At 43.1% G+C, this 144,179-nt stretch overlaps 1 long non-coding RNA gene across 2 annotated transcripts; it reads right to left on the bottom strand.

The window, feature by feature from the left end:
* Nucleotides 1-17,716: 17,716 nt before the first annotated feature.
* LOC130360610 (uncharacterized) lies at nucleotides 17,717-99,652 on the bottom strand. 2 transcript variants are annotated; one of them, XR_008890730.1, is made up of 5 exons: nucleotides 99,603-99,652; nucleotides 21,783-21,822; nucleotides 21,111-21,269; nucleotides 19,466-19,571; nucleotides 17,717-18,260 (listed from the first exon to the last, which is right to left on the bottom strand). It is a non-coding gene; the product is annotated as an uncharacterized LOC130360610 (long non-coding RNA). The 2 variants fall into 2 exon arrangements; XR_008890731.1 differs by lacking the exon at nucleotides 19,466-19,571.
* Between the last annotated feature and the right edge of the window lie 44,527 nt (nucleotides 99,653-144,179).

Consider the following 144,179-nt stretch of genomic DNA (forward strand, 5'->3'; position numbering starts at 1 on the left):
ACCAGGCTCTAATCAAGCGTTAATACAGATGTTAGACTCCTATATCTTCCTCCCGATATCCAGGATCTAGTACGCATGAGTAAGGGGGACGTCCCCCGAAATGTTGCGTCATGACCCTGATGGCTCCCAGCTAGTGTGTTAAGACCTCTGCTAGACCAGATGTGTGCCGACATCCCATCTGTCAAGCTGTTGTGAACTACAGAAAAGATCCAAACTAAGAATAAAAAAGAAAAAATGAATCATCTAACCGTGAGTGCTGGAATTTATTTGTACTAAGTGTACAGCCCATGTTTGCTCACAAATGTATTTATAAGCCTATTCATATCTCCCGCAGAGAGCTGTGATTGGCCGGATGGTTCCAGCCAATCACAACTCTCTGATGGAAATATGAATGGGTGTATATATAGGTCAGTGCAGGGGACCATAGTAGAGCTATACATTATACAGGAGGATCGCAACAGGTGTCAGAAGTGACACTCGGGGCGATCTTTCCCTAAAGCGCAACTATCAAAGATTTTAACCCACATAAACTAGCCAAGGATGCCAAAGTTGTTAAAATTATAGTTCAAGCATACCTTTTGCTGCTTTCTAGCAGCTTTAATCAGGTTTAAAAAATGCTTTTTAAAGTCAGCAACAGTCAGATATCCCCTGTATGTCAGCGCTGGGACCGCTGTGTGATTGACACACTGGTGGCACATAAACAGTGCCCATTCTCCTGTGCCCAGCAGTGATGTGATGCGGGCAGCCATAGCAAGTGCTCAATCCCTAGGGCTCTATGTGCGGCATAATGCAGTAGCGGAATGAGCCGGCCGCCCATTCTCCTGTCTTCCAAGAGTGCACAGAGGTGATGCGATATACGCGGCCAGCTCATTCCGCCACTGCATATGCCGCCCATGGGGAGCGAGCGCTTGCTGTGAGAGGCTGCCCGCATTGTATCACCACTGTGCACAGGAGAACGGACACTGTTTATTCTTTTATAGCAGAAAATTCGTCACCCACATATAAGAATAAGGGGCCTATGCGCTGGGACCTGTGTGTCAATCACACAGCGGTCCCAGCGCTGACATACAGGGGACATCGATTGTTGCTGACTTTCATAAAAAGCATCTTTTTTAGCTAGAAAGCCGCAAAAGCTAAACTTGAACTGTAATTTCTAACAAATTTTTCATCCTGGGGCTAGTTTTTGGGGGTTAAAATCTGTGACAGTTGCGCTTTAACTGCAGGTACTACTGCTCCCAAAACATGGAGCACACTCAGTTCAGAAGTGACACTCGCTGCAATCTGTCTATTAATGCAGGTACTACAGCTCCCATCATGGAGCTGAATGTGCTCCATTTTGGGAGCAGTAGTACCTGCAGTAAAGGAAAGATCACAGCGGGTGTCACTCCTGACACCCACTGCGATCATCATGTATAATGTATAGATGCGGGCACGGCGGCTCTTCTCTGGTCCTCTGCACTGCCATGTAAATATATATATATATATATATATATATATATATATATTTCCCGCAGAGAGTTGTGATTGGCTGGAACCATTTGGCCAATCACAGCTCCCTGCGGGAAATATGAATCTGTGATGTGAAGAACATTACAATGCAGAACATAGTGCAGGATCATGCAGAAGAGCGGCCATCCGCCTGCCTGCATCTATGCATTATAGAAGGATCACAACAGTTGTCAGACCCCGGAGCAATCTGTACATTACTACAGGAACTACTACTCCCATCATGGAACAGCCTGTTCCAAGCTGGGAATAGTAGTACTACCTAAAAAAAAGAAGAAAAAAAAGTTTAAAAAAAGGGAAAAAAGTTAAAACACACACACACTTTATTAAACACATTATCAAAATACATTACTAATAAAAATGTTAAAATAAATTCTAAAAAATACATTATTTTACATTTAAATAGCCCCTTTCTACATTTTTATTATTCTCGGTTTACCTTTTTAGGTCCTTGCCGCCCACATAAATGTGTCCCTGTTTAAAAATTAATAAAAATGTTGTTATAGAAAATAAAAATGTTGTTAAATATATTTTTTACTGCAAAAACTCAGTGGAATCTTAGCCTTACAGTAATAACAAAATGGAGTGAAAGAAGATTTAGTGGAAATTCGGATTCGGGCAGAACCAAATTTTTCATGAAATTCGGATTTGTCCGATTCGATTTGCTCATCTCTACATATAATGTTAGAGACTATTTACACCTTAGGATGCCTGGAAAAAAAAGGAAGTCTTTTTTTATTTATTTTTTTTGGCCAGTTAAGCTTTGGGGGAGAAAAAAAAAAAAGGAAAGATCCCTCATTTGCATAAATTAACATACTTGCTGTGTAAATGAATGCCAAGAAAAGGCATATAAATAGCAAAGTGGTTTATTTCTTTTCTTTTTTTTATGTACATTAAAAATAACATTGTCATGCACATGACAGTTTGCCTAATTTGATGCGTTTGGAAGTTAATTTAGGGTTTGCTTTAATTTGGAAACATATTTTTCACTTAATAAGGGAGACAAAGAGAAACTTTCAGCCAGCGTTACCAGTTTGTTATCTTGGAATGTTTTGGCTTCTCAAATGTGAGAACATGATTGTTTTTATTTCCAGGAGAAGATAATAATACTGAAGCAATAAAAAAGAGTCAAGGCAGCTTGCACAGCACAGGAAGTTCACAGCTAGAGACTTAATTTCTCACACAATGTGCTGTGCAATGGGCCCATTAACATAGATGAATAGGCTCTTTAAAGAGTTTTTTTCTCTCCACATATGCAGCTGCCGCTGAATGGTGATATGTTAATAAGGTACTCACATGCCTATTCTTCAGGTACTCTGGTATTCTCTACCTAGGTAATCTCCATATAGGAAAAGCTATTAGTGGGATGTATCTGCTACCACACCTTCAATTATATTAACACCTGCATGGGTAATCCACTGCAAGGTAAACTGGTAGGGGTCCTAGGGCCTAAAGTCCACCTTTTCCCCTTCCAGTATCACATTAGAAAAAAAAAAAAAGTCCCGTTTATTACACATCAGTGGGAGCTTTCAGAGGAAGCTTTCATGCTAAGGAAATAGTCATTTCTTCAAACAACTGACAGCGTGCAGATGAAACTCTAATGGAAATGCATACCAAGCATTGTTATGCATTGGCCTCATCTAGATACATGGGGGTGGATTAAGTTAGATTCCAAAAGCACTATTGTGTACAGAATTCATTTGCAATGCTCTTGATATTTCAGTCTGAAGGTTTTACAACCTTTGTGTTTACTTAGATCTTATAGATGCAGGATGTGTTTATTTTATTTAACAAACATCTTATCCTCGTCGCTTGTTTAATGGTAAATACAGTGACAGGACTACCTGGGAGGGTTAAAGAAAACTGTGAAAAACAAAAGCCGTCAGATGTTGGCTCATCGTGGGTCTATGAAATATACATACAACAAGTCAAGCTCATACGTATACTTTATATTCAATATTATAGGAAGGAAATCTAGTAAGTGTGTGATACCCATGAGCGGCCCATAAAAACACAAGAAGAACGTGCAGACTAAATGTAGATATTGGATTCAGAGTTAGTTTTTATTTAATTAAAAAACCCAATGCCTCAAAGTAGCACTGTTGGTGAACTATTATATACATAATGGTGATCAAATAATACAGTGAAGCCTCTCCAAAAGACCACCTCTTTAAAAGACCACCACTCATCTAAATCAGATGTCCTTGCAATTGGTTTTTTAACCACACTATCTGTGTACATCGAGCTGTTCATTGAGATGATCACTCACCTGATTTTCCAGCAATTTTACTATATGTGGTATATGAATAATTATATTTTTCTAGCACTATAGCCTAAAACATGTGCAAACATTCTCCTTTGTTTCTGGTTTCTAAATAGTTTATACATTTTTTTATTTAGTTAGTTACTGCCAAGATGTTGAGTATTGGGCTGTTTATTCACCAATACTGAGTTTATCTGTACCAAACCATTCTCCATCTCCAATGTCTTCTGTCTCTATTCCTAACACAGGGACTTTTTTGCTTTACTTAATGCAATGTATTATATTACTGTTTTCTATGGGCTGTTCAACCTATGTGACATGTGTGTTGCACTGAAAAAGCATAGGGGTATTGGCAGACAGTAGTCCCAGCTTTAATGACCAGAGCCTTGAAGCTTTTGCCAAGGCAAATAAAATCACAGATGTGTCAAAAGAGGCATAGAATGAGGTTAATACAAGAACATAGATTTGCCTCTGTATACATCATTATTCAGACCACACATGAGATATTTTGTATAATTTTGGGCACCTGTATATAAGGACATGAACTGGAATGAGTAGTTAGATTGCAGAATGAAGACAGGCTATCAAGCTTGGGGTTATTTAGTTTGGAGAAAAGACGTCTTAGGGGCGATCTGATTACAATGTACAAATATATGAATGGACAGAACAGAGAGAGATCTTTTCATACCTAGGCTGGTAACCATGACAAGGGGTTTCACCATCATCACAGACTGAGATTCTTTACTGTAAGAGCAGTGAGACTATGGAACTCTCTGCCACATGATGTTGTGATGGTTGACTCAATAAACAAGTTCAAGAGGGGCCTGAATATGTTTCTTAAAACATAATACAAGTTGTGGTTACTAGATTCTTGGATGTGGGATGTTGATCCGGGGATTTATTCTGATTGCTGTAGTTGGAGTTAAGAAGGAATACAGTTGTAACAGCATCTGCCTCATAAGATTTTTTCCCCCCATCTTCTGGATCAAGACAATAGGGTTATGGGTTAAACTTAATGTACTCTTTTCTTTTCAACCTTATCAGCTATGTAACTATATGTAATTGATTATGCTTTTCAATGTTCAGCAACGTATTCCAGTCAGATTTTGCAATAAATCCACCTGCTTAATATTGTGTAGTTCTCCTTTCAGCCACTTAAAGGGGTACTCCACTGGAAAAAAAATCTTAATCAACAGGTGCCAGAAAGTTAAACAGTTTTGTAAATTACTTCTATTTAAAAATCTTAATCCTTCCAGTACTTATCAGCTGCTGTATTTTTCACAGAAATTTATTTTCTTTTTGAATTTCATTTCTGTCTGACCACAGTGCTCTCTGCTGACACCTCTGTCCATGTCAGGAACTGACAAGAGTAGGAGCAAATCCCCATAGCAAACCTATCCTGCTCTGGACAGTTCCTGACATGTACAGAGGTGTCAGCAGAGAGCACTGTGGTCAGACAGAAAGGAAATTCAAAAAGAAAAGAACTTCCTGTGGAAAATACAGCAGCTGATAAGTACTGGAAGGATTCAGATTTTTAAATAGAACTAATTTACAAATCTGTTTAACTTTTTGGCACCAGTTGATTTAGAAAAAAATGTTTTCCAGTGGAGTACCTCTAAATAGCTTTAACGGGTTGAGGCATAAACTCCACAAGCCCTTTGGAGTTGTGATATTTGTCACCAAGATGTCATTAGCCATAGACCCTCAATGTCCTGCAATTTGTAAGGTAAGGCCTCCATGGATGAAACTTGTTTTTCCAGGACATCACACAGACACTGGATCAGAGTGAGATCTGGAAAATGTGGAGGCCTAGTCAACATCTTAATGGGGTATTCAGGAATTTTTTTTTATTTGACTATACTACAGGGGCTGTAAAGTTAGTGTAGTTCATAATATAATGTCTGTACCTGTGTGTGATGGTTTTCTCATAATTCTTCTGTGATTTTCACCCCACTAAGTATTTTAACCAGCATACAAAATTACTGCTGTCTCGGATTTTTCCCAGCTTGCAATGCGGTCGAGATCTGACTCACTAGTCAGCTGATGACAGGGAGCCTGTCTGCTTCAATGGGTGGAGGGCTCAATCTGCAACTAATGCAACAGCTGTAGGCACCCTGATTGAAAACCACAGGTCTGCAGCTCATTTATGTTCCAATGGGTGGGGTAGCTGATGTGTGGGAAGGAGGAAAATGGAATCATGGGATTTGTAGGCAAACAAGAAAACTGAAAACAGGAAATACAAGTTTACAGAAAGCTACCCACAGTATTATGGTGGACTCACAACATAGCCATTTATCCCCAAGACAAGCGCAGATCCTTCCTAAGCATGTCCATTACTGTCTGCCAGGTACATACTAAAATCACCTTATGCTGGATAACCCCTTTAAGCTCTTTGTCATGTTCCATAAATCATTCCTTAACACATTTTGCACTGACCATATAACAGAGGAAATAAAAAGTCATAATTTTTCCCTTCAAATGTGTTACCTCAGTGGATGGATACTCAGTAGTACGTCAACAGAAAGGCAGTGCTTGGCGTGCAAGTAGAGAGCAACAGACTGTCTGTATAGAAATAATCGATAACCATACTCACCAATATCCTTTCAATATTCTTTATTTGAGCATCACATAGCAAACAGACAAGAGCTGAACAAGTACAGATATATACAGGGCCATAGAGACATTCTGGATGGCACTACCCACTCTCCCAATGAGTACTCATATGAACACTAATTTGCAGTCCTGCGGTAGTGCTAGGAAGTATGAACAAAACAGACTTCAATGATATACCATGCTACTAGACTAAAGACATTCTGCACTCACCGCAAAGTAATGGACTTGATGCTCCTACATGGATTACACTGGTGGATCAGGTCTCAGAACATCCGTGGGTGCTCAGAGGTGTCTGCCAGTGGTTTCTCGCAGTTTATCAGAAATTGTCTGCCCAGATGAAAGAACATTGATGATGCCTCTGCAAACTCATATGGACCCATCTACTTCCAATGTCATAATTTTTATCATGTTTATTAAGTAATATAATTAATTAACAAATTAATCAATTAAATAATATATAATCAGTATTCTTAAAATACTAAATCATTCATTCAGTGGATGTAGGTTGGGGTGAGGATAGCAGCTTCCACATAGCAGTTACGAAACTATATTTATTGTTAACATTTTATTAGAAAATATGACTTGTGTCCTATTTAAAAATGTAATTGTCAGGTGTTTTCAATTTGGTGTTAAAATACACTTGTAGCATAATTCATCATGGTGTATCAGATGGCTTTTTGTACTGCATGCTATTCCCCACTGTTATTCATGATATTTTCAGTATTTTTAATTTATTATATAAGTAAAGCCACATTATTTTCCCTGACTAAAATCACCTGCACGTTATTTACAACTGTTAGTGAACCTATTCCTTGCGACTGCAACCAAGAAATTTGTATATACACTCTAAACCAGTGAAATAGTTTCAAGGATTATACATTATTCTCTGTCCACTTTACATTATTGTAAAATAACTCTTGGAAACTCGCTGTTAAATAGCCGTAAAAACTAAGATGTGATATATACAAATGTAAATCAAACTGATGCTTAGAAGAAATGATCACACAAAAGGCAAATAAGGTCAAAAATGTTAAAAAAAATTATGCAAATAAACTTCCGTTTAAACATTAAGTGGTGTTAGCTTGGCTAGGTCTCATGGGGAAATGCACCTCTAAAAGGTATTATTACATCCAAATAGAGCTCACCGCAGGACACTGGCAGATGCTTTAAACCGGTGACTTCTATGTACAGTCCATTGTTTCTCTCCAAAGCATCCAAATGTATCTTCTGTATTGTCCTGCTACATTATCTTTATCGATCATGACACATGGCTCACCAAAACATGTTTAATGACTTCTCCTACTCTCTCTATGTCCTACCATTATTACCATAAGATAAAAGGAAGTTTGGAATGGGAATTATTATTTATACGTGAAATTGCATTTCTCTTTTGATCCCTGTAGAACGAACCACATAGGCAGTGATGTAATAACTAGTAACTAACTAAATTGTAGACTTGACCTTTGCCAATGCAATCAAGGACACTAATTGTGATAATGGCTCCATGTCTCCTGGGAACAAAAATGATACCTGCAATTTATTTCCCATTTCAAATCGTCCACCGAAAAGTAGCCATGGGAGTAAAAGAGGAATAGGACTGAAAAGCACTCCACATGGAAAGAATTTTTCTCAGTCTGCGCTCTCCTTTTGTGGTCTGTTTTAATTATTCAGTGTTCCTTTTTTGGCTTACCTTTGTCTTCTGTATGAGATGAGGCACTTTGTACAACCCATCCAAATAAATAATTAATATGAATCATAGTGAAATCTAATAAAAATAAAAATCTTGGTATCCCAGTTCCAATCAAAGGAGCCCTCTAGTTTCTTCACTAATGGCATGTTTTATAATTAGCTTTTCCAATTAGCAACCATGATAAGCTATTACATTTTTTTGTCTTTATTGTGCAGCCTCTATTGTTTTTCTTCCAACTAAGCAACAGCATAATATGTTAATAACATAATGAAGTGATGAATAATGAATTCTGGGTCAATTAAATAAACAAGTTGCTTAATTGATAAATAGTTACTTGCAGGAAATTAGCTTGAAAGAGGAAAAACAGTTTGGTCTGTTTTGACCCATATCTATCTTTCAATCTATCCATCTATCTCTCATTGTAATAAATAATAATAATAATTATTATTATTATTATTGTCACTGTCATGTTAAAATTTCAACAAGCTGTGAATTTAGGAATAAAATTACACGTTGGAGTACTTAAACTATAAAAGTTAGAGTAGTATTGTGCCTGAACTGTATCTCCACTTTTCACAGTATTATCCCAGTGGAGCATATGATCCAATTTCTTTTCCACAGACACATAAACCACTTATTAGTTCCAGTGTTTTAAGCAGGTAGTTAATTTATAAAGAAGCTTTTGGATTGTGGGATTACAGCAGATTATCAACTTTACCATATAACCTTTAGGAGAACATACATAGGCTGTGTGAATATATGCTTTAGAAGAATGTATACAATCCTATCTCCAGCTGTTCTCACAGGGTGGAAGGAAACACATGCTGAATTGTTCATTGGAAAATAAATAAATGTATGTATATTCACACATCATAAAAAAAATTCCATATTGTGTTTACAGACATTTTTCGATTACGGAAAAAAAAGCCATACATTTTTTTTGGCCCAAGTTTTTCCCCATGATCAGCTGAAAAGCTTCCCGTAAATAAAACATGAGCTATTTTTCTTACTGCGTGTGAACATGTCCTCAATCTGAAATGTCAGTAAATTGTAGAAACTACAGTCATTAGCCTATAATAAATATACACTGCACATATGTAATGGCCAGATTTCTCAATTTGCCTGGCACCAAAATTGTCTGGTTTTGCCCATAGCTCGGCTTTCATTTTACCAGAGCTGTGCTGAGCTGTGATTGGTTGCTATAGGTAAAAGCAGACAGTTGTGATTTTAGGCAGACTGATAAATCCGGGCCCATGTTTCCAAATAAGTAGATGTAGTTAAACGGGTATTCTGGGCAAAAACATTTTATCCCCTATCCAAAGGATAGGGGATAAGATGTCTGATCGCGGGGGGCGAGCCGATGGGACCACCCACGATCTCCCTGCAGCACCCAAATGGAGGGGGTGTGGCGTGAATGCGGGTAATGCAGGGAGATCGCGGGGGGCCCCAGTGGCATGATCAGACATCTTATCCTATACTTTCAATAGGGGATAAAATGTTTTTGCCTGGAATACCCCTTTAATGCTGATCAGGTAAAACAAGGTAAAACACCATAGCTCCTAGAGCATATGAAAAGCATCAACACGTGTCAAGCCCCTCCCAATGGTTCTTACTCATCACTGCTTATGCTCTCAGTTTGACCAGTGATAAGTTTCCTCACTTAATATTATCTCTCACTCTTACTCCCAGGACTTCTCCAATTCTATACCCATTTTGTGGATCTCTCTAGAATTATACTAGCTCCTTATGTTTCCAGCTTTAAAGGAAAGTCTGCTCCCTCTAGTGGTGGTTGCAGACAGCCACCGTGTTCTCTTTTCAATCTGTGTCTACTTAAGGCATTTGGAGCGTTGTATCAGAAAACAAAGCTCCAACAATTATTTATATACTAATACTTTCATCCCCATAGAAAGACATATAAATGACATGATCATAAAAAGTGAAGACTCCCTTTTACCATGTGATGGCCGTGTTATGATTGGCTCTCAGATAATGTCTCCTTTGCAAAGTGAAAGGCAACATTTGCCAGTTATGGGTAAACATGGGGACCGCTGGTATATTGCTGAGGCCTGGAGGTATGGTGCTAGTATTTCTGAAAGCCACACCTTGTGATACTATTCCGTAACCACTGTATGATGGTACAATGGGCAAGCATCTGACAGAAGGTCATACAATGGCACTTCATGTGTAGTTTTTCCAAGGGGTGAGCATAATAACAATAATAATAATAATATTAACACAAAATGGCAGAAAACCATAAAGACCCTCAAAATTACTATAATAAAATACACCTATACAAACCTTACAACCACAATTATTATAAATATAAAACTAATAAATAATTACAAGCTATAATGTGTGATGCAGTGGATAAGCCTGTGAGTACACATCAGGAGATGGATTTCCCTAAGGTTGAAGATCCAACAATAGCAGCATTGGACATTCTGATGAAAATCAATAAGCCGGCCACACAGTTGACTCGACAACTGATTGTTTTGGATAAGGAAAAATTCCTGCAAGGATGTTTGTCAATTTATTAACCGTACGTTGAGACCTCTCCTTAACCTTCTCCTTTTGTGTCAGAAAATTAGCTGGAAGCAACCTGCAGTCATCGGGAACAGAGTAGGCTTGAGTGTTGAGACCTCTCCATACACCCTTGATGGCCTTTTCACAAAAAAATATAATGGATCTTAAAGGGGTTCATCTGCATTTTAACATTTCGTATTACAGTTCATCCTTAAATATATGTGTGCATGTATATGTATGTATTTATTTATCATGCTGCCCTGGGCACCAAGACTGACATTTCTCCCTTTAGGGGAGAGAAAATCAGCAGCATATCCACAGGTAATTTCACAATGACAAATCTGCACCAAAAAGATGTAAGTGTATTTGTCAATGCAGTTTATGTTAATTTTATTTATTCATTTTTTTTATCATTGCAAAGCAAATTAAAAGCCACATTTGTGGATTCTTCTATGGATTCACAGTGTTGCCACAGCAATGCAACATAAACTCCTGATGAAGACCTCCAATGCAACACAGACCTCAGATTCCGACCCCATAATTTGAGATGTTGGAAAATTCGATACGGCCGAATTTTTCACAAAAATTTGTTTTGGTCTGAATTTATTCAAATGGCTATTTCTGGCCTACAGAGAGCCTCAATAGGGGTGTAGAACACTTTGCCTTGCTGTAACACGCATAGGATGTGTGCCGGGTTAGTAAAATAATACTGTTATTCATTATGACATGCAGATCAGAGGCGTCACTATTAGAATCACTGTCGCAGAGTGGCACATTGACAGAGCCAGGTGGTCGCATCCAGATGAGAAGACCATATAGTGGCTGAATGACACAGTCTGGAGTTGGCAGCAGCATGAGGAGACCATATAGTGGCTGAATGACAGCGTGGACATGGCAGAAGCATGAGAAAACCGTATAGTGCCTGAATGACACAGCGTGGAGGTGGCGGCAGCATGAAGAGAACATAGAGTGGCTGAATGACACAGCCTAGAGTTGGCGGCAGCATGAGGAGACCATATGGTGGCTTAATGACACAGCCTGGAGTTGGCGGCCGCATGAGGAGAACATATGGTGGCTGAATGACAGCCTGGAGGTGGCGGAAGCATGAGGAGACCATATAGTGGCTGAATGACACAGCCTGGAGGTGGCAGCAGCATGAAGAGAACAAATGGTGGAAATATGAGACAGCTTGGAGCTGGCATCAGCATGAGGAGAACATATGGTGGCAGAATGAGACAGTCTGGAGGTGGCATCAGAAAGAGGAGAACATATGGTGACAGAATGAGACAGCCTGGAGGTGGCAGCAGCAGCATCAGGAGTCCTGAAAGTGACCCAGGGACAAAGTGGTGCAGTGGGTGGCAATACCAGTACCCGGTGACGAAGGTGGGTGAAAAAGGGGAAATTGGCATCAGATGTGTGGCATCAGGCGGTTGGCAGGATCAGAAAAGTAGCTGAGGCAGGTAGGCAAAAGAAAACGGTTTCTTTTATTAAACTGTTGGTGTGCACAAGTAAGTATTGAGGATATACATTACGTAAAACTTAACTTTTATTAATATGCTTAAGATAAAATATATGGACCCAAAACTTTTTTTTAAATCAACCAAAAGCAAAGGTGTGCAAAAAAACACCATGTGCCACCTACACCACCAAGTATTGATGTAATGCAAAGACCTCCAAAAGGTAGAAGGGAACAACGAATTGTCCATTGAGCGGGTGGGGGTAAAAACTTCCACTGTAAGGCCCTACTCTCGCATTATTAATTATCTTCTTGGCAAGTGTTACTCACCCTAAAAAGGGCGGCCCCACACAGGAACCTCTCTCTATTTCCACCTAAAAACCCTGGGAAGTGGCAGTGTTTGTAGGTTGAAAAAGAGAGAGGTTCCTGTGTGGGGCCACCCTTTTAAGGGCGAGTAACACTTGCCAAGAAGGGGATTAATAATGCGAGAGTAGGGCCTTACAGGGAAAGTTGTTATCCCAACCGGTTATAATGGATCATACATTGTTCCCTTCCATCTTTTAGAGGTCTTTGTATCACATGAATTCTTGGTGGTGTAGGTGGCACATGATATTTTTTGCACACCTTTCATTTTGATTGATTTAAAAATAATGTGGGTACATATATTTAACTTTTATCCTAAGAATATTATTAAAAGTTAAGTTTTACATAATGCATATCCTCAATACTTAATTGTGGTCTGATGTGGATGAATGTCTGTAACTGGGCTTGCCTTAAATATATTTAGCACTATCCATATTTGAAAAATGTTGGTGTGGCACCATGGTCAATCTACTCGGATGCATCAGGCATTGGGGGGGTGGAAATCCTGGCTAATCCATGCCTGATTTATCTTCACAAAGTTCAGTCTCTCCACTTCTTTTGTAAACAGATGAGTTTTCCTTGGGGTTACTATGGCCCCCGCCGCACTAAACACCCGCTTTGATGGCACACTACTGTCCGGGCAGGACAGCTTTTCCAGGGCAAACTCTGCTTGTTGCGGCCACAAATTAAGTGTGGCTGCCCAGAAGTCCAGCAGAGCTTCAAGGTGTGTTGGCATGGGTATGTCAAGGGATGCCACCACATGCTGGTTCAGGTCCTGCTCCAGGTCTACCTGCTGCTGGTGAGTTGCTTCACTATGCGGGTGAAGAAAGCAGTAACCCAGCAGCCATGGCATTGGAAGGTGAGCGCAGAGGGCCCCCGAGTCAGATCTGCGAGAGGATGGACAATGGTGCAGATAGACATCGGTCACTTGACTACGTAGGATGTCTCTGTTGTAGGTCAGTTTGTCCTCCCTCTCAGTGGGTGTAAAAAAGGCCCTCATTTTGTGCCGGTAGTAAGGGTCCAATAAGGTGGAGAGCCAGAAATCATCCTGCTGCCAAATGGTGACAATTCAGCAGTCACTACGCAAGCAAATGAGCATGCATCGTGCCATTTGTGCAAGTGACTCAGGGGAACTCCCTGCCTCCATCTCCATTGCATACTGCCACGGTGTGTCTGGGTCCTCTGTCTCACCTTCCTCATAACCCTCTAGCTCTTTGGCTGCTCCTGCTGCTCCTCTCCTGTCAGATGACTAGAAAAACCACCCATCTCACAAAAAATAAACTGTGCTCAACTGTGCCCCTCCCCCTCCTCCTCCAGTTAAGCCCCCACAGGGCTCATGTGGCTGTGAGATGTAGGCGTAACATCTCAAATGCCCTGACCAGCCATCGTTTCCAACACGTGTCGTAGGAAATTAAGCAGTGGAATGACGTTGTTCATCCCGTAATCCTGGTGACTGACTAATAAGGTGGCTTCCTCAAAGGGCCTGAGAAAATGGCAGGTGTCAAGTATGAGCTGCCACTAGTTGACATTGAAGTTACACAGGGGAGTCCCCCTATCTGCTTGGATTATCAAGAAATCAGTGATGGCTTTTCCCTGTTTGTTTAGTCGGTCCAACATATGGAGGGTGGATTTCCAACGTGTGGAAACGTCACAAATTCGACTTTGTTGGGGGATGCCGTTCTGACGCTGCAGCTCAAGAAGGGTGTGCTTTGCGGTGTATGTGTAGCTGAAGTGTATGCAAAGTTTCCTTCCCATTGTTAGGATGTCTTGCAGATGGGGGGAACTCTTCAGGAACCGCTTGACAACCAGATTGTACATGTGTGCCATGCAGTGAACATGTCTCAGGCTTCCTTGTCACAGCAGAGATAAGATGTTCTTCCTGTTGTCGGTCACCATGGTTCTAATTTCCAGTTTTCGTGGAGTAAGCGATGATTCGATTTCTTGATGAATGACTTTTAGTAGTTTCTCCCCTATGCGACTCTGTTGGCCAAGGCAAACCATGTAAAGATCAGCGTGACATCACCGGGCCCTGCACACATGGTATGGACCAACGGCCTGAGAGCGTGGAGGCGGAATCGGTATGACCTGTCCAAGTTGGTGTTGTGGCTGTGCTGTAAAGGACATGTATTCTCCCTGACCGTAGTTACAGTTCCACATGTCGGCGCTGTTGTGCACTTTGGTACACACCGACAGGCTCAAGGACTGTCCAACCTTCTGTTCCACAAAATTGTGCAGGGCTGGTACTGCCTTCTTCACACAAAAAAATGACGGCTTGGGACTCTCCACCTCAACTCAGCACAAGCCATTAGTTTTCTGAAAGGTGAAGAGTCCACCACTTGAAAAGGGAGGGACTGCAGCACCAGCAACTTGGACAGGAGAACAATCAGCTTCTGCGCCATGGATGAGTGGGCACATACGGATGTCTCTTGGACATGGCTTCGCGGATGGATTGCTGGCAGAATGACTAGTGTTGCTCGCAAATATTCGCAATGCAAATTTTATTTGCGAATATCGCGTTTTATTTATTTATTTTTTTTTTTTGCACAGTACACATCACAGTGATCATCCCTCTGTGCTTCCAGCTTGTGTGGTCTAAAGAAGGCTCTAATACTACTGTGTGAGACTGGCGTACGAATTTTCGCATATGGGAAAATTTGTATATGCTAATTTTCGCATATGCAAATTTTGCGCACATGCAAATGTTTGCTTATGCTAATTTTTGCATATGCTAATTTTTGCATATGCGAATATTACGGATATACGAATTTAGCGAATATATCACGAATATTCGTCCATATATTCGCGAAATATCACAAATTCGAATATGGCCTATGCTGCTCAACACTAGGAATGACTGACTTGAAGTAGGAGGAGCAGGATTATCTGGAGCAACAGAAGATGGGTTTGACAGACAGCTCCCTTCGGCTGAGGTGGTGGAGCCTTGGCTGGCTGAAAGAGGGAACGGCGTGCCACTGGGTGATGCAGCAAGCATGACCACCACTTGGGAGCCACGGTCCTCCCAGGCCGATTTATGGTGATGCTGCACATGTATACACAAGGCCGTGGTGCCAACATTATGATCCTGCCAGGTTAACATCCTCTGGATGCTTGATGAAAAACTGGCACACCGCCGAGTAGCTGATTTTCTCCCCAACAGTCCGCACTGATTCCAGGAACCCCTGTTCCACTACCTCCCAGGAAGGGCGAAGCAGGTGGTCTTCCCCGGGCATGTTTGGCTCCAGACTTTCCACTTCTGCCATCATGCTGACTGCCAACCATGCTACCACCTTGCTGGCTCAGCTGTGGCCTCACGGGTAACCTGCATCCCTCTTCAACTGATGAAACTCCTTCTGCACCCGGCTCCTAAGTGTGATCAGCTTTATCATCATCGAGTTGTGTCTGCACATCACTGATTTCTTCCCCAGGTTCCTCAACAGTGTCTGCTTCAGGAGCCTAAACGCTCGCAACACCACCCCTCATGGCACTCTCCTCATTACTATTTGCCTGCCCAGCGGAGGAAGCGGCAGATGTCTCCTCCACTTCTTGGCTGAGCAGTAGCTTCTGGCTGTCCTCTAGTATTTTTTCCTCACTAAATATTTGAGCTAAACCCACAGCATAAGATTCTTCTGTGGGGGAGGGAACAGTATAGGACAGAGGTATTGGGAGAGCAGGGACTGCTTCTGGGCCATGCCAACTGAGGGTTGTGTCTGAGGAACCCACCGACTGTTGACTGGGGGTATCAGATGTCACTTGTGATGAAGTGGATGATCATGCTAAACAATCGATGATGGCAGATGGGTTGCTGGTCGAGACAAGACCGCTAGCTGATATCAGGAGCTCAGGCCTCTCACTGCGACTCCTGCTGCCACTCTCCCCTAGTCTGCTGCGACCTCTGCCTGATGAATTTAGGCCCCTGCCTCTCCTCTGTGCATGTCCTGGCACTTCTCTGCCTGACATACTTAGTGTGTATATGAGGGGAGGACAAAATGCTCCACTATGCTTAAAACAGTATTTGTCTACAACACCAACAGGTGTGTATTCTTGGTTGGCCTTTCACAGTATCTAGGTCCTTAAGACTTTAACAATTACAAAATGGTACACGAATTAGATGTACGTATGTGGTATGCACTTATGAGGGGAGGACAATGCACTCCAGTACGCTTAAAACAGTATTTGTCTACATTACAAGCAGGAGTGTACTTTTGGCTGGCCTTTCACCTTATCTAGGCCTTTAAGACTGTATCAGGAACAAAATAGTACACCAATAGAGGACAATATACTTTTAGTACTCTGCTCACCCCAACTGGCTGGCTACTATTAGCTTTTTAGTTGTTAAACACACCAGTGCTGCAGCACACAGTCGCTGTGCACTACACCTAAAATTGCACTCTCTCAATCTCACTCCCTTCCCTATCAGTGCTTCTAGGCTGGATTTGGCCTAGAGGTGAATCGCTGCTGTAAAAAAGCTTTTCTGTGCAACACACTGCTCTCTGTCCCTCTCTGCAATAGAACGCTGATGTGACTGGGAGGTGAATCACTGCTTTAAAAATGCTTTTCTGTGCAACACACTGCTCTCTGTCCCTCTCTCTCTCTCTGCAATAGAACGCTGATGTGACTGGGAAGTGAATCATTGCTGTAAAAATGCTTTTCTGTGCAACACACACTGCTGTCTATCTCTATATGTCTCTCTCTCTGCAATAAAAGGCTGAAGTGACTGGCCGCAAGATGGCTGCTGATTATATAGGGCTGTGACATCACAGGGGTGGCTGGCTGCTGATAGGCTGCATGTTGCATCATGTGATTCAGGGTCATCCCACCGACCCTTGTTCCTGCCTTCCAAGGATTCCTTGCCCAATGTCCTCACATGTAGATCCGCCATTTTAGATGCCCTGGAGCCTGGACCGCACTAAATGGAGTTTAATGAAGCCATCGAATCGTGGCGATATTTGCATTCGTTGCAAATTGAATTTTTCCTGTAATTCATAACGAATTCGGATTTGTCCGATTCGATTCGTGCACCCCTACCCATAATGTAATACAGACCACAGATGAAGACTCCACAATGTAATGCAGACCACAGATGCAGATTCTTATGTAATACAGACATGAGATTCAGACTCCCTTAATTTCATACAGAACCTGGATGTAGCCCCCCCCCCCAAAGTAAGGCAGACTCCAGATTGACCCCCAATGTAATGTAGAACCCAAATGCAAACCCCCAGATGCATAAAGATCACAGAAGTAATGTCTCTCGGCGTAATAATAAAGCAATAGTATTTTAATTGGCACATGGTAGATGAGATGCCTTGTCACATATTTAGTTCTGTGGCTCAGGAGCTTTATATTATGAACAGTTCAGTGAAGTTTTTGGGCTCCATTGCTCTACTGTCCGGCATTCAGTGTTGCAGAGAAGGTACTGAATAATACAATTCTTAATGCATTGAACACATTATCAAACAGACAAGGTAAATATTCAGTACAGCTCACCTCTACCAAATTGAACACATTATACTGGATACATTTCTTTAATGTCTAGCCTGTTTTCTAGCCTGGACATGTGTTGACGCTCTGTGGATGATATTTTTCTTCATACAAATAGGTCTGAATCATGATCATATCTGTGGTATAAACCTTGTACTTACTATGTAAAAGTCATAAGTTGACTTTGTTCTTTCTAGTCTATAAACAAGCTGACATTCTTTCTAATCCTGTATTCCACAGGGCATTGACATCTTCAGTTGTTAGGCACAGTAAGCTTACACTTTTAAGTGGCAGAAACTGAGAGTTAACTGAAGGATCTGAATATATTTTCTTTCGAATGCTCTCATGTTCTATGTAAAGGAAATCTGCAGTCAAAAAAACAAAAAGTCCAACTATTATCATATCACAATCCCCTATGTCTTATGGTTCCTTAGCAGATTTCAGTGACTCTGCAATGACTTCCTTTCCAATAATCAAGTGCATTTGAACAAATGGAAAGCAATACAAACACAAAACCATATTCTTGCTTATCCTTTTTTTTAAACATGTTTATTGTCAATATCTATACATCAATTGTGTTGATTGTGATTAAACAATGCATTCTAATATGATGGCTGCCTTTCTCTATGAATATTCAGTCCATCTTAGACACAAAGATATAGTCTGTAGTAACAAATCAGGATTGGATTATAGCTGGTAAGGACTATTAAGTATCCATTAAGTATAATAGTGTTATATAATAACATCTGTTTGTATTTTCATTTTGTTTATATTTGTGCCATAAATGTATTTCTCCCTAGCTTGATTGACCAAGCAGTGACAAATAGATATAATGGACTTACATGGTATCCATCTAATGTTTAAAGGAAACCAAGCATTAGAATTTACTAATATGATTGGCAATTCCTTATACATGATAAAATCTTCATCCTCACCATCCCTGGGGGAAGTTTCTACCCACAGGGATGGTGAGGAAATGAAGTTAGTAAGTTTCCTTCATTGTCCCTGTAAGTAGTCCCCTATGTCTCGGCTCTCCTCCATCTGCTTAGGGAGCAGAGCACTGAAGTGGGCCGTCAATCATGCCAAAGGGGCGTCACTATGGCCAGAACAGCGGGACTAGGTAAGCATAGCTCCTCACCCTAGGGACTACTTATGGGGTGGTGGGGGAGACTTACAAATGTCATATCCTCACCATCCCTTGGGCAAAAACATCCCCCGGGGATGGTGAGGATGAAGATTTAACCATTTACAAAGCATTGCCAAGGGTTATATGTGGTAAAATCTAATCCTTGGTTTATTAGTAACTAAGAAACAGAACTGGAGAGAGGCAAAACACAAGGCACCATATGCTGAGGTGAGGGATTCAATAGATACCAAAGATTTGGATTACTAAACAATAGAAACACAGTACTTAGCATTTGGCAATAAAATAACCAGCAACTCAACAGCAAGTATAAGGGATTAGTTATACACCTGGGACTCTCTGGACTCACTGAATATCTTAGACTGAGGAATAAACCATTCAGCACGTGCATTACAAAAAAATCCTAATAAAAATAAATGATAATACCTAAAGATTGGAACTTGAACCCCATTTCCATATTTGCTTGTTATCTGTAGAATGCAAAACTAGCTTCTATGTCCACCACTCGCTGTTGATTTGATAGTTCTTAGCACTGTCAAAACAATATGCATTACATTTCTAGTCTTATCTACAATTTTTTTTCATTGTTGCAGAGTGCCAATTTCTATTTTAAGTTGTTTATAGAACCAATATATGCTTACTCTTCGATTTAGCAAATAACAGAAGGACTAGGTGATAGCCTCCATATCTATGCGTCTGCTTAGACAAACACTGATCTGGTGAACTGTGGAGTCCTTTTGCATGGATAGATTATTAGCAGAATGAGCCTTAGTAGGCGCATTGGTTTTCAATCATTGCCCCATGTAAAAGGCCCCATGATCAGCAATAATGGACAGTTATCTGCCATGTTAAAGGACCCTTACACACATTTGGATAAAACTCTAGCAGCCAATGACTATTGTTTCCACCAACTTAGGATAGTTTCTAAATATATATTTAACAACACCAAAGCACCATCTTATATTTAGGGGTCACTGTTGTCAAGACTACAACAGTTCTAACTTGCCTTTGATAATTATGTTGAATAAGTAAAAAAGGAGGACATAGCTATCTGTTTGTGAAGCTAAGCATTAAAGGGGTATTCCAGGATTTTTTTTTATTTGACTATGCTACAGGGGCTGTAAAGTTAGTGTAGTTCATAATATAGTGTCTGTACCTGTGTGTGATGGTTTTCTCACAATTCCTCTGTGATTTTTACCCCGATATTTACTTTTAACAGCATACAAAGTGACTGTTGTCTCCCAGGTTGCAATGACTGATTTTTGCCAGGTTGCAATGCGGCCTAGACCTGACTCCCTAGTCAGCTGATGACAGGGAGCCTGTCTGCTTCAATGGGGGAAGTGATCGCTTGGTGGGAGAGAGATCAATCTGCAATTAATGCAACAGCTGTAGGCACCCTGATTGAAAACCACAGATGTTTTGAATGGATGCAGCTCATTTATGTTTCAATGGGTGGGGTGGCGGATGTATGAGAGAGGGGAAAATTGAATTATGGGATTTGTAGGCAAAGATGAAAACTCAAAAAGGAAATACCAGTTCACAAAAAGCTAGCCACAGTGTTATGGTAATTTCACAACATAGCTATTTATCCCCAAAACAGATCCTTCCTAAGCATCACCATTACTGTCTGGCAGGTATTTACTAAAATCACCTCATGGTGGATAACCCCTTTAAGGTCCTATTAAATATGATTTAGAGCCATCCCAGATGGGAACCCTGGATGCAACAACTCAGATCTTTTGCAGCCGTCAGACCCCTTCCCATAGACATGAATGTAGGGGGCATGATGTCACGACCACGGCTGCCGAAGCCGGCCTTCTGAACATAACATTTCAAAACGCTGGGGTGCCGGGCAAGAGATTGTGGGGGGTCCCAGCAGAGTACCTCTTTAAGGTTTTGGGTTATTTTTTTTAAGTCAGGTCCACTGTTAGCTAGAAATATCTTGTTTGTATCTCCAGTAGTTGCAATAAGATGGTGCTTAGGGCTGGTGCACCATTAGTAAAGTATTCTGTAAGTCTAATATGAAAAAAATAAAATTTGTTTTGTGTCCAAAATAAGAGAAAAACCTCACCTAAGATTATTGAAAGGATGTCCATGGAGTAAACCAGGCTTCTGTGGGACTGGGATCAGTCAAGCTGGGTCCCCTCTCTCCAAGGGCCTGTATCAGTCACATGGCTTTCCCTCTGCCTATGGTACATGCTGTATGCTCCTGCAATTTTTTCTTTTTTTGCTAAAAGGGAACACAATAGTGACAGCCCAAAGAATATTAGCCTGTTCTTGTAGCTTGACAATGTATACATATGTATACGGTTGCTTATGTCATCGTATATTCAGCATTTATGCTATTTGCATTTTTTTACATACATGCCAAATGTAGGTAAAAAACAAAACATAATGATTGCAATAGCAATAGGGATGTTCACATTGTCCCTTCAGTCATTTTGCATATGTTTTTCATGTTTTTCTGTCCCTTTACAAAAGAATAAAAACCAGTTATTTTTGTTTTGTTTTTTTTTACAAATTTTCTACGATAAAATGTTTACCAGGCAGTAAGAAAAATTCATCCCTAGATACCTGTTCAAGCGCAACCTCAGATAAATAGTTTATTTATATACAGGAATAGATCATGTCATTTATAAATGCATTTGCTGAAACATTTGTTTCTTACCAAGGGCAATGGTCATATACAGAAAAGAACAAAAATGCAGCTTATTTACAATTTAGAGCCTTTGGAACGACTTACCGAATGACTGAAAAGTCATTTGTCAACTGTTCTTCTACTCCTGAAATGACACCAGAGATTAAGCAATAATAATTCTGAAGAACATCATTTCATAGGAGTGTTTCTTCACAAATACAGCCATGTGACTATGGAATTTCATTTCCACATACATTCAAAGGGAAAGGGACAATCTACAGGCAGCAGGGGGTTGATTTTTTTCAACAACATTCCTCACTGCAAGTAATAATAATAATACAAAAACACCCACAAAAGTCACAGAAAAATAAATAGCAGTGGCAAGAATACGGCTGGTGAATAATGGGATTTATATGTCCCTCTACCATACATAAATGTTTCCAGGATAGCACTTTTCTGATGTTTATTCGTTCTATTTCTATCTTTTTATTTCTTATTTACTTATATATCTATTTTTTATCTGTTTATCTGTCTATTTATCTATCTACAATATCTATCTATCTATCATCAATCTCATATCTGTCTATCTATCATCTCCTCTCTATCTATAACATATCTGCATCTATCTATCTATTAATCATCAATTTTCTTTCTATCTATCTATCTATCTATCTATCTATCTATCTATCTATCTATTTGACTGTCTGTCTGTCTATCTTTCTATTTATTAAATATCTACATCTATCTATCTATCTATCTAATATCTATGTATCTATATATCTATACATCTTTCTATCATTAATCTCATATCTATCTATCTATTCTCTATTGAATATATACATGTATCTGTTTATCTATCTATCTCATATCTATCTAACTATATATCTATCTATCTTATATCTATCTATCTATCTACAGATGTAGAAGAAAAGCAGCACATCCCAGACTTTGGAGCCTGGGTCAAAGGCTACTCACTTCAAACAGAAAAAGGATCTCTCCACAGCACCAAAAAACGTGCAGGCTATTCCATAAAAGGTGTCTTTACAAAAAGAAGCAACATTTCAACCAGCTCAGCTTTGAGAAAGACCAGGCTGAGCTGGTTGAAACGTTGCTTCTTTTAGTAAAGACACCTTTTATGGAATAGCCTGCACGTTTTTTGCTACATATGGTGCTGTGGAGAGATCCTTTTTCTATCTATCTATCTTTCTCCCCCCCTTCCTCCATATATCTATCTATCTCATATTTACATCTATCGATCAGTCTGTCTATGTATTGTTTGTAATCATATTGTTGTTGATGCTGGCATCAAGCGTGCCTGTTGTAATGAAGGTTCAGGGCTGATATACATCATGCACTGTTTTCCAAACCAAACTTTTCACTACAAATAGTGTGAAAAGGATGGATGACAACTGGTCTATTTCTGATATACACCCAACAAGGTAAGGCTGGGTTCACATATGGCCATCATCCGACATTGGTGAACTCAGCCTAGATCTTGACGCAACTGATGCCACAACTGATGAAAAGTTGTCATCAGTTGTATGGCATCCGGCGTCTATTGTTGCTGCATGGGAGACTGGTGCTGTCCGGCGTCTCCAACCATCCAACGTCAAAACTGAGACACTAGATGATTGTGCACTGTTCCATTGAAATCAATGGGATCAGTTTTAGTATCAGTTTCCCTCCGGTGCACGCCTGAGGGAAACTATGCCGGACAACGAATATATGTGAACCCAGCCTTACCCCTCTGTGACGGCTCCAAAAATTTATAGGTACTAGGTCCTGTGAGGAGAAAACAAACTAATACATAAACCTACAATTCAAAAGGTTACCGATACAAAATATTTGGTAGATTAAATAAATATTTTTTGTACATATATGTATTCATAAAACATCAATAAAAATTACAAAAATAATCATAAAAGGGTTGTACTGGAGTGAGACACCTGACAAAATGCTGGAGGCCGCACAGCAATAAGAAAACTTTTTTTTGCATGGGATATTTTACCACCCAACAGGTGTAGTTAAAATGACTTCCTTACAACACTGTAAAAACTCCTTGTTGTGTATGAAATCTTGTATGTACAATAACGTGTTCTTTAGTTTTGCATACATTCTGGTGAATTTTTCCATTGTAGGTTTACATATGGTATATTTCTGAATAAAAAAAGAAAAACCTAGCCTGATGCCCTAGACATGTTTGAACCCAGCCTTAGCTGATATATTTTCATACAGATAGTGTAGGACATGCATTAGATTATATATACACAATTGCATAGAACGTCTGTATTTCAGGACACTTACTGTTTAGTTTACACTAATATTACAGAAATACAGGATGAATGCACATTTTGCCACTTGCTGCGATATTCCTTCTGGTGAAAAAAAAAGTTTGTTTTCTGTTCCTGTGTTTTCTATTATAGTCAGTAGGGGAATGTTACATAATGGATGCACAGATTCATAAAGTGGTGAGCATTAAAGTAAGTGGAGTGAACTCAACCTAAGCTTTATATATGTAATGTATATTTTCTCTAGATAAATGGTGAGGAGCTCTGATCTGTTAAGTATCCCTTTCCTATTGTGATTAACGTTGGTTTCAACATTCTACACAATGAGTGAATTAACCTTATCTTTCCATAGATTTTATAAAACACTAAAGGGATAATTGAGACCCTCTTTTATGTCTACCTGTTAGGCGTTACTTATCCATAGCTATGTAATCTCTTTAGTTTAATGACAAGCAATTTTAGGATTTTTGTTTCACAAGTCCCTTTGATTACATGTTAGCTTGCAACCAATGCTTTAAGAAAGTATCACTGGGTTGCATGTTGTAATTTGTAACTTCTTTTCCATTGGCAAACCCTTGACCTTATACTTTAAGACCTAATACATAGGATGCATTAAAAGCCAGCAACATTGGCTGCATTTTGATAAGATGTATCTGAAGTTCTATCAAGTTCTCATTGTGGTTCATTTCCAATACAACAGATTATGAACGAGTTCCTTTTAAGACCTAAACTCTGCCATCTAACATCGATCTTCCCATTCAAACAGTATGGCAATTCAACATCAAATATTCCCTTGCTATTTTTCAGGCTCCGCATTCTCTGCCATCTCTTTAGATATCTCTTGAACCTTCTGTTAGGAAACATCTTTCCCCAACTGTGGTCTCTAATGTAATAGCCCATTTAAGGCATCATAATTTGATTCTTGTTAAACACTTCAAAAAGATTTTGTTTCCAGAATAGACAATTGTTTAACGTATTGAAGTGAAGGAGAACGCTGACTTTTGTCTCTGTGATGTTCCTCTGTTCAATCTCTCATTGAAGCCGCCTTGCAACACAAAAAAGGCTCACCCCTGAACTTGCAGCTCTCACAAGATATTTTGACCCATGCATAAAAAGTTTTTAAACATTCTAAACAATAGCAAAGTGACTTTATAAAGATGTATTATTTCAGCCTTCTTAATCTTCACTTGTAATGGTGAGCGTAATTTCTTCTCTTCTTTAAAGGGTCGTAAATCCTGCCGGGTCCATTATTCAACGTTAATTAGGAAAGAAATGTAACTGATAATGTGAAGTAGAAGAACATGGATACAATCGTGGCATAATTACTATGAAGGTGAATATGAGCTTTTGTATCAGGTGATCAACCGTAGTACGAGTATAATAGATGCATTGTGCAGCATATTCTCTAATAGGATCATCTATATACTGCCTAACAAGCATTAGAACTCAATGTCACTTGGCAATCACAAGTTTTTATTCCAATTAATGAAACAATATATGTACATATGTCAGTGGGCTTCAAGCCACCCTGAATGGAAATTCTATACATTGAAATGAGACATGGTGGTAGGGGCAGTACCCCGACCCAGTAGGAAGAGACACCACGTGAACTGACATAGGTGAACTGACAACTTGCATAAATGTTTGCTTATGATGTTAAATATTGTTTTAAGACAATTTGGGTTAATGTTGTGGTCAACTATTTCAGACGGACATAATCAATCTAATTCAATTAAAATGGAAACTGTCTTTTTTTTAAGTAGGTGGATGATAGGGAAGAAAACATTTCCAAATCTGGACAAAGCTAAAAAATGAAGATCTTACCTCAGTGTTCTTTCTCATCAGGGGCCCATTTTATAGATCTGCATCCCCATGCTTTATAGTGCAGTGTTAACTATTGAAATTTGTGTCTAAAGCATTTGGAATAGGTTGCTCATGGAGAAGAAAATGTTTCCTTTCAAAACAGGTTAAAAGAAAAACATTAAGATATTTCCTTGTGATGACCTATCCTCAGCATAGACCAGACATAGGTAACCTTTGGAACTGCAGATCTTTTAGACTACATCTCCAATAATGTTCTTACAGCCAAGATGCAGGCAAAGCATCATAGAGGATGTAGTCTAAAATATCTGCAGTGCTGGAGATTGGCTATGCCTGGCATAGGCCATCAAAATATACCGGTGGTGCATGACTTGCAGATATCCCACAGACCAGTTTATTATACTGTTTCTTGTAACCTGATCTGGATTTTCCCGAAACAGAACAGCAGCAAAAGCTGCAAAAAATATCACACAGAAGATAGCACTAGAAAAAGGTTATATAAATTTTTGCCTACCTCTTTATCAGGCATCTGGTAGATGTTACATTTTTAGGGGTTCTTATAAGGTAAAATGGGCATCCCTGCTTTAAAGGAAGGGACCCTGTCAGCTTTATATCATGCTTAGAGCTGCAGACATGGGCAGAGAGCTGACAAAGAGATACGTCAAATGGCACCTGTTTTACTTCTAAGCTCTAGTGTCGTAAAAAGCCATGCTGAGCTGCAGCATGCAAGCCTCCTCAACTCCTCTCTGCTCTGTATGATTGATGTCCCGGGTTCAATGCTGGAGGCAAGCAGGAAGGGATTAAAGGGGTACTCACCGCGGGGTCCCGCCGCTGGGGACCCCTGCAATCTTGTATTTGCCACCCACCTGCTTGAGCTGCACGCCATGGTGCCAGGTCACATACAGCCAGGTGGCGATAACGGGGCCGGAGTATCGTGACATCACGACTCAGCCCCGGTGTGACATCACCCCTTGCCCCCTGGCACCGCGGCATGCAGCTAAAACAGGTGGGTGGTGAATACAAGATTGTGGGAAGCATGCCTCCTGGAGCTCAGCACAGCCTCCAAAGCACTTGAGTTTAGAAGGAAAACAGGATTTTATAACTTTACAAACAGCCATAATAAGACAGGTATTATTTGTTTATTTCACTCACAGCTATTTCCTATGTTTTCAGCTCTGAGCAAGATATTGAGCTGACAGTTTCCATTCTAGACATCACAACAGAATGGAACATTCGTCTTCTCTAAGTAATGTAATTGCAGGTATATGATGTGAGGAATCTATGACATGAGGAAATCCACTCTAAATCATCCTCTGACAAGTCTTGGTGACATGTCATAAGATATTATCAGTGGGGGGCCCGTGAGCTGAGGCCTCTGCCAATTCCCAGATTCAAGGTTCAGTGGCACCCAAAACCCTTCAGGCATAGTCTAAGATATCTGACAGAATTCTCATCCTTCCACTCCACTGACTCAGTTGAGCTTTAGTTGGCTCACATTTCATATTATGCGAGAACAAAAATTATTATTATTAATAGAGGTGAGCGAATCAAATTTGATGAATCAGAATTCGTTGTGAATATCATGAAAAATTTCGAACTTGAATATCGCTGTGATTCTATAGCGCAAATCAATTCATTAAACTCCATTTAGTGCGGTCCAGGCTCCAGGGCATCTAAAATGGTGGATTCATATGTGAGGTCATGGGGCAAGGAACGCTGGGAAGGTTGGAACAAGGGTAGGCGGGATGACCCTGAATTGCATGCAGGATGCAGCCTATCAGCAGCCAGTTACCCCTGTGTTGTCACAGCCCTATATAATCGGCAACCATATTGCGGCCAGTCACTTCATCCTTACACTGCAGAGAGATAGATAGGGACACACAGCCCTCTGCTTTACACAGAAAAGCTTCTTCCAGCAGCGATTCACCTCCTAGTCAAGTCAGCTTTTTGTTGGACAGGGAGCAGTTAGATTGTCACAGAAAAGCATTCTTACTGCAGCGATCTACCTCTCAGTCACAGTCTACAGCGTTCTATTATAGAGAGGATCAGAGAGCAATGTGTTGGACACAAGAAGAACAGCAGTGATTCAGCTCAAGCCCAAATCCTGCCTAAAAGCACTGATAGGGAAGGGAGTGAGATTGGCTGTAGTACACAGTTACTGTGTGCTGCAACAATGGTGTCTACTGCTAATGTTGTGCACAAAAACTTTTTTAAGCGCACTGTAGCACATTTTTTTGCCCTCATAAGTGCATACTACATACCTACATCTAAGTGTTGTATCATTTTGTTCCTGATAAAGTTCAAGGGCCTAGATACTGTGAAAGGACAGCCAAAAGTACTCACCGGCTGGTGTTGTAGACATACTTTAAGCGTACTGTAGCGCATTTTACTCCCCTGATTACTACACACCACATACATTCATCTACGTGTTGTACCATTTTGTTCCTGATAAAGTCTTATGGGCATAGTTACTGTAAAAGGTCAGCCAAAAGTACGGACCTGCTGCTGTTCTAGACAAATACTGTTTTAACCCCTTAAGGACCGAGCCCTTTTTCACCTTAAGGACCAGAGCATTTTTTGAACATCTGACCACTGTCACTTTAAACATTAATAACTCTGGAATGCTTTTAGTTATCATTCTGAATCTGAGATAGTTTTTTTCTTGACATATTCTACTTTAACTTAGTGGTAAAATTTTATGGTAACTTGCATCGTTTCTTGGTGAAAAATCCCCAAATTTGATGAAAAAAATGAAAATTTTGCATTTTTCTAACTTTGAAGCTCTCTGCTTGTAAGGAAAATGGATATTCAAAATAAATTTTTTTTTGGTTCACATATACAATATGTCTACTTTATGTTTGCATCATAAAATTTATGAGTTTTTACTTTTGGAAGACACCAGAGGGCTTCAAAGTTCAGCAGCAATTTTGAAATTTTTCACAAAATTTTCAAACTCACTATTTTTCAGGGACCAGTTCAGTTTTGAAGTGGATTTGAAGGGTCTTCATATTAGAAATACCCCATAAATGACCCCATTATAAAAACTGCACCCCCCAAAGTATTCAAAATGACATTCAGTCAGCGTTTTAACCCTTTAGGTGTTTCACAGGAATAGCAGCAAAGTGAAGGAGAAAATTCACAATCTTCATTTTTTACACTCGCATGTTCTTGTAGACCCAATTTTTGAATTTTGCAAGGGGTCAAAAGGAGAAAATTTTTACTTGTATTTGAAACCCAATTTCTCTCGAGTAAGGACATACCTCATATGTCTATGTTAATTGTTCGGCGAGCGCAGTAGAGGGCTCAGAAGAGAAGGAGCGACAAATGGTTTTTGGGGGGCATGTCACCTTTAGGAAGCCCCAATGGTGCCAGGACAGCAAAAAAAAAACACATGGCATACCATTTTGGAAACTGGACCCCTCAGGGAATGTAACAAGGGGTAATGTGAACCTTAATGCCCTACAGGTGATTCACGACTTTTGCATATGTAAAAAAAAAAAAAATATTTTACCTAAAATGCTTGGTTTCCCAAAAATTTGACATTTTTAAAAAGGGTAATAGCAGAAAATTCCCCCCAAAATTTGAAGCCCAATTTCTCCCGATTCAGAAAACACCCCATATGGGGATGAAAAGGGCTCTGCTTGCGCACTACAGGTCTCAGAAGAGAAGGAGTCACATTTGGCTTTTTGAAAGCAAATTTTGCTCTGTGGGCATGCCGCATTTAGGAAGCCCCTATGGTGCCAGGACAGCAAAAAAAAAAAAAAAACACATGGCATACCATTTTGGAAACTAGACCCCTCGGGGAATGTAACCAGGGGTTAAGTGAACCTTTATAACCCACAGGTGTTCCATGACTTTTTTATATGTAAAAAAAAAAAAAAAAATTTACCTAAAATGCTTGTTTTCCCAAAAATTTTACATTTTTAAAAAGGGTAATAGCAGAAAATACCCCCCACAATTTGTAACACAATTTCTCCCGAGTACGGCGATACCCCATATGTGACGCTAAACTGTTGCCTTGAAATACGACAGGGCTCCAAAGTGAGAGCGCCATGCGCATTTGAGGCCTAAATTAGTGACTTGCATAGGGGTGGACATAGGGTTATTCTACGCCAGTGATTCCCAAACAGGGTGCCTCCAGCTGTTGTAAAACTCCCAGCATGCCTAGACAGTCAGTGGCTATCTGGCAATACTGGGAGTAGTTGTTTTGCAACAGCTGGAGGCTCCGTTCTGGAAACAGTGGCGTACCAGACGTTTTTCATTTTTATTGGGGAGGGGAGGGGGGTTGTATAGGGGTATGTGTATATGTAGTGTTTTTTTACTTTTTATTTTATTGTGTGTTAGTGTATTGTAGTGTTTTTAGGGTACAGTCACATGGGCGGGGGTTCACAGTAGTTTCTCGCTGGCAGCTTGAGCTGCGGCAGAACATTTGCGCAACTCAAACTTGCAGCCGGATACTTACTGTAATCCTCCGCCCATGTGAGTGCACCCTGTACGTTCACATTGGGGGGGGGGGGGGGAACATCCAGCTGTTGCCAAACTACAACTCCCAGCATGTACGGTCTATCAGTGCATGCTGGGAGTTGCAGTTTTGCAACCGCTGGAGGCTCCGTTTTGGAAACAGTGGCGTACCAGACGTTTTTCATTTTTATTGGGGAGGGGGGCTGTGTAGGGGTATGTGTATATGTACAGTTTTTTTACTTTTTATTTTATTTTTTTGTTAGTGTAGTGTTTTTAGGGTACAGTCACACGGGCGGGGGTTCACAGTAGTTTCTCGCTGGCAGTTTGAGCTGCGGCAGAACATTTGCCGCAGCTCAAACTTGCAGTCGGATACTTACTGTAATCCTCCGCCCATGTGAGTGTACCCTGTAAGTTCACATGGGGGGGGGGGGGAGAAACATCCAGCTGTTGCAAAACTACAACTCCCAGCATGTACGGTCTATCAGTGCATGCTGGGAGTTGTAGTTTTGCAACAGCTGGAGACACACAGGTTGTGAAACACCGAGTTTGGTAACAAACTCAGTGTTTTGCAACCAGTGTGCCTTCAGCTGTTGCATAAGCTACAACCCCCAGCATGTACGGACAGCGGAAGGGCATGCTGGGTCTTGTAGTTATGCAACAGCTGGAGGCATACTGCTTTGGCTGGGGTTGCTGGGGATTGTAGTTATGCAACAGCTTTAGACACCCTGGTTTGCTACTTAACTCAGTGTGCCTTCAGCTGTTGCAAAACTACAACTCTCAGCAGTCACCAACAGCCAACAGGCATGCTGGGAGTTGTAGTTATGCAACCACCAGATGCACCACTACAACTCCCAGCATGCACTTTAGCTGATTGTGCAAGCTGGGAGTTGTAGCAACAGCTGAAGGTACACTTTTCCATAGAAAAATGTGCCTCCAGCTGTTGCAAAACTACAAGTCCCAGCATGCCCATAAGGGCATGCTGGGAATTGTGGTGGTCTGCCTCCTGCTGTTGCATAACTACAGCTCCCAGCATGCCCTTTTTGCATGCTGGGAGCTGTTGCTAAGCACTCACCTCACTCACTCACCTCCAATGATCCAGCCGCATCAGGTCAGTCCCTCGCCGCCGCCATCGCTCCTGGAGCCCCGATCCCAACAGGGACGCCGGGGATCGGGGTCCCCAGCACCCGGGGTCGTCTTCCCGCACCCGCTCACGTCCTCCGGAAGAGGGGCGGAGCAGGTTGCGGGAGTGACACCCGCAGCAGGCGCCCTGATTGGTCGGCCGGTAATCCGGCCGACGAATCAGGGCGATCGTGAGGTGGCACCAGTGCCACCTCACCCCTGCCTGCTCTGGCTGTTCGGGGCCATCTCTGACGGCCCCGATCAGCCAGTAATTCCGGGTCATCGGGTCACTGGAGACCCAATTGACCCGGAATCCGCCGCAAATCGCTGGACTGAATTGTCCAGCGATCTGCGGCAATCGCCGACATGGGGGGACATAATAACCCCCCTTGGCGATATGCCGGCATGCCTGCTGAACGATTTCAGCAGGCATCCGGCCCCGGCTCCCCTCCGGCTAGCGGCGGGGGCCGGAAATGCTCAGGGCGTATCCATACGCCCTCGGTCCTTAAGGACTTGGAAACGGGGGCGTATGGATACGCCCTATATCCTTAAGGGGTTAAGCGTAGTGAAGGGTTTTGTACTCCCCTCATATACGCACTAAGTATGTCATGCAGAGATGTGCCAGGATGTGCACAGAGGAGCTGCAGAGGTCTAAATCCTTCAGGCAGAGGTTGCAGCAGACTAGGGGCGAGTGGCAGCAGGAGTTGCAACGAGAGGCCTCATCTCCCGGTATCAGCTAACGGTCTTTTCTCAACCAGCAACCCATCTGCCATCATCGATTGGTCAACACGGTCATCCAACAGTCAACAGTCAGTGGGTTCCTCAGACACAACTCTCAGTGGGCATGGCCTGGGAGCAGTCCCTGCCCTACTATTGCCTCTGTCCTATGCTAATCCCTACAGAAGTATCTTATGCTGTGGTTCACCTCCACTATTCAGTAAGGACAATCTAAGGACAGTCAGCAGCTACTGCCCAGCCAAGAAGTGGAGGAAACATCCGCCACTTTCTCCACTAGGCGGGCAAGTAGTGATGAGGAGAGTGATGTGGAAGGTGGTGTTGCCAGCATTCAAGGTCCTGAAGCAGACACTGTTGAGGAACCTGAGGAGGACGTCAGTGACGTGCAAACACTTGTCAGGTGCAGAAGGGGCTTCATCATCATCAGGAGAAGAGGGTTGCATGTTGCCCGTAAAGGAAGCAGCTGAGCCAGCAAGGTGGTAACATGGTTGGCAGTCAGCATGGTAGCAGAAGTTGAAATTCTGGACCCAAATGTGCACAGGGGAGACCACCTGCTTCGTGGCAGCCTACCTTCCCTGGTGGGTTCCTGGAGTCAGCGGCAGTAGCAGTCATTTAGTGCGGACTGTTGGTGGAAAAATCAGCTACTCAGTGGTGTGGCAGTTTTTGATCAAGCATCCGGAGGAGGTTAACATAGCCACATGCAAGATGTGTCGGCAGAAGGTGAAGTGTAGCCAGGGTCCCAATGTTGGCAACACGATCCTGCATCAACATATGCTGCGCCACCATAAAGCAGTCTGGGAGAACTGTGGCTCCAATGTGGTGCTCCAGCCTGCTGCATCATCCAGTGGCACGCCACTCCCTCTTTTAGCTAGCCAAGGCTCCACCACCTCAGCCAAAGGGAGCTGTGTGTCATACCCTCCTTCTGTCGCTCCAAATGCTACTGTTCCTCCTAATTTTAGTCAGTCACTCTGCCAGCAATCCATCAGCGAAGCCATGTCCAAGAGACAACAGTATCCGCACACTCATCCAATGGCGCAGAAGCTGAATGTGCTCCTGTCCAAGTTGCTGGTGCTGCAGTCCCTCCCTTTTCAAGTGGTGGACTCTGCACCTTTCAGAGAACTGATGGCTTGTGCCGAGCCGAGGTGGAGAGTCCCAAGTCGTCATTTATTTGTGAAGAAGGCAGTAAAAGCCCTGCAAAATTTTGTGGAAGAGGAGGTGGTCCAGTCCTTGAGCCTGTCAGTGTGTACCAAAGTGCACAGCAGCGCCGACATCTGGAGCTGTAACTATGGTCAGGGACAATACATGTCCTTTACTGCCCAATGGGCGAATGTGGTTCCTGCACAGCCTCAAAACCAACTTGGACAGGCCACGCCGCTTCATCCTCCACGCTCTGAGGCCGTTGGTCCAGTGACAGTGTGTTATTCTGCCTCCTTATCCTTCACCATGTCCTCAGCCTCCATTGCACGGACAGGTATCAGTGCCCCTTCAACATACCATATGTACAGGGCACGGCGGAGTCACGATTTTCTTCACATGGTATGCCTTGGCGTAAGGAGTCACACGGGAGAAACTGCTAAAAGTCATTCATAAAGAAATCGGAGTATGGCTTACTCCACAAAACTGGAAATGGGAACCATGGTGACTAACAATGGGAAGAACATCTTGTCTGCTCTGTGACAAGGAAGGCTGAGCCATGCGCCCCGCAATGGCACACGGGTTCTATCTGGTTGTCAAGCGGTTCCTGAAGTGCTCCCTCAATTTCAAGACATCCTAACAATGGGAAGGAAACTTTGCATGCACTTCAGCCACTCGTACACCGCAAAGCACACCCACCTTGAGCTGCAGCATCAGAACGGTATCCCCCAACATAGTCTGATTTGCGACGTTGCCACACGTTGTAATTACACCCTCCATATGTTGGACAGAATATACGAACAGAGAAAAGCTATCACCGATTTCTTAATGATCAAGTGGATAGGGGTACTACCTTGTGTAACTTCAATGTCAACTAGTGGCAGGTCTTTGTTACACCCACAAAGAGGGAGGACAAATTGACCTACTACAGAGACATCCTACGTAGTCAGTTGGCCGATGCCTATCGGCACCATCGTCCATCCTCTCACAGGTCTGACTCGGGGGGCCGTCTGCGCTCACCTTCCACTGCCATGGCTGCTGGGGAGGGGTGGGGTAGCAGGAGCAGTACCAGCTCCATCGGCAGCAGCCTGAGTCTACAGTAGCTTAAGACAGTAGCTTATGAGTACCTTTCTTCACCCGCATAGTGAAGCAAGTCATCAGCGGCAAGTTGACCTGGAGCAGGACCTGAAACAGCAGGTGGTGGCATACCTTGACATTACCATGCCAACACACCATGAATATCCACTAGATTTCTAGGGAGCAAAACTTCATTTGTGGCCGCAACTAGCAGAGTTTGCCCTGGAAAAGCTGTCTTGCCCGGCCAGTAGTGTGCCATCAGAGTGGGTGTTTAGTGCGGCGGGGGCCATAGTCACTCCAAGGAGAACTCGTCTATCCACGTAAAATGTAGAGGGACTGACCTTTGTGAAGATGAATCAGGCATGGTTCAGCCAGGATTTCCACGCAATACCTGAAGCATCAGAGAAGTTTGACCATGGTGCCACACCAACACTTCACAAATATGGATAGTGTCAAACAGATTTAAGCTGCTTCTCCCAAGTTACAAACATTTCTCCGCATCAGAACTTTTTTTACCCACCTTCATTACCGGGTACTGATATTGCCACCCACAACATCACTCTGCCACTGGGTCACTTTCAGGACTCCTGATGCTGTTGCTGCCACATCCAGGCTGTCTCATTCTGCCACCATATGTTCTCCTCGTGCTGCCGCCACCTCCATGCTGTGCCATTCAGCCTCTACATGTTCTCCACATGTTTCCTCAACCTCCAGGCTGTGTTATTCAGCTACTATATGTTCCCCTCATGCTGCCACCAACTCCAGGCTGTGCCATTCAGTCTCTATATGTTCTTCTCATGCTGCCGCCACCGCCACACTGTGTCATTCAGCCACTATATGTTCTCCACATGCTTCCTCAACCTACAGGCTGTATCATTCAGCCACTATATGGTCTCCTCATGCTGCCGCAAACTCCAGGCTGTGTCATTTAGCCACTATATGGTTTCTTCATGCTTCTGCCAACTCGAGGCTGTGTCATTTCGCCACTTTATTGTCTCCTCTTGCTGCCGCACACTCCAGGCTGTGTCATTCAGCAACTACGTGTTCTCCTCATGCTGCCGCCAACTCCAGGCTGTGACATTCAGCCACTATATGGTCTCCTCATGCTGCCACCACCTCCACACTATGTCATTCAGCCACTATATGCTCTCCTCATGTTGCTGCCACCTCCACGCTGTGTCATTCAGCCACTATATGTTCTCCTCATGCTGCTGCTAACTCCAGGCTGTGCCATTCAGCCACTACATGGTCTCCTCATGTTTCTGACACTTCCAGGCTGTGTCATTCAGCCACTATATGGTCTCTTCATGCTTCCGCCACCTCCAGACTATGTTATTCAGCCACTATATGGTCTCTTCTTGCTGCTGCAAACTCCAGGCTGTGTCATTCAGCAACTATATGGTTTACTCATGCTGCTGGGCCTGGGAAATTATCTAAAAAAATCATGGTAGCACTAGCTACCATAAATCTTCAATTTAAATTTAAAAATGCATCTTTTAATCTTAGGGATTGTGAAGCCCTATTGACTCCTTATGCTGCTGTCAGCTCCAGGCTGTATCATTCTGCCTCTATATGGTTTAATTATGCTGCTGGGCCTGGGACATTACCTTAAAAAAATTATGGTAGCGCTAGCTACCATAAATCTTCAATTTAAATTCATATTAAATTTTAGGGATTGTGAAGCCGTAGTGTCTCCTCATGCTGCCGTCAGCTCCAGGCTGAATCATTCAGCCACTATATTGTTTATATACAAAAAAATCCCCCATAGGGTACCCAGGGTATTTAAATCACAAATTCCAATTCCTTTCAGGGTCGGAGACCCATCCGGGACAAAGACCCCCAACTAGGGTCACCCTTTTAAAACTTCACTTTTATTTATTATATTAAAATTTAAACCAAATTATAGTGCAAAAATAATACAAAAAGAAGAGTGTTTTAAAAGCACAATATATGGGATTGGATTGGTCCAATAATGGTTCCACTAATTAAATTTTCCTCAAGCTTCTATGTTCGGGACTCTTTATCCCATTTATCTGGGTCCTAAGACTCCAATTTTAGCGGTCCACACCACATAGAGCTTCCTATATTTTTTATATCTACCAATTCCCAATATTGCTAGTTAAAATTAATTACTCCCTAGCATTCCCCCGACGTTTCGCTGGAGAGACCCAGCTTTATCAAGGTATAGGACACTACCATAGAGAACAAGCCCCAATAGATGTTAGTGCGCTAATAATAACTTGTAGCTGCCGTAACTACATTGAGGGAATTGTCAACGGGCACTATTGGTTTGTTTATTACCTCCAACATGTTACCATGGGAACCAAGAAACTAGTATGCGTGCGCCGGAAATACTATAGTGCGCGTGCGCTACTAGCACTATGGAGAGGATTTGAAACCATGGAGAAGCGGGATGGTATGTTTACATGTCACCATGGGAACGTAATACTCAATACGCATGCGCCGGAAATACCATAGAGTAAAGCCGTGGTAAGATAGAAGGGCAAGGACGGGAGGTAATGCGCAAGCCCGAACGGCTTAACCGCATTGGCTGAGTGACGTAGTAGGGTGACAAATCTATAAGACCTATCCGGATTGGATGATAAACAACAAACAGGTATGAACCAAGGATGATATTGGAGACCTGATAGGCTTGGATGTAATTGGATATCACATAACTTAGATAACCCGGAAGTGATCCGGGAATAATAAAGAAGGTAACAGGATATAGAATCATAATTAAGAGACAAAATAGTGATGTGGCAGTCCCTTATTGGGTAAAATTGACTTGTAGGTGGCCACACCTACAAACAGAGGACATATAAACCACAGCGATTGCCCACTTCCAGCATTAGTGTCCTATACCTTGATAAAGCTGGGTCTCTCCAGCGAAACATCGGGGGGATGCTAGGGAGTAATTAATTTTAACTAGCAATATTGGGAATTGGTAGATATAAAAAAATATAGGAAGCTCTATGTGGTGTGGACCGCTAAAATTGGAGTCTTAGGACCCAGATAAATGGGATAAAGAGTCCCGAACATAGAAGCTTGAGGAAAATTAAATTAGTGGAACCATTATTGGACCAATCCAATCCCATATATTGTGCTTTTAAAACACTCTTCTTTTTGTATTATTTTTGCACTATAATTTGGTTTAAATTTTAATATAATAAATAAAAGTGAAGTTTTAAAAGGGTGACCCTAGTTGGGGGTCTTTGTCCCGGATGGGTCTCCGACCCTGAAAGGAATTGAAATTTGTGACTATATTGTTTACTCATGCTTCTATATCTACTCATGCTGCCACCAGCTCCTGGCTGTGCCAAGCAGCTACTATATGGTCTCCTCCTGCTGCCGCCACCTCCACGCTGTGCCATTCAGCCTCTACATGTTCTCCACATGCTTCCTCAACCTCCAGGCTGTGTCATGCAGACACTATATGTTCCCCTCATGCTTCCACCAACTCCAGGCTGTGTCATTCAGTCTCTATATGTTCTTCTCATGGTTCCTCAGCCACTATATGGTCTCCTCATGGTTCCACCACCTCCAGGCTGTGTCACTCAGCCAATATATGGTTCACTCATGCTTCTGGGCCTGGGACATTACCTAAAAAAATTTATGGTAGCACTAGCAACCATAAATCTTCAATTTAAATTTGAAAATTCATCTTTTAATTGTAGGGATTGTGAAGCCTTATTGTCTCCTCATGCTGCCGCCAGCTCCAGGCTGTTTCATTCTACCTCTACATGGTTTAATTATGCTGCTGGGCCTGGGACATTACGTAAAAAAAATTTATGTTACCACTAGCTACCATAAATCTACAATTTAAATGTTAAAATTCATATAACATTTTAGGGAATGTGAAGCTGTATTGTCTCCTCCTGCTGCCGTCAGCTCCAGGCTGAGTCCTTCAGCCACTATATTGTTTACTCATGCTTCTATGTCTCCTCATGCTGCCACCAGCTCCTGGCTGTGTCATTAAGCCACTATATGGTTTGCTCATGCTGCTGAGCCTGGGACATTACCTAAAAATGTTTATGGTAGCACTAGCTACCAAAAATCTTCAATTTAAATTTGAAAATTCCTCTTTTAATCTTAGGGATTGTGAAGCCCTTGTAACAGCTGTGGTTAGTGGATCCGCTGAACCTCTGTGGATAATGACTCGGGCCGTATCAGGGAGCAGAGTCTAAGGTGCCGCTGGTTTTCACCAGAGCCTGCCGCAAAGCGGGATGGACTTGCTGCGGCAGGCGGCACCCAGGTTGCTACCCCTGATACTCCACACAGGCTGCCGAGATATACGAGGTACAGTAGGCATGAGACGGAGGCATAGCCATGACTGGCAGAAGGTCAGAACATGTGCCACAGAATCAAGGTCAGGGAATGTAGCAGGCGGGACTGGTATGCGGTAGAACAACATACTTTATAAACAACACTTTCTCAGAGGCACAATGGCACAAAGATCCGGCAAGGACAGGAAGGAAGTATGAGGTTAAATAGGGTTAGGAAGAAACAAGCACCAATCAATGGTGTGCTGGCCCTTTAAATTTGAGCAAGCCGGAGCGCGCGCACGCGCCCGCATCCTGTGCTAGTGAGGTGCGCCAAAAGCTGGTGTTTACCTGTGACAGAAGCCGGGGAAAAAGAAGAGGACAGAGCAGGAGCAGCATGAGAGCCTAGTGTTCACCCGCAGGTGCGTCCCTCGATGCGAACAGTGGGTGAAGCAGCGCCGGTGGTCACAGCCCTATTATCTCCTCATGCTGCCGCCAGCTCTTATGGCAGCACTAGGTACCATAAATCTTAAATTTAAATTTAAAAATTCCTCTTTTAATCTTAGGGATTGTGAGGCCCTATGGTCTCCTCAAGCTGCCGCCAACTCCAGGCTGTGTCATTCAGTCACTATATGGTCTCCTCTTGCTGCCGACCAATTCCAGGCATTGTCATTCTGCCAGATTATGGTCTCCTCATGCTGCTGCCACCTCTAGGCTCTGTCATTGTGCCGCCATGTTAGGTTGGGTTTTGTGGTCATACAGTATTAGTTCAAAGTAAACACTAGGACATTAAACTTGGGTACTTCAGTGAAATATATATATATTTTTTTATCAACTGGTGCCAGAAAGTTAAACAGTTTTGTAAATTACTTCTATTTGCATATATAAAACTTTTCGATCATTTTAATAAATTTTTTTGGGAATAAAATGTGATTAAAAAGCAGCATTTTTGTACTCTTTTATTTTTCGTTTACGCCATTCCCCATATGGGATCATTAACATTATATTTGATAGTTCGGACATTTACGCACATGGCGACACCGAATATGTTTATAAAAAAAAAAGATGTACGCTTTTTGGGGGTAAAATGGGAAAAATGTAAATTTTTATTGGGGGAGGGGATTTTTCACTTATTTTTTACTTTTCATTTTTGCTTTTTTCAACTTTTTTTTTTTTACACTTTTTATATCCCCATAGGGGACTATCTATAGCAGTCATTTGATTGCTAATACTGTTCAGTGCTATGCATAGGGCATAGCACTGATCAGTGTTATCGGCAATCTTCTGCTCTGGTCTGCTCGATCTCAGACCAGAGCAGGAGATGCCGGGAGATGGACGGAGGCAGGTGAGGGGACCTCCATCCGCCATTACAGATGATGAGATCCCCACGGCAGCGCAGGGGGCAATCCGATCATCTATTATAACAAATCGCACTGCCGTGATCATGGCATCTGAGGGGTTAATGGCTGACATCAGCACGATTGCGGATGTTGGCCATTACCGGCGGGTCCCCGGCTGCTGCTGCCGGTCCGATGCTCGCAGTGATACACAGAACGTAAATGTATGTCCTGGTGCGCTAAGTACCACCGCACCAGGACGTACATTTACGTCCATGGTCATTAAGGGGTTAAAGGTCTCCCTGAGCACCATCTTAATGAAGAACTGGCCCGGCGGGCTACAGAGGTATTTAGTTTGGCTAGAATCCAACCCCTGGAAGCCTTATATGTTTTTGACAGGGTACATCGAATATCCCAACCAGATACAACAGAACAGACGGGCCCACGGGATATACTCCAGGACGCCATCAGGGGCTCAGGCACCCAGAGGGACCCGGGGCCCTAGGGCTGCAACATGCTGGGACAGGTGCTGAAACAGTGCAAGTGCATAATCAGACCCTTCACCTGTGGGCCCCATCATACCCTTGCGACTGGGCCTGCAGGGGAAGTGGGGGGGCAAACCCATCCCAATTCCTAGAGCGACTGCAGCTTTCAACACTGAGTGCGCCTTTAAGACGCACACACTGTTGAGCATGCACTCGGCTGCGGCGGCTTACGTGACAGGAAGGAGCCAGTGGCTCCATCCTGTCACTCCAGTCAGGGCCTCCTGTGCGACAGCGGCTCTGCGGAGGCTGTCAGCACAGGAAGCAGAGAGAGAAGAATAGCTACAGGAGCTGCAGGGGAACAAGGCAGAGGTGAGTGGTGTTTTTGTTTTGTTTTTTCCCATGGAGCTGTGTTAGGGGCATTACTATATATGGGGGTAATGCGAGGGGACATTACTATATATGGGGGCAATTTGTGGGGGCATTATTATGTATGGGGGCCATGTGAGGGGGCATTACTAAATATGGGGGCAATGTGAAGGGGCATTAATATATATGGGGGCAATGTGAGGGGGCATTACTATATATGGTGGCAATGTGAGGGGGCATTATTATGTATGGGGGACAGGTGAGGGGACATTCGTATGTATAGGGCCATGTGAGGGGGCACTACTATATATGGGGGCAATGTGAGGGGGCATTATTATGTATGGGGGCCATGTGGGGAGGCATTACTGTATATGGGGGCAATGTGAGGGGGCATTAATATATATATATATATATATATATATGGGGGAAATGTAAGGGGGCATTAATATAAATGGGGCAATGTGAGGGGGCATTACTATATATGGGGGCAATATGAGGGGGCATTGTTATATATGGGGACATGTGAGGGGGCATTATTATGTATGGGGGCCATGTGAAGGGCATTATTATGTATAGGGCAATGTGAGAGGGTGTGATTATATATAGGGGCCATGTGAGGGGACATTATAATGTATGGGGGCAAGGAGAGGGGGCATTATTATGTATGGGGGATGTGTACGGGGACATTATTATATATGGGGCAATTACTACATATGAGGGCAATGTACGCAGCATTATAATGTATGAGGACAATGTTGGGGCCTAATAGTTTACAGGGGCACAAAAGGGATTACTATAAAGGGTAGTGTAATAAATATAGGGGTTTGTATAGGGGTTTGTATAGATCTGAGGACTCTACTGTGGCGAGAAGCCTAAAATGTTTGTCTGGCAGATTCGGCGAAGTTGCGTTGTGATCGGAAGAAATCTTCATGATGACCCAGGACAGATGAAAGAGAAAGAGAAAAGTGACCGACTGCGATAAGAGAAGACACTCCTGTCTCATATGGTATGCTGCACCTGTGTACAGCTTAAATCTAACTCTAAATAGGGGTTATTGATCTTTTGTATAGTGGTTTTTATTCAATAACAATTTAGCAGTGTTAGTCAGTGGTAATGGTAGAGGGATGTATGATACTGCTCAAGGGTCATATTGCATCTCAGGTATTCACTTTTGCCTCTTTATATCTGCCTAATACAAACCAAGGGACTGCCTTGGTGATAGCATTGGAGACTCTTGGAGAGTTTGCAAAGGGAGTTCTGATAGTGGGAGGAGATTTTAACATGGCTCTCAAACCATCGGTGGACACTTCATCTCATGTGGGATCAGGTGCCCTTAATCACATTTGAACCCTCCTCCATAACTTCCAATTAATAGATACTTGGCGTATCTGTCATCCTAGAGATCGTGTCTATTCGTATTGCTCAACTGCTCATGATGTATTTTTTTAGGGAGAATGCATCAGAGGAGATATCCCCATGTACAATATAGAAAGCTCATAAATGTGCAATTCGAGGCACCCTAATAAAACACGGGGCACGATTCAAAAGAGCAAAATAATTAACACTTGTTAATTTACTATGGGAGTTAAGGGAAGTAGAGACTCAGCATAAGTTACATTCTTCGGCATAGCGGAAGGTGGAAGTACTACAGAAAAGAGAAGACATTTGATTCCTTCTAACAGATAAAGCAAAAGTTTTGTTATTTAAGGTTAGAAGGCATTTTTATGAATTTGGGAATAAATGTGGGAGGACACTATCTCAAGAATTGCGTAAACAAAAGGCTAAATCCATTATTCCCTCAATATGCAATCGGTCCTGCACTTCAGTACATCTTCCATCAGAAATAGATGAAGCATTCAGAGACTTCTATGTAGCGTTATATTCCACTGATACAGCAAACCCGACTACTCGTAGTGCGAATTTTTGAGATAAAGTACAGGAGTATGTTAGGGATTGGGCATGTCTTCTCTGCGGGGAGAGAAGGTTTTTCTCCTATTGGAAGAATTACTATCTGTAATTAAGAACCCAAAAGGGGAAGGCTCCTGGATCTGGTGGCTTTACTCTGGACTATTACAAATGTTTTTTAGATTTACTTTTCCCACATTTTTTGAAGGCTTTTAATGCAGTGGCACAAGGAACTATTCTGCCGGGGGATGCCATTCGAGCCCTGATAACAGTAATACCAAAAGAGGGGAACTTTCTCTCCTAAATGTGGAACTGAAACTTTTTACTAAGGTTTTGGCATCTAGGCTAGCAAGTCTTTTGAGAGATGTGGTCCACCCCGACCAAGTGGATTTTATGCAGGGAAGAGAAGCATGAGACAATATCATTAAGGCAATTAACCTGATCTATAAAACAAAAAACATGGTAGTTCCAGCAATGTTATTGTCAACTGATGCCGAGAAGGCGTTTGATTGGGTTAATTGGACTTTCATGGTAGAGACACGGAAATTTTTGGGGCTATGTGCCGGTTTCTTATCCCCTTAAGGACACAGGGTTTTTGTTTCCGATTTCCGTTTTTGCATTTTCATTTTTTCCTTATCACCTTCTAAAAATCATAATGCTTTCAATTTTGCACATAAAATTCCATATGATGGCTTATTTTTTGTGGCACAAATTCAACTTTGCCGTGACATTAGTCATTTTACCCAAAAATCCACAGCAAAACAGAAAAAAATTCATTGTGCGACAAAATTGAAGAAGAAATGTCATTTTGTAAATTTTAGGGGCTTCCGTTTCTACACAGTGGCCTTTTCGGTAAAAATAACACCTTATCTTTATACTGTAGGTCCATATGGTTGAAATGGTACCCTACTTATATAGATTGGATATTGTCGTACTTCAGGAAAAAAAATCATAACTACATGCAGGAAAATTTATATGTTGAAAATTCTCATCTTCTAACCCCTATAACTTTTTTATTTTTCCGCAAACGGGCCGGTATGAGGACTAATTTTTTGTACCGTGTTGTGAAGGTTTTATCGTTACCATTTTTGTATTGATCGGACTTTTTGATTGCTTTTTATTCATTTTTTCATGATATAAAAAGTGACCAAAAATACGCTATTTTGGACTTTGGAATTTTTTTGCGTGTACGCCATTGATTGTGCGGTTTAATTAACAAAATATTTTTATAGTTCAGACATTTCCGGTGACACCACATATGTTTATTTTTATTTACACAGTTTTTTTTATGGGAAAAGGGTTGATTCAAACTTTTATTAGGGAAGGGGTTAAATGACCTTTGTTAACTTTTTTTTCACTCTTTTTTTTATAATGCTATAGCTCCCATAGGGAGCTATAGCACTGCACACACTGATCTTTTACCCTGATCCCTGCAAAGCCATAGCTTTGCATGGATCAGCGAGATAGGGGCTCGATTGCTCAAGCCTGTAGCTCAGGCTTGGAGCAATCAAACGCCGATCGGACGCGACGGAGCAAGGTAAGGGGGTCTCCGCTCGCGTCCTAGCTGATTGGAACATTGCGATTTTATCAGCCCCACTGAGCTGCCGGGAAGCGTTTACTTTCATTTTTAGATGCGTCGATCAACTTTGATCGCCGCGTCTAAAGGGTTAATAGCATGCAGCACAACGATCGGTGCTGCCCTCTATTAGCCCAGGGTCCCAGCTATCGTTAGCAGCCGGGACCAACCCGGTGTGATGCGGGGTCACGGCATGACCCCATTTTAAACACCAGGACCAGGCGAGGGGCGTACAGGTATGCCCTTCATCCTGAAGGAGTTAAACTGTGTAATAGCTTTATATGCTGCATCCTCGGCCTGTGTCTGGGTGAACGGCATCCTCTCTGAAGACTTTCCTGTACAGAACGGGACAAGGCAGGGGTGCCCCCTTATCACATTGATTTTTATTTTGACCATGGAGACGTTTCTCTGCCGAATCAGGGCGAATGTGGAATTATAGTGCAGGGGACCGGATATAAGGTGGTAGCCTACATGGGCAATCTTCTTTTTTTCTTACGAGGCCACAGATATCCCTCCCAGTTCTTATGAAAGAACTGGAACAGTTCTCAAGGCTCTCAAATTGTAAGATCAATTTTGCAAAATCAGAGGCTTTGAATTTATCTTTAGGGCCCAATATAGTTGGGTTATTTTTCTTTTCTCTGGGCTAGGGAGGCCTTAAAGTACCTGGGAGTGCACCTTTCAGGAGATTTGAGTAAGCTTTATCAGTTGAATTTCTCCCCATTGTTGAATGAGGTACAGAATCAATGCACATCATGGTTGGGGGGGACATTCACCTGGTTGGGCAGCTGCACGGCATTCACGTTGATGATACTGCTAAAATGTTTGTATGGATTTCAGTGTGGGCCAATACTGATTTCTCCTGTTTTTTGTTTTTTTTTCTGAGCTCTGGTCTCTCTCAAAAACAAATTTATCTAGTGGGGGGGGCAGTAAATCTAGACAGGTCAGTGTTGTGTCACCCAAGATCGGCAGGTGGGGTAGGCTTACCAGATCTACGGACATACTACCAGGCGTCACTACTAACATAAGTAGTGGACTGGTGTCGACGTGCCCAGATGAAGTCATGGGTGTCAATAGAACAATCTTTTACCAAGATCCCCCTAAATTGTCTACCTTGGGGCCAGTCTATGGATAACTCAAATATATATAGTCACCAGACTATGGGCCCCACACTATCCGTATGTAGAGACAAAAGGGTGGGTACCTATCTACTACCAAAGGGGTCCTTATTAACACCTGTGTTGGGCAACCTGACATTCCCCCAAAGGCTGGATGATCCGGTCTTTTGGGCATGGGCTATGGCAGGGAAGCTTAGGGCATCTCTTTTTCTGGGAGACCAATCATGGCTGTCAAGCAATAAATTGCCAAATTAATTGGATCCATGCCCATTGGGGAGGGTGTCAGATTGCCCAACTATGCCATTATTTGGCTAATCTTCCCTCTCTGTCATTATTTGTACATGGATTGACTGAGTTTGAGGACACCAGTGTGGCAGAGGGTCCATTAAGACATGGGTTATGGAGGGTGTATGCGCTGTTGATTTCTGCTCCCGATAAGGCACGTCCAAATTTTTTTTACTAAATGGGAAGTGGATTTACAAACGGTGTTTACTCAAGAGCAGAGGAGCAGGATTTGTGTGCTGGTGAAGCAGGATTTGTGTGCTGGTGCATCAATCCACGCTTAGCTCGCAGTTTCAAGAGGCGGGCTATAAAATTTTGTCCAGGTAGTACAGAGTGCCCACTAGGTTTCCAGATGCAAATCCAAATTGTTGGAGATGTGGACAGCCAGAAGGTACATTTAGGTTAGGTTTCCACACAGGTTTTTCTCAGTCGTTTTCAGGAAAACTGCCAATGCAGTTTTTGAGCCAAAGCCAGAAGTGTGTTCAGAAGGAATGAGAAATATAAAAGAAGGACCAATACTTCTTCTTCCTTCTTGATCCACTTCTGGCTTTGGCTCAAAAAAAACGCCAGAGAAACACATGTGGGGAAATCAAGAAACAAAACGAAACCAGACTATTAAAAGCATTACTGGGCTGACGATCAAAACAATCACAAGCCCCATCTTTGGCGTTTTGGGTAACTAAGGTGAATGACTTGATGCAAATGGAGGATTTGACAGCTTCCATTCATGAGTCACCAGAGAATTTATTCTAGACGTGGCACCTGTGGATGGAATTTAGAGAACAAGAGGAATATGTAGATATAGTGGGCTCCATTAATTAGAGATGAGAGGATGTGAGGAAGGGTAGGAAGGACATGGAAAATATACCCCCCCCCCCTTTTTTTTTGGTTGTTTTGTGTTTTTGTGTCTTGTCATATCCTAGTATAAAATGAACTCATGAGGGAAGAGGGAAACTGGGAAGATTTATCTTTTTTTTGTTTTGTTTTTTTTATTTATTTTTTAGCTATTTTTCAAAAAAAATGTTGGACTGGTTTGAGGTAATGTATAGTATTTCAATGTACTTTGATCTCATGTAATCTACTCTGGTTTTGTGTAACATTATATGTATGTTGGATATAGAGGTGCGTAGGAGTACCTAGTGTACCCTTCTCCTTTGAGTTTAACAAATAAAGAATTAAAAGTCCTAATCCTTCCAGCACTTATCAGCTGCTGTATGCTCCACAGGAAGTTCTTTTCTTTTTAAATTTCTTTTCAGTCTGACCACAGTGCTATCTGCTGCCTCCTATGTCCATGTCAGGAACTGTCCAGGGCAGGAACAAATCCCCATAGCAAACCTCTCCTGCTCTGGACAGTTCCTGACAAAGACAGAGGTGGCAGCAGAGAGCACTGTGGTCAGACTTGAAAGAACTATACAACTTCCTCTGGAGCATACAGCAGCTGATAAGTACTGGAAGGATTAAGATTTTTAAATAGAAGTAATTTACAGATCTATCTAACTAGCTGGCACCAGTTGATAAAAAAAAAAAAAAAATGTTTTCCTGTTTTCCACCAGAGTACTCATTTACAGTCTCTAGAAAAAGGACCTCCTGTTCATACATAGCATTTTGGTTAATTTCATTTTGTTTCAAATAAAAAATACAACAAAAAAGGCCACCAACATTGCTTGTAGAAATGCCATTAAGAATATTTGAAATGCATGGTGTTTTTACAACCATTTTCAAACGCAGAAAAAGGTTTGTGTGCAGAATCCCTACAACCATTTCTCTGTCTCATAGTTTGAATGGGACTTCCTAAAAATCCCACTCAGCACTGTAGCACATCTGGCTACTCCAGTAATAAACCCCATTCAGGTAGAAAATCAATACTGCGCACATTTAACTACAAGTCTATATGGTCACCGCTCATTTCTGTAGCTTTACTTTAAAGTCCTTACCATGAAGCATAGGATTCCCATTTCGAGGGTTATGGAACTATATATATGATCTTGCATTTAAAGTGCAATAAATATTTCTACCATATGAAATGGAGCATATCGGTAAACTCCGGGGACCACGACCAGGAAGCAGGTTGGGTTATTAGCCCCTACAAGCAGTGCTTGATCTCCACCCACACGTAGCTTCTTGTTACACTACATTTACAGGATAGCAAAAGCAAAACATCTTCACAGCTTTACAAACAGTATTAAGTTATAGCGGAGTCTGGACACATAAGCTGGTAGCAGATTTTGCTCGCTTTCATGTTGACATCTGCTCCGCACACTGGCTGAATGTGTTTAACATCAGAAGCAATGAAAACGTCTAAACACATGGAGTGCAGGAGGCAAAGGCTCTCCAGAATCTGCTAGGTTCGTTCAACTCCGGAGGGATTGATGGGGTTACTAAAAAGTAACAGCAGGTGACACCATGTTTCATGAACTCTAAGGAAACACTGTGGCCGCAAGTTGTTGATTGAAATGTTTGAAAACCAAAGAGTAACAATTTCAAATGGAGAATTTAATGGGACACAATGCATCCTATACAGATGTAGCAGAGAGAAGTTTTTTAAAGGAGTTCTCTAGAGTTGGAACATTTGGGATTTTCCATAGATATTCTGTAAATGTATTAAGTATTCGAAGCTTAGTGACCAGCCATCATTCACCAAAGGTAAATGGATCCTCATAGCCAGAAGGTGTTATTTTGACCTCAAATGCCTAACATTATATGGTACCCATTGAAATGCCATGCAACAAAGTGACACCAGAGGCTTTTGGTTGGTCCCTACTTCATACTAAAGTGTGTCCCAACCAGTGTGCCGCCAGTTGTTACAAAACTACAACTCTTAGCATGCCCGGACAGCCTTCGGCTGTCCGGGCATGCTAGGAGTTGTAGTTTTGCATCAGCTGGAGGCACACTGGTTGGGAAACACTGACATACTGTATGACCTATAGTGTTATATGGAGAGAAGTTGCTCAAATAGAACAACCCACACTAACCTATTGGTATGGGCTTGTAGTGTGGGTGACACTGACCCCGGCATTTTTAAAGTACGGCCTGTGCTGGGGTATACACTGTTACAAACCTACTCCTCATGTAATCTCCTTACTACTGGGGTGACATACTGTAATAAACATACATTATAGAGATGGCGGTGCTATCTGGGCATGTGCTTCAGATGCTGGCTGGCTACTAACTTTTTTTGAAGCGGGCAGTGTGTCGCCCCCATCAAGGGAATGCTCTAGGAAGCTGCCTATTTTGCCTACAGGCAGAACCCACTCTGCTTGTACCAACAGGTTAGTGCAGGTGCTACGGATGACAGATTCCTTTTTAATGATAAATATAACTTTTTGAGATGTGTGTTTTTTCTTTAAAATTGATAATACTAAAAAAGCTATGCTTGGGGAGGTCTGCTGTGGACACATTCACATTCAGCCCTGAAATTCTGCTGCAAATTACAGTGCAAATACAATGAGTGGGGTTTGAAACACTACCAGCATGCCACAGAACAGTTCTCTTAGGACTAGATTTTTCCATCTTCTATGCAAGGGTGCATGTAGCACATCCACAGTGTATTTGACCGTGCGGACATGCTACTGACCACCTCTAGAGTGTGTACCCTACTTTGCCCATGTGTCCTGGTTTGTCTTCTCGGAGCAGCAATACGCTGCTACAAGCAGACACAGACTGAGCTCTCTATGCTAGACTGAACAGTCGTGATGTCTGTGAGTACACTACGCATGGCCCGCGCGACTCGCAGCTCAATCTGTATCTGCTCGTAGCGGCAACAGGCAGACAAACCAGAACACACAGGCAGTAGTAGGGACACACTTTAGGGGAGGTCAATAGCGTGTCCATAAAGTAAAATATGCTGCCGGTGCGCTACATGTGACCTTACCCTTAAAGAGTAAAATTCACTTCAAAATCTGGAGCTATAATTACCAGATCAATTGATCCCATTAAAATATGATGGATCTTGTTGACTTTCAATGAAGTCCATGAGGATTCCACCAGGGTTTCAATATTTAGGAAGGCATGCAAATAGGAAAGCTGAAATAAAGGAAATCATGCAGAGACTCCACTAAATGAATCACAAGGGGAGATCTGATTGGTTGCTATGGGCAGCTGCAACATTCTTTATCCACACAGGTTTTGATTAATTTCCCGCAAAGTGACAGAAACCTATGTTCCTTAAAGGGGTACTTCGCCCCTAGACATCTTATCCCCTATCCAAAGGATAGGGGATAAGATGTCAGATCGCCGCGGTGCCGCTGCTGGGGAGCCCCGGGATCGCCGCTGCGGCACCCCGCTATCATTACAGCACAGAGCGAGTTCGCTCTGCACGTAATGACGGGCAATACAGGGGCCGGAGCATCATTACGTCATAGCTCCACCCCTTGTGACGTCAATACAAGTCTATGTGAGGGGGCGTGTCGGTCGTCACGCCCCCTCCCATAGACTTGCATTAAGGGGACGGGCCATGATGTCACGAGGGGCGGAGCCATGACATCACGCTGCTCCGTCCCCCATATCGCCCGTCATTACACACAGAGCGAACTCGCTCTGTGCTGTAATCATAGCGGGGTGCCGCAGCGGGGATCCCGGGGGTCCCCAGCAGCGGGACCGTGGCGATCTGACATCTTATCCCCTATCCTTTGGATAGGGGATAAGATGTCTAGGGACGGAGTACCCCTTTAATTTTCCCCTAGTATGGGGGAATCAACCTCATAAGGATTTTTTGCCTTTCTCTGGATCAACACAGTAGGGGTATGGGTTGAACTTTATGGCCTCTGGTCTTTTATAAACCAACTACAGTATATAACTATGTAATTATATCTCAGATCTTATTGTCTGATTTACTACAAAAATATTACCATTTTTTCCCCAACACTTCTATTTTCTACCCCATCCCCCCCCGCCCCGAAGTTTTTACATCAGCATCACTGTGGCATCCAATCCTTGGCAGGAGTGTTCCTTTTATTATACCATATACGCCTTATATACCTTACTTCTAGATCTTGGAAACACTTCTTGCAAATGTCATATGTACATCAAAGCAAATAAGAGAGAGAAAACAGAGGAAAATTGAGAGATTTTATACTGTGCAACTGGTGTTAGGCTAGGTTTCCGCTTATTGTTTTTTTTTTTTTTTTTTAGCAAAGTACGCCAATTAGAATGCCCATTCTGCCGCATAGTGTTTTAACTGTGGGAAAATGCTGTGACCAGATGTTAGCTGCAAGTTAGTTGGGAACTGCAAAATGCCATATCCACTTGGTGTTTTTCAGTTTGGCGTTTTATTTTTATTTTTTTGGCCTCTCGCCCTGGCAGTTTTTGAAAAACGACCTCATGTTGAGATTTTAGTGTTTTTTCTGGAAAATGTTGGCGTTTTTCTCCCATAGAAGTCTGTGAGTGAAAAAACACCACAAATTCAGCCAATCACAACTCCCAGCGGCATATAGGAATCTGTGATGTGAAGAGAACTTCACATCACAGCGGAATACAGTGCAGGAGAGCAGAGAGGTGTGGTGTGCCGCCCGCTATCCAGATTATACAGGACGATCACAACAGGTGTCAAGAGTGACACCTGCTGCGATCTGTCTCTAAGTGCAGGTACTACAGCTCCTAGTATGGAACAGTCTGTTCCATGCTGGGAGTAGTAGTAGTACCTAAATAATATCGGAAATGTACAAAATAAAGTTGAACAGTAGTTAAAATCACACACTTTATAAAACACATTGTTAAAATACATTATTAATAAAAAGTTTCACAACATTAATACATGGCCCCTTTATCTATTTTTAATATTGACGGCTACATTTTTATGTCCCTTCTTGCTCACATAAATTGGTCCCTGATTGAAAATTAATAAAAATGTTGTTCTAAAAAATATAAATTTCATTCCCTACATTTTTTCCACCCCTAATCTATTTATTTATTTATTTATTCATGGTACCCAACAAAATTCCAAAAGAAAAAAAGCCTGCAGAGAAACCTCCAAAGGGGCAAAAAATGCTATAAAAATGTAAAAATGCAGGGAAAATAAGTGGCAGTTTTTCTGGCGTTTTTTGTAAAAAAAAAAAAAAAAAAAAGATGCTAGAAAAAAAGGGGAAATTTAGCCTAATAGTGATTATTGATTTTAAACTCTTAACTAAATTCATTCTTTATACCAACATGATATTGGAGGCATTAAACAATGCCATTACATCTAAGTGGCATCTTCAGCTTCCATGTGTGATTCTATGTATTTCACATATGCTAGCACTATACCCATCAGCCACTCTGTAGAGACCCTGTTGTTGGAGAGCTCCGGAAGTTCTCTCTGCTGCTATGAGACACTTCTATCACATTCCACTTGTATAAACAGGAGATCTGAGCATACCAGCTATGTGTCTTCTATCTTGTCCTAAAGTGAAAACACATTTTGCTTTCATTTGCTATAAAATACAGAAGCAAATTGTTTCATTGTTTTACTGTGAAAATTTTACAATAATGTAACACAATTTTTTTTAGGTTCCACGCTACTGTATGTTAAACAATGTAAAGGCGGCTGATTCCAAAAGGTTAGATGAGTGACTTCTTTGATAAAGGGGAAAATAAACCTGTTTGTAAGCAGAACCACTGTAAATGGTGAACTTCCGTTCTTGTTACATATGGATATGACTGGGAAAATATCCTGCCCAGACTTTCACTGATCTTTACAGTTCAGTGATCAATATACCATAAATATTCAAGTCAAATATAAAGAAAAGTGCATGTTTTTGTGGCTTTATTATACAGACATTTTTGACATTTTTAAAGCCTCCTTTGTTTTAGAATTTTCCCTATAAAGAAGCGCATGGAAAAATCCAATACCTAAAGCAAAAACACCAATAATGCAATGCAAACATTTTTGTAATTCATTTATTAAGATGTCTGCAGATACAGAAACCCCAAATATTGTGTTAAAGAGGTAGTCCTAGGAACTGAATTTTTTAGACACTTATCCCCTATCTTGTGGATAGGGGATGAGTGTCTGAATACATGGGATCCGATCGCTGGGACCACCTACGATCTCCTGTATGGAGCTACTTACATTTCCTTGGTGTGCTCTGGTCCCCATCATTCTGGTCAAACGCAAGTGACAGCCTGCTTAGTCAGCTGGAGGCACACTATGGGTGTCACCAGCGGATCTGTTACGTGTGACCCTACTCTTAAAGTGTTTTCACTAAACAAGACCTGTTCAGAAATTCCCTCTATGCTCCAAAAAAATATAAAAAATGCAGCTTTTTTGTGCTTCATACATTTTTAAACTTTTTTTTCATAGTATGTTTTAGTACTGTACATACATTATACATTTTTGTTGGGTTTTTATGTGGCATTTTTCCAGTTACAATGTGATTTTTTGACTCAAGAGAATCGGGAAAAAATGACAGAAACTGAAACTGACAAATGAAAAAAAAATTGAATATTATTTACAGGAAAAAATGCTGAGAAAAATGTGTGTCTGAAGAATGCCTAGGAAGAGCATTTTTTATGTCCCTTCTGTCTTCAGTTAGCAACAACAGCACCACACCTGTCCTCAGGTTGTGTGTGGTATTATAACTTACTAGCAACTCAGCCCAATAGGACTGGGTAAAAAGTCCACTTGCTATCCCTCACTCTAAACAATAATACCTAACTTTTATTAAATCATCATTAATAACTCTGAGCTAAACATGATTTAAAAACCCAGCATCACAAGCACTGTTTTGAAAATATTGCAAAAATGTCCACCAGGACTGTTATTGTACTTGTAAAACAGCACACCTGCAGTGTGTGCTGTTATTAGGGCTGATGCTGTTATTAAAAATCTTTCACATCACCCCCCCCCCCTAACATGTTTCGTCACAGATGTGACGTCTTCAGAGGTTATGGGGCAAATGACGTCATATATATATATATATATCAGTGTTTAATTGGCACATTTTTATATTGTACTACACAGGGCTGACTCCAGTAAAATACAGCTGTTAACTTCAGAATCCACCCGCCAACCCCCCCCAACCCAACCCCGCCCCCCCGTGGTTATCGATGATACTACAACTAAGAAGAAAGAAATTTTTTGAAATATTCTTACACTGGTTCAGCTGTAGATTTGAAGTTGTAAAATCCACAATTGCAGATTTTACAATGCATTTCTTTTGTATTTTTTATTTTTTTGTAATATTGTTCCAGTATTAATGGCCAAAATGATTAATTGCATATAGGCACCTTACAGAACTTTAAGGTATCAGATTCTAACAAGTCATTAAAATAACTACTAGTATGTCTTGTGTTATTATATGTATTAAATTATAACATTTTTACCATCACTTAGAAAAGAATAGAGATCCTGTTACGCCTTCCTAAAAAAAACTTAGATTTGTGAAATAACATGATATATGAAGATTTTACATAACTGTCACTATGTTGTAATATCAGAGTCCTGAAAGACATTAATGTACAAAGAATACAGTCATATTAAGACTATGCTCTTGGAATTGCAGATGTGCAAATTCTCTGATGATTTTCACATGTTTCATGTTGGCAATAATATTGACGTTTTACTGCTACTGTCATCATGTTAACAGAGAACAATGGCAAATCTGTATGAAGTACTAGAGATAGCTTTCATATAACTATCTGTGAGATCTTCAGATTATTTATTCAAGACTTCCTCCTCCAGCTGCAAAATTCATTCAATACTTTTGAAAAACATCATCAAATTAATAATAGGACAAAGTGAAAAGATGTAGAGACACGTGGAAGAATGTCAACAAACTATAAGCAGAGAATACAAGGTATATAATTCACTGCTAGAAATATTAAAGGTGACATCGGCGTATTGATCTTTTTGCTTGCTAGAATAGTCTTTTATTGGTTAATGAATGTTTAATTTATTTTATTGTGTTAATTTTTTCATAATAAAAAGAAAAAGATTTAGGGGGGAAGTTATCATTGTTTTTACCCTGGTTTGTGGGGTAAATTTGTCTCACAGTTTGTCACAGATGCTGTTTAGAGCCTTTTTATTGCAACTTTTGCTTTAGAAGACTTAAAAAAAAAAAGAACATACCAAGTGGGGATTTCACTTGATATCACGCAGTGATCAGGAATTTATGTGCGACTTTTCAGATTGTCACATTGGTTGGTGCAGGAGCGCTAACTGAGTTGCAAATTTACACCAGACCTAACTTACAAACTGACTGTGGAAGGCATTGTGGAAAAGTTGCACATTTGTCGCACAGGTTAAAAAGTCACGCAGAGAAATCACCATGAAAAGTCCTGAAGTAAGAAATGTGATCAGCACCATATTTATCACATGCCCTGTACCATGTAATAAATTTGGGGCAGGTACACAGTTTCCACCACATTAACTGAGTAAAAAGATGTTCACCTACTCCACTTTTTATAAATACCCCCATCAGAGTTTTTGCAAAGTACAGCGAAGACTGGAAACAGACACATAGAGGGAGAGTTATCAAAACTTGTGCAGAGGAAAAGTTGATTAGTTGCCCATAGCAACCAATCAGATTGATGCTTTCATTTTTCAGAGGCCTTGTTAAAAATGAACAAAGCCTTCTAATTGGTAGCTATGGGCAACTGGTCAACTTTTCCTCTACGCAGGTTTAGAAAAATCTTCCCCCATAGTAGCTGTCTGAAAATGCCCCCAAAAATGGCCAAAAATGCTGCTGCCAGATGTTAGCTAGGAGTCAATAGGAAAATATAATACACTATACCTATATAGCTTGTTTTCACCCTTTAGGTGCATATTTAGGCTCCGTGGCAATTTTTTTTTAAATCACTACATGCTCTGGTGCTCTGAAATTGCAGTACTTAGGTAAAAAATGTACAGAAAAGTACTTGTAATGTAAACAAAGGGAAAAAAACACCACCTAAAAATGCCTGGAAACAGCAGTTGAAAAACAGTTGAACCAATAGAGAATGCCTCTATCATCTATTTTTATTATAAAAATATCTCTTTTCATTAGCTCACAGTGTTAGAAATCCGACCCCTTCCTCAGTAGACGAATTATCATAATTTGTCTACTGAGGAAGGGGTCGGATTAAGTACCCTGAAATGCGTTTAGAGTTTCGTACAATCTGAATATAGCATTAAAAAGATGCACTGCCATTCGCTATTAACCTGTATCAACACCGGCTTCATTCATCAAAAGAGATCTGCCTACTACACCTGATCCTCCGTTCTATGCACTGGGTATGCTGTCTGCTGAGCCAAGAGTCTCTTGTATCTAAATCTCTGGTCTGTGTTTGGAAATGCTGATTGCCAAGCCACAAGTTTTTTCCTACTGGAGCCTCCTGCCGGAGTCCCATCTCACAGCCGTCTCGTGAGTAACCATCCCACACAGCATATACAGAGCCTGTAACTGCCCAGAGTGACTCCAGCACCCATACCATTACAACAGCTGCAGGACTTCACATTCGGTCCATCGCAGCACGAGACCAGCGGCCGGAGGTCCGGTGAGATATAACATCACAATTTATTGTAGGTGGCTAATCTTAGTCATCCATAGAGACTGTTAAACATCCATTTTATATCCATTATTCAACATCACATGGCGGACTATTTAGGGTGCGTTCCCACACGGCGTATATGCAGCGTATTTGATGCTGCGCAAAATTTACCGCAGCAGCAGGAAATACGCTGCATATTCCTTGCTCACTATACACACAGGGCTTTCCGGCGGCAGCCCTATGCGTGTAGTGAGTTTTGGAGGTGGGGCTGTGTGCCGGCGTGACTGTGACGCGCGGCTCCGCCTCCAAAACTCACAACACGCATAAGGCTGCTGCTTGAAAGCCCTGTGTGTACAGTCAGCAAGGAATACGCAGCGTATTTCCCGCTGCTGCCGTAAATTTTGCGCAGCATCAAATATGCTGCGTATACGCCCTGTGGGAATGCACCCTTAAAGTGCCGGAGTACCAAACTGCAGAACTAACAGACAATATTGCACACTACAAAGAGCACTTCAATAGCAGTGTTTTATTTTTACCATTAGGGCCCAATGGTAAATACATATGTGAGTAGTGCAGCATACATTTTAACGACTATATTTTTAATTGTTTTATTTATGCATTGATTGTCTAAAAATATTGTAATAAATTATCTGCATATTTTTCAAACAAAACTGTCTCCAATTATTATCATTGTGGACCATCTGGTATGGTAAGATCCTTGAGGTGTGGTTAATACATTTTATTATAGATTTGTAAATTACTTTAATCTTTAATCTTTCCAGTACTTTTTAGGGTCTGTATACTACAGAGGAAAGGGTTTTCTTTTTGGAACACAGTGCTCTCTGCTGACATCATGATCACAGTGCTCTATGCTGATATTTCTGTCCATTTTAGAAACTGTCCAGAGCAGCATATGTTTGCTATGGGGATTTTCTCCTACTCTGGACAGTTCTTAAAATAGACAGATACGTCAGCAGAGAGCATTGTGGTCATGATGCCAGCAGAGAGCTCTGTGTTCCAAAAAGAAAACCATTTCCTCTGTAGTATTCAGCAGCAAATAAGTACTGGAAGGATTAAGATTTTTCTTTTTTTTCTTTAGATTTAGTAATTTACAACTCTGTTTAACTTTCTGGTACCAGTTGACTGAAGAAAAAAAAAAGTTTTCCACGGGAGCACCCCTTTAATTTCCTTTCTGCCTGACCATAGAGCTCTCTGCTGACACATCTGTCCATTTTAGGAACTGTCCAGAGCAGGATAGGTTTTCTATTGGGATTGACTCCTACTCTGGACAGTTCCTAAAATGTAAGCAGAGAGCACTGTGGTCAGGCAGAAAGGAAATTCAAAAAGAAAAGAACTTCCTGTGGATCATAACAGCAGCTGAATAGTATTGGAAGGATTAAGATTTTTTAATAGAAGTTATTTAAAAATCTGTTTAAAGGGATACTCCGGTGGAAACCTTTTTTTTTTTTTTTAATCAACTGGTGCCAGAAAGTTAAACAGATTTGTAAATTACTTCCATTAAAAAAATCTTAATCCTACCAGTACTTATTAGCTGCTGAATACTGCAGAGGAAATTCTTTTCTTTTTTGGAACACAGAGCTCTCTGCTTACATCACGAGCACAGTGCTCTCTGATTAGATCACGAGCACAGTGCTCTCTGTTCTACATCTCTGTCCATTTTAAGAACTGTCCAGAGTAGGAGAAAATCCCCATAGCAAACATATGCTGCTCTGGACAGTTCCTAAAATGGACAGAGATGCCAGCAGAGAGCACTGTGTTCGTGATTCAGCAGAGAGCTCTGTGTTCCAAAAAGAAAATAATTTCCTCTGTGATATTCAGCAGCTAATAAGTACTCGAAAGATTAAGATTTTTTAATAGAGTAATTTACAAATCTGTTTAACTTTCTGTCACTAGTTGATTTAAAAAAATTAAAAAAAAAAACTCTTCCACCGGAGTACCCATTTAACTTTCTGGCACCAGTTGATGTTAAAAAAAAATAGAAAATTTCCAGTCCATTTTGGCCTTAAGGACCAGGCCAATTTTATCTTTGTGTTTTTTGTTTTTTTCCTCCTATCCTTTTAAAATCCACAACTCTTTTATTTTTTCATCCGCAGACCCATATGAGGGCTTGTTTTTCGCAACCAATTGTACTTTGTAATGACACCTCTCATTTTATCATAAAATGTATGGCGAACCCAAAAAGTTATTATGTGTTTAAGGAAATTTCAATCAAAACCGCAAGGGTCATTTTTACTGTATTCTTGATTCTTTATTTTTACTGGATTCTTTATTCTGTGGGTCCATTCACTCATGATTACATACTTTTCTTTTATTGTACAGCTTTAAAAAAAAAAAAATTATATTTTGACCACTTATAACTTTTACATTTTTTCATATACGGGGCTGCATGAGGGGAAATTTTTGCGCCATGACCTGTATTTTGTTTTAGTACTACTTTTATGTATGTTTGACTACTGTATTTTTCGCCCTATATGACGCACCGGCGTATAAGACGCACCCAATTTATAGGTGCAAAATTTAAAAAAATTAAGATTTTGAACCCAATAGTGGTCTTCAACCTCCGGACCTCCAGATGTTGCAAAACTACAACTCCCAGCATGCCCGGACAGTCGTTGGCTGTCTGGGCATGCTGGGAGTTGTAATTTTGCAACATCTGGAGGTCCGCAGATTGAAGACCACTGCATAGGAGGTAATACTCACGTGTCCCCACCGCTCCGAACCCGTCACCGCTGCCCTGGATGTCGCTCCATCGCTGTCTCCGTGTCCCCGTCACTCCGGAACGTCTCTGCTGCCGGCCGGGTATCCTCGTTCTCAGTCGCCGCCATCACATCGTTACGCACGCCGACGCACGTACGCGACGACGTGATGACGAGGAAGGAGAGTGCCGGCCATACAGGGGATCGCTGAACGGAGAAGACACCGAGGAGGCAGGTAAGGTCACTCCCGGTGTCCTGTAAGCACTAACCCGGCTATTCAGTCGGGCTGTTCGGGACCGCCGGGTTAGTGTCACTTTCCCTTCAGACGCGGCGGTCAGCTTTGATCGCCGCATCTGAAGGGTTAATACAGGGCATCACCGCGATCGGTGTGTCGTGTATTAGTCGCGGGTCCTGGCCGTTGATGGGCGCAGGGACCGCCGCGATAGGGGTGTATTCGCCGTATAAGACGCACCGACTTTTTCCCCCCAGTTTTGGGGAAGAAAAAGTGCGTCTTATACAGCGAAAAATACGGTATTTGATTGCTTTTTCTAAAGTTTTTGGGGTTGTGATGTAACCAAAAAGCAGCAATTCCGGACTTTTTTTTTAACGTTTATGCCATTCACCATACAGGGTCAATAACATTATATTTTAATAGATTGGACATTTATGCACGCGGTGATACCAAATATGTTTGATAATTATTATTTATTACGCTTTTCTGAGTAAAATGGTGATTTACATTTTTATTGAGGGAGGGTATTTTTCTAATTTTTTCTTACTTTTTCTTACTTTTGTTACTTTAATTTTTAACTCATTATGTCCTCATAGGGAAGTACCTATAGCAATCATTAGATAGCTAATAGTGTTCAGTGCTATGCATAGGCATAGCACTGAGTAGCATTATCGGCGATCTTCTGCTCTGGTCTGCTGCATTATAATAGCCGCACTGCCGCTGATGCCACGATCTGTATTGATCACAGCATCTAAGGGGTTATTGGTGAACATCAGCACGATCGCTGATGTCCGCCATTACCGGCGGGTCCCCTGATGCTGATAGTAGCCGGGACCTGCATGCATGATGCGAGCACCGCTCCGGTGCTTGTGGTTATGTACAGGACGTAAATGTGTTGTGTATTTGCCTCAGCAGATTTAGCAAAATGGGAAAAATAAAACAATGTATTTAAAATTCTACAGAGATTTTTGCTGTGGACCCCTGGCATTTCAGTAGAGAAAATCTGCAGCATATACGCATTTCAACAAGATGCAAAAATGTGATGCCATCTTAGCCTTATATGAACTTCTTGAACAGATCCGATATTTAAACGCCATGTGAACATCTGCTGACTTGATATATTTGTCCAGAGTAAGAAAATAAATCTCTGCTCATTTCTGTTAGATTAGATTAGCAGTTCAGCCACATAACATCTTAAGGATTCCAGCCAACATTGCCTATGTTAATATGTTATTTGACTGATCTCTAAATAGAAATACAATTCTCGAACAGATAAGTCAGCATCATACAGCTAAAAGTCTTTACAACAACATTATTACATACAAGTTGATTAACAATTGCAGAAGATTGTGTAGCAGGCTTCAACTGCAGCATTAAGACTTCCCAGCTGGAACATACACACTTCAGTGTGATTGCAATCCCCAACTTGTTCTTTAATAAAATTACCTTTGCTATTCAAGAAAAAAAGTTATTGTTGATCCTTTTCAATTTAAAGCCTTGTTTGTTTGTGACTCACACAATGCTGTAGGCATGTAGGTAACAGTATTAAATGTACATGCTTGGCACAGGTTATTTTTCTACAGGGTTGTTTACCCGCTTTCACGGTCATAGGTGTCCTTTAACGAAGCAAAATAAAAACAAAACGTGCTGATTTCTTTTTGTCTCTCATGCTCACATTTAACTTTTGGGGGATTAGATGGCTATACCCTTTTTACCAACACAAGCTAAGTTTTGCTTTTAAAGAAAGGTTTTAGAACAGGTTTTGTAAATCTTTTGACCAGTATTAGCATCTATCTATCTTTCTATCTCCTATCTATCTCTATCTATCTCTAATTTTGGGATGTTTTAGTATCCATCATGGAGGGTGGATTGACAACTGATCTGTATATAAAAACTAAAGATTGTAATAATTTACTGAGATATGAGAGTTGTCATCCACGGGCCATGGTGGATTTATTACCTTTTAGTCAGATGTTGCGTGCAAAGAGGATTACAGATTCAGAAGCAAAGTTGGATAAAGCACTGAATAGGATGACGAAACAGTTCAGACAGCGAGGATATCCTGCTAAACTTATTGAGAGACAGAGAGATAGAGTCAAGGAACATGTTGACTTGGGGAGGAGTAAAAAAACTAACACTGTGGAGAGGTTAACTTTGGTTACTACATATAATGATCTGTCACATAAAACAGCACATGGTGTGAGGAAACATTGGCATCTAGTGAAGGATGAATATCCGCAGATAGACACCTTTCGGATGCCACCGTTAATGCCATATAGGAGAGCAACTGACCTGAGAGAGAGGTTAGTAAAGTCAGACATTTCTACCAAACCCCTAGACACGCAAAAATGCCTTACAGTGCGCAACAAGGGTTGTTATCCGTGCTGCGCTTGTATGAGTTGTACATACCTGGTAAAAGGAAAATTCTTCCCACATCCTGTGACAAAAGAAACAATATCCTATAAAGTTTCACCTTACATGTAGCTCAGAGTATATTGTATATATATTAAAATGCCCGTGTGATCTATTATATGTAGGGGAGACAACAAATGATTTACAAACTAGACTCAATCAACATTGATATAGTATACGTAAGGGCAGATTGGGTCTGCCAGTGTCTAAACACTTTTCCGAATGTAAACATACAGAGAGAGAATTGAAAGTGATGGTTGTGGACCATGTTCTGCCGTTAAAGAGAGAGGGAGACAGAATCATGCTTCTGAAGAAGCTGGAATTAAAATGGATATACATGTTGGACACTTTGAAACCAAAAGGATTAAATGTTGAGTTTAAAACACAAAGTAAGATGTTTTCTGAATAAATCTGCAACCCATATCTGGTGTATAATGTCACCCATATGAAATCGACCAAGTGAACGTTTTTAAATTTTTTTTTTCTTTTTTCTTGTTTTTTTCTAGATCTTATTATGGAAATCTGAAGGACACATCACCACCGACCGGCATATTTATGTTTTTTATAATACATTTCAGGATGGAGTAGGATTTTTTTTTGTACTTTTTTGTTTTATTTTCATTTTTTATTTTATTTTCTTTTTCTTTCTTCATTTTATTTTATTTATTCATTTAATATACTTCTTTATATTCTTTTTCATAAAAAAAATTCTGTCAGTGATATGACCTATTGGCAGAGAATGTGCAGCAAGACCTCTTCCAGCCAGGGATCCAATGAGGTGAGACCCTGTGAGCTGAGCAGGGGATAGTATCGATTTGACATTTTCTCCAGCTGCTCTTGCTCACCTTGGCCGCACAGTGACCTGTCTGGTCTTTAGTGAGGTCCAGGGATTAGGTATATACCTAGAAATGGACGTAGGAGGTGCTGTGATATACTATATTACTGCAACAAGAAGCACTATAAAACACTATTGCTTTAAGGCAGAATGCCCGTACTAAGGATGGCGAATGTATGGCGCGACTGTGATAATGTGCTGAGAACCCCCTCTATGGCAACACTGACAGTTTATATTTATTGGTTTACTTGTATACGTCATCCTACTTCCCACTGACATGGACACCGGCCTTTTGCCGTCGCCTACGCTATGGTTTTCCACTCACGCTAAAGTGGAGTTACAGTACCAAACGCCAGCCCTGTGGTAAGTACCCGCACTTAATTACGCATCATTAATCAGATGTTTTTACAATTTTTACGCTATTTTGCACTATGCACTTTGATGATCCATGTACATGGGTCCCTATTTAAAAATATATGTTGTGGTAAAGTGTACAGGAAAGTGGTGGATGGGGTATATATTTCACCTGGTTTCCTAAGCCAGGCTCAATAAAGGAAATCCAGAAGGTTATATGCTGCTTTAGCAGAGCATAGTCTGTGAAGTCTCTTTTGTTTAAGTTACATGGGCTGGATTTCCTGGACTGGAGGACAGGTTGGAAGTGGGACTGCTCCAGTCCACACCCATAGTCCACTACGGGTTTCCCTACTCCAAGGTGTTCTCAGGTTAGGCTTCTTGAGCTGATTGCTAGGGAGAAAGCCCTATAGCAAAGGGCTGTTCGTGTTTGAGTGCTAGAGAGACTGAGATGAGAAGCAGCCACAGCCAGAACTGCAGCTCCAATCTACCATATCTGAACCTTCCTCTATGGACATTTTGTGAGTTTGCTCGGGGCCAGACATTAGGCCCACAGTAGTATAGTGAGGTATGCTGATGTTTAGTTAGAGCCGGACAGGCTCAGGTTTTGTTTGTACTGTGTTTTGCGCCTCAAATCATTTAAATAAACATCCTCTTGGACGTTTGAAACCTACTGCCTGTGTGAGTACTGTCATTGCCGACCCCTCCGTGTGAGCTGTTCCCTACAATGTACACATTGTATCCTCAGCCTTTGTATACACTGTTTTGTATGATGTCTTGTAACATTTATTACTTTATTGAGGTGTATATTTTTAGTAATTGAATTATGTAAATGGTAGTATTTAGGTACCCAAAGAAGGTTCACTTGTTATGCTTGAAAATGGCGGTGTGAAATCGCCGAAACGTTGCACCGTGTAATGCTGAGGATGGAATAAAATCACTACAGTTTTTTTCACTAACTTTGTGTGCTGCGGTCTTGTCTATGTGGATATCTACCTATCTATCTCAAATCTATCTATCTATCTCATATCTATCTATCTCATATCTATCCATCTATTTAATATTTATCTATCTATCTCATATCTATCTATCTAAATCTTTTGACCAGTAGTAGTATCTATCTCATATCTATCTCATATTTATCTCATATATTTTTCATATCTATCTATCTACCATGTGTGCAGGGCACAGCGGTGTCACGCTGTTCTTCACCTGGTTTGCCTTGGCAAACAGAGTCTCAAGGGGGAGGAACTGCTGAAAGTGAAATTGAATCATGGCTTTCTCCACGACAACTGGAAATGGGAACCATGGTGACTGAACAAAAACAGACAAGAACATCTTGTCTGTGCTGCGACAAGGAAGCCGGAGAAATGCGCCCTGCATGGCACACATGTTCAATCTGGCTTTCGAGCATTTCCTAAAGTCCTCCACCCAATTGCAACCCATCCTAACAATGATAAGGAAACTTTGCATCCACTTCAGTCACGCATACACCGCAAAGCACACCCTCCATGAGCTGCAGCGTCAGAACGGCATCCCCCAACATAGTCTGACATACAACGTTTCCACACGTTGGAATTCCATCCTCCAAATGTTTGACTATACAAACAGAGAAAGGCCATCAATGATTTCTTGATAATCCAAGCAGGTATTCCCCTATGTAGCCTCGAGGTCAACCAGTGGCAGCTCATACGTGACACCTGCCATTTGCTCAGGCCCTTTGAGGAAGCAACATTATTAGTCATTTGCCAGGATTATGGGATGAACAACATCATTCCACTGCTTCATTTCCTACAACAGATGGTGGAAATGATAGCTGGTCAGGGCACTGGACCTGTGGGGGCTGAACTGGATAGATACGGTAGGTAGGAGACATGTTGATAGACATGTTGTCGCATTTACATCAGAGATATGATAGATGTGTTAGGAGACATCTGAGACATGATATACATTTTATGAGGCCTAAAGTCATTAACATGAGAGTTATGATAAATGATATTTAATGGGAATTAATAACATTAGTATCCAAATAATAACAATAGGATCCATTGTCCAGTATATTAATAACATATGAATGCATAGAATACACTTACAAATGTATATATTCTAAAGGTACAAGAAATCCTGTATGCATTGGATACATAATTCAGTTCAGTAGAATAGACAAAAGAAGCACTGTGCCTCCCGTTTTCTAAGTACACACGCATGTATGGCATGCAGTCATGTGTATTTGTTGTGATGCAAATATAGCCAATAGCGCATAGAAACGACATGCTGGCGATTATCTGATGATACTAGAGATGAGCGAACTTTTGAAGAATTTGATTCGGGCGATTTCGCCGAATTTTTTGATAAAATGTGTTTCGATCTGAATCTATATTAAAAATGGCTATTTCTGCCATACAGAGAGTCTTAATAGGGGTGTAGAACACTTTGCTGTGTTCTAACACGCATATGGATTGTGCTGGGGAAGTGAAATAATACTGTTATTCAGAATAACATGCAGATAACCGGCATCGCTTTTAGAATCACTGCCGCAGAGCAGCACAATGACAGAGCCTGAAGGTGGCATCAGTATGAGGAGACCATATAGTGGCTTAATGGCACAGCGTGGAGGTGTTGGCAGCATGAGGAGACCATGTAGTGGCTGAATGACACAGCGTGGAGGTGTTGGCAGCATGAGGAGACCATATAGTGGCTGAATGACACAGCAAGGAGGTGTTTGCAGCATGAGGAGACCATACAGTGGCTGAATGACACAGCGTGGAGGCTTTGGCAGCATGAGGAGACCATATAGTGTCTGAATGACACAGCGTGGAGGTGTGTGCACCATGAGACCATATAGTGGCTGAATGACACAGCATGGAGGTGTTGGCAGCATGAGAAGACCATATAGTGGCTGAATGACACAGCGTGGAGGTGTTGGCAGCATGAGAAGACCATATAGTGGCTGAATGACACAGCTTGGATGAGGCTGAAGCATGAGCAGAACATATAGTGGCTGAATGACACAGCATGGAGGTTTTGGCAGCACGAGGAGACCAAATAGTGGCTGAATGGCACAGCGTGGAGGTGATGGCAGCATGAGACCGTATATTGGCTGAACGACACAGTGTGGAGGTGTTGGCAGCATGAGGAGACCATATATTGGCTGGATGACACAGCTTGGATGAGGCTGAAGCATGAGGAGACCATATTGTGGCTGAATGACACAGCGTGGAGGTGTTCGCAGCATGAGGAGACTATATAGTGGCTGAATGACACAGCATGGAGGTGTTGGCAGCATGAGGAGACCATATAGTGGCTGAATGACACAGTGCAGAGGTGTTGGCAGCATGAGGAGACCATAGAGTAGCTGAATGGCACAGCTTGGATGAGGTTGAAGCATTAAGAGACCATATAGTGACTGAATGACACATCGTGGAGGTTTTGGCACAATGAGGAGACCATATAGTGGCTGAATGACACAGGGTAGAGATGTTGGCAGCATGAAGAGACCATATAGTGTCTGAATGACAGTGTAGAGGTTTTTATTCCCAGACCCAAAATTTTTATTCCCAGACCCAGTCCTAGCAGGATCAGTAAACCATATATTGCCTGAATGGCACAGCCTGGAGTTGGCAGCAGCATGAGTAGACACAAGGGCTTCACAATCCCTAAGAAAAAAAGTCAAAGTTTGAATTTTAAACTGAAGATTTTGGGTAGCTAGTGCTGCCATAACAAAATTTTTATTCCCAGACCCAGGCCCAGCAGCATCAGTAACCCATATATTGGCTGAATGACACAGCCTGGAGTTGGCTGAAGCATGAGTAGACCCCAAGGCTTCACAATACCGAAGAAAAAACAGACGAAGTTTGAAATTTAAACTGAAGATTTAGGGTAGCTAGTGCTACCATAAAAACATTTTTAGGCCAGACCCAAGCCCAGCAGCAACAGTAAACAATATATTGGCTGAATGACACAGCCTTGAGATCATTGAAATGTATGATTTTTAAATAAAAATTTAAGATTTTGAAATTGAACTTAAGGATTTTGAAATTGAACTTTTAACTCCCAAGTTTTAGCATCCCGGGCCCCGGCGTGTGGGTACAAAGGACCAAATCTAACAAGGAGTCACATGTCACATGGCAGCACAATGACAGAGCCTGGAGGTGGCATCAGTAGGAGGAGATCATATAGTGGCCGAATGGCACAGCCTGGAGATGGCTGCAGATGAGGAGACAATAGGGCCTCACAATATCTAAGAATAAAATATTAATTTTGAAATTTCCATTGAAGATGTATGGTACCTAGTGCTACCATAAACATTTATAGGTAGTGTCCTAGGCCCAGCAGCATCACTAAACCATGTAGTTGCTGAATGACACAGACAGGAGCAGGCAGCAGCATGAGTACACAAGAGAGGTTCACAACCCCTAACATTAAAATGTGAATGTTCAAATCTCTATTGAAGATGCATGTTAGCTAGTGTTACCATCCAAAAATTCAGGGCCCAAGCCCAGCAGCATCACTAAACCATGTAGTTGCTGAATGACACAGACAGGAGAAGTAAGCAGCAGGAGTACACAAGAGGGTTTCATAACCACTAATATTGAAAGATCAATGTTGAAATCTCAATTAAGCATGTATGTAAGCTAGTGCTAACATCCAAAAATTTAAGGACCAAGCCCAGCAGCATACATAAGCCAAGTAGTTCCTGAAAGACACAGTCAGGAGCAGGAAGCAGTACTCAAGAGGGTTTCATAACCCCTAAGATTGAAAGATCAATGTCGAAATCTCTATTGAAGATGTATGTTACCTCGTGCTATCATCAAAGAATTTAAGGCCCAAGCCCAACAGCATCACTAAGCCAAGTAGTTCCTGAAACACACAGCCTGGAGCAGGCATCAGGATGATTTTACAAGAGGGCTTCACAGCCCCTAACATTAAAATGTTAATGTTGTAATATGTATAGAAGATGTATGTTAGCTAGTGCTAACATGAAAACATTTTAGGCACAGGCCCAGCAGCATCACTAAACCATGTAGTTGCTGAAACACACAGCCTGGATCAGGCAGCAGCAGAATACATAATAACATAGCGATTGTAGTTCATTTTCTCCTAGTCTCATGGAGTGGTCGATAGCTTCATCAAACGACACACAAGCTCAATTCAGTAAAGTATGGGCTAAATGGTAAAAATATAAACCTATAAGTGGCTAAACATCCCCCCCTTTACTTCCCCTGCCCTTCCTTTTGTCTCTAATTGGGTATTTTCTCACCTCTTTCTCTCTCTCTCTCTCTCTCTCTCTCTCTCTCTCTCTCTCCCTCCCTCTCTCTCTCTCTCTCTATATATATATATATATATATTATATATATATATATATATATATAGACCATATAGTGTCTGAATGACACAGCCTGGAAGTGGCTGAGGCATGATGAGACCATATAGTGTCTGAATGGCACAGCCTGGAAGTGGCTGAGGCATGATGAGACCATATAGTGTCTGAATGGCACAGCCTGGAGTTGGCAAAATCATGAGGAGACCATTGAAATTTAAGAATTTTAAATAGAAATTGAGGATTTTGAAATTTAACTTTTAACTCCCAAGTTTTAGTGTCCTAGGCCCCGGCGTGTGGGTACAAAGGACCAAATCTAACAAGGAGTCACATGGAGGCACAATGACAGAGCCTGGAGGTGGCATCAGTATAAGGAGACCATATAGTGGCTGAATGACTGCCTGCAGTTTGTTGCAGCATAGGGAGACCATATAGTGGCTGAAAGGCACAGCCTGGAGTTGGTATCAGGAGTCCTGAAAGTGACCCTAATGCAAGGAACTTTTGAAACTGGGGACCAGCACCTTAATTATGTTTTGCAGCATCCATGGCAGCACAATGAAAGAGCCTGGAGGTGATAGCATCAGCTTGGGGAGACCATAGAGCAGCACAATTAGAGAGCCTGGAGGTGGCAGCATCAGCATGAGGAGACCATATTGTGGCTGTCACGTACCGGCAGGACTGGTAGTGGATGGCGCGGGTTGTACCAGAGGACCGGTTCTAAGTGCTTATTGGTTTTCACCAGAGCCCGCCGCAAGACGGGATGGTCTTGCTGCGGCGGTAACCACTAGGTCGTATACTCCAGTAGCAACTCAACCTCTCTGGCAGCTGATATGGCGTGGTACACAGGGAGCAGGCAGGAGTGTAGTCGGACGTAGCAGAGGTCAGGGCAGGCGGCAAGGGTTCACAGGCGAGTAGGCGATAGCAATGGGTTCGGCAACAGGCAAGGCAATACACACAATAGGAACACTTTCTCAGAGGCACTAGTGCACAAAGATCCGGCAAGGGCAGGAAGGGGCAGGTGTCTTTTATTGGGGAGGCAGGGGAAGTGAGGAACCAGCGCACCAATTACCGGTGCGTTGGCCCTTTAAATATACTGAAGGCGGCGCGCGCGCCCTAGAGAGCGGGGCCGCGCGCGCCAAGATCTCCTTAACAGAAAAAATATCGGAGGTATCGGCAACAGGGGTGGGAGAAAAAGGCTTGGGAGAGAAACGGTGGAAGACAGCAGGTTTGAGAAGGGAGACATGGAAAGAGTCTTGGATTTGGAGGGAGGAAGATGGAGCTGGTAGGAGACCTGATTAATCCGACTCTTGAGTTTGTAGGGTCCCAAGTAGCGAGGACCCAACTTGCAGCTTGGAACCTTGAATCGGATGTATTTCGAGGAGAGCCAAACCTTGTCACCTGGGCGGAATTCCGGAGGAGCTCTGCATCTCTTGTCGGCTTGGACCTTCATACGAGCAGAGGAGAGCCGTTTGAGTATCATGCCAGATGGTGGAAAAGTCCAGTACTAGATTGTCAACAGCAGGTACAGAAGAAGGGGTGGAAGACTGCGGCAGAGGTGGAAGAGAATGTCGGCCAAAAACTACAAAAAAAGGAGACTTGTTAGTAGAAGAGGATTGTTTGTAATTGTAAGAAAATTCCGCCCAGGGAAGGAGGTTCACCCAATTGTCATGGCGGGAGGATACAAAGTGGCGCAGATAGTCGCCCAAAATTTGATTCACCTGTTCTACTTGGCCGTTGGACTGAGGGTGGTAGGAAGAAGAGAAGTCCAGTTTGATCCCAAATTGCCCACAAAGGGTCCTCCAGAACTTTGGAGACAAATTGTACCCCACGATCCGAGACAATATATTCGGGGAGGCCATGGAGACGGAAGATGTGTTGGAAGAATAGATTGGCTAACGTGGGTGCAGAAGGTAGACTGGAGAGTGGTACAAAGTGAGCCATTTTGGAGAAGCAATCTATCACAACCCAGATAACAGCCATGCCATGGGAGGAGGGAAGGTCTGTAACAAAGTCCATGGCAATGTGAGACCAGGGCCTTGCGGGAACGGGCAGAGGCAAGAGAAGACCTGTTGGTTTCTGACGGGGCGATTTATCCCGGGCGCAAATCACACAGGCGTGGACAAAGTCTGAGACATCCTTCTCCAGAGATGGCCACCAGTATCTTTGGGAGATCTACTGAAGGGATTTTTGTATCCCTGGATGCCCGGCAAAAAGAGAAGAGTGGTCCCACTTGAGTACCTGCAACCGCTGATGTGGTGGTACATAAGATTTGCCGGGAGGAAGAAGACGCAGGTCCACAGGAGCTACGGCAATCAGCCGTTCAGGTGGGATAACATGTTGAGGTGTTAGTTCATCACCCACTACATCAGCAGAACGAGACAGAGCATCTGCTCTAATGTTCTTGCATGCAGGACGGAAATGGATTTCAAAATTAAAGCGGGCGAAGAACAAGGACCATCGAGCTTGGCGGGGATTTAGTCGCTGGGCGGACTGGAGATAAGCCAAGTTCTTGTGATCAGTGAAGATGTTCACAGGGTGTGAGGCGCCCTCGAGTAAATGCCTCCATTCCTCCAGTGCCAATTTAATGGCCAGCAGTTCTCTGTCTCCAATCGAGTAGTTTCTCTCTGTGGGGGGAGAATGCTTTAGAAAAGAAGCCACAAGTTACTGTTTTGCCCCCGGGAGACTTTTTGGTAAGGACAGCTCCAGCCCCCACCGAGGAGGCATCCACTTCGAGAGAGAAAGGCTTGGTGGAATCTGACCTAGAGAGAACCGGTGCCGAGGCAAAGGCAGCTTTCAGTGACTGGAAGGCTTCTTCGGCTTGAGAAGGCCAAGATTTGGGGTTGGCTCCTTTTTTTGTTAAAGCCACGATAGGAGCCACGAGAGTGGAATATTGTGGAATAAACTGTCTGTAGTAATTAGCAAAGCCCAGACATCTTTGTATGCATCGAGTCCAGAGGGGCGTGGCCAATCCAGTACCGCAGAGAGCTTGTCTGTATCCATTTGAAGTCCTTAGGCTGAGATAATGTATCCCAGAAAAGGCAGGGAGGACCGTTCAAAAAGGCTTTTCTCAAGTTTGGAGTATAGGCGATTGCTCCTAAGGCGGGTGAGAACTTGTCGCACATGGACCCGATGTTGAATCAAATTGGAGGAAAAGATGAGGATGTCATCCAAGTATACAACCACGCAGGTATAGAGTTGGTCTCTGAAGATGTCATTGACAAATTCCTGGAAGACGGCAGGTGCATTACAAATGGCCGAAGGGCATCACCAGATACTCAAAGTGCCCATCCCTTGTGTTGAAGGCGGTCTTCCACTCGTCCCCCTCTCGGATGCAGATCAAATTATAGGCCCCTCATAGGTCCAATTTGGTGAAGATCTTTGCCCCTCGGAGGCGATCAAATAGTTCTGAAATTAGGGGCAGAGGATAACGGTTCTTGATGGTGATCTTATTAAGTCCTCTGTGGTCAATGCAGGGACGGAGAGAACCGTCCTTCTTAGTCGCAAAGAAAAACCCGGCTCCAGCAGGGGAGGAAGACTTTCTAATAAATCCTCTCTCTAGATTCTCACAAATATAGTCAGACATGGCAAGAGTCTCAGGAGGTGAGAGAGGATAGATCCTACCCGTGGTGGGGTCGAACTGGGCACCAGGTCAATTGGACAGTCATAAGGTCTGTGAGGAGGAAAGACCTCAGCTTGCTTCTTGCAGAAGACAAAAGAATGGTACAGCTTGGGCAGAATAGGAGGCAGAGCGACTTGCAGGACCAGTTTGACAGGAGGAGGCTTGAGACAACGGCCAGAACAAGAGGAGCCCCAACGCAGGATTTCACCGGAGGTCAAGTTCAGGACGGGACAATGTCGTTGTAGCCACGGCAGACCCAGGAGGAGTTCAGAGGAGCAGAAAGGGAGGACAAAGAACTCTAAGGTTTCGGTATGGAATATTCCAATGTCCATCTGCAGGGCTGGGTACGGAACTGCACAGCGGTAGAGAGTCTCTCACCGTTAACTGTAGAAATGAGGAACGGCTTAGGTAGACGGGTTACTGGAATATGGTACTTGTCAACCAAGGAAGCATGAATGAAGTTGCCAGCTGAACCGGAATCCAAGAATGCGGAAGCAGAGAAAGAGGACTTGGAAGGGATGAACAACTGCACGGATATGATGAGACGTGGAGAGGAGGAATCCACACCTAGCAACGCCTCTCCCACGTTTACTAGGTGCGAGCTTTTCCCGAACACGGTGGCTCGATCTTACTGTCACGTACTGGCAGGACTGGTAGTGGATCTTCCGGACCAGAGAGGCGATGGCGCGGGTTGTACCAGAGGACCGGTTCTAAGTGCTTACTGGTTCTCACCAGAGCCAGCCGCAAGGCGGGATGGTCTTGCTGCGGCGGTAACCACTAGGTCGTATCCTCCAGTAGCAACTCAACCTCTCTGGCAGCTGATATGGCGTGGTACACAGGGAGCAGGCAGGAGCGTAGTCGGACGTAGCAGAGGTCAGGGCAGGCGGCAAGGGTTCACAGGCGAGTAGGCGGTAGCAACGGGTTCGGCAACAGGCAAGGCAATACACACAATAGGAATGCTTTCTCAGAGGCACTAGGGCACAAAGATCCAGCAAGGGCAGGAAGGGGCAGGTGCCTATTATTGGGGAGGCAGGGGAAGTGAGGGACCAGCGCACCAATTACCGGTGTGCTGGCCCTTTAAATTTACTGAAGGTGGCGCGCGCACGCCCTAGAGAGCGGGGCCGCGTGTGCCGGGAGGCAGAGATGGACGGCGCAAGGAGCGGGGAGCCAGGTAAGTGGAACTGGGATGTGGCGCGTGAATGGGGGCCAGCCGTCACGACAGCCACATCCCCGAGACAAGGGAACCTGGGCTCCCGGTCAGTGTGACTGACCGGGAGACGCCAGGATCCCGGGGCAGAAGGTCAAGGGGGCGGACGCTGGAGCGCACGCTGTAACAGTGACACAATGACAGAGCGTGAAGACGGTAGCATCAGCATTAGGAGACCATAGAGCAGCACAATGAGAAAGCGTCGAGGTGGCAGCATCAGCATGAGGAGACCATATGGTGGCACAATGACAGAGCCTGGAGGCTGTAGCATTAGCATGAGGAGACCATAGAGCAGCACAATGACAGAGCCTGGAGGTGGCAGCAGCAGCATGAGGGCCATGCCAACTGAGGGTTGAGTCTGAGGAACCCCCGACTGTTGACTGGGGTATCAGATGTCACTTGGGATGAAGTGGAGGACCGAGTAAACCTCACTTGGGATGAAGTGGATGACTGAGTGAACCAATCAATCATGGCTGCTGGGTTGCTGGTCGCGACATGACAGCTAGCTGACACCGGGAGCTCAGACCTCTCTCTGCGACTCCGGCTGCCACACACCCCTACTCTGCTGTGACCTCTGCTTGCGCCTGATGAATTTAGGCCTCTGCCACTACTCTGTGCATGTCCTGGCACTACTCTGTCTGACATACTTATTGCGTATATGAGGGGAGTACAATATACTTCTCTACGCTTACAACATTATTTGTCTAGAACAGCAGCAGGTGTGTACTATTGGCTGTCCTTTCACAGTATCTAGGTCCTTGACAGATTAACAAGTACAAAATAGTACATTACTTAGATGTAGGTATGTGGTATGCACTTATGAGGGCAGAAAAATGCACTACACTTACACCTAAAAACTCTGTAATTTATTTAAAACACTAGCCGGTGATTACTTTTGGCTGTTATTTCACAGAATGTAGACCCTTGACAGATATGCGGATATGCGGACGGGATATGCGGACGGGATATGAGGTCGAGATAGGAGGACGGGAAATTAGGTCGTGATAGGAGGTCGGGATATGAGGACGGGATATGAGGATAGGATATGAGGTTGAGATATGAGGACGGAATAAGAGGACGGGATAGGAGATCGAGATATGAGGATGGGATATGAGGTCGAGATAGGAGGACGGTATAGGAGGTCAGGATATGAGGACGGAATAGGAGGTCGGGATAGGAGGTCGAGATAGGAGGTCTGGATATGAGGATGGAATATGAGGACAGGATATGAGGTCGAGATAGGAAGACGGGATAGGAGGTCGGGATATGAGGACAGGATATGAGGTTGAGATAGGAGGTTAGGATATGAGGAGGAGATAGGAGGACGGGATAGGAGGTTGAGATATCAGGACGGGATAGGAGGTAATGATATGAAGTCAAGATGATGGGATATGAGGATGGGATTTGATGTTGGGATATGAGGATGGGATATGATGTTGAGATATGAGGAGGGGATATGGGGTTGGGATATGACAACAATATATGAGGACGGGATATGAAGTCAAAAGCTTCCTCCTTTGTTGATTTTCCTCCCCAACAAGGATTAGGAAGAAAATAATGGGCAACACTGGGTACTCAGCTAGTGTATACATACATATATACAGTCATGGCCCTAAATGTTGGCACCCCTGAAATTTTTCTAGAAAATGAAATATTTCTCACAGAAGAGGATTGCAGTAACACATGTTTTGCTTTACACATGTTTATTCCCTTTGTGTGTATTGGAACTAAACCAAAAAGGGAGGAAAAAAAGCAAATTGGACATAATGTCACACCAAATTCCAAAAATGGACTGGACAAAATTATGGGCACCCTTAACTTAATATTTGGTTGCACACCCTTTGGAAAAAATAACTGAAATCAGTTGCTTCATCTAACCATCAATAAGCTTCTTACACCTCTCAGCCGGAATGTTGGGCCACTCTTCAATTGCAAACTGCTCCAGGTCTCTCTTCTTGGAAGGCGCCTTTTCCCAACATCAATTTTAAGATCTCTCCACAGGTGTTCAATGGGATTTAGATCTGGACTCATTGCTGGCCACTTCAGAACTCTCCAGCGCTTTGTTGCCATCCATTTCTGGATGCTTTTTGATGCATGTTTGTGGTCATTGTCCTGATGGAAGACTCAAGATCTGGGATGCAAACCCAGCAGTGCAACCCAAAATCCGTTAGTAATCCTCAGATTTCATGATGCCTTGCACACATTCAAGGTTGCAAACTTCTTGATAATGTTGCGCACTGTGGACAAAGGCAAATCTAGATCTCTGGATATGGACTTGAGATTGTTGATATTTTTCCACAATTTTGGTACTCAAGTCCTCAGACAGTTCTCTTCTCATCTGTTGTCCTTGCTTAGTGTGGCACACAATACTAAGTGAACTTCTCTCCTTTTTATCTGCTTTCAGGTGTGATTTTTATATTGCCCACATCTGTTACTTGCCCCAGGCGAGTTTAAAGGAGCAGCACATGCCTGAAACAATCTTATTTTTCCACAATTTTTAAAGGGTGCCAATAATTTTGTCCAGACCATTTTTGGAGTTTGGTGTGACATTATGTCCAATTTGATTTTTTCTCTCCCTTTTTTGGTTTAGTTTCAATACACAGAAAGGGAATTAACATGTGTATAGCAGAACATGTGTTACTGAAATCCTTTTCCGTGAGAAATACTTCATTTTCCAGGAAAATTTCAGGGGTGCCAACATTTATGGCCATAACTGTAAATATATATATATATATATATATATATATATATATATATTAATAGAAACATAGAATGCATCGGCAGATAAGAACCATTTGGCCCATTATAGTCTTCCCAATAATCTGAATCCTATCAATAGTCCCTGGCCCTATTTTATATGAAGGATAGCCTTATGCCTATCCCATGCATGCTTAAACTCCTTCACTGTATTTGCTGCAAATACACTTCTGCAGGAAGGCTATTCCATGCATCCACTACTCTCTCAGTAAAGTAATACTTCCTGATATTACTTTTAAACCTTTGCCCTTCTCATTTTAAACTATGTCCTCTTGTGGTAGTTTTTCTTCTTTTAAATATGCTCTCCTCCTCTGCCGTGTTGATTCCCTTTAGGTATTTAAAAGTTTAAAAGTCTCTTGTCACTATTGATGTCAGACTTACTGGCCTATAATTGCTTGATTCCTTCCTACTACCTTTCTTGTGAATGGGCACATTTGCTAATTTCCAATCTTCTGGGATGACTCCTGTTACTAGTGATTGGTTAAATAAATCTGTTAACGGTTTTGCTAGCTCCCCTCTAAGTATGTATATATATATATATATATATATATATATATATATATATATATCCTTTTTCTATTGGATCCAAAAATCAGGCCTGTATTGACAATGCAACAGTTCATTGGTCTTCAAAGCTCCTTGTATCCTATAATCTAGTATACATATTCTGCAAAAACAATCCAAATATTTCATTGGATCATGTGGATGAAGGAAATTTTGGTTCTGAGCTTTGGAAAAGAGAATACATGTTTCAGCATACAATTCTTGCAATAGTAGATGGCATTGGCAGGCTGAAATCTTGTACTCACTTCTGAATATTTGGCACTTATATATAATACTCTGATCCAACATTAAGCTCATGTTAAATGTATATAACATTGGAATTTCCTCATGCCTCATGTATTTTACAATGTTTTACAAAGTATTTAGCTTATTGCCCATCTGTTCAGTAAAGATATCTTTGTTACTGAGACAATTCTGTATCTAGCATTGTGTGTTTGCTGATCAGCCATAATATTAAAACCACCTAATATTATGTTGGTCTGCCTTATAATATGCCTTATATTATGTAGGTCTGTCTTATAATATGCCTTATATTATGTAGGTCTGCCTTAAAATATGCCTTATATTATGTAGGTCTGCCTTATAATATGCCTTATATTATGTAGGCCTGCCTTATAATATGCCTTATATTATGTAGGTCTGCCTTATAATATGCCTTCTATTATGTAGGCCTGCCTTATAATATGCCTTCTATTATGTAGGTCTGCCTTATAATATGCCTTATATTATGTAGGTCTGCCTTATAATATGCCTTCTATTATGTAGGTCTGCCTTGTGCCACAAAAACAGTTCTGACACATGAAGGCATGGGGAGGGGCATTTATTATTGCAGGTGTAAGTGAAGCATTTTTCTACCCCTTTTTTTTATGTGCTGGTAATGTGTAGCACCAAATTTATTATGGTCGCAGGGCATTTCATACATTTTGTGCAGGTCACATTTTCTGAAAATTCCCTCTTCACATACACCAAAAAGCAAAGCTAAGTCTGGGCTGTAGTTAAGAGATTTTTCTGTGGCTTTGCGCCTTGTTTGCACCTTTTTCTGTATAGGTAGATGGAAAAAAAGGTGTACACGCAGTGATAAATGCCAGCCATGGACTTCATGAGTCCTTTAGCAGTGTGCTGTGGTATCTCACCTTAAGACATTACTTGAGGACTGAGCTTAGAAAACACTGACTGAGATGAGTGGCATTCTACGGCATCACGTGCATCATTGAGAAGTGGTAGAGATGCAACGTCCAGACACCAGGAATGATAGGTCAGAACACATTCCACCTAACTGTGCCACAGTGTGTGGGTTCACACATCCTAAAATCATAAGTAAAATATGGCTTTAAAATAGGAATAAAAAACTGCTGTAGTTTTTATCTGATAATGTGCTCTACAAAAGTCTATGGTAAAGCATCATTCAGTGAACACATTGTGGGATATATTAAAAACTCTGAAAGGCAGGGATTGTCCAGCTCAGACTTTGTGAAAAAGATATTCTTTCATTCAAAGTTAAAAGCCATAACAGGAGTAAGAAGTAACACGTTTCAGGTGCGTTAACGGCATCCTTAGTCAAACATGAGTATAAACCAAATGCAGACACTCTTTTATAGGGGAAACCACATGACTCACAGGTGAGAACCACAATTAGTCATCCCACCAGACTACATGTTAACCCTTTACATACAAATGTAATCATAGAATATAGAAGCCTGTTCACACATAAATAGTGAATGAAAGAAAGATCTGCAATGCACTATATCATAAAATTGTGTGGCTAATAATAACATGTAACAGTTTGTTGCTACAACAAAATGAGAACCAATGTGCATGAAAAATAGAAAAATGCATGTATCCAAAATACCAGTCTAAATAAGTGCATGAGAAATATAAGTAGAAGTAGATTACAGCTAGATATTAGAATGTTAGTATGCCCATGCCTGTAAACATATGTGAGTTGTGGTATTATGTTGCGAGATAGTAAAACAATGATGTAATAAGCAATAAAGATATGCCACAACAACATATGAAGTAATATGAATATAAAAATATGACTGAGAATAGGATAACATGGTGGAACGCTGCTGTACATAACATACCTGGAAAGAGGGAAAGAGAATGAGATAGACTTAATGAAAAGAAGAGGAAAATCCAAAACGGAAAACAATAAGCACTAGTAGTGCAATATGACGTCTTGGCGTCTGTTCAAACCTTGCGGTAATCGTGTGGCTAATTTCATAATCCAGAACACCTTGCGGTTGAGAAGTTTCTGCTTGTGATTGCCACCATGAACAGGTAAAAAAAACCTTCTCAATCGCAGACAAGCTTATCGATGAGATTGTGATATTTGGCGCAGTGTGATGACACTGCAGAGACATTCCTAGAGTTAAAATGGGGAATATCAGCTAAGTGTTTTCTGATACATGTTTTTAATCTGTTTGTGGCACATCCCACATACTGTAGTCTACAGACCATACATGACAGGAGATAAACTACAAATTTAGTATTACAGTTGATGTACTGTTTAATATTATATGTAGCTCCTGTCGTGTATGACGTGAAGACCGAAGTAGGGGACATGATGCCACAACATGTGCAACGGGTGTGTCCACATTTGTGAGAACCTACATGTTTAAGCCAGGTAGGAGAAGATGAGACTTGTGAACAAAGAAGGTTAAATAGTCTGATCTAGTGTAGAGGCTCGTTTAGCTACACATCTGAAACCTGAACACATGGCAGACTGAAATTGTGGATCTGATGTGATAATCGGCATGTATTTCCTGAAAATATCACAGATTTTAGAATATTGTACACTGTACTGGGTGGAAAAAACTATTGGTTTTTCAGATTTTTTCATTAGTTATACCTGGATGTTTAGTTTTAAACTAAAGGACCATTGGGGATACTCTCTGTGATGTTAAAGAAGTGATAGTTTGTCCATTTCAATGGGAAAATCATGTGTGGTTGTGCAGTTCCTTCTGGTTCTAATGGCTTCTCTTATCTGGAGGTTATTGATTACATGAGGGAGATGGCATGATCAAGCATATAATGTAGAGTTTACAGCTGTATCTTTACAGTAAGTAGTAGACAGAATATTTTTATGTAGTGTATCCCCGGTTAAACACAAATCAAGAAAGGAAACTTTTTGTGAAAAATGAGAAACAGTAAATTGTAAATTACATAAATTAGAGTTCAAAAAGTGCTCAAAGTGATTCACCTCTTGTGCATCTCCACCCCAAATAAAGAGCAAATTGTCAATATATCTACAATAATACAGGAATTTAGGTGCAATGCTGTGGTAAATGTAAATAATGACAGTGGCTAACCCTCAACACTGATGTTAAAATTGAGACATTAGCCAGTATATCCTTGTATGAAGGATATACCTGAGCCCGCACACCAACGCCAAGGTTTCTCAAGTGGCACGGGACCTAACACTAACCTACCTGTGCATGATAAGCAAAACCAGGGGCCAGTGGGCAATTACGGCAGCATTAGGCCGACTCAGCCTCCTCCCAGGTTACCTCAAGTGTGGCTGGGCACACATACAATGGGAGGAGGGAGGCAGACTATAAGCCCCACCTAAGTTGGCTGAGATAGTTGCTGGCCTCACAGGTGAACCTTAATGCTGCCTAGAAAGTATTCAAGGTGCATTAAATATGGAGTTTGCACACCTCCAAGCATAAAATTTGAACAACAACAAAGACGTGGTCTCAAATGGCAGGAGGTGCACAACCCGAAATGCAGTTGTGCATTTCTGCTGGGGGAGAAGATCCTGCCCTTGTGGTCTGTTGCTACAATAGGGGATGCCTGCAGCAGACTACAACTGCCACAATAGGCACAATAAACTCCATATTTAATGCACCTTGAACACTTTCTAGGCAGCATTAAGGTTCACCTGTGAGGCCAGCAACTTTATCAGCCAACTTGGGTAGGGCTTATACATAGTTACATAGTTAGTACGGTTGAAAAAAGACATACGTCTGTTATAGTCTGCCTCCCTCCTCCGATTGTATGTGTGCCCAGCCACATTGGAGGTAACCTGGGAGGAGGCTGTAATTGCCCACTGGCCCCTGGTTTTGCTTATCACCCACAGGTAGGTTAGTGTTAGGTCCCGTGCCACTTGAAAAACCTTGGCGTTGGTTTGCGGGCTCAGGTATGTCCTTCATACAAGGATATACTGGCTAATGTCTCAATCTTAACATCAGTGTTGAGGGTTAGCCAATGTCATTGTTGACATCCACCACAGTAGTGCACCTAAATTTCTGTATTATTCTAAATGTTACACATCCACACCGTCTATCTGGTGTAGGATCCTATTGTGGCACTTGTAGTCTGCTGCAGGCATCTCCCATTGTATGCATTTTTATGCTGTGGATTGCCCCTAGCAACAGACCACAAGGGCAGGATCTGCTCCCCCAGCATAAATGTACACTATATCTACCATACCAATACATTTTGGATCTATAGGGATATTTGACGAAAAAATATATATATTCTCCCAATAGCACATAAAAATATTTGCGATGGAAGGGGAAAACACACTCCCATGGATGCCCTGGTGGTTTGCCGGAAAAACTGATTATCAAACATAAAAAAATAGTGTGTCAGTAAATAATCAATAACCGTAATAATGTATTCCTGCAGACCAGTGGGGTAGTTGGAGTAGACAGGCAAGAACCATGCCAATGCTATCTTTGCCTGATTGTGCGGGATAACAGAATAAAGCAACAAGACATCTGCTGTAATCCAGAAAGATTGGTGATCCCAGGTTAGATCTTCCAACGCTAGCAAAAGATGCTTAGTGTCTCGGATATAGCCAGGTATTACTGTAATGAGTGGTTGAAGGAGATTATCTATCCAAGCGGATAGGTACTCATTGAGAGAACATATTCCAGCCACTATGGGTCTTACAAGGGGGGGGAGCGGTTCTTGTGGATCTTGGGGAGCGAGTGGAAAATGGCTGTGACAGAATGTTCCACCATGATGTACTCAGCCTGTTGTTTTGTAAGAAAGCCATTTTGCTCCCCAAGATCCACAAGATATCACATTTGTTCCCTAAATAAGGAACAGGGGTTGCTGGATAGAGGTCTGTAAGTGTTAATATCAGAAAGTAATTCAAGATTTAGTTGATTATACTGGCCAGCATCCAGCAACAATACAGCTTCCCCTTTGTCTGCTCGACGCACAATTAAATCTGACGTTGGAGATGTCTTTAAGAGCTTATTGTCTCTGAGGTGCAAGATTGGAGCCCTTGTATTTAGTAGAATGGAATAACTCAGTTAGGTCGTGTTCCACAGACTCCTGAAAAAAATCAAGGGTCTGGGTGATCGGGTAAAACCCAGGATTTTTTGTATAAAAGACTGGGAGGACAGTGTCCTCACACAAAGAGGGTTCAGACATTTGTTGAAATTGAGACATAACTCATAATTCGGAAAAGGAACACCGTAAAACATATTCACTGCTAATCTGTTTATTAGAAAAAGACATGACAGTATTATCCAACATGTTAGCATCAGATATAACAGATGAATCATGGGTTTGAGCAAAGTGTTTCCGGATAGTGATGCCTCTTACGAATCTATTAACATCCAACAGAGTAGGAAATAAATCAAACGTTCGTGGGGGGGGGGGGGGGGGGGGGTTCAAGGAAAGTCCTTTAGACAGCAAGGATAAATGATGGACAGACAGTACCTTAGCCGATAGATTGTATATCGGAATGGTTTGTTCCTTCGGCGGTTGTAGAACGGGTTCCTCCTTCTGTTTGGCGGCGCAATGTTTTCACCCAGCACATAATTTTTTCTTCCGGTTTCGCCCTCCTGCACACAGGTGCAGAAGGAATATGCGGAGAAGAAATCAGGCTTTGTGGATGGGAACATCTATGGACTCAGGATCGGAGTCGGAGGAATCCATTTCAGTGGAGCTGAAGTTAACTCATTGCACACTTTTGTTGCGGTGATGTTTATACTTTTTTTAAATATCGGTTAGTATGTCTTCCCATTCTTTTTTGAAAGCATCACAATAAGTTGTGGAAGGAAATTTTCTTATCCTTAATCCTCTTGGGATCATATTTTCATCAAGATACTTTTGTAAAAATTTCCTTCCACAATTTATTGTGATGCTTTCAAAAAAGAATGGGAAGACTTACTGATCGATTCTTCATTGCGGTTTATCAAGCTCCTTATCCGGTATGAAGAAAATGCTCTTCAAGAGTTGCAAAGTTACATTACTACCTTACAAAGCCCAGTCTCACAGTTTGAGGATAATACAACATTTTGGAGCTGGATAAAATGATCCAGGAGAATTTGGATAAGTTGGAAACCACTATAATGGACATTAAGTAATCAAAACTCATACGAGACATCCAGGATTATAAAATGGACAATGTTTACATATTCCCTCAAACCGACATGAAGTCAGGTACTCCCCAATCTATTTAATAAAAGTATAAACAGTTAACTTCAGCTCAACTGAATGATTCCTCGAACTCCGCTCCTGAGTCCATAGATGTGCACCGTCTACAAAACCCGACTCCATCTCCACATATTACTTCTGCACCTTTGTCCAGGAGGGCGAAACCGGCAAAAAACTACGTGTCGGCCAAAAACATTGCACTGCCAAGCAGAAGGAGGAACCCTTAGTTCCGCAGAAGTTCCGCAGAAGGAACTAACCATTCCGATATACAATCTATCGGCTAAGGTACTGTCTGTCTATTATTTATCCTTGCTGTCTAAAGGACATTCCTTTTCCCCCACAAGAAAGTTTGATTTATTTTTGAGCAACACTTTGCTCAATTTGATGATTCATCTGTTATATCTGATGCTAACATGTTGGATACTACTGTTATGTCTTTTTCTAATACACAGATTAGCAGTGGATATGTTTTACGGTGTTCCTTTTCTGAATTACGTTCTATGTCTGAATTGCAACAAATTTATGAACCCTCTTTGTGTAAGGACACTGTCCTTCCGGTCTTGCATACAAAAAATCCTGGGTTTACCCGATCATGTCACACACCCAGACCCTTGATTTTTTTTCCAAGTTATTCCATTCTACTAAACACAAGGGCTCCATTCTTACACATCAGGAACAATCAGCTCTTAAAGACATCTCCAACATATCAGATTTAATTGTGTGTCAAGCAGACAAAGGGGAAGCTGTAGTGTTGCTGGATGCTGACCTGTATAAACAACTTAATCTTGAATTACTTTCTGATACTAACACTTACAGACCTCTATCCAGCAACTCCTGTTCCATTTTTGGGGAACAAAGGCAATATCTTGTGGATCTTGGGGAGCAAAATGGCTTTCTTACAAAACAACAGGCTGAGTACATCATGGTGGAACATCCAGTCACAGCCATTTTCCACTTGCTCCCCAAGATCCAAAAGAACCCCCCCTGTAAGACCCACAGTGGCTGGGATAGGTTCTCTCAATGAGAACCTATTCGCTTGGATAGACAATCTCCTTCAACCACTCATTCCGGTAATACCTGGCTATATCCAAGACACTAAGCATCTTTTGCTAGCATTGGAAGATCTGACCTGGGATCACCAATCTTCCTGGATTATTGCAGATGTCACATCGCTTTATACTTTTATCCCGCACAATCAGGCAAAGATAGCATTGGCATGGTTCTTGTCTTTCTATTCTAACTACCCTGCTGATTTGCAGGAATGCATTATTAAGGTTATTGATAATTTACTAACACACAATATTTTTTTGTTTGATAATCAGTTTTTCTGGCAGACCATGGGTGCACGTTATAGCAAATTTTTGTATGTACTACTGGGAGAATATATTTTTTCATCAAATAATCCCTATAGATTCAAAATGTATTTGTATGGTAGATATTAGAGATTAGCGAATTTTTGAAAAATTCGATTAAGCTGTTTCGCCGAATTTTCCCTGAAAAAATTTGGTTCGGTCTGAATTTATTTGCAGCAAATCTGTATTCAAAACATCTATTTCTGGCCTACAGAGAGCCTCAATAGGGGTGTAGAACACTTTGCCTTGCTGTAACATGCATAGGGTGTGTGCTTGGTTAGTGAAATAATACTTTTATTCAGTATAAGATGCAGATTAGAGGTGTCAGTATTAGAATCACTGTCGCAGAGTGGCACAATGACAGAGCCTGGAAGTGGCATCAGTATGAGGAGACCATATAGTGGCTGAATGACACAGCGTGGAGGTAACGGCAGCATGAGGAGACCATATAGTGGCTGAATGACGAAACCATAGGGCCTCACAATTGAAAAGATTAAATATATCTTTTAACATTTAAATTGAAGATTGTAAATAGATTAACCTAAAAAGTTTTATTTAATGTGCCAGCAGCATGAAGAGAAAACATGGTGGTACAGTGACACAGCATGGAGATGGCGGAAGCATTAGGAGACCATATAATGGTTGAATGACACAGCCTGTAGTTATCGGCAGCATGAGGAGACCATATAGTGGCTGAATGAAACAGCGTGGAGTTGGCAGCAGTTTGAGGAGACCATATAGTGGATTAATTACACAGTCTGGAGGTTGCGCAGCATGAGTATACCATATAGTTGCAGAATGAGACAGCCTGGAGGTGGCAGCAGCATGAAGAGAACATATGGTGGCAGAATGAGACAGCCTGGAGCTGGCATCAGCATGAGGAGAACATATGGTGGCAGTATGAGACATCAGTATGGCATCAGCAGCATCAGGAGTCCTAAAAGTGACCCGGTGTGGTCTTTGAGTTAAGTAGTTGAAGAGAAATTGAAATGTGTTTAAAAGTTTGACTTGCAAAGTAATCACTCTGTACACATCCCTGCAAAGGGATACATTTATTTGTAACTGTCCCTGCATCGTATTAAAAAGCAACTGAAGAAATATAGTTTTTCTCTGTCATACCAATAAGTAATGTCGAGCTTATCGATACATTTTATACCCACCTTGTTTTTTCTGTTTACTTATATTCAAACTGTAACACATAAATTGTTTATTAACATGTTTTTTATTGTTGAATTTTCAATAAAAACTCTATTGAAAAGAAAGTGACCCGGTGACACAGTAGGGCAGTACGTGGTTGAAAAAAGGAGAACTTGGCATCAGTTGTTTGGCATCAGATGAGTGGCAGGATTAGAATAGTAGCTGAAGCAAGTAGGCAGAAGAAAACGGACTCTTTTGTAAAACTGTTAGTGTGCAGTAAGTATTGAGGATACGCATTATGTAAAACTTATTTTTTATTCTTAGAATATTATTAAAAGTTAAGTACCCAAACCAATTTTTTTTTTAAATCAAACAAAAAGATAGGTGTGCAAAAAACACCATGCGCCACCTACACCAACAAGTATTGATGTGATGCTAAAAGGTGGAAGGGAACAAAGTATGGTTCCTTGTAATCGGTGGGGGTAAAAACTTCCCCTGTAAGGCCCTACTCTCGCATTATTAATTCCCTTCTTGGCAAGTGTTACTCGTCCTAAAAAGGGTGGCCCCACACAGGAACCTCTCTCTATTTCCACGAACAAACACTGCCATTTCCCAGGGGTTTTAGATGCAAATAGGGAGAAGTTCCTGTGTGGGGCCATCCTTTTTAAGACAAGTAACACATTCCTCAAAAAGGTGGAAGGGAACAACTTATTGTCCATTGTAGCAGGTGGGGGTAAAAAATTCCCCTGTAAGACCCTACTGTCGCCCTATTATTTCCATTCTTGGTAAGTGTTACTCGCCCTAAAAAGGGCGGCCCCACACAGGAAACTCTCCCTATTTCCACCTAAAAACCCTGTGAAATGGCAGTGTTTGTAGGTGGAAATAGAGGAGGTTCCTATGTGGGGCCGCCCTTTTTAGGGCGAGTAACACTTACCAAGAAGGGAATAATAATGCAAGAGTAGGGCTTTACAGGGGAAGATTTTACCCCCACCGGTTACAATGGACCATACGTTGTTCCCTTTCACCTTTTAGAGGTCTTTGCATCACATCAATACTTGGTGGTGTAGGTGGCACATGATGTTATTTGCATACCTTTCCTTTTGTTTGATTTAAAAAAAAAATTGGGGTGCATATATTTTATCATAAGAAAACTTCAGTTTTATCTAATGCATATCCTCAATACTTACTTGTGGTCTGATGCTGAGGAATGTCTGTAACTGGGGAGCAGCACCTTAAATTTGTTTTGCTCTATCCATATTTGTGAAGTGTTGGTGTGGCACCATGGTCAATCTATTCTAATACATCAGGCATTGGTGGGTGGAAATCCTGACTGATCCATACTTGATTCATCTTCACAAAGGTCAGTCTCTCCACATTTTTCGTGGACAGACGAGTTCTCCTTGGGGTGACTATGGCTTCTGCCGCAATAAACACCCACTCGGATGGCACACTATTGGCCAGACAGGACAGATTTTCCAGGGCAAACTCTGCTGATTGCGGCCACAAATCAAGTTTGGCTGCCCAGAAGTCCAGCGGATCTACAAGGTGTGTTGGCATGGTCATGTCAAGGTATGTCACCACCTGCTGGTTCAGGTCCTGCTCCAGGTCTACCTTCTGTTGATGAGTTGCTTCACTATGCGGGTAAAGAAAGCTACTCATCAGCAACTGTAGACTCAGGCTGCTGCTGATGGAGCTGGTAATGCTCCTGCCACCACACCCCTCCCCAGCAGCCATGGCAGTGAAAGGTGAGCACACAGGGCCCCCTGAGACAGACCTGTGAGAGCATGGACGATGGCGCAGATAGGCATCGGCCAACTGACTATGTAGCATTCACCGGCTTGAGGAAGCGCCAAACAGGCGTGAAACAACTTGTTCCGGAGTTCCTGTCCCCCCCGCCTCCACTTATGTTAATGCCTTGCGTACCGGTGACGGAATAAAGATTTGAATTCCTGGTGAGTGCGATCCTTCTTCTTTGTCTTCATATGAACTTTTATCTTCCTGTTTATGGAGACACACCACTATAGGCAACCCTCTAGCTAGCCCCGCAGCCCCCTTGGATGCTAATAGTGCCAGTAGCCTTTAATTCTGGTAGTGCCGGGTCCATTTTCTTCTTACTTTGAATTGACTATGTAGTATGTCTCTGTAGTAGGTCACTTTGTCCTCCCTCTCAGTGGGTGTAAAAAAGGCCCCCATTTTATGCTGGTAGCGAGGGTCCAATAAGGTGGACAGCCAGAAGTAATTTCCGAATGGTGAAAATTCAGCAGTCACCACGCAAGAAAGTGAGCATGCATTGTGCCATGTGTGCAACTGACTCGGAGTGACTCCTTGCCTCCAACTCCACTGCATACTTCCACAATGTTTCTGGGTCCTCTGTCTCCCCTTCCTCATAACCCTTTAGCTCCTCTAACTGCTCCGGCTCCTCGTCTCCTGACAGATGAATAGAAAAACCGCCCATCTGGCGAAACCTAAACTGTGCTCCAATGTGCCCCTCCCCCTCCTCCTCCTCCAGTTCAGCCCCTACAGGGCTCATGTGGCTGTGAGATGAAGGTGCCACGTCTCAAGTGCCTTGACCAGCCTTTGTTTCCAACAAGTGTTGTGGTAAATGAAGCAGTGGAAATTTGTTGTTCATCCCGTAATCCTGGCGACTGACTAATAATGTGGCACAAATAGAGAATAGATGCGCTAACTAAGCAAACTGAAAATATTTATTTAAATAGCGAGGAGTCATAGCAACATGAGGGGTGCAAGGAGCTAAGAAAATGCAGCATGAGAAGAATAAAAAAAAATGAGAAAAATAAGCTGCCAAGCACTTACCTCTAAAAATCTTCAATCTTTATTAAATCATTAAAATGAGGACAAGTTCCTGGCAGATGAAAAAAAACAAAAAAAAATACGCTGTGGCATCCTCATTTTAATGATTTCAGAAAGATTGAAGATTTTTAGAGGTGAGTGCTCGGTAGCTTATTTTTCTAATTTTTTTGACTAATGTGACTTCCTCAAAGGGCCTGAGCAAACGGCAGGTGTCACGTATGAGCTGCCACTGGTTGACATTGAAGTTACACAGAGGAGTACCCCTATCCGCTTTGATCATTAAGAAAATGGTGATGGCTTTTCTCTGTTCGTATAGTCGGTTTAACATATTGCGGGTGGAATTCCAATGCGTGGAACTGTCGCAAATCAGACTATGATTGGGGATAACGTTCTGACGCTGCAGCTCAAGGAGGGTGTGCTTTGTGGTGTACGAGTGGCTGAAGTGCATGCAAAGTTTACTTCCAATTGTTAGGATGTCTTGCAGATAGGGGGAACACTTCAGGAACTGCTTGACAACCAGATTGATCACTTGTGCCATGCAGGGCCATGCCTCAGGCTTCCTTCTCACAGCGCAGACAAGATGTTCTTCTTGTTGTCGGTCACCATGATTTCCATTTCCAGTTTTCGTGGAGTAAGCCATGATTCGATTTCTTAATGAATGACTTTTAGCAGTTCCTCCCCTGTGTGACTCCATTCGCCAAGGCAAGCCATGTGAAGAACACCGTGAAACTGCCATGCCCTGCACACATGGTATGCGGGAGGGGCACTGAGACTTGTCTATGGAGTGGAGGCTGAGGACCCGGTGGAGGATGATGAGGCGGAGTCGCACACTGTCAAAGGACCAACGGCCTGAGAGCGTGGAGGCGGAAACGGATTAACCTGTCCAAGTTGCTGTTGTGGCTGTGCAGGAACCACATTTACCCAGTGGGCCGAAAAGGACATGTATTGTCCCTGACCGTTGTTACAGCTCCACACGTCTGCTTTGCCGTGCAATTTGGTAAACACCGAAAGGCTCAAGTACTGGCCCACCTTCTATTCCACAATAATCCCCTATTTGAAAAGGGAGGGACTGCAGCACCAGCAAATAGGAGCAGGAGCATCTGGAGCAACCGAAGATGGGTATGACACATAGCTCCCTTCAGCTGAGGAGCCTTGACTGGCTGAAACAGGGAGCGGCGTGCCACTGGGTGATGCTATTCGGTAGGTAATTTATACTAATGAAAAATCTGAAAAACCAATAGTTTTTCCACCCAGTACAATATTCTAAAATCTTCGACATTTTCAGGAAATACATGTCGATTATCACATCAGATACACAATTTCAGTCTGCCATGCGTTCAGGTTTCAAATGTGTATCTAAATGAGCCTCTACACTAGGTCAGACTATTTTAATCTTTGTTCACGACACAAGTCTCATCTTCTCCTACCTGGTTTAAACATGTAGGTTCTCAGAAATGTGGACACACCCGTTGCACATGTTGTGGCATCATGTCCCCTGCAGAAACTGCTCAACCGCAAGGTGTTCTGGATTATGAAATTAGCAACACGAACACTGCAAGGTTTGAACAGACGCCAATATGTCATAATGCACTACTAGTGCTTATTGTTTTCCGTTTTGGATTTTCCTCTTCTTTTCATTAAGTCTATCTCATTCTCTTTCCCTCTTTACAGGTATCTTATGTACAGCAGCATTCCCCCATATTATCCTATTCTCAGTCATATTTTATATACATATTACTTCATATGTTGTTGTGGCATATCTTTATGGCTTATTACATCATTGTTTTACTATCTCCCAACTTAATACCACAACTCACATATGTTTACAGGCATGGGCATACTAACATTCTAATATCTAGCTATAATCTACTTCTACTTATATTTCTCATGCACTTGTTTAGACTGGTATTTTGGTAACCTGCGTTTTTCTATTTTTCATGCACATTGGTCTCTCATTTTGTTGTGGCAAAAAACTGCTATTTATTAGCCACACAATTTATGAGATGCATTGCAGATCTTTCTTTGATTCACTATTTATGTGTGAACAGGCTTTTATATTCTATGATTCATTTTGTATTTAAAGGGTTAACATGTACTCCGGGGGGATGGCTAATTGTGGTTCTCACCTGTGAGTCACGTGGTTTCCCCTATAAGAGAATATCTGCATTTGGTCTATACTCATGTGCTATACTAAGGGGGCTATTAACGCACCTGAAATGAGTTACTTCTTACTCCTGTTATGGCTTTTAACTTTGAATAAAAGAATATCTTTTGCACGAAGTCTACACTGGACAATCCCTGCCTTTTTGCTATTCAAGTTGTGTTGCCTTTCAGGTCATTGGAGGTAGGCTGAAATTTCTCTCCATTGCTCTGCCATATTATAAACGTTGACACAAAAAATGTCCAACATATATTCAAAGTGTTTTACATGAGAATGATCCAAGGTTGACACTAGCCTCGCCAGTTTTTCAAAAATGATCATGGTTATGTAAGTTTCGTGTTTTACAAGGTATTTTCAAAGGAGAATTTAACATCAAAATTTCACACCAGCTCTTTGCTAGTGTAGACATCACAGAAATGGTTGTTGTTCTATCCACACATCGCTTTTTTGGACACTAGTAATCATGGAATATTACATGAGAGGCTACTGACAGAATTTTCTGGGATTTACCATTTGGTGCCAAGATTGGCAACTTTGGTATCAAACTCTGCAATTTTGTCACAAATTTTTATTATTTTTTTTTTGTGGTCAAAAAGATTGTTTGCTGCAAAACTCGCCAGTTTTGGCACAAAAATGAACTCTCAAATATTTTCATATTATAATATTTTCTGCTGAACAGAAATTACAGTAGTTTTGGAATATTTCCCCCATTGTTTATAAAATGTTTGTAGTTGCAAAGGTGGAATTGAGGATTTTTTTTTTTTAAAACATTAAGGAAGATTTATCAAAACCTGTGCAGAGGAAAAGCTGACTAGTTGCCCATAGCAACCAGTCAGATTGATTCTTAAATTTTTTAAAAAGGCCTCTGAAAAATATAGCAATCTGATTTGTTGTTATGGAAAACTGGTCAACTTTTCCTCTGCATAGGTTTTGATAAATCTTCCCACTTGTGTGCACTGATGGACACTTATTCCATCGACTTTCATGGAGCACATTGTTAGGTAAAAATTATTTTATGGCCGTATATTTCTTGTGATTTTACAATGTATTGCAAATACATTTGCAATAATTGTTTCCCAACAGACCACACAGAAATCCAAACAGTGCCTGAGCATTGTCTCTAGTTTCTGCCTTGTGCCCCTGTGACCTGTTTTTCCAGACTGTTTCCTGCTCCTTTTGTAGCTTTACTTCAACATTGTGTCCGCCTTTCAACATGTTCTTCTGAGGACGTTTTACCTAGTTTTTCACTGTGTTCTGCTCATTTTCAAGCCATTGGAGTTCAGCAGTATTTTGGCAGTATTGTAACACTAGCAGTCATCAAACCATGACAATTTGACCAATGTGAACGTTGGTATTGACGCCAATGCTATGGCTGATTGGTGCTAATTTTAATAAAACAGAAACATAAAAATGTTTATAGTGAGCATATTTGCTTGATTCATTGCTACTCACTATATTGTATACCGTATAGTGAGGGACAATAAACCCAAATACTAAGAATACCTAGAATAAATATTCATGGGCACATAGCAATACTAATGTAAGGGCACATCAGTATAGCAGTACAAAATTGACAGGGCATGATCACGAGGGCATGAAGAGCATGGAAATGGTGTAAATTGTATCAAACCTACGTACACGACATAATAAATGTTACACCAGTAAAAGTGACATACTGTAGATATTATTTTTTATGCTTAAGTGTTAATGAAACCAAACAATCGCCCAAACATAGTGCTGCCTGAGTCCAAGAGTGAAGTGCTGCCCCCTCCCCCCTAAAAGAAAAAAAAAGCATTAGGTAGGCAGCATTTCCCTCACATTAGGTAGGCAGCATAGTTTCCCCACATTAGGTAGCATAGTTTCCATCATTAGGTAGCATAGTTTTGCCACATTAGATAGAAAGCATAGTTTCCCCATGTTAGGTAGCATAGATTCCCCATATCAGATAGCAGTTTCCCCACATTAGGTAGCATAGTTTTCCCACATAAGGTAGCATAGTTTCCCCACATTGGGTAGCAGTTTATCCACATTAGGTAGCATAGTTTCTCCACATTAGGTAGCAGTTTATCCACATTAGGTAGCATAGTTTCCACACATTAGGTAGCATAGTCCCCCTCCCCCCACACAGAGACACACACTCAGAGTAACACACACACACACAGACACACATACAGACAAACACAGAGACATACACAGACAGACACACACAGACACACTCACCTGGCCTGCAAAAAGCTTCTTCTTTCTGGCGGCAACCTGACCAGTGACGTCACTGACTTCCTCCTGCGTGGGTCTGCGGAGGAACATCACTTGAGCGATGTCCCTCATCAGACCCGGGCCACCCGGCCGCAGACACCCGGTCTAAAGTAGCTGCTGCGCTATTAAGCAGCTCGGGCTGCACTGGCACCACGACCACTTTAGAACAGTGAGCAGCAGCAGGACTGAACCGACCATGGACCTAGGTGGCACAAAAAAAAAGTGCCGCCTGGGACCAATGGTCTCACCGGGTCCCGTGGCGTTGATTTTAATTTACTCATATATTTACTTATTTTGCATTTTGTTGTCATATAGATCCAAAAGAACAAGATCCATAGTTTGTAATCATCTGCCATTGACTTTGAGGTAATGGGGAACATAGTAGAGATCTAGAATCTTTACTTAAAGTGGTAAACTTTTTTTTTAAATCAACTGGTGCCAGAAAGTTATGTAAATTACTTATATTTAAATTCATAATCCTTCCAGTACTTATCAGCTGCTGTATGTTCCACAAAAAGTTATTTTCTTTTTTAAATTACTTTTCAGTCTGACCCCAGTGCTTTTGGCTAACACCTATGTCAATATCAGGAACTGTCCAGAGCAGAAGAGGTTTGCTATAGGGATTTGCTTCTGCTCTTGACAGTTCCTGACATGGACAGAGGTGTCAGCAGAGAGCATTGCGGTCAGACAGAAAATAATTCCAGAAAGAAATACAACTTCCTGTAAAGCACACAGCAGCTGATAAATACTAGAAGGATTAAGATTTATAAATATAAGTAATTTACAAATTTGGTTAACTTGATTATTAATTTTTACCCTCACCGGAGTACCCCTTTAAAGAAAAAAGATATTGTTGCATTACCTATTGTGATTGAAGTTTAGTTTTAGATGTTTGTCTTATGTACCCTCAGCATCACTATGTCTTGGTTGAGTTAGAAGTCATGGCTGAATGTCATCCTAGACCTGATGGGTGCAGTAGTGCCTGTCTGTGTTTAAGATTTTTTCTAGTATATATATATAGACCTAAACCATTAAAATGTTCAATGCATTCAGAAATTTTTGAGACCCTTTCCTTTTTGTCTAATTGTGCTATTTTGCAGCCTTGATTAAAAAAAAAATAATAATAATACATTTTCCCATTTATCTGAACTCAATACTCTATAATGACAAAGTGAAAACAGAATGTTGGGAATATTTGCTAATTTATTAAATAGGAAAAACAAAACATTTGCATGGACATGGACATATTCGGACCCTTTGCCGCAACACTTAAAATTTAGCTCTGGGTTTCTCCCATTTCTCTAGATCATCTGTGAGATTTTTATATCACATGATCGGAGTCACCTGCTGTAAATTCAGATGATTGGACAGGATTAAAAAATACACAACCCTGTCTATATATGGTGTCACAGATGAGACTGATGTTTTCTGCTTCAATGTTAAAAATTATGTCTGCATAAAAGCCAGGCACTGCTCATCTGCCCAATACTAGAGATGGGCAAATTTTTAAAAAATTAGATTCGGCCAATTAGCAGAATTTTCCCAAAAAATTTGGTTTGATCCGAATATATTCGTGCCGAATCGTTATTAAAAACAGCTCTTTCTGGGCTACAGAGAGCATCAATAGGGGTGTAGAACACATTGCCTTGCTGTAACACGCATAGGGAGTATGCTGGGGTAGTGAAATAATAATGACATGCAAATTACAGGCGTCACTATTAGAATCACTGCCACAGAGCAGCACAATGAGAGTCTGGATGTGGCAGCAGGGTCAGGAGACATATGTCCCTGCCTGCACTATGGTTGCTTGCAGTCTTTGCATGGTGAGTGCTTCCTGTGATGATGTCAATTGGCAGACTATGAAATGACTTCTAAACTCTCCCTGCCAGTCTGCCTGCAGTGATGTGGGCTTGAGGTCAATGGATTTCCCCTGTGCTGATCTGTATTGTTAGTAATGCTGATTAGTGACCACACAGTGTCTGCTCTCTCTAGTCAGAATGAATGCAGACTTTAGGTGAATGGATTCGCCTCTGTGACAATCTGTATTGTCAGTAATGGTGATCAGTGCACGCACACACAGTCTCTGCTCTCTCAGGAAAACGCAATGGCTGCCGAATATATAGGGCTGTGACATCACAGGACTGGCTGCTGATAGGCTGCATGCCGCCATGTGATTCAGGGTGATCCCACCTTTCCAAACTTTTTGCCTCATGTCCTCACACATATAGCTGCCATTTTAGCCCCCCGAAAATGTAGTGAATGAAGCGATTTGTTACCACGAAGCACGAGTAAATTCGGATTTGTTCAGAATCAAATTTTCCATGATATTCGGAACAAATTAGACTTTGTCAGCTGCAATTCACCTATCTCTACCCAATACAATCCCTACAATGAAGGACAGTGAACATCATATCATACTGTGGGGGTGTTCTTCAGCTGCTGGAACAAGGAGACTTGTCGGGGTTTGAGAAAAACCTGAATAGAGCAATGATGGAGATATTATTTTTGAAAACCTGATCCAGAGTGCTCTGAACATTCAACTAGGCAAAAAATTCTCCTTTCAAGCACAGCCAAGACAATACATGATACATGGTATTCCAGTGAAAAAATTATATCAACTGGCTCCAGAAAATTCAATAAATTTGTAAATTACTTCTACTAAAAAATCTTAATCTTTCCAGTACTTGGATTTTTTAATAGAAGCAATTTACAAATGTGTTTAACTTTCTAGAGCCAATTGATATAATTTTTTTTTTTTTTTACTGGAATATCCCTTTAGGGTATGTTCACACGTATGCAGATTTGATGCACAGGATTTTCTGCTCCAGATTTCAATGTAAATGAAATGACTGAGCACAGCTTCTAATCTTCAATTACAAATCCTGCGCATTAAATCTTCACAGGATCCTGTGTGAACATACCCTTAAAGACAACTGTGTGATGGTCCTTGAGTGGCTCAGGCTGGGTTCACACTACGTTTTTGCCATACTGTTTTCAATCCGTTTTTCTAAAGAAAACCGCATGGCAAAAAAACGGATGGAACAGTATGGAAAAAAGAAAACCGTATGCGTTTTTAAACAGTATACTGTTTTTAAAAGTGCATACAGTTCTGTCAGTTTTTATAGAAAAAAAAACCATAAGTTTTTGAAAATTTTGTCCATTTTTAATGGGAGGGGTCTTGGGTGGGGACTTTAGGATTCAAATGCGCATGTGCAAAGTAAAAACGTATACGTTTTTCCCGTATGGAACCGTATACATGTGCGTTTCCCATTGACGTCCATGTTAAAAAAAACGTATGCGGTTGCAGTACAGATTTTAAACCGGAGTCAAAACTGTGGTCAACCACAGTTTTGACTCCAGTTTAAAAACCGTACTGCAACCGCATACGTTTTTTTTTAACATGGACGTCAATAGGAAACGCACATGTATACGATTCCATACGGGAAAAACGTATATGTTTTTACTTTGCACATGTGCATTTGAATCCTAAAGTCCCCACCCAAGACCCCTCCTATTAAAAATGGACAACATTTTCAAAAACATGGGTTTTTTTAAAATAAAAACCGACAGAACTGTATGCACTTTTAAAAACAGTATACTGTTTAAAAACGCATACGGTTTACTTTTTTTTTTTCCATACTGTTCCATCCGTTTTTTTGCCATACGGTTTTCTTTAGAAAAACTGATTGAAAACAGTATGGCAAAAACGTAGTGTGAACCCAGCCTCAGCCAGATCCTTAACTTGAACCCATTTGAACATCTCTGCAGAGAAGTAAGAATATTTGTCCACTAGTGGTCCCCATCTAAGGCTGGGTTCACACTACGTTTTTCAACTAAGGTTCCCGCATACGTTTTCTATCAAAAACCGTATGGGGGAAAAAAACGGATGGAACAGTATGGGAAAAAGTAAACCGTATGGGTTTTTAAACAGTATACTGTTTTTAAAAGTGCATACTGTTCCGTCCGTTTTTGTAGAAAAAAACCCATACGTTTTTGAAAATTTTGTCCATTTTTAATGGGAGGGGTCTTGGGTGGGGACTTTAGGATTCAAATGCGCATGTGCAAAGTAAAAACGTATACGTTTTGCCCGTATGGAACCGTATACATGTGCGTTTCCCATTGACGTCCATGTTAAAAAAACGTATGCAGTTGCAGTACGGTTTTTAAACCGGAGTCAAAACCGTGGTTGACCACGATTTTGTCTCCGGTTTAAAAACCGTACTGCAACCGCATACGTTTTTTTTAACATGGACATCAATGGGAAACGCACATGTATACGGTTCCATACGGGCAAAACGTACACGTTTTTACTTTGCACATGCGCATTTGAATCCTAAAGTCCCCACCCAAGACCCCTCCCATTAAAAATGGACAAAATTTTCAAAAACGTATGGTTTTTTTTTCTACAAAAACGGACGGAACAGTATGCACTTTTAAAAACAGTATACTGTTTAAAAACCCATACGGTTTACTTTTTCCCATACTGTTCCATCCGTTTTTTCCCCCATACGGTTTTTGATAGAAAACGTATGCGGGAACCTTAGTTGAAAAACGTAGTGTGAACCCAGCCTAACTTGACAGAGTTTGAGAGGATCTGCAGAGCAGAATGGCAGATAATCTCCTAATCCAATTGTGCAACCAAGTGTACAAACCTTGTGGTCCCAAGAAGACTGGAGGCTGTAATCATTAACAAAGTTACTTCAACTAAGAAGAACTGAGTAAACGTTGTGAATATGTATGTCCATGTAATATTTGAGTTTTTTTCTCTTCAATAAATTAGAGATTTTTAACATTCTGTTTTCACTTTGCTATTCTGGGGTATTACGTGAAGAATGATGGAGAGAAACACAAGTTCTTTATTTATTTCATTTTAGCACATAAAATGTAAACCAAGGGTCCAGGTCTGAAGGTATAAAAATTTATAGTAAAAATATTATTTAATTTAATTTGTCTTTTAAAGGACTAAATTCTTATCATAAGTGGACAATATTTTCCACTTTTTTTCCCCCGTTCAATTTGCCATCAGTTCTATAGTCGGTCCCATTCTTTATCCTTAATACTGATGATTACTTTATTAAGAATATACATGGAACACATGAACAGAAAGACAACATGAAAAAACCATTAATGAAAATGATCAAAGGCTCATAGAATGATTTTGTGTCACAGACAACCCCTCCCCATAATCTCCATATTGAGTATATATTGAACTATAGAGTCCTGTGTCCTATACATTATGCCAAACACAATTCAATAAAATATAAACTATAAACAGCAAATTAAGCCAACACAACCAATCTTGACACAACTAACACAAGAGAAGATCAAACTAATAAATAATGCTTTCACATTAGAGATACTGTAGTGTCAATTGTGCATACTTCACAGCTGGCAAAGTTATTGCTTTAAACTACTGTGATACAAAGAGATGTTTGTACTAACATCACTCAATAGTTAATGATCCATGTGTTCAATAATACAATTAAATAGCCCGAAAATATATAGCAGCCTTAAAGAAACATTTACACCTTAATAAAGGAACACACAAATTAGCCATTTCATATAAGGAAGATGACTATGTCGTCGTAACTTAGCCTTAACCCCTTGCCGCAAATGGACGTATATATATATATATATATATATATATATATATATATATATTTATATATATATATATATATATATATATATATATACGTCCATTTTTACCGTGACTTAACGCAAATGGACGTATATACATGTCCATTCCCAATCACAGCGCCGCAAGCGTGCAGGTGGTGATCGGCGGCTGGGGCCGGTGATCACATATCACTGGGCACCTGCCACAGCTTTCAGGAGTGGAGCTGCGCTCCGACCCTGACAGTTAACCCCTTCAGTGCTGTAGTCAATCTGACCACAGCACTGATCGCTGGTGACAGAGGGAGGCAGCTCCCCCTGTTCACCAACAGAGGCGCCACGACACGATTGCGGGTTGTCATTGGTTGCCATGGCAGCAGGAGGTCAGATGATGACCTCCTGTCTGCCTGCTTCAGAAGCCTGTGAGATCCAGCCACAGGCTGGATCGCACTGGCTGTACTGTGTGCAGCTGCTCAGGTCATACTGTGCTGCAGTACAAATGTACTGCAGCATAGTATAACCTGTAAAAAGTGTGGGGGGGGGGGGGGAGTTCATCATTAAAAGTATGAAGTAAAAAAAAAAATTCCCCTTTCCCAATAAAAGCCATGTGTTATCAATGAAAAAAAATACAAATCATTTACATAATAGGTATTGCAACTTCCCTAATGATGTGTACTATAATGCTATAATGTAAATTATCCTGCACGGTGAACGCCGTAAAAAAACAACAAAAAAGCTCAACAATTCGCCAATTTTAATACAAAAAGTGGAATAAAAAAGATCAAAAGGTAGCATGTATCAAAAAAAATGATACCACAAAAATAAGCCCTCACTCAATGGTGTCAGACGAAAAATAAAAAAGTCTGTCGGAACATATATAAAAAAGCTATATAAAATGTGTATCGCCATAATAATACTGAATCACAGAATAAACATCATTTAAAACATTTAAATCACAGTGAACACCATAAAAGAAATAATAATAAAAAAACTGAAATTTTCCAGAGTTTAAAAAAAAAAATTTTCATGTGTCAATTAAAATTCACCACTTATATAAAGTACAATATGTCACTAAAAAAACTATCTCAGAATTGCTCCACTCAGAAAAAGCGTTCTAAATTTATCACCATTTAAAGAGACATATGTCAAATAAAAAAAAAAGAGCCTGGTCATTAAGGTAAAAAATGGGTCCGTCCTTAAGGGGATAAAGAGTATCTGTCACCAAATTAAACTTTTAATATATTGTTCCTTACGTAATTATGAGACAATTTGCTATTTACTTGCTGTTAAAACTTTATGTGGGAAGCCTGTTAAGGCTGAATTTGTGCGAGGGGGCGTGAATTCCCATGCCCCCGCACCTCTAGGTGGAGCCATGACGGAGGCACGACTATAAAACACCCCTCCACCATGAAGGCGGGGCGTATGAGTCATTTTCGGAGGAGTGTGTGTGCAGGGAGCGGAGTGGTTCCAGTACGGTAAGCCCGGGTCCCCGGCCTTCAATTCATCCTCACATGATACCAAGCACCCCGGCCTCTCCTCCCTTCCTGCACTGCACTGGCTCGCAGGGGTCACAGGTGGTGGACCGGAGCTTCCCCGCCCCAGGTTTCCCCCGCTCCGGGGTCCTCCAAGCTTGTCTGAGCGACTCACTGGTGCCCCATCCCGCACCCCCTCCTTCCAGCCGCAGTAACACTACCGGGATGCGTGGGGGCCGAGGAGGTTGGAGCCTCAGTAGCACCAGCCTCCGTTAGACCAGGCCGATCCCCTACCCGGTACCTTTGTGGCGATCTCCTCCTCTCGCTCCCCGTGGCTGGGCTGCGTGCCCGGCGTCCCTCCCGGTTGCCAGGGTGACGCCGCCGGGCCACGTGGTGTGCGGAGGGCGGAGTTTCCTGGTAAAAAGCTCGGGCAGCTAATAGCAGCGGGCCTGTAGGCCCTGCTGCAGCCTTTTGGGCTCCCCCGGCTCCGGCGGCTGCCGGGACGCGTGGTGCAGGGGGGCGGGGCCTACCCCGTCAGCAGTCCCGATAACCCGGAGCTACCTCTGGTGCCAGCTACACGGGCTGGCCTCGGTGGTTCCGGCTGACACCACTTTGCTCGCATCCCGTGGGGCACGAGGGGGCGGACCCCTGTGGCCCCGGCCTCTGGTTGGTCCGGGCCGATCCCTTACCTGGTGCTGCGGGGATCTCCTCTTCTCGCTCCCCGTGGCTGGGCTGCGTGCCCGGCGTCCCTCCCGGTTGCCGGGGGTGACGCCGCCAGGCCACGTGGTGTGCGGGGGGGGGCGGGGTTTTCCTGGTAAACAGCTCGGGCAGCCAATAGCAGCAGGGCTGTAGGCCCTGCTGCAGCCTTTGGGCTCCCCCGGCTCCTGCGTCTGCCGGGCCGCGTGGTGCTAAGGGGGCGAGGCCTACCCCGTCAGCAGTCCTGATCAGCCGGAGCTACCTCCAGTTCCAGCTGTACGGGCTAGCCGCGGTGGTTCCGGCTGACACCCCTCCGCTTGTCTCCCGTGGGGCACGAGGGGGCGGGGCCCCTGTGTCCCCGGCCTCTGGTTGATCCAGGCCAATCCCTTACCCGGTACGTCGCGTGGCTCTGGGCTGCGTGCTCGGTGTCACCATACTGGTGAAACTCACACTGGTTGTACTGTTGTACCTTGAGTTCACTGCAGAACATTCATCACATGTGCATGCATGAATTACAAAGTCCCTCACAGCATTCATATCGTTGCAGTCATTTATAGCATTCATACCGTGCAGTCATTTATAGCATTCATACTGTGCAGTTGCTCATAGCATTCATACCGTGCAGTCACTCATAGCATTCCTACCATGCAGTCACTCATAGCGTCCATACCGTGCAGTTACTCATAATCATTCATACCGTGCAGTTACTCATATGCATTCATACCGTGAAGTCACTCTTAGCTTTCATACCGTGCAGCCACTCATAGCTTTCATTATGTACAGTCACCCATAGCCGTGATTCCGTACAGTCACTCATAGCTGTCATACCGTGCAGTCATTCATAGCATCCATACCGTACAGTCACTTTTAGCATTCATGCTGCATATTGCTTATACGCTTCCTACGCTCATATCTGTAACATGAGTACATTACTCACACTCATAGCATCACTGCTCTTATGACAGCAGTTCTATACCGCACGTAGGCTACAACGCTTATATGATCACAGCATTTCCCACTGCATGGGGGCGTTCGCGGCGTTTGCTCTCCGCGCGCGTGCTTCATGCGCTCTTAGCGAGGCATGTGGTGCGTGCGGTCAGTGTTTAGCGCGGTGTGTGCATCCATGGTGTCATATACAGTGGGTACAGTCAGTGTCATATACAGCACATACGCTCGTAGTGTCATGCTGTTTGTAACAGTCAGTGTTGTACACAGTATATACATTCTTACTGTCATACAGTAGGTACAATTACAGTGTTGTATAGTTGTAGTGTTGTGTACAGTACATACGCTCATAGCGTTACATGCAGTGGGTACAGTCAGTGACGTATATAGTACATACGCTCGTAGTGTTACATACAGTGGGTAAGTTACAGCATTGCATACAGTACATACGCTTATAGTGTTTCATGCAAGGGGTACAGTTCAGTGCTGTGTACAGCACATGCGCTCATGGAGTTATGTGCAGTAGGTACAGTTACAGTACAGTATGCAGTACATATGCTCACAGTGGCATATGCAGTAGGTACATTTACAGTGTAGTATGCAATACATACTCTCATAGTATCATACGCAGTAGATACAGTTATTGTTGTACACAGTACTCACGATCATAGTGTCATGTGCAGCAGGTATGGCCAGTGTTGGATACAGTGCATGCGCTTTTAGGGTCATATGCAGTAGGTACAGTTTCAGCATGGTATGCAGTACACACGCTCACATTGCTATGTGCAGTGGGTACGGTCACATCATTGTATAACAGTACATACGCTCATAGTGTCATATACTGCAGGCATGGTCAGTATTGTGTATAGTATTGCGTCACAAACAGCAAGTACAGTCATAGGGTTGATCGCTCATACCACTAGCACCGCTTATGTGCTCGTCGTTGTAGTATTGCACTCACATGTGCCTTCCATTTCATACGCTCATGTAGCTATATGGGACGTACGCTCATAATTGTTGATGTGTCTAGCTTCATACTGTGTTATCTTACACATGCTCATAGCTCATACTGTTCATACACGCATAGCTTCACACGGTGTACACTGCACATAAGCGCATAGCATCATACTGTTCAGATGTTCATTGCTTGTTCGGTACAGTCACAAACAGTTACTCTGCACATACGTCTGGGCCATTACATTAACATATGTTGTGTTTTCACTGAACATACGCTTGTAGCATTCTATGGTACATACGCTTGTAGAATTGGTTATTACGTTGTGTTTCACGGTACATAGCAAATTGCTATATATTGTTTTACACTAAACATACCTATAGAATATAAGCACATTTTACAGCATTCTCCAGTCACACTGTGTATAGGCTCATAGCACGCATGTTGTATTTTCACTGTTAGTTGGTCTTATGCATGACCATAGTTATTATAACACTTGTTCTTAGCGTACTGTATAGTAGTAATCAGTGTCATGTTGTTACATTCCATTACTCGCGTACACTGCTACAAGTAAGCATATACGAGACGGCTTCTTATCATCTTCAGCTCTCACTACCATAGGTAACATACCATGCACACATTAGTTTCACTGCGCTTATTTTGTTCTGCACTACAGCTGATGTACCGGCTATTGGTTCCCGTAGCTGACATGATTCCCATATGTTACCATAGTAACTGCACATAGTCAGAGTTTAGGCGTCCGTATCTCGTCATACACTCACTAGTTACCTTTCAACTTGTCCAAGGGCATTGTCACTGACATATTCTTATGCATAATGACGTCTTCAAAATAACAATGTCACGACACATAGGTGGTTGAACCCGTCATACCTGCCACGTCTGCAGGAGGAGGCACTGCTTAGTAGTTGTTACTGACACGTCTTCAGAGCAACAACCTCACGATTTATAGGTGGTTTTGTATACCAGTCATGCCTGCCACACCCGCAGGGGGTGCACTGCATAGTTGTTACTGACACGTCTTCAGAGCAACTACATAATGACACATAGGTGGTTGTATACCCGTTTTGCCTGCCACGTCCACAGGGGGGTGCACTGCATAGTTGTTACTGACTCATTTTCAGAGCAACTACATCATGACACATAGGTAGTTGTATATCCGTCATGCCTGCCACGCCTGCAGGGGGATGCACTGCATAGTTGTTACTGACATGTCTTCAGAGCAACTACATCATGACACATAGGTAGTTGTAGACCCGTCATGCCTGCCACATCTGCAGGGAGATGCACTACTTGGTTGTTGTTACTGACACGTCTTCAGAGCAATGACACCTTGATACTTAGGGGTTCCACACCATCATCTCCTGCCACGTCTGCAGGGGATTTACAGCATAGTCAATGTCTCCCTTACACAAGTCATAGAGTTTATAAATTTCACGACGCACAAGTGGTCATTGTCTCGAATCAACCTGTCTCGTTCACGCATGTCAGCATCACGCAAACATCCGTCACATCCACAGACACAAGGGTTACTCAAGACCTGTCACATCTACAGATACGAGGTTCGAATTAGGTTTGTCTTGTCACAGGCAAAACGTCTACGCAAAGACCTGTCACATCTACAGGCACGAGGACGTTTAAATGCCTGTCAAAATCTACCGAGGGTCTGTCACATAGTTAGGTTCTGCCTTACTAACAGTGACATTTTTGCCACTTATTTAGCAGGGAGTGAAGGTTTCCCCTTTCTGCAATTGCACAGTAAGTATGTCAACATGCACGAGTCAGTAGTCAGGTCCCGTTTGCCGTGTCGGGCCATTCATAGTAGGCATGACTACCATGGCTTTGCATCTTGGGGGATGCTAGTGTAAAGCAACTCCACTTCGACGGTGGCAAACAGGAACTGTTCTGGCCACAAAGTGTCCTTCAGAGCACATAAAAAGTCCTTAACTAAACTGGGCATTTCATTTAGTAAGGGCCTCAATGAAAAATTTGGAAAATGGTTCGGTGACGGACCCAAGACCGGACATTAGAGATGAGCAAATTTTTTAAAGATTCAATTTGGCTGATTCGATGAATAAAAGAAAAAATGATCTGCATAAATTCCCGGTGAATTGTTATTAGTAATGTAGGTTAATAATCTGTTTAATAAAGTGCGTGTGTGTGTGATTCCATTTTTTAGGTAGTACTACAACTCCCAGCATGGAACAGACTGTTCCATGATGGGAGTAGTAGTACCTGTGCAAATAGACAGATTGCCCCAGGTGTCACTCCTGACACTCTCTGAGATCGTCCTGTATAATGAATAAATGCGGGCGGCCATCTGGTCCAACTGTAGTATGAGTATATGCCATATATATATATATATATATATATATATATATATATATATATATACCTATTATTCATATTTCCCGCAGAGAGCTTTGAGTGGCTGGAACCATCTGGCCAATCACAGCTCTCTGCAGGAAATATGAATAAGTGATGTGAAATCTTTCTTGCATCTAGATAGGATGATCGCATCCGGTGTCCGGAGTGACACCCACTGTGATCTCTCCTCAACTACAGATACTACTGCTCCCAAAATGGAGCACACTCTGCTCCATGCTGGGAGCTGTAGTACCTGCATTAATAGACAGATCGCAGCATGTGTCACTTCTGATACCCGATGCAATCGTCCTGTATAATGTATAGATGCGGCTGGCCGGCCGCTCTTCTCTGGTCCCACTGTAGTATTAGTACAGTGATCCCTCAGCATATGATGGTAATTCGTTCCAAACGAGCCATCGTTTGTCGAATCCATCGTATGTTGAGGGATTCGTGCAATGTAAAGTATAGGAAGCTGTACTCACCTGTCCCCGCCGCTCGCGATGGTGCCCCCCTCCGCTCCCGATGATGACCCCGGGCCTCTGCTGGGCTCTCCTGGTCTTCTCCGGTCCTCCGCTGTCTTCTCCGGTCCTCTGCTGTCTTCCGCAAGGCCTTACTGGGCCTGCGTAGCGACGTCATTACACCGCTGCGTACGCCATTCCTATTGGATGACGTACGCAGCAGCGTATTGATGTCATCGGAGAGGGCCCAGAAGACACCGGAAGACCAGCGCTGGACCCGGGGGGCACCCCGGAGCATGGTGGAGGGGTAAGTAATACTTACCGCACCACACGGGGAACATTAAGCTGCTATCCGGCAGCAGCTTAAGCATTTTGCGCTGTCGGATAGCACTTAATGCGATGGCCCCGACATAAAAAAGCATTGTATGTCGATGCTGACATCGACATGCGATGGCCTCTGAGAGGCCATCGTATGTCGATTTGATCATATGTCGGGACCATCGTAGATCGGGGGGTCACTGTATATGCCATGAATATATATACCCATTATTCATATTTCCCGCAGAGAACTGTGAGTGGCTGGAACCATCTGGCTAATAATAGCTATTCTATTCACATCACTGACCAGCCATAGTATAGTGCAGTTATGCGAGCGCAGGAGAAAGCCGCTCCATCTCTGCAATAAAAAGGACGATCGCATCGGGTGTCAGGAGTGACACGTGCTGTGATCTGTCCTTAACTGCATGTACTACTGCTCCCAACACGGAGCACACTCTGCTCCATGCTGGAATTTGTAGTACCTACATTAAGTCCTTCATGATGCAGGACGTACCTGTACGCCCTGAGTCCACTCCATTTCTATAATGTGGGGCCACGGCCTCTAACAACGTACTGGACCCGTGGCTAATAGCGCGTGGCACTGATCGCGGTGCCGCATGCTATTAACCCTTTAGACGCGACGTTCAAAGTTGATCGCCGCATCTAAAGTGAAAGTAAACTGCTCCCAGCTAGCTCAGCGGGCTGTTTGGTACCGCCGCAGTGAAATTGCAGCATCCAGAACAGCTGGCTGACAAAAAGAGGGTCCTTACCTTCCTCCTGCATCGCCAATCCAGGCATGAGCAGTCAAGCGGCAGAATCATCGACCAATGTTATCCTATGAGATAACAAAGGTCGATCTAAAAGATCAGTGTGTGCAGTGGGGGCTATAACACTGCAAAAAAAAGTAAAAAAAAAGTTAATAAAGATCATTTAACCCCTTCCCTAATAAAAGTTTGAATCACCCCCCTTTTCCCATTTAAAAAAAAACTGTGTAAATAAAAATAAACATATGTGGAATCACTGCCTGTGGAAATGTCTCTTGAGAAAGGGATTGCCCGAAACACATGTCGAGGTAGCAGGACAACCACCTGGGGATTTGTCAGCATGTCACAATCAGGTAAAGTACTGACTTAAGATATATTTCTTCATTAGTGTGCTGACTTGACTTGTTTTGTTTATTTGCATTATTGGCTATATTGTGATCTTTGTCATATTTCCCGGTGTCATCCTGCTTGGTTTTTGTTGGGGGGAATTTTTAAGGGTGGGTTATTTTATGGGTGTTTTTCTACCTGATTGTATAGATTAATAAAGATGAATTTTGGTTACTTTTCGGGCTAATTCTTGTAGGTTTTTGTAGTGATTATAATTAGCCTTTTGGGCTTGTAGGTAACATCATTTAACCCCTTCCCGAATAAAAGTTTGAATCACCCCCCTTTTCCCATAAAAAAAACAAAAACGGTGTAAATAAAAATAAACAGATTTGGTATCGCCGTTTGCGGAAATGTCTGAACTATAAAAATATATTGTTAGATAAACCGTACGCTCAATGGCGAATGCGCCCAAAAATTCCAAAGTCCAAAATAGCGTCTTTTTGGTCACCTTTTACATCATAAAAAGTAATCAAAAAGTCTGATCAATGCAAAAATAGTACTGGTAAGAACTTAAGATTACGGCGCAAAAAATGAGCCCTCATACCGGCCCGTAGGCAGAAAAATAAATAAGTTATAGGGGTCAGAAGATGACAATTTTAAACATATAAATTTTCCTGCATATAGTTATATTTTTTTTAAGAAATATGACAAAATCAAACCTATATAAGTAGGATATCATTTTAACCGTATGGACCTACAGAATAAAGATAAGGTGTCATTTTTACCGAAAAATGCACTGAGTAGAAGCGGAAGCCCCCAAAATGTACAAAATGACATTTTTTCTTCAATTTTGTCTCACAATAAATTTTTCTCCCCTTTCGTCATGGATTTTTTTTTTTGTAAAATGACTAATGTCACTGCAAAGTAGAATTGGTGGCACAAAAAATAAACCATCAAATGGAATTCTATGTGCAAAATTGAAAGCATTATGATTTTTAGAAGGTGATGAGGAAAAAATGTAAATGCAAAAACGGAAAAATGTTGAGTTCTTTAGGGGTTAAGGTTCCCTGTACAGTCATTATTTTTTATATTCCTTTTTCTGGGAGACTTAATTTACCTATCTAGTAATATCAGTGCCCCGTATTAGTATAGGTACTGCAGCTCCCATCATGGAACAGTCTGTTCCATGCTGGGAATAGTAGTACTACCTTAAAAATGTAAAAAATAGAGAAAAAAAAGTGAAACACACAAACACTAACACTTTATTAAACACAATATTAACCGGTTGCCATCTAAGGACGAGCCGGCTCGTCCTGAGACGGCAACTGTTGTATGACGCGGGCTCCCGACTCAAGCCCGCGTCATACCGGTCGGAACCCAGCTATTAACCCTTTAGATCTTTGACAGTGGAATCTAAAGGGACATTTAAACTCTCCTTGCTGGTCCAGTGGGGTGGATCGCCCCCAGCAGCGCGATCGCGGGGGGGGGCGATCCACTGCTGAGGTAGCCGGAGGGCTTACCTTTTATCCTATGATGGCTGCTGCGCTGAAAATGATTAAGCCTGGCAGGACCAGGCTTCATCAATCGAGCGCAGAGCACACAAATCAAAGTGGTTTTATGAAACCACATTGATCTGTATAAGGAATCTAATGATTCCTCCTAAAAGTGCCCAAAGGGGACTAAAAGAGTACAAAAAAAGTTTAATAAAATGTTTAAAAAAACACTCATTAGCCCCTTCCTTATTAAAAGTTTAACCCCTTAACGACCACGGACATAAATGTACGTCCTGGTTTGGCGGGACTTCCCACACCAGGACGTACATTTACGTCCTGTGTATGAACGCGAGCATCGGAAGGGTGCTCGCATCATACATGGCAGGTTCCGGCAGCTAGCAGCAGCTGGGGACCCGCCCGTAATGGCCGACATCCGCGATCGCGCGGATGTCCGTCATTAACCCCTCCGATGCCGTGATCAATACAGATCACGGCATCTGGGGCATTGCGGCACTTTGATTGGATGATCGGATCGCCCGCAGCGCTGCCGCGGGGATCTGATCATCCAGCATGACAGCCGGAGGTCCCCTTACCTAGTTCCGGATGTCTTCCGGGGTCTTCTGCTCTAGTCTGCGATCGAGCAGACCAGGGCAGAAGATCACCGATAATACTGAGCAGTACTGTGTCCTATGCATAGCACTGCACAGTATTAGCAATCAAATGATTGCTATAGATAGTCCCCTATGGGGACATAAAAAGTGTAAAAAAAAAAAGTTTAAAAATGTGAAAATAAATAGTAAAAAAAAAGTGAAAAATCCCCTCCCCCAATAAAAATGAAAATTGTCCGTTTTTCCCATTTTACCCCCAAAAAGCGTAAATTTTTTAATAAACATATTTGGCATCGCCGCATGCGTAAATGTATGAACTATCAAAATATAATGTTAATGATCCCGTATGGTGAATGGCGTAAACGTAAAAAATTTAAAAAGTCCACAAATGCTGCTTTTTTGTCACATTTTATTAAAAAAAAATTAATAATAAATGATGTAAAAGTTTTATATATGCAAATGTGGTATCTAAAAAAGTACAGATGACAGCACAAAAAATAAGCCCTCATACCGCCCTATATACGGAAAAATGAAAAAGTTATAGGTGGTCAAAATAGGGCAATTTTAGATGACTGATTTTGTACAAAAAGTTTTAGATTTTTTTTAAGCGGTACAAAAATATAAAAGTATCTAGCCATGGGTATCAGTAAAGTGTAAAGTGTACAGTGTGAAAACAAAACCCTCCAAAATGTGCAAAATTTTGGTTTTCATTTAAATTTCCTCCCTAAAAATTTTTTTTGGGTTCGCCATACATTTTATGGTAAAATGAGAGGTTTCATTACAAAGTACAATTGGTCATGCAAAAAACAAGCCCTTTTATGGGTCTGTACATGGAAATATAAAGGAGTTATGGATTTTAGAAGGTGAGGAGGAAAAAACAAAAACACAAAAATAAAATTGGCCTGGTCCTTGAGGTGAAAATGGGCTTGGTCATTAATGGGTTGAATCACTTCCCTTTTCACAAATGACATATAAAAAAATATGTAATCATAATAAATATGAACATGTGGTATTGCCACGTGCGTAAATGTCTGAACTATGAAAACATATCATTAATTAAACCGCATGGTCAATGATGTACGCGCAAAAAAATTCCAATAGCGTATTTTTGGTCACTTTTATGTTATAAAAAATGAATAAAAAGCGAGCAAAAAGTCCGATCAATACAAAAATGGTACTGCTAAAAACATCTGATCGCAGTGCAAAAAATTATCCCTCATTTTCTGACCCTTCTAATTTTTTTTTTCTGTGTAAGGGGGTTACACGGAAAAAAAAATTATAAGGGTCAGAAAATGACAATTTTGAACGTATCAATTTTCGTGCATGTAGTTATGATTTTTTCCAGAAGAAAGACAAAATCAACCCTATATAAGTAGGGTATCATTTTAATCGAATGGATCTACAAAATAAAGAGAAGGTGTTATTTTTACCGAAAAATTTACTGCGTAGAAACGGAAGCCCCCCAAATGTTACATAATGGTGTTTTTTCTTTTCAATTTTGTCGCATAATGATTTTTTTCCATTTCGCCTTAGATTTTTGGGGAAAAATGACTGATGTCATCACAAAGTAGAATTGGTGGCGCAAAAAATAAGCCATCATATGGATTTGTAGGTGCAAAATTGAAAGGTTTATTCATTTTAAAAGGTAAGGAGGAAAGTCTGAAAGTGCACAAAATGGAAAAACCCTGCATCCTTAAGGGGTAAAAATACATTACTAATAAAAAATTTACTTTAATTAATTATAAAAAAAAACATATTATTTTTACATTTAAATGGCCCCTTTCTACATTTTTATTATTGTCGGCAACATTCTTTTGGTCCTGCCCTGCCACTTTCAATTTTTGGGACCGGGCAGGGACCTAAAAATGTAGCTGACAATAATAAAAACTTAAAAAGGGGCAATTAAAATGTAAAAATAATATATTTGTTATAATGTTTTTATTTTTATTTTTTTATTAGTAATTTTTTTAACCCCTTAAGGACCGGGTTTTTTTCCGTTTTTGCATTTTTGTTTTTTGCTCCTTGCCTTAAAAAAATCATAACTCTTTCAATTTTGTACCTAAAAATCCATATGATTGCTTATTTTTTGCGCCACCAATTCTACTTTGTAATGACCTCAGTCATTTTGCCCAAAAATCTACGGTGAAACGGAAAAAAAAATAATTGTGCAACAAAATTGAAGAAAAAAAACCCCGTTTTGTAAATTTAGGGGGCTTCCGTTTCTACGTAGTAAATTTTTCGGTAAAAATGACACCTTATCTTTATTCTGTAGGTCCATATGATTAAAATGATACCCTACTTATATAGGTTTGATTTTGTCGTACTTCTGGAAAAAATCATAACTACATGCAGGAAAATTAATACGTTTAAAATTGTCATCTTCTGACCCCTATAACTTTTTTATTTTTCCGTGTATGGGGCGGTGTGAGGGCCCATTTTTTGCAACGTGATCTGAAGTTTTTAACAGTACCATTTAACAGTACAATTTTTGCATTGATAGGACTTATTGATCGCTTTTTATTCATTTTTAAATGATATACAAAGTGACCAAAAATGCACAATTTTGGACTTTTGAATTTTTTTGCGCGTACGCCATTGACCAAGCGGTTTAATTAAAGATATATTTTTATAATTCGGACATTTCCGCACGTGGTGATACCATATATGTTTATTTTTATTTACCCTGTTTTTTTTTATGGGAAAAGGGGGGTGATTCAAACTTTTAATAGGGGAGGGGTTAAATGATCTTTATTCACTTTTTTTTTCACTTTTTTTTTCAGTGTTATAGCTCCCATAGGGACCTATAACACTGCACACACTGATCTTTATCATTGATCACTGGTTTCTCATAGTAACTGAGCAGTCATTCGGCGATCGGACAGCGAGTGTTACGCCTAGCGCTCCGGGTCCCCGCTCCTCCCCGGAGCGCTCACGGCGTCTCTCTCCCTGCAGCGCCCCGGTCAGTCCCGCTGACCGGGAGCGCTGCACTGTCATGGCCGTCGGGGATGCGATTCGCACAGCGGGACGTGCCCGCTCGCGAATCGCATCCCAGGTCACTTACCCGTCCCGGTCCCCTGCTGTCATGTGCTGGCGCGCGCGGCTCCGCTCTCTAGGGCGCGCGCGCGCCAGCTCTCTGAGACTTAAAGGGCCAGTGCACCAATGATTGGTGCCTGGCCCAATTAGCTTAATTGGCTTCCACCTGCTCCCTGGCTATATCTGATCTCCTCCCTTGCACTCCCTTGCCCGATCTTGTTGCCTTGTGCCAGTGAAAGCGTTTAGTGTGTCCAAAGCCTGTGTAACCTGAACTTCTGCTATCCATCCTGACTACGAACCTTGCCGCCTGCCCCCGACCTTCTGCTACGTCTGACCTTGCCTCTGCCTAGTCCTTCTGTCCCACGCCTTCTCAGCAGTCAGCGAGGTTGAGCCGTTGCTAGTGGATACGACCTGGTTGCTACTGCCGCAGCAAAACCATCCCGCTTTGCGGCGGGCTCTGGTGAAAACCAGTAGCCTCTTAGAACCGGTCCACTAGCACGGTCCACGCCAATCCCTCGCTGACACAGCGGATCCACAACCTGCAAGCCGAATCGTGACAGTAGATCCGGCCATGGATCCCGCTGAGGTGCCGCTGCCAAGTCTCGCTGATCTTCCCACGGTGGTCGCTCAGCAATCGCAGCAGATTGCCCAACAAGGACAGCAGCTGTCGCAGTTGACCGCCATGTTACAGCAACTTCTGCCTCTGCTACAGCAGCAACCATCTCCTCCGCCAGCTCCTGCACCTCCTCCGCAGCGAGTGGCCGCTCCTAGCCTCCGCTTGTCCCTGCCGGACAAATTTGATGGGGACTCTAAACTCTGCCGTGGATTTTTGTCTCAGTGTTCCCTGCGTATGGAGATGTTGTCGGACTTGTTTCCTACAGAACGGTCTAAGGTGGCGTTTGTAGTAAGCCTTCTTTCAGGAAAGGCCTTGTCTTGGGCCACACCGCTCTGGGACCGCAATGATCCTGCCACAGCCTCAGTCCAGGCCTTCTTCGCTGAAGTCCGGAGTGTCTTCGAGGAGCCAGCCCGAGCTTCTTCTGCCGAGACTGCCCTGTTGAACCTGGTCCAGGGTAATTCTTCAGTGGGCGAGTACGCCATCCAATTTCGTACTCTTGCTTCCGAGTTATCATGGAATAACGAGGCTCTCTGCGCGACCTTTAAAAAAGGCCTATCCAGTCGCATCAAGGATGTGCTGGCCGCACGAGAGATTCCTGCCAACCTCCAAGAACTCATCCATTTGGCTACCCGCATTGACATGCGTTTTTCTGAGCGACACCAAGAGCTCCGCCAGGAAAAAGACTTAGATCTCTGGGCACCTCTCCCACAGCATCCTTTGCAGTCTACGCCTGGGCCTCCCGCCGAGGAGGCCATGCAAGTGGATCGGTCTCGCCTGACCCAGGAAGAGAGGAATCGCCGTAGGGAAGAAAATCTCTGTCTGTACTGTGCCAGTACCGAGCATTTCTTGGTGGATTGCCCTATCCGTCCTCCACGTCTGGGAAACGCACGCACGCACCCAGCTCACGTGGGTGTGGCGTCTCTTGGTTCTAAGTTTGCTTCTCCACGTCTCACGGTGCCCGTGCGGATTTCTTCTTCAGCCAACTCCTCCCTCTCAGCCGTGGCCTGCTTGGACTCTGGTGCCTCTGGTAACTTTATTTTGGAGTCATTTGTGAACAAATTCCGCATCCCGGTGACCCGTCTCGTCAAGCCGCTCTACATTTCCGCGGTCAATGGAGTCAGACTGGATTGCACCGTGCGTTACCGCACAGAACCCCTCCTGATGTGTATTGGTCCCCACCACAAAAGGATTGAGCTCTTCGTTCTCCCCAACTGTACCTCTGAGGTCCTCCTCGGTCTGCCATGGCTCCGGCTTCATTCTCCCACCCTTGATTGGACCACCGGGGAGATCAAGAACTGGGACTCTGCTTGCCATCGGAAGTGCCTCTCCCCCCCTCCCAGTCCCGTCAGGCAAGCCTCTGTGCCTCCTCATGGCTCCCGTCCTTGTGTCACCCTGCCCCGTGCCAAGCTTCACCCTCTGCCCTCCCTCCCCATTCCAACTCCTGCTGTACTGCCTGCCGTTGAGGAAACCCTCCATTCTTTCCCGGTGTCTTCATCCCAGGGGAGGCAGTCACCGGACAAAAAAAAGGGGAAACCTAAGGGGGGGGGGTACTGTTACGCCTAGCGCTCCGGGTCCCCGCTCCTCCCCGGAGCGCTCACGGCGTCTCTCTCCCTGCAGCGCCCCGGTCAGTCCCGCTGACCGGGAGCGCTGCACTGTCATGGCCGTCGGGGATGCGATTCGCACAGCGGGACGCGCCCGCTCGCGAATCGCATCCCAGGTCACTTACCCGTCCCGGTCCCCTGCTGTCATGTGCTGGCCGCGCGGCTCCGCTCTCTAGGGCGCGCGCGCGCCAGCTCTCTGAGACTTAAAGGGCCAGTGCACCAATGATTGGTGCCTGGCCCAATTAGCTTAATTGGCTTCCACCTGCTCCCTGGCTATATCTGATCTCCTCCCTTGCACTCCCTTGCCGGATCTTGTTGCCTTGTGCCAGTGAAAGCGTTTAGTGTGTCCAAAGCCTGTGTTACCTGAACTTCTGCTATCCATCCTGACTACGAACCTTGCCGCCTGCCCCCGACCTTCTGCTACGTCTGACCTTGCCTCTGCCTAGTCCTTCTGTCCCACGCCTTCTCAGCAGTCAGCGAGGTTGAGCCGTTGCTAGTGGATACGACCTGGTTGCTACTGCCGCAGCAAGACCATCCCGCTTTGCGGCGGGCTCTGGTGAAAACCAGTAGCCTCTTAGAACCGGTCCACTAGCACGGTCCACGCCAATCCCTCGCTGACACAGCGGATCCACAACCTGCAAGCCGAATCGTGACAGCGAGGAGGCAGGTAGGGACCCTCCCGCTGTCCTGTAAGCTGTTCGGGATGCCGCTATTTCCCGAACAGCCCACTGAGCTAACCGGCAATTTTTACTTTCACTTTTAGCCGCGTGGCTCAGCCCTGAGCGCACGGCTAAAGGGTTAATAGCGCGCGGCGCCACGATCGGCGCTGCTCACTATTAGCGGCGGGTCCCGGCTTCACTATGACGCCGGGCCCGCCATGATATGATGTGGGGTTACCGTGTAACCCCGCGTTATATCACGGGAGCAGGACCAAGGACGTACCGGTACGTCCTTGGTCCTTAAGGGGTTAATATTGTGTTTAATAAAGTGTGTGTGTATTTCTCTTTCTTACTTTTTCTTTATTTTTTAGGTAGTACTACTACTCCCAGCATGGAACAGACTGTTCCATGATGGGAGCTATAGTACCTGTACTAATAGACAGATCGCCCTGGGAGTCGAAGCGATTGTCCTTTCTATTGCACAGATGGAGCGGCTTTCTCCTGCGCTTGCATCATTTCACTATACTTTGGCCGGCCAGTGATGTGAATAGAATTCACATCACTTATTTCTGAAAAAATGGCGTTAAAATTACTACTTACTATTACTTACGTTTACCAAAAGTCCACAAATTGATGATGCCCCGGTTCGCCCTATTGTGTCCGGTATTGGGTCCGTCACCGAACCTTTATCCAAATTTGTGGACTGGATATTGAGGCCCTTACTGAAAGAAATACACAGTTTAGTTAAGGACACAGGTAATTTGTGTGTGCTCTAGAGGACACTTTGTGGCCAGAACAGTTCCTGTTTGCCTCCGTCGACGTGGAGTCGCTTTACACCAGCATCCCCCAAGACTTGGCGGTTGCGGGTGTGAGAGCACTCCTAGTTGAGGCAGGCAAAAGCACTGAAATGATTAACTTTATTTGTGAATCAGTACAGTTCGTTCTAGAGAGTAACACTTTTCAATTCAATGTTGTTTGGTACGCACAAGTAGGGGGCGTGGCTATTGGCACACCAATGGCTTGTACGTTGGCAAATATCTATATGGCCGTGTTTGAGAGAGATTTTGTTCACACTGACAAGAAACCGTACTTAAGATACATCTATAAATACTTGAGGTTTGTAGATGACATGTATATTACATGGACATGCACCAAGGAAATAATTGAGGACTTTGTACTGTACCTAAACAAAACAAATAATATGAATCTGAAGTTCACATCAGTACAGCAGGAAACTCCCTATTACATTTCAACAGCTACCACCCTACACACATGAAGACATCTATCCCTTATAGTCAATTCTTATGGTTACGTTGGATCAATAGAAGCGAGGAAAGTTTTGAAATGCAAGCAGGAGACTTATATAAAAGACTAGAAAGTAGGGGGTATCCCCCTAATATTCTAGATAAAGCCCTGGCTAGAGCAAAATCTAAAAACCGTTCCTCACTGCTTTTACATTTCGTTTAAGTCCCATGGCAAAACAAATTAGTGAAGTGATCAACAAAAACTGGTTCATAATACAAAATGACACAGATTTATGCCAATTCAGCACCCAGAGACTACTTATATCCTTAAACAATGCCATAGAATAGGAGACACTTTATTGAGTAGCAAGTACTCTGAAAATGATAAGAAATCTAATTTGCTAGAAAGAATACCCCCTAGAGGAAATTATATGTGTGGATCTTGTAATTGGTGTATGTATATGTGTACAGAAAGAAATGGGACTTTGGGAAGTGTACCATTTACTGTCAAAGTATGTCTGTATAGAAACAAGCCAACCGGCACCAGAAAGCCTTTGAAATAATTAGAACAATGTCCGAAGACCGCATTGTGGGGGACCAGGTGTGTCGGCAAGAGTGGTGGAGTGCTAAGCCAGCCCCGCGGAGCTGATGTCTGCTTCCCTCTCTTCCCTCCAACCTGTTTTGACTGTATAGCACTTCGTATTTACGAATAAACCCAGATTTGAAAACCTCAATGCTGTGTCTTGTGGTGAGGGCAACGTTACCTTTTCTATTACCTGTATTTACTGTCAAATAATGCATTTGTTGTCGCACCACTTGCCTTGTGTATGCCATCTTTTGCCCATGCGGCAGATTTTAGATCAGCTGCACCATTAGAGCATTAAACAGCATTAAATACCACATATTTATTCCCTGAAAACGGGGAAAGGGGCACCCAAGTTGACCGCGCATATGCAGGAGGCACATAGCGGTGATCAAAACTACCATAGATTTTTGGGCATTGAAAGAGTGCACACAACATGGAGAAGTGCAAGTGGTTGCTGCAAAGAGAGGCACGGTGGATCTTGGAAACTAATGCCTTGGGAAATGCGGGTCTGAATGACAGACGAGATCTCAGCATGTTTATCTAATGGTTGCATTTATGATTTTATCATTGTTTTATTATTGTCTTTTGGTTATTCACTGCGGTTTACCTGATTCAAGAATACTTGTATGGTACCTCCCCTTCACATGAGGAACGAGATTTGTACCTCCCCTCCGTGAAAGCTGTAGTCCTAAGAAACACTGGATAGTTTGAAACAGTGCTGTAACTACTGCTCCTAGTTGGCGTCCTAACCCCATCCTGCTGCTATTACCCGTGTGCACGTTGAATTAAAGTTTTCAAGCATCAGAAGTGGTGATAATCTTCATCTTTTCAACATTGCAAACTGCAGTTCTGAAAGAGCACCCCACAGATGCAAATCCCTATATTGCCTATTTACCCTTTCTGCACCAGTGCATGTGTTAGAAGGAAGGTTGTGCCACCACCTCTTCCTATATCCATTTGCATGAAGTCAAACAGTTAGTTTGGTCTCCTCCCTGCCTGGAAGGAGACTAAACTCAGGAAGTGTGTGCGGGACATGGTGAGGCACAGCTCTTGCAGGCTTCAGTGATGTCGCTCCTGCTGTGAGAAATGGGAGAAAGGGGAAAGGTATGATACAGAGCTTTTTAAAGGTTGGAAAACATTTTTTAAAGGCGGGAGAGGTGTTAGGAGTAGCTAGTGAATATAATCAATAATTTCTACGGCGAAACAAGAAAAAAAAAATATTTGTTGGGCAAAATTGAAAAACCCAACAGCATGTTGTAACTTTTGGGGGCTTTCGATTCTAGGCAGAGCACCTTTCGGTAAAAATGACACCTTATGTTTATTGTAGGTCCATATGATAAAAATGATACACATATTGATTTTGTTTTACTTCTGTTAGAAAATTATAACTTTATGCATGAAAATTAATACATTTAAAAAATGTCCTCTTCTGAATCCTATAATTTTAGAATATTTGCGTATATGGGGATGGCTAATTTTTTGCACCATAATCTGTAGTTTTTTTGGTACCATTTTTGTTTTTATTTACCCAATGTTCAGTGAGCCCGGCTAACCAAACTTTTAAAAATTTTGCTCATCTCTAGTATTAATTTAGTAGCATACTCCTGCATGCTAATAAATTCTATTCTGCGTTACTTAGACACAGGCTGTAGCTATACTTAAGGCTATGCACCATAGCAGCTGGCAAACCAAACAGAAAGCCCTGCGGTCCTCTCTAGGTCTCCAGGGCTGACTACAGGCCATTTCCCCTGTGACAGAGTTGGGAATCCTCTTTATACACGCTGTGGTGATTGACAGTGACAATGGATTAGACATGAAGGATTGGAAGTTCCTCAGATTGTGCTCATGGACCAGAGCTGTATGTGACAATAGTGTCCCTAAAGACACAAACCCCCCTCAACTTTAACAATGGCAAAAGAAGAGGCTCTGTAATGCCCACAGTCATAAGACAGTGAGAGGCTATCAATGGGTTAAACCCCTTAAGGCCTCAGCCCCTTTTCACCTTAAGGACTGAGCCCTTTTTTGCAATTATGACCACTGTCACTTTCTGCATTAATAACTCTGGAATGCTTTTACCTTTTATTCTGATTCCGAGAAAATTTTTTCGAGACATATTCTACTTTAACATAGTGGTAAATTTTCGTCGTTACTTGCTTCCTTTCTTGGTGAAAAATCCCCAAATTTCATGAAAATTTTAAACATTTAGCATTTTTCTACTAACTTTGAAGCTCCCTGCTTGTATGGAAAAAGGAAATTCCAAATAGATTACATATTGATTCACAAATATATGTCTAATTTATGTTGGCATCATAAAGTTGACATGTTTTTACTTTTGGAAGACATCAGAGGTCTTCAAAGTTCAGCAGCAATTTTCAAATTTTTCACAAAAATTTCAAAATCTGCATTTTTCAGGGACCAGTTCAGTTTTGAAGTGGATTTGAGGCCCTTTCATGTTAGAAATATCACATTAATTACCCCCTTATAAAAACTGCAACCCTCAAAGTATTCAAAATGACATTCAGAAAGTCTGTTAACCCTTAAGGTGTTTCACATGAATAGCAGCAAAGTTAAGGAGAAAATTCTAAATCTTCAGGAAAAAGGGGAAAAAGGAGAGATATCCACCCCAAAATTTGTAACCCCATTTCTCTTGAGTAAGGAAATACCTCATATGTGGATGTAAAGTGCTCCGTGGGTGCACTAGAGGGCTCAGAAGGGAAGAAGTGACAATGGGATTTTGGAGAGTGAATTTTGCTGTAATGGTTTTTGGGGGGCATGTCGCATTTAGAAAGCCCCTATGGTGCCAGGACAGCAAAGAAAAAACTTATTGTCACGATGCCGGCTGGCAGGTAGTGGATCCTCTGTGCCAGAGAGGGATTGGCGTGGACCGTGCTAGTGGACCGGTTCTAAGCCACTACTGGTTTTCACCAGAGCCCGCCGCAAAGCGGGATGGTCTTGCTGCGGCGGTAGTGACCAGGTCGTATCCACTAGCAACGGCTCACCTCTCTGGCTGCTGAAGATGCTGAAGATAGGCGCGGTACAAGGGAGTAGGCAGAAGCAAGGTCGGACGTAGCAGAAGGTCGGGGGCAGGCGGCAAGGATCGTAGTCAGGGGCAACGGCAGGAGGTCAGGAACACGGACTAGGAACAGACAAGGGAACGCTTTCACTAGGCACAAGTGCAACAAGATCCGGCAAGGGAGTGCAAGGGAAGTGAGGTAATATAGGGAAGTGCACAGGTGATTACCCTAATTGGAACCACTGCGCCAATCAGCGGCGCAGTGGCCCTTTAAATCGCAGAGACCCGGCGCGCGCGCGCCCTAGGGAGCGGGGCCGCGCGCGCCGGGACAGAACAGACGGGGAGCGAGTCAGGTAGGGGAGCCGGGGTGCGCATCGCGAGCGGGCGCTACCCGCATCGCGAATCGCATCCCGGCTGGCAGCGGGATCGCAGCGCCCCGGGTCAGAGGACGTGACCGGAGCGCTGCAGCAGAGAGAGAGAAGCGAGCGCTTCGGGGAGGAGCGGGGACCCGGAGCGCTCGGCGTAACAGTACCCCCCCCCTTGGGTCTCCCCCTCTTCTTGGGGCCAAAGAACCTGAGGAAAAAAAACTCAATTTTTCCGTGATGAGGTCCGATGCAAATTAGGAGGGGTTCTGTGTGGAAACGTACGAGACAGTCCAATCTTTTATTGTAACAACAATAGATGTAGAGGGGTCTGGCGAGACTGGTCACAGGAACGTAGAACCTGTTGATGAGAGAGGCCAAAAAAATTTTTCCTGCAGATCCGGAATCCAAGAAGAGCATAGTAGAGAAGGAGAAGGTAGAGGCAGATATCCGCACAGGCACAGTAAGGCGTGGAGAAGCAGAGTTGACATCAAGAACTGTGTCACCTTTGTGCGGAGTCAGCGTACGTCTTTCCAGGCGGGGAGGACGGATAGGACAATCCTTCAGGAAGTGTTCGGTACCGGCATAGTACAGGCAAAGATTCTCCATGCGGCGTCGTGTCCTCTCTTGAGGTGTCAAGCAAGACCGGTCAACTTGCATAGCCTCCGCGGCGGGAAGCACAGGAACAGATTGCAGAGGACCAGAGGAGAGAGGAGCCGGAGAGAAAAAACGCTTCGTGCGAACAAAGTCCATATCCAGGCGGAGCTCCAGACGCCATCCGGAAGAACGCATGTCAATGCGAGTGGCTAGATGAATGAGTTCATGTAGGTCAGCAGGAGTCTCTCGTGCGGCCAGAACATCTTTAATGTTGCTGGATAGGCCTTTTTTAAAGGTCGCGCAGAGAATCTCACTATTCCAGGACAACTTGTAAGCAAGAGCACGGAACTGAATGGCGTACTCGCCAACGGAAGAAACACCCTGGGCCAGGTTCAGCAGGGCAATCTCGGCTGAAGAAGCTCGGGCAGGTTCCTCAAAGACACTTCGAATTTCCGAGAAGAAGGAGTGTACAGAGGCAGTGACGGGGTCATTGCGGTCCCAGAGCGGTGCGGCCCATGACAGGGCTTTTCCAGACAGAAGGCAGATTACGAAAGCCACCTTAGACCTTTCAGTAGGAAACTGGTCCGACATCATCTCCAAGTGCTGGGAACATTGCGAAAGAAAGCCACGGCAATACTTAGAGTCCCCATTAAATTTGTCCGGCAAGGACAGGCGGAGGCTAGGAGTGGCCACTCGCTGCGGAGGAGGTGCAGGAGCTGGCGGAGGAGAAGATTGCTGGAGAAGTTGCGACTGAAGTTGGTGCGAAATGGTGGACATTTCCGACAGCTGACGGGTTAGAAGGGCGATCTGTCGGGCTTGCTGGGCGGCCACCGTGGTGAGGTCAGCGACAACTGGCAGAGGAACTTCAGCGGGATCCATGGCCGGATCTACTGTCACGATGCCGGCTGGCAGGTAGTGGATCCTCTGTGCCAGAGAGGGATGGCGAGGACCGTGCTAGTGGACCGGTTCTAAGACACTACTGGTTTTCACCAGAGCCCGCCGCAAAGCGGGATGGTCTTGCTGCGGCGGTAGTGACCAGGTCGTATCCACTAGCAACGGCTCACCTCTCTGGCTGCTGAAGATGCTGAAGATAGGCGCGGTACAAGGGAGTAGGCAGAAGCAAGGTCGGACGTAGCAGAAGGTCGGGGGCAGGCGGCAAGGATCGTAGTCAGGGGCAACGGCAGGAGGTCAGGAACACGGACTAGGAACAGACAAGGGAACGCTTTCACTAGGCACAAGTGCAACAAGATCCGGCAAGGGAGTGCAAGGGAAGTGAGGTAATATAGGGAAGTGCACAGGTGATTACCCTAATTGGAACCACTGCGCCAATCAGCGGCGCAGTGGCCCTTTAAATCGCAGAGACCCGGCGCGCGCGCGCCCTAGGGAGCGGGGCCGCGCGCGCCGGGACAGAACAGACGGGGAGCGAGTCAGGTAGGGGAGCCGGGGTGCGCATCGCGAGCGGGCGCTACCCGCATCGCGAATCGCATCCCGGCTGGCAGCGGGATCGCAGCGCCCCGGGTCAGAGGACGTGACCGGAGCGCTGCAGCAGAGAGAGAGAAGCGAGCGCTTCGGGGAGGAGCGGGGACCCGGAGCGCTCGGCGTAACACTTATGGCATCCTATTTTGGAAACTACACCCCTCAAGGAATGTAAAAAGGGGTACAGTGAGCCTTAACACCCCACAGGTGTTTGACAACTTTTCGTTAAAGTCGGATGTGTAAATGAAAATTCATTTTTTTCACTAAAATGCAGTTTTCCCCCCCAAATTTCACATTTTTACAAGGGGTAATAGGAGAAAATGCCCTCCAAAATTTGTAACCCCATTTCTTCTAAGTAGACGTCAAGTGTAGACGTCACGTTCTTTGCTGGCACACTACAATGCTCATAAGAGAAGGAGTCACATTTGGATCTTGGAAAGCAAATTTTGCTGAAATGGTTTTTGGGGGCATGCTGCATTTAGGAAGCCCCTATGGTGCCAGAACAGCAAAAAAAAAAAAAAAAAAAAAACACATGGCATACTATTTTGGAAACTACACCCCTAAAGGAACGTAAAAAGTGGTACAGTGAGCCTTAACACCCCACAGGTGTTAATCTATCAGACACCTGTGGGGCATAAATGTTCACTGTACTCTTTATTACATTACATGAGGTGTGTAGCTTCCAAAATGTGGTCAAATGTGGAGGGGGTCTATTGTTCTGATATTATGGGGGCTTTGTAAACACACATGGCCTTCAATTCCGTACAAATTTTGTATCCAAAATTCCAAAAGCGCTCCTTCACATCTGAGCATTGTAGTTGGCCCGCAGAGCACTTTACATCCACATACTAAGAAGAAATGGGGTTACAAATTTTGGCGGGCTTTTTTTTCCAATTTTCTCTTCTGAAAATGGAAAAATTTTGGGTAACACCAGCATTTTAGTACATTTTTTTTTTCATTTTCCCATCCAACTTTAACAAACATTTGTCAATCACCTGTGGGGTGATAAGGCTTACTATTCCCCTTGTTCCGTGACGGGTGTAGTTTCCAAAATGGGGTCATACGTGGATATTTATTTTTTTGCATTTATGTCAGAATCGCTGTAAAATCAGCCACCCCTGTGCTAATCACCAATTCAGGCCTCCAATGTACATAGTGCGCTCTCACTCCTGAGCTTTGTGGTGCGTCCTCGGAGCATTCACAGTGGGGATCAAAAGTTTGATCACCCCAGGTAAAAATTTGTATTAATGTGCATAAAGAAGCCAAGGAAAGATGGAAAAATCTCCAAAAGGCATCAAATTACAGATTAGACATTCTTATAATATGTTAACAAAAGTTAGATTTTAGTTCCATCATTTACACTTTCAAAATAACAGAAAACAAAAAAATGGCATCTGCAAAAGTTTGGGCACCCTGCAGAATTTATAGCATGCACTGCCCCCTTTGCAAAGCTGAGGCCTGCCAGTGTCATGGATTGTTCTCAATCATCATCTGGGAAGACCAGGTGATATCACTCTCAAAGGTTTTAAATGCCCAGACTCATCTGACCTTGCCCCAACAATCAGCACCATGGGTTCTTCTAAGCAGTTGTCTAGAAATCTGAAACTGAAAATAGTTGATGCTCACAAAGCTGGAGAAGGCTATAAGAAGATAGCAAAACGATTTCAGATGTCAATATCCTCTGTTCGGAATGTAATTAAGAAATGGCAGTCATCAAGAACAGTGGAAGTTAAAGCAAGATCTGGAAGACTAAGAAAAATATCAGACAGAAAAGCTCGCAGGATTGTGAGAAAAACTATTCAAAACCCACGTTTCACTGCACAATCCCTCCAGAAAGATCTGGCAGACACTGGAGTTGTGGTGCACGATTCCACTATAAAGAGATACTTGTACAAATATGGTCTTCATGGAAGAGTCATCAGAAGAAAACCTCTTCTACGTCCTCACGACAAAAATAAGCACTTGAACTTTGCAAATTAACTTAAAGACAAGCCTGATGCATTTTGGAAATAAGTTCTGTGGACTGATGAGGTTAAAATTTAACTTTTTGACCGGAATGAGCAAAGGTACGTTTGGAGAAAAAGGGGAACAGAATTTAATGAAAAAAACCTCTGTCCAACTGTTAAGCATGGGGGTGGATCAATCATGCTTTGTGGTCTTATTGCAGCCAGTGGCACAGGGAACATTTCACGAGTAGAACGAAAAATGGATTCAATAAACTTTCAGCAAATTTTGGATGCTAACTTGATGCCATCTGTGAAAAAGCTGAAGTTAAAGAGAGGATGTCTTCTACAAATGGATAATGATCCTAAACACACCTCAAAATCCACGGGGAGTACATCAAGAAGCATAAACTGAAGGTTTTGCCATGGCCTTCACAATCTCACGACCTCAACATAATTGAAAATCTATAGATAGACCTTAAAAGAGAGAGACAGCCCAGAAATCTCAAAGAACTGGAAGACTCAAAGTAATCTCAAAGTAAGGAAGAATGGGCAAAGATACCTCAAACAAGAATTGAAAGACTCTTGGCTGGCTACAAAAAGCATTTACAAGCTGTGATACTTGCCAAAGGGGGCAGTGCAAGATATTAACTCTGCAGGGTGCCCAAGCTTTTGCAGATGCCATTTTTTTGTTTTCTGTTATTTTGAAAGTGTAAATGATGGAAATAAAATCTAACTTTTGTTGACATATTATAAGAATGTCTAATCTGTAATTTGATGCCTATTGGAGATTTTTCCATTTTTCCTTGGCTTCTTTTTGCACATTAATACAAAGTTTTACCTGGGGTGCCCAAACTTTTGATCCCCACTGTGTGCCCACACATGGGGTATCTCTGTACTTAGGAGAAATTACGTAAAAAATGTTGGGGGTCTTTTTTTCCTTTTACCTCTTGTGAAAATAAAAAGTATGGGGCAACACCAGCATGTTAGTGTAATTTTTTTTTTTTTTACACTAACTGGCTGGTGTAGACCCCATAAGGGTAAAAGGAGAAAAAGCCCCCCAAAATTTGTAATTCAATTGCTCCCGAGTATGGAAATACCCCATATGTGGCCCTAAACTGTTTAATTGAAATATAACAGGGCTCCAAAGTGAGAGCGCCATGCGCATTTGATGACTAGATTAGGGATTGCATAGGGGTGGACATAGGGGTATTATAAGCCAGTGATTCCCAAACAGGGTTCCTCCAGCTGTTCCTAAACTCCCAGCATGCCTGGACAGTCAGTGGCTGTACAGAAACGTTGGGAGTTGTTGTTTTGCAACAGCTGGAGGCTCCATTTTGGAAACACTGCCATACGATACGTTTTTCATTTTCATTGGGGGGGGGGACTGTATATGTAGTGTTTTAGCCTTTATTTTGTGTTAGTGTAGTGTTTTTTGGGTACATTCACACAGGTGGGGGTTTACGGTGAGTTTCCCACTAGGAGTTTCAGCTGCAGCGGAAAATCTGCTGCAGCTCAAACTTGAAGCAGGAAACTCAATGTAAACCTGCCTGTGTAAATGTACGCTGTACATTCATATGGGGGGCAAACCTCCAGCTGTTGCAAAACTACAACTCCCAGAATGCACTGACAGACTGTGCATGCTGGGAGTTGTACTTTTGCAACAGCTGGAGGCACACTGGTTGGAAAACCTTCATTTAGGTTCTGTTACCTAACTCAGTATTTTCCAACCAGTGTGCCTCCAGTTGTTGCAAAAGTACAACTCCCAGCATGTACTGATCGCCTAAAGGCATGCTGGGAGATGTAGTTATACAACAGCTGGAGGTACGCAACTACAACTCCCAGCATGGCGAGACAGCCGTTTGCTGTTCGTGCATGCTGAGACTTAGAGGGCCACAGTTTAGAAACCACCACACAGTGATCTCCAAACTGTGGCCTTCCAGATGTTGCAAAACTACAAATCCCAGCATGCCCAGACAGCAAACTGCATATACCTATAGGGAAGGGGGGGAGAGGGCGGGTGCTCTGCATATGCCTATAGGGAAGGGGGGAAGAGGAGGGGTGCTCTGCATATACCTATGGAGAAGGGAGGGAGAGGGGGTGCTCTGCATATATCTATAGGGAAGGGGAGGAGAGTGGTGTGCTCTGCATATACCTATAGGGAAGGGAGGGAGAGGGGGGTGCTCGGCATATACCTATAGGGAAGGGAGCGAGAGGGGGTGCTCTGCATATACCTATGGGAAAGGGAGGGAGAGGGGGTGTAGCTCTGCATATACCTATGGGGAAGGGTGGGGTGTAGCTCTGCATATACCTATGGGAAAGAGGGTGGGGTGTAGCTCTGCATATACCTATGGCAAAGAGGGGGTGGGGGGTGTAGCTCTGCATATACCTATGGGAAAGAGGGGGGGTGTAACTCTGCATATACCTATGGGAAAGAGGGGGGTGTAGCGTAGCTCTGCATATACCTATGGGAAACAGAGGGGGGGGGGGTGTAACTCTGCATATACCTATGGGAAAGAGGGGGGGTGTAACTCTGCATATACCTATGGGAAAGAGGGGGTTACCTGGCTACCTACCTACCTGCCCTTTTACTGCTCAGGACACCAAGGAGGGCATTATTACAATTTGTGGACCTATAGATGGAAAGATTGTGTAGAGGAGGGCACTGAATATATGCAGAGTCTGACATGTTTTTCCTGCAGATGTTAAGAGATCCACATGGCGGTCTTATCCGGACGGAGAAGAAAAGGAAAGAGGACGCCGCTGATACATCATACATCATTGTGAGTCCCAAAATGTAACTGTAATCACTTATGTGGTATACACATCCTGTGTACAGCTGATATCTACCACCATATGGTCCTGTATATAATCACTTATATTGTATACAGATCCTTTATAGTATACTGGTCTGTGTATAGTGGTTTTATTCAGTACAGTATGGCGATATTATCCAGTTATTGTGTGGTGGTATATATTTACTCCTTGTATACCAGTATTATTGGTCATGGAAATTTAACTATGTTAAAGTGTTTCTTACATTTATAAATTTTAATTTATTGTGCGTGGGATTTGGGTGGAATAGGAGCATGGCAGAAGATTGACGAGCTGCAGAGCCTAGCAGGGGCCCTTGCCTTTTTTTGGTCTGGGGGCCCCGAGTGTTGTCAGTCCGCCCCTGGGGGGAGGGGAGGGAGGTGGTGTAATTAAGGGGGGTGCGTGTGTGTGTGTGTGTGTGGGGGGGGTGCCAAACAAAGGGTCTGCCCCGGGTGCCAAATGCTCTAAGTACGCCCCTGAATGTAGCTATCTATGTCAGGCGGGGTCAATTCAAACATACAAGGACTGAGATGGTATGTTTTAGTGGTATACCAAGTGAGCTACAGTGCTAGTGTTTGTCATTTTACTGCTGTAGTTTTAAACTCCAGTAGTAGAGTTTAATTTATAAAATAAACATCACACAAATTTGCGGGGGATTTACTAATGAGTCTAATATCTTGAGCATTTTTCTGCTTTGCTTTCTTTGTGAATTTCAGACAGGCTAATTCAATGACAAAGATTTAGGAAAATATTACACCCCCAATAATATACATTGCAACCAGGTATTGTTCCAAATGTAACGAAAAGAAACCTATCCAAACCAAACTGTATAAACAAAGTGTTTTCCAACGGGCAATCCCCCTTATTTCTCTCATTAGACAATCCTAAAAGTAACATAGCCGTGTATGTAGGGGCTATATCAATGAATATAGACGCCTCTATGTAAAGGGTCTTGAATTATTTTAGTGTGGGATCTAACACAGATCATTTATAGTATTGCACATAGCATAACATTAATATTGCACCTAATATTGTGTCTCTAGGTGGAACTCAATGGACTCTCGTCTTTTTTCAACCTAATAAACTGTTACTATGTGTCCCTTTGGAGCATTGTGAGTTTTGTTTTATTTCTTTGTAAACTATGAGATTCTCAAAGTTCAAAACTTAGTTACAATAATTTTACACCGCTCTATAACTGCTTTAGGTATTGTCTACATGACAAAGATTTAGGAAAATATTATACCCCCAATAATATACATTGCAATCAGGTATTGTTCCAAATGTAAGAAAAATAAATATATTCAAAACAAGCTGTATAAACAGAGTTTTCCAGCAGAAGCACATTTTTCAATACAGAAAACACACATTCCACAGAGCAGTGAAACTGGGTACAGGCAGGTTTTTCTATTACACCCTTAAAAACTGTGCAAAACCAGCATACATAGCCATATCCCAGAACAGCTGTATAAACATAGTGTTTACCAAAAGTCAACCCCCCCCCATAATTTCTCACATAAGACACTCCTAAAAGTAACATAGCGGTGTATGTAGGGGCTATTTCAATGAATATAGATGTCTCTATGTAAGAGGTCTTGAATTATTTTAGTGTGGGAGCTAACACAGATCATTTATAGTATCATACATTGCATAACATTCACACCAACACCTGATATTGTGTTTCATCAGCCATAACATTAATACAACACCTAATATTGCATTCTATGATCCATAAAATTAATAACACTGCCTAATATTGTATTCCAGCGGCTATAATATTGATACCAAGGCCCAATATTATGTTCCATCAGCCATAATATTAATACCACTGCCTAATATTCTGTCTCTAGGTTGAACTTGATGGCTTCTTGTCTTTTTTCAACCTTACAAACTGTTTCCCTTTTGGGTTTTGTTCTCTTTCTTTGTAAACCATGATATTCTCAAAGTTCACAACTTACAGTTACAGTTATTTTACACCGCTCTATAAGTGCTTTAGGTACTGTATACATGACAAAGATTCAGGAAAATATTACCCCCAATAATATACATTGCAACTAGGTATTGTTCAAAATGTAAGGAAAAAAATATGTTCAATCATACAAATATTACTAAATATAAACTAAAAGAAAATACTATATTGATGATGTTATATAATTATAAAACATAAATAATTCCATTTATTATCAGTGACAGTAATAATAACAGGACATGTAAGAACACAGTAGATTTATTTTAGGCTTCTGAGTCAAAGTATTTACATGAACATGTCCCATTCATTTAATATAAATCTTAATTTTATACAATAAAAGGGTTGCTGGAGAACGCAAGTAACATAGACAAAATAAATCTGAGGCATGGATCTCATCTCTAAGAATTATAAAAGCTCACATTCTATAATGAAGTCACTACCAATGTAATTGCCTGGCAGTGCTGAAAATCATGATATATTCTTAGGATCCCGGTAACATTCTAATGAACTGTAAGGTTACACATGTTCACTGTAGCTATCTAGGTCAGGCGGGGTCAATTCAAACATACAAGGACTGAGAGAGTATGTTTAGTGGTAGGCCAAGTGAGCTACAGTGCTAGTGTTTGTCATTTTACTGCTGTAGTTTTACACTCCTACAATAGTAGAGTTTATTTTATAAAATAAACATCACACAAATTTGCGGGGGATTTACTAATGAGTCTAATATCTTGAGTATTTTTCTGCTTTTTGCTTTATTTGTGAATTACAGTCCGGCTAATTCCACTCCAAATTTTGGCTAAAATAATGACCAAAATTCCAAGAATATTCCTAGGTGGCATTTGAAGTTTGTCACTAACTAGCTGATAGGAAAACAATGTGAGAACAAAAAGGAATAAATTAATTGAAAAATGCACACAACATTCCATTAGATCTTTGAGGCCTTATATATTCACACAAACAAGTGTTTTCAGGTACTATATACATAACAAAAGTTCATAAAATTATTGTGCTAACCAAGCAATATCCAGGGCAAACTGACACAGTGCTTATTCTAAGTAAATTAAATGTGACCAATCGTAGAAGGTTTAGTAACATAGAAATTTAAAGAAAATACTATAATAAAAATAATAATAAGCCACAGTTCATTGATAAAGAGACTGTGTCTCAAAACACATCAGCAGTGGGCATAATAATCAGTATATCCTATACTTTGGATCATGGTCACTATTATACGGATTGCGCCTACACCCAGGATTTTTAACTTGGTAGCTGTACCTACTCCTATTGATCTCTTGGACTGCCGTGGAACTTCCATGATATCGGCCGTCGGGTGGCTGCACAGTGATACTACATATAAATCCTTACGGTAGTTGTGTATCTCACACAACTGAAAAAGGTGAGCAAGTCCTCGCCTTATGCATTTTACTATGATATTTATACTGTGACAACATACTGTCCCATGGGAAGCTCTGTTCTGTATTTTTTTCTGCATTAGATTTAAAAATGTTTATAATAATATTATATATTTATAGCACATGATGAATAATGGCAATAATCATTGTCAGTGACAATAATATTAATAGGACATGTATGAAAACATAGTAAATAAAAGTGAAAGTATTTCAGGTTTTGCCAATCATTCTCACATTTTTCTGCCCTCCTAACTGCATACCACACACCTACATCTAAGTGGTGTACTATTTTGTACCTGTTAATCTGTCAAGGGCCTACATACCGTGAAAGTACAGACAAAAGTAATCATCAGCTGGTGTTTTACAAAAATACTGAGTTTTTAGGCGTACTGTAGCACATTTTTCTGCCCTCATCAGTGCATACCGCATACGTACATCTAAGTAGTGTACTACTTTTGTACCTGTTAATCTGTCAAGAGCCTACATACTGTGAAAGTAAAGCCAAAAGTAATCACCGGCTGGTGTTTTACTCAAATAATTTTTGAAGCATACAGTAGCGCATTTTTTTGCCCTCATAAGTGAATACCACATACCTACATCTAAGTGGTGTACTATTTTGTACCTGTTAATCTGTCAAGGGCCTAAATACTGTGAAAGGACAGCTCCTAATCCCCGGCTGGTGTTTTACTCCAATAAATATTTTAAGCGTACTGTAGCAATTTTTTCTGCCCTGTTTGTTCCACAACAAATCATCTGCTGGTTAATCTAGACTGTAGAGGGTATAATACATACCCAGCAGTCCAATCCTTATAGTCTGTGAAAGAGTGCAATTTTGTGTTTAGTACACAGCGACAGTGTGCTGCAGCACTGTTGTGTACTGCTGGTGTTGTCCAAAAATATGTTTTTTTAGCGTACTCTAGCGCATTTTTCTGCCCTCATAAGTGCATACCATATACCTACATCTAAGTAGTGTACTATTTTTTACCTGTTAATCTGTCAAGGGCATACATACTGTGAAAGGACAGCCAAAGGTAATCACTGGCTGGTATTTTACTCCAATACGTTTATTACGTGTACTGTAGTGCATTCTTCTGCCCTCATAAGTGTTTACCACATACCTACATCTAAGTAGTGTACTATTTTATACCTGTTAATCTGTCAAGGGCCTAGATACTGTGAAAGTCCAGGCAAAAGTACTCACCGGCTGGTGTTGTTCTCAGATACTTTTTTAAGTGTACTGTAGCGCATATTTCTACCCTCATAAGTGCATACAACATATGTGTTACGCCGAGCGCTCCGGGTCCCCGCTCCTCCCCGGAGCGCTCGCTTCACTCTCCCCGCTGCAGCGCTCCGGTCACATCCTCTGACCCGGGGCGCTGCGATTCCGCTGCCAGCCGGGATGCGATTCGCGATGCGGGTAGCGCCCGCTCGCGATGCGCACCCCGGCTCCCGTACCTGACTCGCTCTCCGTCTGTCCTGTCCCGGCGCGCGCGGCCCCGCTCCCTAGGGCGCGCGCGCGCCGGGTCTCTGCGATTTAAAGGGCCACTGCGCCGCTGATTGGCGCAGTGGTTCCAATTAGTGTGTTCACCTGTGCACTTCCCTATATCACCTCACTTCCCCTGCACTCCCTTGCCGGATCTTGTTGCCATTGTGCCAGTGAAAGCGTTCCTTGTGTGTTCCTAGCCTGTGTTCCAGACCTTCTGCCGTTGCCCCTGACTACGATCCTTGCTGCCTGCCCCGACCTTCTGCTACGTCCGACCTTGCTTCTGCCTACTCCCTTGTACCGCGCCTATCTTCAGCAGCCAGAGAGGTGAGCCGTTGCTAGTGGATACGACCTGGTCACTACCGCCGCAGCAAGACCATCCCGCTTTGCGGCGGGCTCTGGTGAAAACCAGTAGTGGCTTAGAACCGGTCCACTAGCACGGTCCACGCCAATCCCTCTCTGGCACAGAGGATCCACTACCTGCCAGCCGGCATCGTGTCAGTAGATCCGGCCATGGATCCCGCTGAAGTTCCTCTGCCAGTTGTCGCTGACCTCACCACGGTGGTCGCCCAGCAGTCACAACAGATAGCGCAACAAGGCCAACAGCTGTCTCAACTGACCGTTATGCTACAACAGTTACTACCACAGCTTCAGCAGTCATCTCCTCCGCCAGCTCCTGCACCTCCTCCGCAGCGAGTGGCCGCTCCTGGGTTACGCCTATCCTTGCCGGATAAATTTGATGGGGACTCTAAGTTTTGCCGTGGCTTTCTTTCCCAATGTTCCCTGCATCTGGAGATGATGTCGGACCTGTTTCCCACTGAAAGGTCTAAGGTGGCTTTCGTAGTCAGCCTTCTGTCCGGAAAAGCCCTGTCATGGGCCACACCGCTCTGGGACCGCAATGACCCCGTCACTGCCTCTGTACACTCCTTCTTCTCGGAAATCCGAAGTGTCTTTGAGGAACCTGCCCGAGCCTCTTCTGCTGAGACTGCCCTGTTGAACCTGGTCCAGGGTAATTCTTCCGTTGGCGAGTATGCCGTACAATTCCGTACTCTTGCTTCAGAATTGTCCTGGAATAATGAGGCCCTCTGCGCGACCTTCAAAAAAGGCCTATCCAGCAACATTAAAGATGTTCTGGCCGCACGAGAAATTCCTGCTAATCTACATGAACTTATTCACCTAGCCACTCGCATTGACATGCGTTTTTCCGAAAGGCGTCAGGAACTCCGCCAAGATATGGACTCTGTTCGCACGAGGCGTTTCTTCTCCTCGGCTCCTCTCTCCTCTGGTCCCCTGCAATCTGTTCCTGTGCCTCCCGCTGTGGAGGCTATGCAGGTCGACCGGTCTCGCCTGACACCTCAAGAGAGGACACGACGCCGTATGGAGAACCTCTGCCTGTACTGTGCTAGTACCGAACACTTCCTGAGGGATTGTCCTATCCGTCCTCCCCGCCTGGAAAGACGTACGCTGATTCCGCACAAAGGTGAGACAGTCCTTGATGTCTACTCTGCTTCTCCACGTCTTACTGTGCCTGTGCGGATGTCTGCCTCTGCCTTCTCCTTCTCCACTGTGGCCTTCTTGGACTCTGGATCTGCAGGAAATTTTATTTTGGCCTCTCTCGTCAACAGGTTCAACATCCCGGTGACCAGTCTCGCCAGACCCCTCTACATCAATTGTGTAAATAATGAAAGATTGGACTGTACCATACGTTTCCGCACGGAGCCCCTTCTTATGAGCATCGGATCTCATCACGAGAGGATTGAACTTTTGGTCCTCCCCAATTGCACCTCGGAAATTCTCCTTGGACTTCCCTGGCTTCAACTTCATTCCCCAACCCTGGATTGGTCCACTGGGGAGATCAAGAGTTGGGGGTCCTCTTGTTCCAAGAACTGTCTAAAACCGGTTCCCAGTAACCCTTGCCGTAACTCTGTGGTTCCTCCAGTAACCGGTCTCCCTAAGGCCTACATGGACTTCGCGGATGTTTTCTGCAAAAAACAAGCTGAGACTCTACCTCCTCACAGGCCTTATGATTGTCCTATCGACCTCCTCCCGGGCACTACTCCACCCCGGGGCAGAATTTATCCTCTCTCTGCCCCAGAGACTCTTGCCATGTCTGAATACGTCCAGGAGAATCTAAAAAAGGGCTTTATCCGTAAATCCTCCTCTCCTGCCGGAGCCGGATTTTTCTTTGTGTCCAAAAAAGATGGCTCCCTACGTCCTTGCATTGACTACCGCGGTCTTAATAAAATCACGGTTAAGAACCGCTACCCCTTACCCCTCATCTCTGAACTTTTTGATCGCCTCCAAGGTGCCCACATCTTTACTAAATTGGACTTAAGAGGCGCCTATAACCTCATCCGCATCAGAGAGGGGGATGAGTGGAAAACGGCATTTAACACCAGAGATGGACACTTTGAGTATCTGGTCATGCCCTTTGGCCTGTGCAACGCCCCTGCCGTCTTCCAAGACTTTGTCAATGAAATTTTTCGTGATCTGTTATACTCCTGTGTTGTTGTATATCTGGACGATATCCTAATTTTTTCTGCCAATCTAGAAGAACACCGCCAGCATGTCCGTATGGTTCTCCAGAGACTTCGTGACAATCAACTCTATGCCAAAATTGAGAAATGTCTGTTTGAATGCCAATCTCTTCCTTTTCTTGGATATTTGGTCTCTGGCCAGGGACTACAGATGGATCCAGACAAACTCTCTGCCGTCTTAGATTGGCCACGCCCCTCCGGACTCCGTGCTATCCAACGCTTTTTGGGGTTCGCCAATTATTACAGGCAATTTATTCCACATTTTTCTACCATTGTGGCTCCTATCGTGGCTTTAACCAAAAAAAATGCTGATCCCAAGTCCTGGCCTCCTCAAGCAGAAGACGCCTTTAAACGACTCAAGTCTGCCTTTTCTTCGGCTCCCGTCCTCTCCAGACCTGACCCTTCCAAACCCTTCCTATTGGAGGTTGATGCCTCCTCAGTGGGAGCTGGAGCTGTTCTTCTACAAAAAAATTCTTCCGGGCATGCTGTCACTTGTGGTTTTTTCTCTAGGACCTTCTCTCCAGCGGAGAGGAACTACTCCATCGGGGATCGAGAGCTTCTAGCCATTAAATTAGCACTTGAGGAATGGAGGCATCTGCTGGAGGGATCAAGTTTTCCTGTTATTATCTACACCGACCACAAGAACCTCTCCTACCTCCAGTCTGCCCAACGGCTGAATCCTCGCCAGGCCCGGTGGTCTCTGTTCTTTGCCCGATTTAATTTTGAGATTCACTTTCGTCCTGCCGATAAGAACATTAGGGCCGATGCTCTCTCTCGTTCCTCGGATGCCTCAGAAGTTGAACTCTCTCCGCAACACATCATTCCACCTGACTGCCTGATCTCCACTTCTCCTGCCTCCATCAGGCAGACTCCTCCAGGAAAGACCTTTGTTTCTCCACGCCAACGCCTCGGAATCCTCAAATGGGGTCACTCCTCTCATCTCGCAGGTCATGCGGGCATCAAGAAATCTGTGCAACTCATCTCCCGCTTCTATTGGTGGCCGACTCTGGAGACGGATGTTGTGGACTTTGTGCGAGCCTGCACTATCTGTGCCCGGGATAAGACTCCTCGCCAGAAGCCCGCTGGTTTTCTTCATCCTCTGCCTGTCCCCGAACAGCCTTGGTCTCTGATTGGTATGGATTTTATTACTGATTTACCCCCTTCCCGTGGCAACACTGTTATTTGGGTGGTCGTTGATCGATTCTCCAAAATGGCACATTTCATCCCTCTTCCTGGTCTTCCTTCTGCGCCTCAGTTGGCTAAACAATTTTTTGTACACATTTTTCGTCTTCACGGGTTGCCTACGCAGATTGTCTCGGATAGAGGCGTCCAATTCGTGTCTAAATTCTGGAGGGCTCTCTGTAAACAACTCAAGATTAAATTAAATTTTTCTTCTGCATATCATCCCCAGTCCAATGGACAAGTAGAAAGAATTAACCAGATCTTGGGTGATTATTTGCGACATTTTGTTTCCTCCCGCCAGGATGACTGGGCAGATCTCCTCCCATGGGCCGAATTCTCGTATAACTTCAGGGTCTCTGAATCTTCCTCCAAATCCCCATTTTTCGTGGTGTACGGCCGTCACCCTCTTCCCCCCCTCCCTACTCCCTTGCCCTCTGGTCTGCCCGCTGTGGATGAAATTTCTCGTGACCTTTCCATCATATGGAGAGAGACCCAAAATTCTCTCTTACAGGCTTCATCACGCATGAAGAAGTTCGCGGATAAGAAAAGAAGAGCTCCTCCCGTTTTTTCCCCTGGAGACAAGGTATGGCTCTCCGCTAAATATGTCCGCTTCCGTGTCCCTAGCTACAAGTTGGGACCACGCTATCTTGGTCCTTTCAAAATTTTGTGTCAAATTAATCCTGTCTCTTATAAACTTCTTCTTCCTCCTTCTCTTCGTATCCCTAATGCCTTTCACGTCTCTCTTCTCAAACCACTCATCCTCAACCGTTTTTCTCCCAAATCTGTTCCTCCCACTCCTGTTTCCGGCTCCTCGGACATCTTCTCTGTCAAAGAAATCTTAGCTTCCAAAAAGGTCAGAGGGAAAACTTTTTTTTTAGTGGACTGGGAGGGTTGTGGTCCTGAAGAGAGATCCTGGGAACCTGAGGACAACATCCTAGACAAAAGTCTGCTCCTCAGGTTCTCAGGCTCTAAGAAGAGGGGGAGACCCAAGGGGGGGGGTACTGTTACGCCGAGCGCTCCGGGTCCCCGCTCCTCCCCGGAGCGCTCGCTTCACTCTCCCCGCTGCAGCGCTCCGGTCACATCCTCTGACCCGGGGCGCTGCGATTCCGCTGCCAGCCGGGATGCGATTCGCGATGCGGGTAGCGCCCGCTCGCGATGCGCACCCCGGCTCCCGTACCTGACTCGCTCTCCGTCTGTCCTGTCCCGGCGCGCGCGGCCCCGCTCCCTAGGGCGCGCGCGCGCCGGGTCTCTGCGATTTAAAGGGCCACTGCGCCGCTGATTGGCGCAGTGGTTCCAATTAGTGTGTTCACCTGTGCACTTCCCTATATCACCTCACTTCCCCTGCACTCCCTTGCCGGATCTTGTTGCCATTGTGCCAGTGAAAGCGTTCCTTGTGTGTTCCTAGCCTGTGTTCCAGACCTTCTGCCGTTGCCCCTGACTACGATCCTTGCTGCCTGCCCCGACCTTCTGCTACGTCCGACCTTGCTTCTGCCTACTCCCTTGTACCGCGCCTATCTTCAGCAGCCAGAGAGGTGAGCCGTTGCTAGTGGATACGACCTGGTCACTACCGCCGCAGCAAGACCATCCCGCTTTGCGGCGGGCTCTGGTGAAAACCAGTAGTGGCTTAGAACCGGTCCACTAGCACGGTCCACGCCAATCCCTCTCTGGCACAGAGGATCCACTACCTGCCAGCCGGCATCGTGACAATATGTACATCTAAGTAGTGTATGCATTTAGTGTATGCGCTAAGAATGTAAGGCAGAGAAGTGCCAGGATGTGCACAGAGGCGTGGCAGAGGCCTAAATTCATCAAGCAGAGTTTGCAGCAAAATAAGGGGGAATGGCAGCAGGAGTTGCAGCTAGAGGCCTGAGCTAGCGGTCGTGTCTTTTCCAGCAACCCATCTGCCGTCATCGATTGGTTAACACGGTCATCCACTTCACCACAAGTGACATTTAATTCCCCCAGTCAACAGTCGGTGTGTTCCTCAGACACAACCCTCAGTTGGCATGGCCCAGGAGCAGCCCCTGTCCTCCCAGTTCCTCTGTCCTATGCTGTTCCCTCCCCTAAAGAAGTATCTTATGCTGTGGGTTCAGCGCCACTATTCAGTGAGGACAATTTACTAGAGACACTGTTGAGGAACCTGAGGAGGACATCAGTGACATGCAGACACTTGTTAATGATGATGAAGCCAATCGCAATTGGGAGCCGGGTGCAGAACGTGGTTCCTATGTAGTTGTCCAGCCTGCTGCATCACCCAGTGCCACGCCGCTCCCTCTTTCAGCCAGCCAAGGCTCCACCACCTAAGCCGAAGGGAGTTGTGTGTTATACCCTCCTTCTGTCATTCCAAATTCTCCTGCTCCTCCTACTTTTAGTCAGCTGTTCCACCAGCAATCCGGACGAAGCCATATCCAAGAGAAAACAGTATGCGCCCACTCATCCAATGGCACAGAAGCTGAATGTGCTCCTATTCAAGATGCTGGTTCTGCAGTACCTCCCTTTTCAAGTGGTGTACTCTGCAACTTTCAGTGAACTGATGGCTTGTGCCGAGCCGAGGGGGAGAGTGCCAAGCAGTCATTTTTTTGCGAAGAAGGCAGTACCAGCCCTGTACACTTTTGTGGAAGAGAAGGTGGGCCAGTCTTTGAGCCTGTCAGTGTGTACCAAAGTGCACGGAAGCGCTGATGTCTGGAGCTGTAACTATGCTCAGGGACAATACATGTCCTTTAAGGCTCACTGGGCAAATGTGGTTCCTGCACAGCCACAACAGCAACTTGGACAGATCACGCCGCTTCCTCCTCCATGCTCTCAGGCCGTTGGTGCTTTGACAGTGTGCGCCTCCGCCTCCTCCAACGTGTCCTCAGCCTACACTGCCCAGACAAGTCTCAGTACTCTTTCAGCATACCATGTGTGCAGGGCACGGTAGTGTCACACTGTTCTTCACATGGTTTGCCTTGGCGAACTGAGTCACACAGAGGAGGAACTGCTAAAATTCATTTGTAAAGAAATTGGAGCATGGCTTACTCCATGAAAACTGGAAATGGGAACCATGGTGACTGAAACGGGAAGAATATCTTGCATGCACTGCAACTGGGAAGGCTGAGCTATGCGCCCTGCATGGCACATGTGTTCAATCTGGTTGTGAAGCAGTTCCTGAAGTGTTCCCCCCATTTGCAAGACATCCTAACAACGGGAAGGAAACTTTGCATGCACTTCAGCCACTTGTGCACCGCAAAGCACACCCTCCTTGAGCTGCCAGAACGGTATGCCCAAACATAGTCTGATTTGTGACGTTGCCACACGCTGGATTCCACCCTCCATAAGTTGGACCGATTGTACGAACAGAGAAAAGCCATCACCATCTTCTTGATTACTCCCCTGTGTTACTTCAATGTGAACCAGTGGCAGCTCATACGTGACACCTGCCGTTTGCCCTTTGAGTAAGCCACATTATTAGTAAGTCGCCAGGATTACTGGATGAACTACATCATTCCACTGCTTCATTTCTTACAACACTTGTTGGAAACTATGGCTGGTCAGGGCAATGGAGACATGGCGCCTACATCTCAGGGCCACATGAGCCCTGTGGGGGCTGAACTGGAAGAGGAGGAGGGGGAGGGGCACAGTGGAGCACAGTTTAGGTTTAGCCAAATGGGCAGTTTTTCTGGTAATACGACAGGAGAGGAAGAGCAGGAGCAGCCAGAGGAGCTAGAGGGTTATAAGGAAGGCGAGACAGAGGACCCAGACACACTGTGGCAATATGCAGTGGAGATGGAGGCAGGGAGTCCCTCCGAGTCACTTGCACAAATGGCACAATGCATGCTCACGTGCTTGCGTAGTGACAGCGGAATTGTCCCCATTCGTCAAGGGGATGACTTCTGGCAATCCACCTTATTGGACCCTCACTACCACCACAAAATAGGAGCCTTTTTTACACCCACTGAGAGGGAGGACAAAGTGACCTAGTACAGAGGCATCCTATGTAGTCAGTTGGCTGATACCTATCGGCGCTATCGTCCATCCTCTCGCAGGTCTGAATTGGGGGCCCCCTGCGCTCACCTTCCACTGACATGGCTGCTTGGGAGGGGTTGGGTGGCAGGAGCAGTACCAGCTCCATCAGCAGCAGCCCGAGTCTACATTCGCTGATTAGTAGCTTTCTTCACCCACATAGTGAAGCAACTCATCATCAGCAGGTACACCTGGAGCAGGACCTGAACCAGCAAGTGGTGGCATACCTTGACATGCCCATACCAACACACCTTGAAGATCCGCTTGACTTCTCGGAAGCCAAACTTGATTTATGACCTCAACTAGCAGCGTGCCAGGCCAGTAGTGTGCCATCAGAGCGGTTATTTAGTGCGGCAGGGGTCATAGTCACCCAAAGGAAAACTCGGCTGTCCACGAAAAATGTGGAGAGACTGACCTTTGGGAAGATGAATCAGGCATAGATCAGGATTTCCACCCACCAATGCCTGATGCATCAGAGTAGATTGACCATGGTGCCACACCAACACTTCACAAATATGGATAGTGCCAAACAGATTTAAGGTGCTGCCTGGGAATAAAAATGTTTATGGTAGCAATAGCTACCATAAATCTTCAATTAAAATGTCAAAATTAATCTTTAAAATCTTAGGGATTGTGAAGCCCTAGTGTCTACTCATGCTGCTGCCAGCTCCAGGCTGTGTCATTTAGCAACTATATGGTCTCCTCATGCTTCAGCAAACTACAGCCTGTGCCATTCAGACACTATATGGTCTCTCTTCATGCTTCAGCCAACTCCAGGCTGTGCCATTCAGACACTATATGGTCTCCTCATGCTTCATCCAACTCCAGGCTGTTCCATTCAGATGCTATATTTGGTCTCCCCATGCTGCCACAAACTCCAGGCAGTCATTCAGCTACTATATGGTCTCCTCATACTGATGCCACCTCCAGGCTTCGTCATTGTGCTGCAATGTGACATGTGGCTCCTTGTTAGATTTGGTCCTTTGTAGCCACAAAAACACTACAACTTTGGAGTTCAAACTTCAATATCAAAATCCTCAGTTTCAATTTCAAAATCTTACATTTCAATGGTCTCCTCATGCTTCTGCCAACTCCAGGCTGTGACATTCAGACACTATATGGTCACCTCATGCTTCAGCCACCTCCAGGCTGTGTCGTTCAGTCACTATATGGTCTCCTCGTGCTTCAGCTACCTCCAGGCTGTGCCATTCTGCCACTATATAGTTTCCTCATGCTTCAGACACCTTTAGGCTGTGCCATTCAGACACTATAGGGTCTCCTGATGATTCAGCCACCTCCAGGCTGTGTCATTCAGCCATTATCTGGTTTAATGATGCTGCTGGGCCTGGGCTTGGGCCTAAAAATGTCATGGTAGCACTAGCTACCATAAATCTTAAATTTTAATTTCAAAATTCCTCTTTTAATCTTAGAGATTGTGAAATCCTAGTGTCTACTCATGCTGCTGCCAGCTCCAGGCTGTGTCATTTAACAACTATATGGTCCCCTCATGCTTCAGCCCACTCCAAGCTGTGCCATTCAGATACTTTATGGTCTGTCTTCATGTTTCAGCCAGCTCCAGGCTGTGTGTGCCATTCAGACTCTTCATGGTCTCTCTTCATGCTTCAGCCAACTCTAGGCTGTGCCATTCAGACACTATATGGTCTCCCCATGCTGCCACAAACTGAAGGTAGTCATTCAGCCCCTATATGGTCTCCTCCTACTGATGCAACCTCCAGGCTCTGTCATTGTGCTGCCATGTGACATGTGACTCCTTGTTATATTTGGTCGTTTGTACCCACACGCCAGGGTCCGGGACACTAAAACTGGGGAGTTAAAATTTCAATTTCAAATTTCTCAATTTCAAAATCTTAAATTTCAATGGTCTCCTCTTGCTTCTGCTAACTCCAGGCTGTGTCATTCAGACACTTTATGGTCTCCTCATGCTTCAGCCACCTTCAGGCTATGCAATTCAGCCACTATATGGTCTCCTCATGCTTTATCCACCTCCAGGCGGTGCCATTCAGCCACTATATGGTCTCCTCATGCTTCATCCACCTCCAGGCTGTACCATTCAGCCACTATAGGGTCTCCTCATGATTCAGCCACCTCCAGGCTGTGTCATTCTGCCAATATATGGTTTACTGATGCTCCTGGGCCTGGGAATAAAAATTCTTATGGTAGCACTAGCAACCATAAATCTTCAATATCAATTTCAAAATGCATCTTTTAATCTTAGGGATTGTGAAGCCCTAGTGTCTTTTCATGCTCCGGCCAGCTCCAGGCTGTGTCAGTCAGCAACTATATGGTCTCCTCATGCTGCCAATACCTCCATGTTGTGTCATTTAGCCACTATATGGTCTTATCATGCTGCCAACACCTCCACGCTGTGTCATTCAGCCACTATATGGTCTCCTCATGTTTCAGCCACATCCAAGCTGTGTCATTCAGCCAATATATGGTCTCCTCATGCTGTCATCACCTCCACGGTGTGTAATTCAGCCACTATATGGTCTCCTTATGCTGCCAACAACTCCACGCTGTGTCATTCAGCCACTATATGGTCTCCTCATGCTTTAGCCGCATCCAAGCTGTGTCATTCAGCCAATATATGGTCTCCTCATGCTGTCAACACATCCACGCTGTGTAATTCAGCCACTATATGGTCTCCTTATGCTGCCAACACCTCCATGCTGTGTCATTCAGCCACCATATGGTCTCCTCATACTGATGCCACCTCCCAGCTCTGTCATTGTGCTCTGTAATAGTGATGCCTGTTATCTGCATGTTATACTGAATAACAGTATTATTTCACTACCCCAGCACACTCCATATGCGTGTTAGAACAAAGCAAAGTGTTCTATACCCCTATTGAGGCTCTCTGTAGGCCAGAAATAGCCATCTTTAATAGAGATTCGCCGCAAAAAATTTGTCCCGAGACAATTTTTTTCAGAAAATTCTGAGAATTGTCTGAATCAAATTTTTCAAAAGTTTGCTCATCTGTACTTACTGTACTTTCACTAATAAACAACAGGCTTCATTCTCTAGAGGTGCTGAGACACGTGACTTTAAGATAGTGGCTTCTCCCTACACATATGTAGAGGCCCTCACCTATGTAGCAATCTGTAGTGCCACACCATGAATAAACTGTAGGCGGTGTAAAAGTTTACTATAGTGGCTCTATAGCATTCCATTCCTGAAATAACCAACACAAATCTGTGTTTAAAACCTCCTATCCCAACCTCCTATGCCAACCTCCTATCTCGACCTCATATCCCAACCTTCTGTCCCGTCCTCATATCCCGTCCCCATATCCCGTCCCCATACCCCGACCTCATATCCTGTCCTCATATTCCGACCTCATATCCTGACCTCATTTCCCGACCTCATATCCCGTCCCCATATCCCGTCCCCATATCCCGTCCCCATATCCCGTCCCCATATTCTGTCCCCATTTTCCGTCCCCATACCTCGAACTCGTATCCCGTCCTCGTATCCTGTCCTCGTATCCTGTCCTCACATCTCAACTTCCTATCCCGTCCTCATATCTTGACCTCATATCCCGTCCTCATATCCCATCCTCATATCCTGTCCTCATATCCTGACCTCATATCCTGACCTCATATCCCGACCTCATATCCCGTCTTTATGTCCTGTCCTCAGGTGGGACTGATTTGTGACGTAGATATTGTAAGCTGAAAATAGAAGGGGACATGGCTTTGTGGGACTGGCCGTGATTTGCAAGCCAGACCGATGCACAAAAAGGGTAGATAATAAAAGGGGTGGGGCTTAAACAGTGGGCATGTCTTTGTGACATGGGGTGTGGCTTGCAAGCCGGATTAACACATTCACCAGGAGATGCAGAGCGGAGCTTCTGGAGTAAGGTACTGGAAGTCTCATATACTTTCATGGAACTTGAAATAAAAACCCATCTTTTATATAATGGTAAGGGTTAATTTAACTATCATATCTATTTATTTGACATGGAAGTAACATGTGACCAGGTATTATTGAAATATCTCCAGCTGTACAGAAGTTATGCGGAACATACATTTTCCATAGATTTACATAGGACTTTAAATAAAAACCCTGGCCCTCACAAATGGGTGTGGTTAAGGGTTAAATTCAACTATCCTATATTTTAAGTGGACATATAAGTAACATGTGAAGTATTATTGAAATTTCTCCAGCCTTTGGAAGTTATGCAGTAACATATATTTCCCATAGACTTGTATGGGACTTTAAACAAAAACCCCAACAATGGCAAATGGGGGTGAGTAAGGATTAACCACTTAACCCCTTAAGGACCCGGCATTTTTCCAGTTTTTGCATTTTCATTTTTTCCTCCTTACCTTTAAAAAATCATAACTCCTTCAATTTTGCACTGAAAAATCCATATGATGGCTTATTTTTTGCACCACCAATTCTACTTTGTAATCCCGTCAGTCATTTTACCCAAAAATCTACGGCAAAACGGAAAAAAAAATCATTGTGAGACAAAATTGAAAAAACAACCATTTTGTAAGTTTTGAGGGCTTCCGCTTCTACACAGTACATTTTTCTGTAAAAAATACACCTTCTCTTTATTCTGTAGGTTCATAGGATTAAAATGATACCCTACTTATGTAGGTTTGATTTTGTTGTACTTCTGGAAAAAATCCTAAAAATCATAACTACACAGCTGTCATGCCCCCTCCCATAGACTTGCATTGAAGGGCCGGATGTGACGTCACACGGGGCGGAGTCGTAACATCACAATCTTCCGTCCCGGTGGTCGAGATGGATTCAGCCTGAGGACCTCCGTTCCTGATTGGTCGCCCCTATACCATCCAGCAGCGAGCGACCAATCAGCTTCAAGAGGCCCGTCTTCATTCAAAATCCACCGCGACAACCCTGCACAGCGTAACCAGATTTACCCAATGCGCAGTGTAGGTGATATACCTACCCTGGCCATGCTTTGCAGACCAGGTATCAGTGGTCAGATGGACCCTTGCCCCAACACTGTGTGTCAGACATGCCATTACTTCCTGTTGCACAATCGAGTACTGGTTGGGGATTGCCTTTTGTGCAAAGAAATTTTAGCCGGGTACCTTCCACTGCGGTGTCCCAATAGCTAAAAAAAAATTTAGCTATTTTTTTATTTTTTTTAACTTTTTTTTAAATTTTGTAAAAAATGTTTAATTTTTTTTTTTAAAAGCTGGTGGGCTATGAGTTCAGACAAGCCAGCTGTCAGACGCCGGGCTAGGGGGTGACCTTGTGACATTGCCATCTTACGCGCAAACATGTCCTTGACAAACGAAGACGTAGAGTAGACGCTGTAGGCCTGACACACGCTTACAGACAACGAACTGCTATTCAATCTATTACAGTCAAAATTTTATTTTTTTGTTGTTAAATTTACACAAC

This window comes from Hyla sarda, chromosome 3, assembly GCF_029499605.1.
Source record: "Hyla sarda isolate aHylSar1 chromosome 3, aHylSar1.hap1, whole genome shotgun sequence".
NCBI lineage: Eukaryota > Metazoa > Chordata > Amphibia > Anura > Hylidae > Hyla > Hyla sarda.